This window comes from Pristiophorus japonicus, chromosome 15 (assembly GCF_044704955.1).
Source record: "Pristiophorus japonicus isolate sPriJap1 chromosome 15, sPriJap1.hap1, whole genome shotgun sequence".
NCBI classification, from domain to species: domain Eukaryota; kingdom Metazoa; phylum Chordata; class Chondrichthyes; family Pristiophoridae; genus Pristiophorus; species Pristiophorus japonicus.
The window spans coordinates 168,371,954-168,497,673 of record NC_091991.1 but is presented as its reverse complement, the minus strand read 5'-3'; the positions used below and the strand labels follow the sequence as shown (position 1 = coordinate 168,497,673).

General features: G+C 47.2%; 1 protein-coding gene and 1 long non-coding RNA gene across 2 annotated transcripts; one reads left to right on the top strand and one right to left on the bottom strand.

Annotated features, from left to right (window-relative positions):
- Nucleotides 1-41,717: 41,717 nt before the first annotated feature.
- LOC139281235 (cytochrome P450 3A30-like) lies at nucleotides 41,718-108,218 on the bottom strand. Its single transcript, XM_070901290.1, has 13 exons — nucleotides 107,997-108,218; nucleotides 103,296-103,389; nucleotides 87,062-87,114; nucleotides 83,632-83,731; nucleotides 72,171-72,284; nucleotides 68,007-68,095; nucleotides 62,031-62,179; nucleotides 58,096-58,223; nucleotides 53,832-53,925; nucleotides 52,967-53,127; nucleotides 51,038-51,264; nucleotides 43,347-43,509; nucleotides 41,718-43,142 (listed from the first exon to the last, which is right to left on the bottom strand). Exons 1-13 carry the CDS (start codon nucleotides 108,182-108,184, stop codon nucleotides 43,047-43,049), a joined length of 1,656 nt encoding a protein of 551 aa, XP_070757391.1. The 5' UTR covers nucleotides 108,185-108,218; the 3' UTR covers nucleotides 41,718-43,046.
- On the top strand, nucleotides 95,155-101,264 carry LOC139281237 (uncharacterized). The gene is made up of 2 exons (XR_011596852.1): nucleotides 95,155-95,492; nucleotides 99,740-101,264. It is a non-coding gene; the product is annotated as an uncharacterized lncRNA (long non-coding RNA).
- Nucleotides 108,219-125,720: the final 17,502 nt, after the last annotated feature.

The window sequence follows — 125,720 nt, the reverse complement described above, 5'->3', positions numbered from 1 at the left end:
AAAAGGCAGGGGCCAAATTTGAGCCCATCAGATGCTCCTTAAAACCTACCTCTTTGACCAAGTTTTTGGTCATCTGCCGGAATTTCTTCTTCTGTGCCTTGGTGTCAAATTTTTGTCTTGTAACACTCCTGTGAAGCGCCTTGGGATGTTTTACTATGTTAAAGGCGCTATATAAATACAAGTTGTTCTTCTGCTTTTGTGGCCCCTGTACACCCTGTGAAAGAGGACCGAGAAAAGTGGAACATGTTCTGCTCATGAACATAAACTCTCAGGACTTTCTGTGGCTAGTGATGATTGCCAATAATGCCCCCTCCACACTGTCACGGACCCTGCAAAAAGGTATGATACTCACGATGATTTTTTAGCTTACTTCATCCAGCCCAGACGTGCTTAGTTATATTTATCACACATCCAGTGGTAAAATGGCTGCAAGTCAAGTGTAAACACGTTGTTGGCTCCCCTTTAGTATTTCAGAATAGTTTGAAGTTTTAGTGGATCATTCAGTCATTCTCTCACAGGGTGGGCAATCAGGTCCAATCATTTAACCCTTCCCTTCATCTATTGTTACCTGAACAAAAATAGACCAGCGAGCATTCCCCCAGGAAAGATCAATAATCCTGATAGCTTGCTCTGCTGTCTAGTCAACTGCAGTAAAACTCCAGGTTCTGCTAGACTGAGTATAAAGCAAAGGTGATCACAGATTCTCAACATACATTAAAAGATAAAGCAATGTGCCAGTTTTAATTGCAAAACAACCTTGGAAGTTTAGCCAACAGCTGATGTATTTCCTTACAAAATGGTGTCCACTGGGACTGGGGTTGTTATTTTACCCGGCAACCGGCAACAAGCTCCATTCTTTAGTGAGAGGTTTGATTGGGTCAGACCATGGGCTCATTAATATCTTGAGTGTGTACTCCAACTCCTCCCTCTGACGTTCTGTAACGTGCCAGAATGTCTTTGTTAAACACGAGCAGTTTCTCCAAACAGCAACGAGTTAGTGCAAAGCAAAGTTACTGCAAATGCTGGAAATCAGAAGCCAAAAAAACAGAAAATGCTGGAGAAACACAATGGGTCAGTCATAATCTGCGGAGACAACCGACACGTTAATTTTTTGGGGGGCCTGTATCCTTCTTCAAAACTGAAAGTTAGAGGAGGAGAGGCATATTGATACAATTAGACAAAAGTGAGGAGGGGAGAAAGCCTGACTTGAAAAAAATTAGACAAGCCCAGAGAGGAATCATGAGTGGAATAATATAACATGGAATCAAGGGATATGGAGGTAGTGCAGGCAAGTGGAGTTGAGGTAGAAGATCAGCCATGATCTCATTGAATGGCCGAACTGGCTTGAGAGGCCCAATGGCCAACTCCTCCTATTTCTTATGTAATCTGAGCCAAGTAATGGACAGAAACATTGTCATTAAAAAGTCAAAGGCCGTGTCTTGACCTCACTCCTAAGCGCCAGGTCCCTGGTGGTGGGCTCTTGCTCCGCCCCCCCAACTCCCCCTTTCCTTTTTCCTGATTTGTTTAATAAGCTTTTTATCCCTTTATTTTGCAGTGTTGAAGAAGGGCAGGAGCCGGGACTGCCGACTGTCCGTTCTCTGGCTCACCTGCTGCGTGTTTGCAACTTCCTCCCGTTTGCTTCAAGTTTCCAGCAGTCGCAGTATTTTGCTTTTTAATTTGTGATCTTGTTCTCTTTGGATTCCAGCCTGTCTGCCAGATGCAACAACAGCCTCTCTATTTCAAGCGTTATAACCCAGTGAGACGCAAGGCCCATTTCAATAATGATACTCCGAGAAAACCCTGCAATGTCCTTTCATACTTTGGCCGACCTCCCACACTCCCCCCCCACCCCCCAGCGACCGTGTCCATCGCTGCAATGATGTTCATTGTGTTTGGATGGAGAAGGAAGGGAAGGTGAACATCTGGTTGAGCTTTGAGTATTTCCAACGGTTTACACATTACAGTGACTTTACGTTACTGTGCTTCCTAAATCCTGTGTCAGGAGAATCATCTCCATCTGGTGCTCTCCCCTTTTTACATTGGTGATCTTCAGAGACCAGCTGGGCTGTGCTGAGACCCGATCGCTCGGCGCTGTGTGATATAACTTCCCAGAAAAGTCGGGTTACTCAATGAAACGGTTGAAGCCAAAAATCTCATCATTTCGGAATTAAATTTGCATCTCGCTTAAGAACAAAATCCTACAAAATGTTGCTTTTATTTTGCATTCTTGTCCCTCGCTGACCATGTCAATCTGCTCTGCAGTATACTTTTATTTCCTTATTAATCCTTCTACACATGCACATTCGGCATTTTTACCTTCCAGTGAAATTGTTCGGAAGAGAGGATGCTCGCCACGGCTCTCAGCTGTCAAATGTTGTCCTTTTTAAACTACCGGGAAGGATCTGGGCCTTGTTGCACTCTTCCCCATGTGTCGCTGCCACACTTGTCCTGTAACCACCTCCCACTGCATTGTCCAAGGCCCCAAACACTCCTTCCATGTGAGATGGCAAATTACATGTACTTCCTCTGATCAATTACACTGAATTAACTGCTCACAGTGTGGTCTCCTCTGCACTGGGGAGACCGAACATAGATTAAGGGTTCACAAGTGTGACAATCAGCTCCCTGTGCCGCACTACTTTAACTGCCCCTCCCATTCCTGCTCTGACCTCTCACCCTTTGCCTTTGTTCACTTCTGGCCAAGCTCAGTGCAAGTGTCAGGAGCAGTATCCCCTGGGCACTCTGCAACCCTTCAGTAACTTAGGACCTTGGCTACAGCCTCTATTGTCCATTGTTTTAATTCCAGAGCTGTATACAAATAATTTTTTCCTCTCCTTTTTTCTCAATTTTCCTCCATCTTTTCACCCAAGGCTGGGCCTCTTCCTAACCTAGCCGCTTACACAATGCGGGGTAATTTTAATTTTTGGTGATGGTGTGAAATGTGCGATATCAGATTGGCTGACGGTTATGCAACTCTCCCGTCATTCGAATGAGGCGTTAAACCGAGGCCCGTCTGCTCTCTCAGATAGACATAAAAGATCCCATGGCAATACTCCGAAGACCAGGATAGCTATCGCTGGCATCTTGGCCAAAAGTTATTCCTCAATCAACTGGAGCAGATTATCTGACCATTTATCACATTGCTGTTTGTGGGAGCTTGCTGTGTGGAAATTGGCTGCTGCGTTTCCTTACATTAAAATAGTGACTACACTTCAAAAGTACTTAATTGGCTGTAAAGCACTTTGGGACATCCTGAGGGCGTGAAAGGCACTATATAAATGCAACTTTTCTTGTCTTTCTTCTCCCAATTGCTAGTTTCCATTGGAGAGATAGAATCGTCCATTCTGCACTATCGCACAAAGTCAAGATCTATCCCACAGAGCGCCAATGTCCTCGAGCAGTTTCCTTGTTTACATTGCCCCCACAGGAGGTCTTAATCCAACACTAGATCTGTGGCATTGTTCCTTATAGCTCAGGTTGCTTAGGAGTGCAGGAACAGAGAGAGAATTCGGCATTTCACACTGGCTGCACTCCTCTAATGTAAAAATGCCTCAGCTCTCTCTGACAGAGACAGGGGACGAGATTGACCTCGGCAGAGGCGTGGCTGTCAAACTGCAGTAGAGCTGAATCAACCAGCAGGCCTTTTCCTGCCCATCATCTTTGTATGTTTATATGTCCTTAAACCTGCCGCTATCATATCGAGGGGTTGCCAACCCTCCAGGATTGCCCTGGAATCTCCAGGAATTAAAGATTATCATAGAATCATAGAACTTTACAGCACAGAAGGAGGCCTTTTCGACCCATCGTGTTCGCGCCAGTCAATAAGAGTCTATCCAGCCTGATCCCACTTTCCAGCTCTTGGTCCGTAGCCTTGTAGGTTACAGCACTTCAAGTGCGCATCCAAGTACTTTTTAAATGTGGTGAGGGTTTCTGCCTCTACCACCCTTTCAGGCAGTGAGTTCAAGACCCCCACAACACTCTGCATGAAGAAATTTCCCCTCAAATCCCCTCTAAGCCTTCTACCAATTACTTTAAATTTATGCCCCCTGGTTGTTGACCCCTCTGCTAAGGGAAATAGGCGCTTTCTATCCACTATATCTAGGCGCCTCAATTTTATACACCTCAATGAAGTCTCCCCTCAGTCTCCTCTGTTCCAAGGAAAACAAACACAGCCTATCCAATCTGTCCTCATAGCTAAGATTCTCCACTCACGGCAACATCCTCGTAAATCTCCTCTGTACCCTCTCCAGTGCAATCACATCCTTTCTGTATGCGGTGACCAGAACTGCATGCAGTACTCCAGCTGTGGCCTAAACAGTGTTTTATACAGTTGAAGCATAACCCCCCTGTATTCTATGCCTCGGCTAATCAAGGCAAACATTCCGTATACCTTCTTAGCCACCTTATCTACCTGGCCTGCTAGCTACTTAAGGCCCGACATCGGTGAGGTGGGAGTTCGTGGTCGAGAGGCGGAGCGGGGAGATCGAGGCGGCCTACTTAAGGCCCGACATCGGTGAGGCGGGAGTTCGTGGTCGAGAGGCCTACCAGTGCAACTGCAGCAGGGAGGCAAAAAAGAAGTAGAAAGAAATCAAAAGGTGACGTCACAGCCAAGGGGGTAAGTGATTGGCTGGTGATTGGTGAGTAGCTTTTCTTTTTTCTTTTCTACATCAGTAGGTAACCTTTAGCATTGTTGTTGCCAATTTAAGTTAATCTAAGGGTTAAGTCATGGCAGGAGAGCTCGGACACATGTTATGCTCCTCCTGTACTATGTGGGAAGTCAGGGATGCTTCCAGTGTCCCTGACGACTATGTGTGTGGGCAGTGTATCCGCTTCCAGCTCCTGACGGACCGCATTGCGGAACTGGAGCTGCGGGTGGATTCACTCTGGAGCATGCACGATGCTGAGAATGACGTGAGTTGGTCTTACCGCAGATAAAGGGTCCACAGCCAGATAGGGAATGGGAGACCAACAGGAAGAGCAGGGCAAGGAAGGTAGTGCGGGGGTCCCCTGCGGACATCCCCCTGCAAAACAGATACACCGCTTTGAGTACTGTTGAGGGGATGACTCATCAGGGGAGAGCAGCAGCAGCCAAGTTCATGGCACCGTGGCTGGCTCTGTTGCACAGAAGGGCAGGAAAAAGAGTGGGAGAGCGATAGTGATAGGGGATTCAATTGTAAGGGGAATAGATAGGCGTTTCTGCGGCCGCAACCGAGACTCCAGGATGGTACGTTGCCTCCCTGGTGCAAGGGTTAAGGATGTCTCGGAGCGGTGCAGGACATTCTGAAAAGGGAGGGTGAGCAGCCAGTTGTCGTGTTGCATATAGGTACCAACGATATAGGTAAAAAACAGGATGAGGTCCTACGAGACGAATTTAGGGAGCTAGGAGTTAGATTTAAAAAGTAGGACCTCAAAAGTAGTAATCTCAGGATTGCTACCAATACCACGTGCTAGTCAGAGTAGGAATTGCAGGATAACTCAGATGAATATGTGGCTTGAGGAGTGGTGCACAAGGGAGGGATTCAAATTCCTGGGGCATTGGAACCGGTTCTGGGGGAGGTGGGACCAGTACAAACCGGACGGTCTGCACCTGGGCAGGACCGGAACCAACGTCCTAGGGGGAGTGTTTGCTAGTGCTGTTGGGGAGGAGTTAAACTAATATGGCAGGGGGATGGGAATCTATGCAGGGAGATAGAGGGAAATAAAATGGAGGCAGAAGCAAAAGATAGAAAGGAGAATAGTAAAAGTGGAGGGCAGAGAAACCCAAGGCAAAAAACAAAAAGGGCCACATTACAGCAAAATTCTAAAGGGGCAAAATGTGTTAAAAAGACAAGCCTGAAGGCTCTGTGCCTCAATGTGAGGAGTATTCGGAATAAGGTGGACGAATTAACTGCGCAGATAGCAGTTAATGGGTATGATGTAATTGGCATTACAGAGACATGGCTCCAGGGTGACCAAGGCTGGGAACTCAACATCCAGGGGTATTCAACATATAGGAAGAATAGACAGAAAGGAAAAGGATGCGGGGTGGCGTTGCTGGTTAAAGAGGAAATTAATGCAATAGTAAGAAGGGACATTAGCCTGGATGATGTGGAATCTGTATGGGTGGAGCTGCGGAATTCCAAAGGGCAGAAAACACCAGTGGGAGTTGTGTACAGACCACCAAACAGTAGTAGTGAGGTTGGGGACAGCATCAAACAAGAAATAAGGGATGTGTGCAATAAAAGTACAGCAGTTATCATGGGTGACTTTAATCTACATGTTGATTGGGCTAACCAAACTGGTAGCAATGCGGTGGAGGAGGATTTCCTGGCGTGTATTAGGGATGGTCGAGGAACCAACTAGAGAGCTGGCCATCCTGGACTGGGTGATGTGTAATGAGAAGGGACTAATTAGCAATCTTATTGTGCGAGGCCCCTTGTGGAAGAGTGACCATAATATGGTAGAATTCTTTATTAAGATGGCGAGTGACACAATTAATTCAGAAACTAGGGTCCTGAACTTAAGGAAAGGTAACTTCAACGGTATGAGGCGTGAATTGGCTAGAATATTGGCAAAGGATAATTAAAGGGTTGACGGTGGATAAACAATGGCAAACATTTAAAGATCACATGGATGAACTTCAGCAATTGTACATCCCTGTCTGGAGTAAAAATAAAATGGGGAAGGTGGCTTAACCATGGCTAACAAGGGAAATTAAGGATAGTCTTAAAGCCAAGGAAGAGGCATATAATTTGGCTAGAAAAAGCAACAAACCTGAGGACTGGGAGAAATTTAGAATTCAACAGAGGAAGGCTAAGGGTTTAATTAAGAGGGGGAAAATAGAGTACGAGAGGAAGCTTGCAGGGAACATAAAAACTGACTGCAAAAGCTTCTATAAATATGTGAAGAGAAAAAGATTAGTGAAGACAAACATAGGTCCCTTGCAGTCGGATTCAGGTGAATTTATAATGGGGAACAAAGAAATGGCAGACCAATTGAACAAATACTTCGGTTCTGTCTTCACGAAGGAAGACACAAATAACCTTCCGATTGAACTAGGGGACAGTAGGTCCAGTGAGAAGGAAATTGGGACGTTCTTGCTATTGAGGGAGTGCAGCGAAGGTTCACCAGGGGCCTGATAGTCTGCATCCCAGAGTACTTAAGGAGGTGGCCCTAGAAATAGTGGATACATTGGTGATCATTTTCCAACAGTGTATCGACTCTGGATCAGTTGCTATGGACTGGAGGGTAGCTAATGCAACACCACTTTTTAAAAAAGGAGGGAGAGAGAAAATGGGTAATTATAGACTGATTAGCCTGACATTAGTAGTGGGGAAAATGTTGGAATCAATCATTAAGGATGAAATAGCAGCACATTTGGAAAGCAGTGACAGGATCGGTCCAAGCCAACATGGATTTATGAAAGGGAAATCATGCTTGACAAATCTTCTGGAATTTTTTGAGGATGTAACTAGTAGAGTGGACAAGGGAGAACCACTGGATGTGGTGTATTTGGACTTTCAAAAGGCTTTTGACAAGGTCCCACACAAAAGATTGGTGTGCAAAATCAAAGCGCATGGTATTGGGGGTAATGTACTGACGTGGATAGAGAACTGGTTGGCAGACAGGAAGCAGAGAATCGGGATAAACGGGTCCTTTTCAGAATGGCAGGCAGTGACTAGTGGAGTGCCGCAGGGCTCAGTGCTGGGACCCCAGCTCTTTACAATATACATTAACGATTTAGATGAAGGAATTGAGTATAATATCTCCAAGTTTGCAGATGACACTAAACTGGGTGGCAGTGTGAGCTGTGAGGAAGATGCAAAGAAGCTGCAGGGTGACTTGGACAGGTTAGGTGAGTGGGCAAATGCATAGCAGATGCAGTATAATGTGGATAAATGTGAGGTTATCCATTTTGGGGGCAAAAATATGAAGGCAGAATATTATCTGAATGGCGGCAGATTAGGAAAAGGGGAGGTGCAACGAGACCTGGGTGTCATGGTACATCAGTCGCTGAAAGTGGGCATGCAGGTACAGCAGGCGGTGAAGAAGGCAAATGGTATGTTGGCCTTCATAGCTGGGGGCTTTGAGTATAGGAGCAGGGAGGTCTTACTTCAGTTGTACAGGGCCTTAGAGAGGCCTCACCTGGAATATTGTGTTCAGTTTTGGACTCCTAATCTGAGGAAGGACGTTCTTGCTATTGAGGGAGTGCCGCGAAGGTTCACCAGACTGATTCCGGGGATGGCTGGATGGTCATATGAGGAGAGACTGGATCAACTGGGCCTTTATTCACTGGCGTTTATAAGGATTAGAGGGGATCGCATAGAAACATATAAAATTTTGATGTGACTGGACAGGTTAGATGCGGGAAGAATGTTTCCTATGTTGGGGAAGTCCAGAACCAGGGGACATAGTCTTAGGATAAGGGGTAGGCCATTTCGGATTGAAATGAGGAGAAACTTCTTCACTCAGAGAGTTGTTAACCTGTGGAATTCCCTGCCGTAGAGAGTTGTTGATGCCAGTTCATTGGATATATTCAAGAGGGAGTTAGATATGGCCCTTACGGCTAAAGGGATCAAGGGGTATGGAGAGAAAGCAGGAAAGGGGTACTGAGGGAATGATCAGCCATGATCTTATTGAATGGCGGTGCAGGCTCGAAGGGCCGCATGGCCTACTCCTGCACCTATTTTCCATGTTTCTATGTTTCTCTGTTTCAAGGATCTGTGGACATGCACTCCAAGGTCCCTTTGTTCCTCTACACTTCTCAATGTCCTACCATTTAATGTATATTTCCTTTCCTTGTTAGCCCTTCCCAAATGCATTACCTCACACTTCCCCGGATTAAATTCCATTTGCCACTGTTCTGCCCACCTGACCAGTTGATTGATATCTTCCTGCAGTCCACAGCTTTCTTCATTATCAACCACACAGCCGATTTTAGTATCATCTGCAAACTTCTTAATCATACCCCCTATATTCAAATCTAGATCATTGATGTATACCACAAAAAGCAAGGAACCTAGCACTGAACCCCGCGGAACCCCACTGGAAACATCCTTCCAGTCACAAAAATACCCATCGAACATTATCCTTTGCTTCCTGCCTCTGATCCAATTTTGGATTAAACTTGTCACTTTGCCTTGGATCCCATGGGCTTTTACTTTCGTGACCAGTCTGCCATGTGGGACCTTATCAAAAGCTTTGCTAAAATCCATACACACTACATCATATGCACTGCCTTCATCAACCCTTCAAGTTACCTCCTCGAAAAATTCAATCGAGTTAGTCAGACACGACCTTCCCTTAACAATTCCATGCTGGCTGTCCTTGAATAGTCCATGTCTTTCTAAATGAAGATTTATCCTGTCCTTCAGAATTTTTTCCAATAATTTTCCCACCACTGAGGTTAGACTGACTGGCCTGTAATTACTCGGTCTATCCCTTCCTCCCTTCTTAAACAAAAGTATCACATTAACAGTCCTCCAGTCCTCTGGCACTACACTTGAAGCCAGAGAGGATTGGAAAATGATGGTCAAAGCCTCTGCTATTTCCTCTTTTGCTTCGCTTAACAGTCTGGGATACATTTCATCCGGACCTGGCGACTTATCCACTTTGAAAGCTGCTAATCCCCTTAATACCTCCTCTCTCACTATGTTTGTTTCATGTGATATTTCACACTCCTCCTCCTCAATAGCAGTGTCTGCATTGCCCCTCTCCTTTTTGAAAACAGATGCAAAGTTTTCATTAAGAACCATACCCACATCTTCCACCTCCACACACACATAATCCTCATGGTCTCTAATAGGCCCTCCCCTTTCTTTAATTATCCTCTTGCTCTTAATATATTTATGAAACATCTTTGGGTTTTCCTTGATTTTACTTGCCAAGAATTTTTCATGCTCTCTCTTTGCTTTCCTAATATCTCTTTTAATTTCACACCTGGACTTTCTATACTCCTCCAGAGATTCTGCAGTATTTAGCCCTCGGTATCTGTCATAAGCTTCCCTTTTTTCTTTATCCTACCCTGTATGTCCCTAGATGTCCAGGGGGCTCTAGATTTGTTAGTCCCACCCTTTTTCTTTAAGGGCACATATTTGGCCTGAACCCTTCAGATCTCCTCCTTGAATGCCTCCCAGTGCTCTGACACTGATTTGGCCAAATCACCTCTCAGCTTAGCAAAGTTGGCTTTTCCCCAATTTAGAACTTTTATTCCTGGTCGATCCTTGTCCTTTTCCATAATTACGTGAAATCTAACTGAATTATGGTCACTAGCACCTAAATGCTCTCCTACTGATACCCCTTCCATCTGCCCAGTTTCATTCCTTAAAACTAAATCCAGAACCGCCCCCTCCCGTATTGGGCTTGCGACATGCTGGCTAAAAAAATTCTCTTGAATGCATTTTAGGACTTCTGCACCCTTTATACCCTTCACACTAATTTTGTCCCAGTTAATATCAGGATAGTTGCAATCCCCTACTATTACTGCCCTACAGTTTTTGTACTTCTCAGAAATTTACCTACATATTTGCTCTTCTATCTTCCTCTCACTGTTTGGGGTCTACAGTACACTCCCAGCAGTGTGATCGCCCCTTTTTTGTTTTTCAGTTCGACTATATGGCCTCGTTTGATGATCCCTCTAACATATCATCCCTCTTCACAGCTGTAATAGTTTCTTTAATCAATACCACAACCCCCCTCCCTTTATGCCCCCCTCTCTATCCTGTCTGAAAATCCTGTAACCAGGAATATTAAGCTGCCATACCTGCCTTTCTTCTATGTCTCTGTAATAGTTATAATATCGTACTCCCAAGTGTCTACCTGTGCTCTCAGCTCATCTGCCTTATTTACTATACGCCTTGCATTGAAGTATATACCATTTAGTACAGCCAGACCTCCTTGTTGACTACTTTCTAGCCCGTGTTTCCTCTGTCCTTCAAATTCACTTTCTACATTCTTGCTTTCCAATTCCAGTTTTACTTCCCTCCCTACTGAATCTATTCTCAGGTTCCCATCCCCCTGCCAAGTTAGTTTAAACCCTCCCCAACACCACTAGCAACCCCCCCCCCCCCCCCCCACCCGCCCGTCCCGTGAGGATACTGATCCTGGCTCTGTTGAGGTGCAACCCGTCCGGCTTGTACAGGTCCCACCTCCCCCAGAAGCGGTCCCAATGCCTCAGGAATCTAAATCCCTCCCTCCTGCACCATCTCTCCAGCCACACATTCATCTGCTCTATCCTTCTATTTTTGTACTCACTAGCTTGTGGCACCAGGAGTAATCCGGAGATTACTACCTTTGAGGTCCTGCTTTGTAATCTCTCTCCTAGCTCCTTAAATTCTGCCTGCGTGACCTCATCTCTCTTTCTACCTATGTCATTGGTCCCGATATGGACCACGACCTCTGGCTTTTCACCCTCTCCCTCCAGAATGCCCTGCAGCTGCTCGGTGACATCCTTGACCCTGGCACCAGGGAGGCAACATACCATCCTGGAGTCACGTCTGCGGCTGTAGAAACACTTGTCTGCTCCTCTGACTATTGAATCCTCTATCACTAAAGCTCCTCCATACCTCTTCCTCCACTCCCCCACCATGCAGCTGAGCCACCCGTGGTGCCGTGGATTTGGCTCTGGCTGCACTCCCCAATGGTACCATCGCCGCCACTGGTAGTCAGAAGAGAATACAGGTTGTAGAGCAAGATGGACTCAGGGGACTCCTGCACTACCTGCCTAGTACTCCTTTTCTGTCTGGTGGTCACCCACTTCCTCTCTGCCTGCACACTCTTAAGCTGCGGGGTGACCACCTCTAGAAACGTGCTGTCCACGTAGCTCTCAGTCTTGTGGATGCCCTGCAGTGACTTCAGCCGCTGCTCAAGCTCCATAACATGGAGCTCGAGTTGCTGCAGCTGGTGACACCTCCTGCACACATGGTCATCCAGGCTACACGAAGCGTTCAGGATTTCCCACATGCCACAGGATGTGCAGTCCACGACTTAATCTCTTGGACACTGCTACGAGCAACCCAGGAGAGACGGAATTACCGGGGCATTAAAAGAATTGTGTGTTTTCATTTTCTTTGAACATTTTTTGTTTGTTAGTTATAAAAATATTGGAGATGTGAAGAAAGGCTGTTTGACTGGACGGGGTGGTTGGAAGCGGGAGGTCATGTGATGAAACCTCCAGGAATATGTCCAATCAGAGTTGGCGACCTTAATTATACCACCAGGAACCCACCAATTTCCTTCATTGTATATTCATGGAGGTCTTCAGGCACTATTAGCACCCTCTATAGACAGATCCCCCCCCCCCCCCCACCCCACCACTCCGGGCGGTGGGGGAGGATAATCCATTGCCCCTCCAGGAGCTGAAAGTGTCAGAGCAACTAGCTAGCGTCTGTAACGAGATGGTTCACTGCAAGGTTTGAGGCTGGTGTTTCTTCAGCATTTGGAGCCCTGTTACTAACTGACAGAGGAGGTCCCTGCTTCCTCGCCCCAAGAGAAGGCAGCGCATGATGCGGATGATCCAGGGCCATGGAAGGAGGTGGCCTTGGCAGTGAGAGCCACCTCAGGCCCATTAAGGAGTGACTTCCATACGACGACATGCAGAATGCCTTCGCTTGCTCTGCATTTTATTGACCCACAACCAAGAGCCAAGAAGTCCCACCTCAACTCGCCCAAAGGCCCCGGCTGTAAGTACTAAGTCAACCATCTGAGAACCTGCTGCCACGGTCGGAGAAGTAGGAGACCAAGAGTGAACGGACAGCCAAGGGTAGGCACCAAGGGGGAGCCATGGTGGCCTTAAAACAGCCAGAAGATTGCCGGATTTGTTGTCGGTGAGATGTTATTGGCACTGAGGAGATTTACCGACATGGTGAGTGACAGTGGCCCCAGTGTGGATTCCTGCAGGACACCCCCTTCCCACTTGCTACCCGTCCACAATCCTCCCCTGAACACCTACCCTCTGTTTTGTAGCCTCCTAGCAATCCAATCTGCTGCCTGACTCCTGACTCCACACACCTTGTCATAAATGCTGAGTATCAGTTTGGATAAGCTGGGACTTTGAATCCAAATTAAAAGAATATAAAAGCAGCTATCTACGCCCTTCATTTACTCAAAATAAACAACATGCATTTATATAGCGCCTTTAACGAAGTAAATCTTCCCAAGGCGCGCAATTGGACAAAAATTGACATGGAGCCAAAGAAAGAGATATTAGGACAGGTGACCAAATGCTTGGTCAAAGATGTAGGTTTTAAGCAACCTCTTAAAGGAGGTAGACCAGGCAGAGAGGTTTGGAGAGGGAATTCTGAGCTTAGGGCTTGGGCAGCTGAAGGCACGGCCGCCAATGGTGGAGAGAAGGAAGTAGTTTGCACAAAAGGCCAGAATTAGAGGAGCGCAGAGTTCTCGGAGACTTGTAGGACCGGAGGAGGTTACAGAAATAAGGAGGAGCACAGTCATGGAGAGATTTGAACACGATGATGTGAATTATAAAATCGATGTAGTGCTGGACGGGGAGTCAATGTGGGTCGGCGAGCACAGGGGTGATGGGTTAATGGGACTTGATGCGAGTTAGGACACAGGCAGCAGAGTTTTAGACGTGTTTATGGAAAAAGAAGAAAGACTTGCATTTATATAGCGTCTTTCATGTCCATTGCATGTCTCAAAGTACTTAACAGCCAATTAACTACTTTTGTAGTGTAGTCATTGTTGTAATGTGGGAAATGCAGCAGCCAATTAGTGTACAGCAATGTGATAATGACCAGATAATCTATTATCAAGAACACGCCCAATTTCCCTTCATTTTGTATTTATGGTGGTCTTCAGGCACTATTAGCACCCTCTATAGACAGACCCCCAAGGGGGTCGCGGAGGACAATCCATTAAGGAATGCTGTCAGTGAGATGTTATTGGCATTGAGGAGATTTACCGACATGGTGTGTAACAGTGGCCCCAGTCTGGGACACCACAGGAATCCACACTGGGGCCACTGTTACTCCATTGCTCCTCCAGGAGCTGAAAGCAACTATTTAGTGTCTGTGGGGCCAAACGTGGCGGACTCACCGCCCGCTGCCGCAGGGCTTTCTGTGCAGTCTCCCCTCCGAGCGAGTTTGGTGGAGGCCTCCCGCCGGCGGGGAGGGAAGACCACTGGGGACCGCCGGCTGACGTCCGCTGGCGTGCAACACACGTAAGTGTCCTCCTGCCCGCTGAGCTGTCAATTTGGTCCGGGCGGGAGTCCGCTGCAGCAGGGAGAAGGAACACCGCGTGGAGGCAGGTCCAACCTCAACGGTAAGTAAGAAGACCCGCAAAAAAAGGTTAATAAACGTCTTTTCTTCTATTTTTCCCAGCGATTCAGGTGGATGGGGTCCTCTGAAGGTTTTCCAGTGATTTAAAAAATATTTTTGGAACCTTTTATTTTTATCTGTTCCCCCCTCCCTGGGCCCGACTCAATCCTCGGCGGCATTTTACCGAGGATCGCATATGCCACCGAGATTGGGAGCTCCCGCTCACTGCCGCCCAGATTCAGGGCGTAAGTCACTTTTTTGCCGCCGGGCGGTCTTTCCAGGACTTTTCCATGAGACTCCTGCCCAAAGTACCGTCAGGATCTCAGCGATCCTTTGAGCGGCACTTGGGCGAACTTAGCTTCCACCAAGTTCGGGGCCTGTACCTTTGTTAAAGGTAAATCATGTTTAACTGACATGATTGAGTTTTTGGATGAGGTAACAGAGAGGGTTAATGTGGTGTACATGGACTTCCAAAAGTTTGATAAAGTGCCACATATTAGGCTTGCCAGCAAAGTTGAAGCCAATGGAATAAAAGAGACAGTGGCAGTATTGATACAAAATTGGCTAAGTGACAGGAAACAAAGTAGTGATGAACGGTTGTTTTTTGGACTGGTTTTCCCCAGGGGTCGGCACTGAGACCACTGCTTCTCTTGATATATATTAATGACTTGGACTTGGGTGTACAGGGCACAATTTCAAAATGTGTAGATGACACACAACTTGGAAGTATAGTGAACCGTGAGGAGGATCGTGATAGACTTTAAGAAGATACAGACAGGCTGGTGGAATGGGCGGACACGTGGCAGATGAAATTTAATGCAGTGCAAAGGGATACATTTTGGAAGGAAGAATGAGGAGAGGCAATATAAACTAAAGGGTACAATACTAAAGGGGGTGCATGAACACAGAGACCTGGGGGTCTATGTGCTCAAATCACTGAAAGTGACAGGGCAGGTTGAGAAAGCGGTTACAAAAGCAAATGGGATCCTGGGCTTCATAAATAGAGGCAGAGAGTACAAAAGCAAGGAAATTATGATGAACCTGTATAAAACACTGGTTCTGCCTCAACATAGAAACATAGAAAATAGGTGCAGGAGTAGGCCATTCGGCCCTTCGAACCTGCACCGCCATTCAATATGATCATGGCTGATCATGCAACTTCAGTACCCCATTCCTGCTTTCTCTCCATACCCCTTGATCCCTTTAGCCGTAAAGGCCACATCTAACTCCCTTTTGAATATATCTAACGAACTGGCCTCAACAACTTTCTGTGTTAGAGAATTCTACAGGTTCACAATTCTCTGAGTGAAGAAGTTTCTCCTCATCTCAGTCCTAAATGGCTTACCCCTTATCCTTAGACTGTGACCCCTGGTTCTGGACTTCCCCAACATCGGGAAAATTCTTCCTGCATCTAATCTGTCCAATCCCGTCAGAATTTTATACGTTTCTATGAGATCCCCTCTCATTCTTCTAAATTCCTATGAATATAAGGCTAGTCGATCCAGTTTTGCTTCATATGTCAGTCCTGTCATCCCGGGAATCAGTCTGGTGAACCTTCGCTGTACTCCCTCAATAGTAAGAATGTCCTTCCTCAGATTAGGAGACCAAAACTGTACACACTATTCAAGGTGTGGCCTCACCAAGGCCCTGTACAACTGCAGCAAGACCTCCCTGCCCCTATACTCAAATCCTATCGCTATGAAGGGCAACATGCCATTTGCCTTATTCACCGCCTGCTGTATCTGCATGCCAACTTTCAATGACTGATGTACCATGACACCCAGGTCTCGTTGCACCTCCCCTTTTCCTAATCTGTCACCATTCAGATAATATTCTGCCTCCCTGTATTTGCCACCAAAGTGGATAACCTCACATTTATCCACATTATACTGCATCTGCCATGCATTTGCCCACTCACCTAACCTGTCCAAGTCACCCTGCAGCCTCTTAGCATCCCCCTCACAGCTCACACTGCCACCCAGCTTAGTATCATCTGCAAACTTGGAGATAATACATTCAATTCCTTCATCCAAATCATTAATGTATATTGTAAATAGCTGGGGTCCCAACACTGAAGATTGCGGTACACCACTAGTCACTGCCTACCGTTCTGAAAAGGACCCGTTTATTACGACTCTTTGCTTCCTGTCTGTCAACCAGTTCTCTATCTACGTCAATACATTACCCCCAATACCATGTGCTTTAATTTTGCACACCAATCTCTTGTGTGGGACCTTGTCAAAAGCCTTTTGAAAGTCCAAATACACCACATCCACTGGTTCTCCCTTGTCCACTCTACTAGTTACATCCTCAAAAAATTCTAGAAAATTTGTCAAGCATGATTTCCCTTTCATAAATCCATGCTGACTTGGACCGATCCTGTCACTGCTTTCCAAATGTGCTGCTATTACGTCTTTAATAATTGATTCCAACATTTTCCCCACTACTGATGTCAGGCTAACCGGTCTATAATTACCTGTTTTCTCTTTCCCTCCTTTTTTAAAAAGTGGGGTTACATTAGCTACCCTACAATCCATAGGAACTGATCCAGAATCTATAGAATGTTGGAAAATGACCACCAATGCGTCCACTATTTCTAGGGCCACTTCCTTAAGTACTCTGGGATGCAGACTATCAGGCCCCGGGGATTTATTGGCCTTCAATCCCATCAATTCCCCTAACACAATTTCCTGACTAATAAGGATTTCCTTCAGTTCCTCCTTCTCACTAGACCCTCGGTCCCCGAGTATTTCCGGAAGGTTATTTGTGTCTTCCTTCGTGAAGACAGAACCAAAGTATTTGTTAAACTAGAGCATTGTATCCAATTCTGGGAAGGATGTGAAGGCCTTAGAGATGGTGCAGAAAAGATTTACGAGAATGGTTCCAGGAATGAGGTTACTTCAGTTACGTGGATAGACTGGTGAAGCAAAGTTGTTCTCCTTAGAGCAGAGAAAGTTGAGAGGAGATTTGATTGAGGTGTTCAAAATCATAAGGGGGTCTAGACAGAGTAGATGGAGAGAAACTGTTCCCATTGGCAGAAGGGTCAAGAGCCAGAGAACACAGATTTAAGGTGATTGCCAAAACCAAAGGCGACATGAGGAAAAACCTTTTTATGTAAGGATGCACTGCCTGAAAGGGTGGTGGAGGAAGACTCAATTGTGGCTTTCAAAAGGGAATGGGCTAAGTACCTGAAGGAAAAAAGCTTGTAACGCTATGGGGAAAGGGCGGGGGAGTGGGACTATCTTGCAGAGAGCCGGCACAGGCTCGATGGGCCGAATGTCCTCCTCCTGTGCTTTAACCATTCTATGATTTTATGTTGTTGAGTCGAAGGCTCTGCGTGTAACATGCATACTTTTATATTCGGCACTTCATTAGTTCAGTTTGCAGGACAGCACAAAAGATCAGAGTCTACAATCCCACCATTGGATGAGTGCCATTTGTAGCAGTGTGCGTGCAAGGATGCTGGCACACACTGACACTGTTGTGCAACTCAAGCTATACCAGTGCCAAATGAAAGGAACCTTATGATGCAACCTGGATAAGGGAGACATACTTGTTTACACCGTGGAATGCAGTTTACAGAAAGTCTGCGCCAATGTAGCATGTAAGCAACTTTAACCGATGATTTGCCGGGTCCCGGCATGATCCATTGCACACCTTTACCTGCATGGACAGTAATGGTTTAATGGCTGAGAATAAATACCTTATCCATATCGCTGCCAGGGAGATTGATTTGGGATTCTGCTCATAAAAGCAAACAAAACAAAGGTTACTGTTTGAACCTCTCCGATTCAACCCCTGCCACAGAATTGACTGTGAAAAAGGTAATCCATCCCTTCTCATTCTTCTTGATTTGTCTGCACTAGCCGCTTCCAATGCCTCTCAGCCGACAGGGACTGCTCTCGCCTGGTTCCACTCTTGCCTATCCAGTCGCAGCCAGAGCAGCTCCAGTAATGGTTTCTCTTCCCGCTCTGGCCCCGTTACCTCTGGAGTCCCCAGTGATCTATCCTTGGGCCCCCTCCTATTTCTCATCTACATGCTGCCACTTGGCGTCATCATCCGAAAACTCATCAGTTTCCACATGTACGCTGGTGACACCCAGCTCTACCTCACCACTGCCTTTCTCAACCCCTACACTGCCTCTGTGTTGCCAGTCCTGGATGAGCCAAAATTTCCTCCAGTTAAGCATTAGCTAGAATGAAGCCATTGTCTTCGGCCCCTGCCACAAACTCCGTTTTCTTACCACCAAATCCATTCTCTTCCCTGGCCACTGTCTCAGGTTAAACCAGACTGTTTCCTATTTGACCCTGAACTGAGCTTCCAACCCCATATCCTTTCCATCGCAAAGACTGCCTACTTGCACCTATGTAACATCGCCTGCCTCAGACCATCTACCACTGAAACCCCCATGCTTTTACTACTTCAAGACTCGACTATTGCAATACTCTCCTGGCTGGCCTCCCATTTTCCACTCTTTGATAGTGTCAGCCGTGGTTCAGTGGGTAGCACACTTCCATCTGAGTCAGAAGGTTGTGGGTTCAATTCCCACTCTAGGAACTTGAGCGCATAAGTCTATGCTGACACTCCAGTGCAGTGCTGATGGAGCCCTGCACTGTTGGAGGTGCCGTCTTTTGGATGAGACGTTAAACCGAGACCCCATCTGCTCTCTCAGGTGGACGTAAAAGATCCCATGGCACTATTTTGAAGAAGAGCAGGAGTTCTCCCCAGTGTCCTGACCAATATTTATCCCTCAATCAACATAACAAAAACAGATTATCTGGTCATTATCACATTACTGTGCATTTACAAAGGCCTTTGACACTGTCAACCGCGAGGGTCTATGGAGCGTCCTCCTCCGTTTCAGATGCCCCCAAAAGTTTGTCACCATCTTCCGCCTGCTCCATGACAACATGCGGGCCATGATCCTTAACAATGGATCCATTACAGACCCAATCCACGTCAGGACCGGGATCAAACAGGCTGCGTCATCGCCCTAAACCTTTTCTCAATCTTCCTCGCTGCCATACTCCACCTCACAGTCAACAAGCTCCCCGCTGGAGTAGAACTAAACTACAGAACCAGTGGGAACCTATTCAACCTTCGCCGTTTCCAGGCCAAGTCCAAAACCACCCCAACCTCTGTCGTCGAGCTACAGTACGCGAACGACGCCTGCGTCTGCGCACATACAGAGGCTGAACATAGTCGACGTATTTACTGAGGCGTATGAAAGCATGGGCCTTACGCTAAACATCCGTAAGACAAAGGTCCTCCACCAGCCTGTCCTCGCTGCACAGCACTGCCCCCAGACATCAAGATCCGCAGCACGGCCCTGGACAACGTGGACAATTTCACATACCTCGGAAGCCTCTTATCAACAAGAGCAGACATTGACGACGAGATTCAACATCGCCTCCAGTGCGCCAGTGCAGCCTTCGGCTGCCTGAGGAAAAGAGTGTTTGAAGACCATGCCCTCAAAACTGCCACCAAGCTCATGGTCTACAGGGCTGTAGTAATACCTACCCTCCTGTATGGCTCAGAGACATGGACCATGTACAGTAGACAACTCAAGTCGCTGGAGAGATACCTCCAACGAAGTCTCCGCAAGATCCAACAAATCCCCTGCGAGGACTGACGCACCAACATTGGCGTCCTCGACCAGGCCAACATCCTCAGCATTGAAGCACTGACTGCACTTGATCAGCTCCGCTGGGCGAGCCACATCGTTCGCATGCCAGACACGAGACAACCAAAGCAAGCGATCTATTCGGAACTCCTTCACGGCAAACGAGCCAAAGGTGGGCAGAGGAAACGTTACAGGGACATCCTGAAAGCCTCCTTGAAAAAGTACAACATCCCCACTGACACCTGGAGTCCCTGACCAAAGACCACCCTAAGTGGAGGAAGTGCATCCGGGAGGGCGCTGAGCACTTCGAGTCTCATCGCCGAGAGCATGCAGAAATCAAGCGCTGGCAGCGGAAAGAGCTTGCAGCAAATCTGTCCCATCCACCTTTACCCTCAACAACTATCTGTCCCACCTGTGACAGGGACTGTGGTTCTCGTATTGGACTGTTCAGCCACCTAAGGACTCATTTTTAACAGTGGAAGCAAGTCTGCCTCGATTCCGAGGGACTGTCTATGATGATGGATGATGATGCTGTGCACTAATTGGCTGCTGCGTTTCCCACATTACAACAGTGACTATACTTCAAAAGTACTTCATCGGCTGTTAAGCGCTTTAGAAACATAGAAAAATAGGTGCAGGAGTAGGCCATTCGGCCCTTCTAGCCTGCACCGCCATTCAATGAGTTCATGGCTGAACATGCAACTTCAGTACCTCCTTCCTGCTTTCTCGCCACACCCCTTGATCCCCCTAGTAGTAAGGACTTCATCTAACTCCCTTTTGAATATATTTAGTGAATTGGCCTCAACAACCTTCTGTGGTAGAGAATTCCACAGGTTCACCACTCTCTGGATGAAGAAGTTTCTCCTCATCTCGGTCCTAAATGGCTTACCCCTTATCCTTAGACTGTGACCCCTGGTTCTGGACTTCCCCAACATTGGGAACATTCTTCCTGCATCTAACCTGTCTAAACCCGTCAGAATTTTAAACGTTTCTATGAGGTCCCCTCTCATTCTTCTGAGCTCCAAGGAATACAAGCCCAGTTGAACTCAGAGAGGCTGCAAGGAGATTTGGATAGGTTAAGCGAATGGGCTAAGGTTTGGCAGATGGAATACAATGTCGGAAAGCGTGAGGTCATCCACCTTGGGGAAAAAACCAGTAAAAGGGAATATTATTTGAATGGGGAGAAATTGCAACATGCTGTGGTGCAGAGGGACCTGGGGGTCCTTGTGCATGAATCCCAAAAGGTTAGTTTGCAGGTGCAGCAGGTAATCAGGAAGGCAAATGGAATATTGGCCTTCATTGCGAAAGGGATGGAGTACAAAAGCAGGGAGGTCCTGCTGCAACTGTATAAGGTATTGGTAAGGCCGCACCTGGAGTACTGCGTGCAGTTTTGGTCACCTTACTTAAGGAAGGATATACTAGCTTTGGAAGGGGTACAGAGACGATTCACTAGGCTGATTCGAGAAATGAGGGGGTTACCTTATGATGATAGATTGAGTAGACTGGGTCTTTACTCCTTGGAGTTCAGAAGGATGAGGGGTGATCTTATAGAAACATTTAAAATCATGAAAGGGATAGACAAGATAGAGGCAGAGAGGTTGTTTCCATTGGTGGGGGAGACTAGAACTAGGGGGCACAGCCTCAAAATACGGAGGAGCCAATTTAAAACCGAGTTGAGAAAGAATTTCTTCTCCCAGAGGGTTGTGAATCTGTGGAATTCTCTGCCCAAAGAAGCAGTTGAGGCTGGCTCATTGAATGTTTTCAAGTCAAAGATAGATAGATTTTTAAGCAATAAGGGAATTAAGGGTTACGGGGAGAGGGCGGGTAAGTGGAGCTGAGTCCACGACCAGATCAGCCATGATCTTATTGAATGGCGGAGCAGGCTCGAGGGGCTAGATGGCCTACTCCTGTTCCTAATTCTTATGTTCTTATGTTCTTATGATCCAGTCTTTCTTGATAGGTCAGTCACACCATCCCGGGAATCAGTCTGGTGAACCTTCGCTGCACTCCCTCAATAGCAAGAATGTCCTTCCTCAAGTTAGGAGACCAAAACTGTACACAATACTCCAGGTGTGGCCTCACTAAGGCCCTGTACAACTGTAGCAACACCTCCCTACCCCTGTACTCAAATCCCCTCGCTATGAAGGCCAACATGCCATTTGCTTTCTTAACCGCCTGCTGTACCTGCATGCCAACCTTCAATGACTGATGTACCATGACACCCAGGTCTCGTTGCACCTCCTTTTCCTAATCTGTCACCATTCAGATAATAGTCTGTCTCTCTGTTTTTACCACCAAAGTGGATAACCTCACATTTATCCACATTATACTTCATCTGCCATGTATTTGCCCACTCACCTAACCTATCCAAGTCACTCTGCAGCCTCATAGCATCCTCCTCGCAGCTCACACTGCCACCCAACTTAGTGTCATCCGCAAATTTGGAGATACTACATTTAATCCCCTCGTCTAAATCATTAATGTACAATGTAAACAGCTGGGGCCCCAGCACAGAACCTTGCGGTACCCCACTAGTCACTGCCTGCCATTCTGAAAAGTCCCCATTTACTCCTACTCTTTGCTTCTTGTCTGACAACCAGTTCTCAATCCATGTCAGCACACTACCCCCAATCCCATGTGCTTCAACTTTGCACATTAATCTCTTGTACATTAATGCTTTGCACATTAATGCTTTGAGACGTGCAGTGGTCGTGAAAGACGCTATATAAATGCAAGTCTTTCTTCTTCTTTTTCCATAAGCACATCTAAAACTCTGCTGCCCGTGTCCTAACTCGCACCAAGTCCCATTAACCCATCACCCCTGTGCTCGCTGACCCACATTGACTCCCGGTCCAGCACTACATCGATTTTATAATTCACATCCTCGTGTTCGAATCTCTCCATGACTGTGCTCCTCCCTATGTAGATAACCTCCTCCGGCCCTTCAAGTCTCCGAGAACTCTGCGCTCCTCCAATTCTGGCCTTTTGTGCAAACTACTTCCTTCTCTCCACCATTGGCGGCCGTGCCTTCAGCTGCCCAAGCCCTAAGCTCTGGAATTCCCTCCCCAAACCTCTCTGCCTGGTCTACCTCCTTTAAGAGGTTGCTTAAAACCTACATCTTTGACCAAACATTTGGTCATCTGTCCTAATGTCTTTTTCTTTGGCTCCATGTCAATTTCTGTCCAATTGCGCTCCTGTGAAGCGCCTTGGGAAGTTTCACTACGTTAAAGGCGCAATATAAATGCATGTTGTTGTTCATTTTGAGTAAATGCAGGGCATAGATAGCTGCTTTTATATTCTTTTAATTTGGATTCAAAGTCCCAGCTTATCCAAACTGATACTCAGCATTTATGACAAGGTGTGTGGAGTCAGGAGTCAGGCAGCAGATTGGATTGCTAGGAGGCTACAAAACAGAGGGTAGGTGTTCAGGGGAGGATTGTGGACGGGTAGAAAGTGGGAAGGGGTGTCCTGCAGGAATCCACACTGGGGCCACTGTCACTCACCATGTCGGTAAATCTCCTTAGTGCCAATAACATCTCACCGACAACAAATCCGGCAATCTTCCGGCTGTTTTAAGGCCACCATGGCTCCCCCTTGGTGCCTACCCTTGGCTGTCCGTTCACTCTTGGTCTCCTACTTCTCCGACCGTGGCAGCAGGTTCTCAGATGGTTGACTTAGGACTTACAGCCGGGGCCTTTGGGCGAGTTGAGGTGGGACTTCTTGGCTCTTGGTTGTGGGTCAATAAAATGCAGAGCGAGCGAAGGCATTCTGCATGTCGTCATATGGAAGTCACTCCTTAATGGGCCTGAGGTAGCTCTCACTGCCAAGGCCACCTCCTTCCGTGGCCCTGGATCATCCGCATCATGCACTGCCTTCCCTTGGGGCCTGGAAGCAGGGACCTCCTTTGCCATTCAGTAACAGGGCTCCAAATGCTGAAGAAACACCAGCCTCAAACCTTGCAGTGAGCCATCTCGTTACAGACACTAACTAGTTGCTTTGACACTTTCAGCTCCTGGAGGGGCAATGGATTGTCCTCCCCCACCCCCCGGGGCGGGGGTCTGTCTATAGAGGGTGCTAATAGTGCCTGAAGACCACCATGAATACACAGTGAAGGAAATTGGGTGGGTTCTTGGTGGTATAATTAGGGTCGCCAACTCTGATCGGACGTATTCCTGGAGGTTTCATCACATAACCTCTGGCCTCCAACCGCCCCGTCCAGTCAAACAGTCTTTCTTCACATCTCCAATATTTTTATAACTAACTCTAATGTCCTTACACACTACTATAAATTCACACGAGGCACATTCTCTGTGACCCGAACCTTTATTCACAGGACCAAGAAGTGATGACCCTGCGTGGGACGTTCCTTTATATACCTGGATGACCAGGTGAGGAGTGTCTCCCACAAGTTCACCCCCTGTGGTCAAGGTGTGCATTTCTTAGGTGTATACAGTATGCAGTGTTGTTACATGAAGGTTACAGTTACATGAAGGTTACATACATGACATCACCTCCCCCCCCCCCCCCACCATGTCTTATGGGGTCAAAGATTAAGTCTCTCAGGCGGTCGACACCCTCTCGTGGAGCGCCGCAGTTGGGGCTCTGGTTGTTGAGCCTTGGCATGTGTCTCTGTCACCTGTGGTGATTCCGGCTTGTCCGGGCTGGCTGCAGGGACTGTGCATGTTGCTGAATGTTCTTGTTGCTTGTTCGCTGGCGGTGGTGTTGGCAACATCTCATGATCTTCCTCAGGTTCCTCAGTGTCCATGCTGAACCTTTTTATTACTTGGTACAGATGCTTGCGGCATATCTGTCCATTGTTAAGTCTGACCACTATGAACCTATTCCCCTCCTTGCCAATTACAGTACCCTCAAGCCACTTGGGCCCCAATGCGTGATTGAGAACAAATACAGGGTCATCGATTTCTATACATCTCCCCTTTGAGTTATGGTCATGGTACTCATTTTGGGACTGGCGCTTGCCCTCAACAATGTCTGACAGGACTGGATGAATGAGGGACAGCCAAGTTTTAAGTGTGCGTTTCATGAGTAGTTCCGTGGGCGGGACTCCCGTGAGCGAATGTGGTCGGGACCTATAGGCCAGCAGGAGGCGCGATAGGTGGCATTGAAGGGAGGGTCCATGAATCTGGAGCATGTCCTGTTTTATGATTTGGACCGCACATTCCGCCTGGCCATTGGAAGCCGGCTTGAATGGTGCTGCCCTGACATGTTTGATGCCATTACCCGACATGAACTCCCGGAATTCATAGCTAGTGAAACACGGGCCATTGTCGCTAACCAGGATGTCTGGCAAGCCGTGGGTCGCAAAGACCGCACACAGACTCTCCACAGTGGTGGATGTCGTGCACGAATTCAATATGATGCACTCAATCCATTTCGAGTACGCATCAACAACAATGAGGAACATTTTTCCCATGAACGGGCCCGCATAGTCTACGTGAATACGTAACCATGGCCTGGTGGGCCAGGGCCACGAGCTGAGTGTGGCCTCCCTGGGGGCATTGCCCAGCTGGGCACACGTTGTGCACCTGCGAACACAGTGTTCCAGGTCGGAGTCAATTCCCGGCCACCATACATGTGACCGGGCAATGGCCTTCATTAGCACGATGCCTGGGTGCTCGCTGTGAAGTTCCCTGATGAATGCTTCCCTGCCCCTCTAGGGCATGACTACCCGGCTGCTCCATAGTAGGCAGACGGCTTGGATGGAGAGATCAGCCATCCAGGATATCGCATGGCTCCTGTTAGGGTGGAGTGTAGAATGTTGCGGTGCAAGGGGGTGTCGCAGTTGTGAGGGGCAGACTGGTTGGCCCGGATGCTCTTTACCTGTCTACCATTGTTCATAGGTTTATATTCAGGGCTGCTGACCGAGGGCCGTGCGGCTCTTTGTTGGCCGGCGCGGACACGATAGGCCAAAATGCCCTCCTTCTGCTCTGTAAATTCCAATGTTTCTACATATCTATTGGCTGTAAAGCGCTTTGGGATGGCCTGAGGCCATGAGAGGCGCTATTTCAAGTCATCGCAAGAATCCTCCTCAACCGTCTTCTCCCTGTGGCTGAGGAGCTCCTCCCGGAGTCACAGTGCAGATTCGTCCACTACGGGATACAATCCTTATGGGACACAATCCTTACGATGCGACAACTGCAAGAGAAATGCAGGAAACACCAACCCTTGTACATGGCCTTCTTTAACCTCACAAAGGCCTTTGACACTGTTAACCGCGAGGGACTATGGAGCGTCCTCCTCCGTTTCGGCTGCCCTAAAAATTTGTCGCCATCCTCCGTCTGCTCCACGACGACATGCAGGCCATGATCCTGACCAATGGATCCACCACAGACCCAATCCATGTCTGGACCGGGGTCAAACAAGGCTCCGTCACAGCGCCAACCCCCTTCTCAATCTTCCTCGCCACTATGCTCCACCTCACACTCAACATGCTCCCCGTTGGAGTGGAACTAAACTACAGAACCAGTAGGAACCTGTTCAACCTTCGTTGCCTCCAGGCCAGATCCAGGACCGTCCCATCCTCTGTTGTCGAACTACAGTACACGGACGACGCTTGCGTCCGCGCACATTCAGAGGCTGAACTCCAAGTCATCATTAACATCATCACCGAACATGGGCCTTACACTAAACATCCGTAAGACAAAGGTCCTCCATCAAACTGACCCTGCCACACAGCACTGCCCCCCAGTCATCAAGATCCATGGCGCGGCCCTGGACAAGGTGGACCATTTTCCATACCTCAGGAGCCTATTATCAGCAAGGGCAGACATCGACGACAAGGTCCAACACTGCCTCCAGTGCGCCAGCACAGCCTATGGCCGTCTGAGGAAAAGAGCGTTCGAAGATCAGGGCCTCAGCTCTGGCCCCAAGCTCATGGTCTACAGGGCTGTAGTGATACCCGCCCTCCTGTATGGCTCAGAGACGTGGACCATATACAGTAGACACCTCAAAGCGCTGGAGAAATACCACTAACAAAGTCTCCGCAAGATCCTGCAAATCCCCTGGGAGGACAGACGCACCAACGTCAGTGTTCCCGATCAGGCCAACATGAAAGCACTGACGCCACACTTGACCAGCTCCCTTGGGCGGGCCACATTGTCTGCATGCCCATCACAAGACTCCCAAAGCAAGCGCTCTACTCGGAACTCCGACACAGCAAGCGAGCCTCAGGTGGGCAGAGGCAACGTTTCAAGGACACCCTCAAAGCCTCCTTGACTAAGTGCAACATTCCCATCGACACCTGGGAGTCTCTGGCCAAAGACCATGCAAAGTGGAGGAAGAGTGACTATGGAGCGTCCACCTCCGTTTCGGCTGCCCCCAAAAGTTTGTCGCCATCCTCCGTCCTCATCCGGGAGGACACTGAGCACCTCGAGTCTCGTTGCCGAGAGTATGCAGAAAGCAAGCGCAGGCAGCAGAAGGAGCGTTTGGCAAACCAGACTCCCCACCCACTCTTTCCTTCAACCACTGTCTGTCCCACCTGTGACAGAGACTGTAGTTCCCCTATTGGACTGTTCAGTCACCTGAGAACTCACTTTTAGAGTGGAAGCAAGTCTTCCTCGATTTCGAGGGACTGCCTATGATGATGATGATGATCCCACTTACCAGCTCTAGGTCCGTAATCCTGCAGGTTACGGCACTTCAAGTGCCCATTCAAGCACCTTTTAAATGTGGTGAGGGCTTCTGCATCCACCACCCTTCCAGGCAGTGAGTTCCAGACCCCCACAACCCTCCGTGTGAAGAAACCTCCCCTCAAATCCTTCTAAACCTTCCAACCACCTTAAAACTATGTCCCATGTAATTGACCCCTCCACCAAGGGAAATAGGCCCTTGCTATCCACTATGTCCAGGCCCCTCAATATTTTGTACACCTCAAATGAGGTCTGCTCTCAACCTCCTCTGTTCCAATGAGAACAAACCCAGCCTATCCAATCTGTCCTTATAGTTAATATTCTCCATTCCAGGCAGCACCCTAGTAAATCTCCTCTAGTGCAATCACATCCTTCCTATAATATGCAGTACTCCAGCTGTGGCCTAACAAGAGTATTATACAATTTAAGCATAACCTCCCTGTTCTTGTATTCTATGCCTCGGCCAATAAAGGCAGGCATTCCTTATGCTTTCTTAAACACCTTATCCACCTGGCCTGCTACTTTCAGGGATCTGTGGACAGGCATTCCAAGGTCCCTTTGTTCATCTACACTTTTAAGTGGCCTACCATTTAATGTGTATACCCTTTTCTTATTAGCCATCCCCAAGTGCATTACCTCACACTTCTCTGAATTAAATTCCATTTGCCACTGTTCTGCCCACCTGGCCAGTAGATTGATATTCTCCTGTAGTCCATGACTTTCCTCGTCATTTTCAACCTACTCAGCCAATTTTAGTGTCATCTGCAAACTTTTTAATTATACTCCCTATATTCAAATCTAGATCATTGATGTATACCACAAAAAGCAAGGGAAAGAGTACTGAGCCCTGTGGAACCCCACTGGAAACATCCTTCCAGTCACAAAAACATTCATCAACCATTACCCTTTGCTTCCTACCTCTAAGCCAATTTTGGATCCAACTTGCCACTTTGCCCTAGATCCCATGGGCTTTAACCTTCGTGACCAGTCTACCATGTGGGGCCTTATCAAAAGCATTGCTAAAGTCCTTTTGAAGTGTCCTCACTGTTGTAATGTAGAGAAACACAGCAGCCAATTTGCCCACAGCAAGCTCCCACAAACAACAATGTGATAATGACCAGATAATCTGCATTTTTAGTGTTGATTTGAGGGATAAATATTGGCCAGGACACCGGGGATAACTCCCCTGCTCTTCTTCGAAGTATTGCCATGGGATCTTTTACGTCCATCTGAGAGAGCAGACGGGGCCTCGATTTAACGTATCATCCGAATGACAGGAGAGTTGAATAACCGACGGCCAATCGGGTATCGCACAATTCACACCACCACCAAAAGTTAAAATTACCCCGCCATCGTGTAACCGGCTAGATTAATAAGAGGTCCAGCCTTGGGTGATAAAATGGAGGAAAGTTGAGAAAAAAGGAGAGAAAAAACCTTCGAATACAGCACAATGGAGGTTGTAGCCAAGGTCTTAAGTTACTGAAGGGCTGCAGAGTGCCCAGGGGATACTGCACCTGACACTTGCACTGAGCTTGGCCAGAAGTGAACAAAGGCAAAGGGTGAGAGGTCAGAACAGGAACGGGAGGGGCAGTTAAAGTAGTGCGGCACAGGGAGCTGATTGTCACACTTGTGAACCCTTAATCTATGTTCGGTCTCTCCAGTGCAGAGGAGACCACACTGTGAGCAGTTAATTCAGTGTAATTGATCAGAGGAAGTACATGTAATTTGCCGTCTCACATGGAAGGAGTGTTTGGGGCCTTGGACAATGCAGTGGGAGGCGGTTACAGGACAAGTGTGGCAGCGACACATGGGGAAGAGTGCAACAAGGCCCAGATCCTTCCCGGTAGTTTAAAAAGGACAACATTTGACAGCTGAGAGCCGTGGCGAGCATCCTCTCTTCCGAACAATTTCACTGGAAGGTAAAAAGGCTGAATGTGCATGGGTAGAAGGATTAATAAGGAAATAAAAGTATACTGCAGAGCAGATTGACATGGTCAGCGAGGGACAAGAATGCAAAATAAAAGCAACATTTTGTAGGATTTTGTTCTTAAGCGAGATGCAAATTTATTTCCGAAACGATGAGATTTTTGGCTTCAACCGTTTCATTGAGTAACCCGACTTTTCTGGGAAGTTATATCACACAGCGCCGAGCGATCGGGTCTCAGCACAGCTCAGCTGGTCTCTGAAGATCACCAATGTAAAAAGGGGAGAGCACCAGATGGAGATGATTCTCCTGACACAGGATTTAGGAAGCACAGTAACGTAAAGTCACTGTAATGTGTAAAGCGTTAGAAATACTCAAAGCTCAACCAGATGTTCACCTTCCCTTCCTTCTCCATCCAAACACAATGAACATCATTGCAGCGATGGACACGGTCGCTGGGGGGTGGGGGGGGGAGTGTGGGAGGTCGGCCAAAGTATGAAAGGACATTGCAGGGTTTTCTCGGAGTATCATTATTGAAATGGGCCTTGCGTCTCACTGGGTTATAACGCTTGAAATAGAGAGGCTGTTGTTGCATCTGGCAGACAGGCTGGAATCCAAAGAGAACAAGATCACAAATTAAAAAGCAAAATACTGCGACTGCTGGAAACTTGAAGCAAACGGGAGGAAGTCGCAAACACGCAGCAGGTGAGCCAGAGAACGGACAGTCGGCAGTCCCGGCTCCTGCCCTTCTTCAACACTGCAAAATAAAGGGATAAAAAGCTTATTAAACAAATCAGGAAAAAGGGGGAGTTGGGGGGGGCGGAGCAAGAGCCCATCACCAGGGACCCGGCGCTTAGGAGTGAGGTCAAGACACGGCCTTTGACCTTTTAATGACAATGTTTCTGTCCATTACTTGGCTCAGATTACATAAGAAATAGGAGGAGTTGGCCATTGGGCCTCTCAAGCCAGTTCGGCCATTCAATGAGATCATGGCTGATCTTCTACCTCAACTCCACTTGCCTGCACTACCTCCATATCCCTTGATTCCATGTTATATTATTCCACTCACGATTCTTCTCTGGGCTTGTCTAATTTTTTTCAAGTCAGGCTTTCTCCCCTCCTCACTTTTGTCTAATTGTATCAATATGCCTCTCCTCCTCTAACTTTCAGTTTTGAAGAAGGATACAGGCCCCCCAAAAAATTAACGTGTCGGTTGTCTCCGCAGATTATGACTGACCCATTGTGTTTCTCCAGCATTTTCTGTTTTTTTGGCTTCTGATTTCCAGCATTTGCAGTAACTTTGCTTTGCACTAACTCGTTGCTGTTTGGAGAAACTGCTCGTGTTTAACAAAGACATTCTGGCACGTTACAGAACGTCAGAGGGAGGAGTTGGAGTACACACTCAAGATATTAATGAGCCCATGGTCTGACCCAATCAAATCTCTCACTAAAGAATGGAGCTTGTTGCCGGTTGCCGGGTAAAATAACAACCCCAGTCCCAGTGGACACCATTTTGTAAGGAAATACATCAGCTGTTGGCTAAACTTCCAAGGTTATTTTGCAACTAAAACTGGCACATTGCTTTATCTTTTAATGTATGTTGAGAATCTTTGTTTGCCTTTGCTTCATACTCAGTCTAGCAGAACATGGAGTTTTACTGCAGTTGACTAGACAGCAGGGCAAGCTATCAGGATTATTGATCTTTCCTGGGGGAATGCTCGCTGGTCTAGTTTTTGTTCAGGTAACAATAGATGAAGGGAAGGGTTAAATGATTGGACCTGATTGCCCACCCTGTGAGAGAATGACTGAATGATCCACTAAAACTTCAAACTATTCTGAAATACTAAAGGGGAGCCAATAACATGTTTACTTGCAGCCATCATCATCATAGGCAGTCCCTCGTGTCGAGGATGACTTGCTTCCACGCCAATAAGGGATGAGTTCACAGGTGTTTCAATGAAGGACCTAATATTCCGGATCTCGAACTACATGTTGAAGGGTAGAAGATGTCTGTGCGGGGATTTGTTTAACATGTGGTGACCGTTGCACCCCAGACACCACACGGGCTTGACAGAGCTAGGTCTTGGTCCAGTGGCAAGGATTAACTAAGACGACTGGAGCCCAGCTCTGGTGCACGGACCTAGTGCGCACATGTGATGTCCTGACACACGACTATAAATTCACACGAGGCACATTCTGCAGACAAGGTCACTCTGTGACCTGAACCTTTATTCACAGGACCAAGAAGTGATGACCCTGCCTGGGATCTCCCTTTATATATCTGGATGACCAGGTGAGGAGTATCTCCCACAAGTTCACCCCCTGTGGTCAAGGTGTGCATTTCTTAGGTGTATACAGTATGCAGTGTTGTTACATGAAGGTTACAGTTACATGAAGGTTACATACATGACATCACCTCCCCCCCAACGTCTTATGGGATCAAAGATTAAGTCGTTCAAGCGGTCAACGCTCTCTCATGGAGCGCCGCAGTTGGGGCTCTGGTTGTTGAGCCTTGGCATGCGTCTCTGTCACCTGTGGTGATTCCGGCTTGTCCGGGCTGACCGCAGGGGCTGTGCATGTTGCTGAATGTTCTTGTTGCTCGTTCACTGGCGGTGGTGTGGGCAACATCTCATGATTTTCCTCAGGTTCCTCAGTGTCCATGCTGAACCTTTTTTTTTACTTGCTCCAGATGCTTGCAGCATATCTGTCCATTGTTAAGTCTGACCACTATGCTCCTATTCCCTTCTTTGCCAATTACAGTACCCTCAAGCCACTTGGGCCCCAAAGGGTGATTAAGAACAAATACAGGGCCTTAGATTTCTATACACTTCCCCTTTGAGTTACGGTCATGGCACTCATTTTGGGACTGGCGCTTGCCCTCAACAATGTCTGACAGGACTGGATGAATGAGGGACAGCCGAGTTTTAAGTGCACATTTCATGAGTAGTTCCGTGGGCGGGACTCCCGTGAGCGAATGCGGTCAGGACCTATAGGCCAGCAGGAGGCACAATAGGCGGCATTGAAGGGAGGGTCCTTGAATCTGGAGCATGACCTGTTTTATGATTTGGACCGCATGTTCCGCCTGGCCATTGGAAGCCGGCTTGAACGGTGCTGTCCTGACATGTTTGATGCCATTACCCGACATGAACTCCCGGAATTCATAGCTAGTGAAACACGGGCCATTGTCGCTAACCAGGATGTCCGGCAATCTGTGGGTCGCAAGGCCCGCACACAGACTCTCCACAGTGGTGGATGTCGTGCACGAATTCAATATGATGCACTCAATCCATTTCGAGTACGCATCAACAACAATGAGGAACATTTTTCCCATGAACGGGCCCGCGTAGTCTACGTGAATACGGTGACCATGGCCTGGTGGGCCAGGGCCACGGGCTGAGTGGGGCCTCCCTGGGGGCATTGCCCAGCTGGGCACAGGTCGTGCACCTGCGAACACAGTGTTCCAGGTCTGAGTGAATTCCCGACCACTATACATGTGACCGGGCAATGGCCTTCATTAGCACGATGCCTGGGTGCTCGCTGTGGAGTTCCCTGATGAATGCTTCCCTGCCCCTCTGGGGCATGGCTACCCAGCTGCCCCATAGTAGGCAGTCGGCTTGGATGGAGAGCTCAGCCATCCGTCTGTGAAACGGTCTCACCTCCTCGCGGCATGCTCCGTGTGCGGGCGCCCAATCCCCAGTCAGGACACATTTCTTAATCAAGGATAGGAGGGGATCTCTGTTGGTCCAGATTTTGATCTGGCGGGCTGTGATGGGGGAGCCTGCGCTGTCAAAGGCATCAACGGCCATGACCATCTCAGCGCTTTGCTCCGCTGCCCCCTCAGTGGTGGCCAGTGGAAGCCTGCTGAGCGCGTCAGCACAGTTTTCGGTGCCGGGCCAGTGCCGGATGGAGTAGTCATATGCAGCGAGCGTGAGAGCCCATCGCTGTATGCGAGCTGACGCATTGGCATTGATAGCCTTGCTGTCTGACAACAGGGATGTTAACGGCTTGTGGTCCGTTTCTAACTCGAACCTTCTGCCAAAAAGGTACTGGTGCATCTTTTTCACCCCGTAGACAAATGCGAGTGCTTCCTTTTCAACCATCCCAAATCCTCGTTCTGCTTGGGAGAGCGACCTAGAGGCATAAGCCACAGGTTGGAGTTGGCCCTCATCATTACTCTGCTGCAACACGCACCCAACCCCATAGGATGATGCATCACATATCAAAACCAATTTCTTACTGGGGTTGTACAGGGTCAACAGCTTATTAGAACAAAGCAGGTTCCACGCCCGATTAAAAGCCTGTTCCTGACAGTCCCCCCAAAACCAATCGCAACCCTTACGCAGGAGCACGTGTAGCGGCTCCAACAATGTGCTTAAGTTCGGCAGAAAGTTTCCGAAATAGTTCAAGAGTCCTAGAAATGATCGCAACTCCGATGTGTTGCCAGGACTGGGTGCTCGATGAATCGCCTCAGTTTTGGATTCGGTAGGCCGGATCCCGTCTGCGGCAACCCACCTGCCCAAAATCTTGACCTCTGGGGCCAAAAACACACACTTGGACTTCTTTAGTCGCAGGCCTACCCGGTCCAGTCGGCGTAACACCTCCTCCAGGTTGTGGAGGTGTTCCTCCGTTTATCGACCCCTGATAAGGATGTCGTCCTGAAATACGATTATTCCAGGGATGGATTTGAGCAGTCTTTCCATGTTCATTTGAAAGATAGCGGCCGCTGATCGAATGCCAAACGGACACCTGCTGTAGACAAACAGCCCCTTATGTGTGGTGATGGTGGTCATTAGCTTGGATTCCTTGGCCAGTTCCTGGGTCATGTAGGCTGATGTGAGGTCCTACTTGGTGAACAGCTTGCCGCCTGCCAGCGTGGCAAAAAGATCCTCCGCTCTTGGAAGCGGATATTGGTCTTGTAGTGACACTCGGTTGATAGTGGCCTTGTAGTCGCCACAGATCCTGACCGAGTTTTTAGGACAGGGACGATGGGGCTTGCCCAGTCGCTGAATTCAACGGGCGAAATTAAGCCCTCTCTTAGCAACCTGTTCAATTCATTGTCAATTTTCTCCCGCATCACATACGGCACAGCTCTGGCTTTGTGGTGCACTGGTCTGGCGTCCGGGGTGATGCATATCATTACTTTGGTACCCTTGAAAGTCCCGACACCAGGTTGAAATAGTGACTCAAATTTCTGTAGGACCTGTGAGCATGATGAAATGGCGTGCACATCCCCCCCATTTCCAGTTCATCTCGGCTAGCCAGCTCCTCCCCAAAAGCGCGGGACCATTTCCCGGAACAATCCAGAGTGGCAGCTGGTTCTCTGATCCATTATGTGTGACCACCAACATTGCACTGCCTAGCACTGGGATAATCTCTTTGTTGTACGTCCGTAATTGCGTGTCAATGCGTTCTAGTTTGGGTCTGCTAGCTCTGAGTGGCCACAGTTTCTCGAATTGTTGGACACTCATAAGTGACTGGCTGACCCTTGTGTCCAGCTCCATGCATACTGGGATGCCGTTTAATAGGACTTTCATCATCATAGGTAGCGTTTTGGTATATGAGCTGTGGATGTTTGCCACATGAACCCGCTGGACTTCAGCATCCATTGTTTTGTCCCAAGCATCAACCTGCCTTGCAGACCCCTCTTCTGGCTCATCTGCCTCGTAAATTAGCCTCGCTGTGGGCTTCCTGCACATTCTGGCTAAATGTCCACTGAAGTTACAATTTCTACTGATAAATTGTTGAAACCTACAGGTTTTTTCAGCATGTCTGCCCCCGCACCTCCAGCATGAGCTGAGATTGTTGTGAACAAAAGGGCTGTTACCAGGCAGTCCTCTCTGATTGTCTCTTTGATTACTCTTGAGCACTCTATTAGTGGGTGTCAATGGCCCCATCCCGGGACGCATTGTCCACCGTGATGGCATAAATGTACGTTCAACCTGCCATTGTCTCTGTTGAGGACCCACTCTAGAGTCTGTTGCTGCCTGGGTGGTGTCGAATTGCCCTTGCCTGCCTGCAGGGTTCTGTGTCGCGTTTACAATGTTAACTCCCTGATCCATCGCCGCGTTGGAAGCAGAGTTGTGCGCGTATATTGTCTTGGTTTCCTCTTCCCCCGTCATGAAGGTCTGAGCCATCAAAGCCGCCGCTTCCAAGGTCAAGTCCTTGATCTCAATTAGCTTTCTGAAAATCCTGGCATGACCAATGCCCTCAATAAAGAAATCCCTTAACATCAAAGTGCAATAAAAAGGCAAGCCTGGAAGCTCGGTGCTTCAATGCGAGGAGTATTCAGAACCCAGAAGAGCGCTCTGAGCTAGTTAGAGTGGGTGAGAGCGCAGATGAACAGGACCCCAAGAAAGAATGTAAAAGACAGGAGGCAACAGAGCAGAGTAGCACTGGGGTAAGTGTAAACCACAAGGTGATAGGAAGGGACAATATGTATGAATATAAAGGGGCTGCAGGAGGGGTCAAAACTAAAAATCATGGTTTAAAAGCTAGTATTAAAACACTCTACCTAAACGCATGGAGCATTCGAAATAAAGTAAATGAGTTGACGGCACAAATCATTACAAATGGGTATGATTTGGTGGCCATTACAGAAACGTGGTTGCAGGGTGGCCAAGACTGGGAATTAAACATACAGGGGTATCTGACAATTTGGAAGGATAGACAAGAAGGGAAAGGAGGTGGGGTAGCTCTGTTAATAAAGGATGATATCAGGGTAGTTGTGAGAGATGATACTGGCTCGAATGAACAAAATGTTGAATCATTGTGGGTGGAGATTAGAGATAGTAAGGGGAAAAAGTAACTGGTGGGCGTAGTTTATCGGCCCCCAAATAATAACTTCACAGAGGGGCGGGCAATAACCAAGGAAATAATGGAGGCATGTGACAAAGGAACGGCAGTAATCATGGGGGATTTTAACCTAGATATCGATTGGTCAAAACAAATTGCACGGGGTAGCCTGGAGGAGGAATTCATAGAATGCATATGGGATTGTTTCTTAGAACAGTATGTTACAGAACCTACAAGGGAGCAAGCTATCTTAGATCTAGTCCTATGTAATGAGACAGGAAAAATAAATGATTTCCTAGTAAAAGATCCTCTAGGAATGAGTGATCACAGTATGGTTGAATTTGTAATACAGATTGAGGCTGAGAAAGTCGTGTCTCAAACGAGCGTACTATGCTTAAACAAAGGGGACTACAGTGGGGTGAGGGCAGAGTTGGCTAAAGTAGACTGGGAACACAGACTAAACGGTGGTACAATTGAGGAACAGTGGAGGACTTTTAAGGAGCTCTTTCATAGTGCCCAACAAAAATATATTCCAGTGAAAAAGAAGGGCAGTAAGAGAAGGGATAACCAGCCGTGGATAAACAAGGAAATAAAAGGGAATATCAAATTAAAAACCAATGCGTATAAGGTGGCCAAGGTTAGTGGGAAACTCGAAGATTGGAAAAATTTTAAACGACAGCAAAGAATGACTAAGAAAGCAATAAAGAAAGGAAAGATAGATTATGAAAGTAAACTTGCGCAAATCATAAAAACAGATAGTAAAAGCTTTTACCGATATATAAAACGGAAGAGAGTGACTAAAGTAAATGTTGGTCTCTTAGAAGCTGAGAAGGGGGATTTAATAATGGGAAATGTGGAAATGGCTGAGACCGTAAACAATTATTTTGCTTCGGTCTTCACAGTGGAAGACACAAAAACCATGCCAAAAATTGCTGGTCACGGGAATGTGGGAAGGGAGGACCTTGAGACAATTACTATCACTAGGGAGGTAGTGCTGGACAGGCTAATGGGACTCAAGGTAGACAAGTCCCCTGGTCCTGATGAAATGCATCACAGGGTATTAAAAGAGATGGCGGAAGATATAGCAGATGCATTTGTTATAATCTACCAAAATTCTCTGGACTCTGGGGAGGTACCAGTGGATTGGAAAGCAGCTAATGTAACGCCTCTGTTTAAAAAAGGGGGCAGACAAAAGGCAGGTAACTATAGGCCAGTTAGTTTAACATCTGTAGTGGGGAAAATGCTTGAAGCTATCATTAAGGAAGAAATAGCGGGACATCTAGATATGAATAGTGCAATCAAGCAGACACAACATGGATTCATGAAGGGGAAATCATGTTTAACTAATTTACTGGAATTCTTTGAGGATATAACAAGCATGGTGGATAGAGGTGTACCGATGGATGTGGTGTATTTAGATTTCCAAAAGGCATTCGATAAGGTGCCACACAAAAGGTTACTGCAGAAGATAAAGGTATGCGGAGTCAGAGGCAATGTATTAGCATGGATCGAGAATTGGCTGGCTAACAGAAAGCAGAGAGTCGGGATAAATGGGTCCTTTTCAGGTTGGAAATCGGTGGTTAGTGGTGTGCCACAGGGATCGGTGCTGGGACCACAACTGTTTGTTTACAATATACATAGATGACCTGGAAGAGGGGACAGAGTGTAGTGTACAAAATTTGCAGATGACACAAAGATTATTGGGAAAGCGAGTTGTGTAGAGGACACAGAGAGGCTGCAAAGAGATTTAGATAGGTTAAGTGTATAGGCTAAGGTTTGGCAAATGGAATACAATGTCGGAAAATGTGAGGTCATCCACCTTGGAAAAAAAAACAGTAAAAAGGAATATTATTTGAATGGGGAGAAATTACAACATGCTGCGGTGCAGAGGGACCTGGGGGTCCTTGTGCATGAAACTCTTTTGAGTGAAACTCTTTTGAGTCCTTGTGCATGAAACTCTTTTGAGTTTACCTGCAAAACATAAAAACATTAAACGGTGCCACCCGACCTGGGTGACACTCCAGACATTTTCAAGGCCCCTTTTTTTTTTTTTGTTTTTTGGTTTTTTTTTTGGGGCGCTAAAATCAAAATTTTTCCCCAGTGCCCCCTATAAAAGGGAAGGGGACACTAAAAGCACCGGCAATTAAAACAAATTAACTTTAAAACGTAAAATCAAATTAAAATTTGGTTGCCGGGCGTGATGATGCACTCCAGTCCCTCCGGTGCCCACCTCTTCCTTGTGCATGAATCCCAAAAAGTTAGTTTGCAGCTGCAGCAGGTAATCAGGAAGGCGAATGGAATGTTGGCCTTCATTGCGAGAGGGATGGAGTACAAAAGCAGGAGGTCCTTCTGCAACTGTACAGGGTATTGGTGAGGCCGCACCTGGAGTACTTAAGGAAGGATATACTGGCTTTGGAGGGGGTACAGAGACTATACACTAGGCTGATTCCGGAGATGAGGGGGTTACCTTATGATGATAGATTGAGTAGACTGGGTCTTTACTTGCTGGAGTTCAGAAGGATGAGGGGTGATCTTATAGAAACATTTAAAATAATGAAAGAGATAGACAAGATAGAGGCAGAGAGGTTGTTTGCACTGGTCGGGGAGACTAGAACTAGGGGACACAGCCTCAAAATGCAGGGAGCCAATTTAAAACCGAGTTGAGAAGGAATTTCTTCTCCCAGAGGGTTGTGAATCTGTGGAATTCTCTGCCCAAGGAAGCAGTTGAGGCTAGCTCATTGAATGTATTCAAATCACAGATAGATAGATTTTTAACCAATAAGGAAATTAAGGGTTATGGGGAGCGGGCGGGTAAGTGGAGCTGAGTCCACGGCCAGATCAGCCATGATCTTTTTGAATGGCGGAGCAGGCTCGAGGGGCTAGATTGCCTACTCCTGTTCCTAATTCTTATGTTCTTATGATCTCCCCCCTGCAGGTGTCTGTGAACTTACATAGGCTGGCCAAGCGCCGAAGGTCCGCAACAAAGTCCGGTATGCTCTGTCCTTCCCGACGTCGGTGTGTATAGAATCGGTGTCGGGCCATGTGTATACTGCTCGCTGGTTTGAGGTGCTTACCGATCAGTTTGCTGAGCTCTTCAAAGGTTTTGTCCGCCGGCTTCTCGGGTGCGAGCAGGTCTTTCATCAGCGCGTACGTCTTAGGACCACAGCTGGTCAGGAGATGCACCCTTCGCTTGTCAGCCGCTGCATCTCCCAGCCAGTCCTTCATGACAAAGCTCTGCTGGAGCCTCTCAATGAAATCGTCCCAGTCCTCACCAACACAGTAGCATTCCTCTATGCTACCGGTGGCCATTCTCATGAGTCGTTGATTCCCGTTTCCCGTCGCCAAATGTGATGTTCTTACACACTACTATAAATTCACACGAGGCAAATTCTAGACAAGTTCACTCTGTGACCTGAACCTTTATTCACAGGACCAAGAAGTGATGACCCTGCATGGGACCTCCCTTTATATACCTGGATGACCAGGTGAGGAGTGTCTCCCACAAGTTCACCCCGTGGTCAAGGTGTGCAATTCTTAGGTGTCTACAGTGTAGTTACATGAAGGTTACAGTTAGATAAAGGTTACATACATATCGCAGAGTGGGCTGTCCGTGCTGCCCCTGGCCCTCGCCTCTTCTGGGCCCCGATCACATCCCTCTACAATCTCTCACTGCTGCTTCGCCCCACCTCGCCGCTTCTGCTGTACTTGCAATCAGCTGTCGCCCTCCTGCAGCAGCACGTGCTGCACCCTGCCGTGATACGCCACCGCATGTTGTTCCCTCTAATGGCCCCGGCTTGCAACAACCTTACCACTGGATGTGCGCTAAAATATAGCTGAGCACAGGGTCGGAGCTGGATAAAGTAAGCTCAAAAGCTTAAAGGTCACCGTGAGTGTCATACCTTTTCAAAGGGTCCGTGACAGTGTGGAGGGGGGCTTGCTGGCCATCTTCAATAGCCACAGAAAGTTCTAAGAGTTTATGCTCATGAGCAGAATATGTTCCGCTTTTCTCAGTCTTCTTGCACAGGGTGTAGAGGCCACAAATGCAGAAACACAACAACAACTTGTATTTATATAGCGCCTTTAACATAGTAAAACATGCCTCGGTGTTTCACAGGAGTGTTACAAGACAAAAACTTGACACCAAGGCAGAGAAGAAATTATGGCAGATGACCACAAATGCGGTCAAAGAGGTAGGTTTTAAGGAGCATCTTAAAGGAGGAGCGATAGAGAGGTTTAGGCAGGGAGTTCCAGGATGCGAGAGGGAGATAACATCCATCCTGCCGACTGTTGTGCGTGCAGTCCATGCATTCAGACTTTGTTTATGAAGTTCTTGGGTTAGTTTTGTGAGGTGATGAATGTAGCTACAAGAGAGAGGGAGGCTTTAACATAGGAGGTTCATTTTGATAAAACTGCAACAATCTATTGTGTTGAACCCAGCAACCATTTGGTTTCAGAAGGTCCCTTGGAAATAATCTCTTGGAAGGTTCCCAGGGCCCAACCACCAGTCTCACATTGCAGTCCGAGTGTTTCCAGCATTTTGTTTTTCTTTTAGGGGCAAGTAATTATTACTATTTAAAAAAATTCATTCACAGGATGTGGGCGTCGCTGGCAAGACCAGCATTTATTGCCCATATCTGTTTTGTTACTCTGGGAGAGAGAATGGTTGGGCTGAGTTCACTGAAAATTTGAAAAGAAATCAATGCCATGTTTTGTGTCGGTTGCCATGACGATAAATACTAATCTTTGTTTTGTATCCTCTCAATTTAACTATTGCAGTCATGGTTTAACGCTCGAGCTCCTGAATTCCTGAGTTTGAAAATCTCCAGTGGGGCAATAGCACAGTGTGGCACTGGAACAACGAGAGGAGCCTCATTAAACATCCCTGGCTTTGTGTCCAGAAATGTTCATCTCAATTCTCCAAAAGTCACAAGGCTTTTTTAAATGCAGCTCTTGTAAAGTCACTAATTGGCTGTTAGGAAGTAGGTGCAAGCAATCTGGAATGGCCCCACCCCCCCACCACAAACACCACCCAGGCTCCTATCCCATACTCGATGTCTGCTCCGGACTCCACAGCCAAGAGCAAGACCTCCATGGGTGGGGGTGGGGGGTGAAATTGGCCTTGGCTGCTCGCAACACACTGCCAATAGAGAATTAGTGGCCCAGTTTACACTCATTTGGGCGAGAAAGGAATTAGGCAGTTGTCCACAAGCGTAACAGCCAATCCAAACTTGCGCTGCCCAAATTTATAAACCACTTGGTTGAGACACAAATCGCCAAAGCAGGATGTGGCATGCAATGATTTTACATTTATTTGAATTTTATTAAGACAGGCAATGTTGCTTAAAAAGCCATATGTAAAATTAGTTTAATAAATCATTCACAGAAACATTTTCTATAGAACAATTTAGTATTTTGGAATGAAGGAACATCAATAGTATAGTCAAACAATTTTGTAATCACAAATGATTCATTTCAATATCCAAAGTTTTAAAAATATATATTATTTTGCAACATTCTATCATTTGGACAGCAATAGTCAGTTGGCAGATTTTTCCTATTGAACAATCAATATTATAGTATCCCTTTAGAATTCAGACAAAAAGGGCCACTGTACAGCAAAATTCTAAAAGGACAAAGGGTGTTAAAAAAACAAGCCTGAAGGCTTTGTGTCTTAATGCAAGGAGTATCCGCAATAAGGTGGATGAATTAACTGTGCAAATAGATGTTAACAAACAAATATGATGTGATTGGGATTACAGAGACGTGGCTCTAGGATGATCAGGGCTGGGAACTCAACATCCAGGGGTATTCAACATTCAGGAAGGATAGAATAAAAGGAAAAGGAGGTGGGGTAGCATTGCTGGTTAAGGAGGAGATTAATGCAATAGTTAGGAAGGACATTAGCTTGGATGATGTGGAATCTATATGGGTAGAGCTGCAGAACACCAAAGGGCAAAAAACATTAGTGGGAGTTGTGTACAGACCTCCAAACAGTAGTAGTGATGTTGGGGAGGGCATCAAACAGGAAATTAGGGGTGCATGCAATAAAGGTGCAGCAGTTATAATGGGTGACTTTAATATGCACATAGATTGGGCGAACCAAACTGGAAGCAATACGGTGGAAGAGGATTTCCTGGAGTGCATAAGGGATGGGGTGCATGAGGCCACACCTGGAGTATTGTGTACAGTTTTGGTCTCCTAACCTGAGGAAGGACATTCTTGCTATTGAGGGAGTGCAGCGAAAGTTCACCAGACTGATTCCCAGGATGGCGGGACTGACCTATCAAGAAAGACTGGATCAACTGGGCTTGTATTCACTGGAGTTCAGAAGAATGAGAGGGGACCTCATGGAAATGTTTAAAATTCTGATGGGGTTAGACAGGTTAGATGCAGGAAGAATGTTCCCAATGTTGGGGAAGTCCAGAACCAGGGGTCACAGTCTAAGGATAAGGGGTAAGCCATTTAGGACCGAGATGAGGAGAAACTTCTTCACCCAGAGAGTGGTGAACCTGTGGAATTCTCTACCACAGAAAGTTGTTGAGGCCAATTCACTAAATATATTCAAAAAGGAGTTAGATGAAGTCCTTACTACTAGGGGGATCAAGGGGTATGGCGAGAAAGCAGGAATGGGGTACTGAAGTTGCATGTTCTGCCATGAACTCATTGAATGGCGGTGCAAGCTAAAAGGGCCGAATGGCCTACTCCTGCACCTATTTTCTATGTTTCTATGTTTCTATCCTAAATATTTTGAGTTTGAGACGTACACAGTGCCATATATTTTCGCAGCTCCCCATGGTCCGTGTGCTTTATTCCTTTGAATCGCCGTTCACTCGAGGCACAAACTTCAGGATTATGGGTTTTTTAGGATGCATGGGTCCTTTCACATCCAGTTCTAATGGGATCTGGAATAGAAAGAGCAACAGTGATATTCGACCAACCGGAAGGTTTGACTAGAGAGATGGAGGGTTCCGTTCCATCCCATTATCTATCCATCAGCTATTGTTCCATAATTCCCCATAATATTCGCTTCAAAAACAAAAGTCTAAATACCACTTCACAACATTTAATTACACCATCAGATAATTCCCATATTCTAGAATTCTCACCGGTGTCTCCTTGCATGGCACAAAAGTCAGGTGTTGTAAGAGTGAAGCCAGTGACAGCTTCATCACGAGCTGGGCAAATCGCATCCCAATGCAGTTCCGAGGGCCCATCCCAAAGGGCAGGTAGATAGAAGGATTCCGAGACTCCCTTTCCTCTTTATTGAACCTAATTGTATCGGCAAAGGTAAATCAAGTGAAGTAGATCATTGTCAAATTCGGTTAGAGATAGTACGCATTCATCGGAGAGATGGATGGAGAGTACAACACTCTGAAAAAGTAACCGTGTTTTTGTCCCAGCCACTCCTTCACTTACTGACGTTTCCTGAGGTGCTGCTCCACAGCCACTGGGGGCTAACGTTGATGTGTGAGCCCAGACCATGGAGTGTTGGCAGGCTAATCAACCGTGGACAGCCTATCCTCAATTAACATTGTTAAAAAAAAACACCCACACCGTCTGTATTCACTGAGCCATCAGGGGAACTAGCCTCTTTTCAACATTAAGGGTCATTTAGAAAGGGGACATTACAACAGTGTCTAAAGTACGTCATTGGCTGAAAAGCGCGTTGAGGTGCCCGGTGGTCCTGAAAGGCGCTGTATAAATCCAAGTCTTTTTTTCTTTACAATAATAGAGGAGATTTGCGAACACAGCCATGAGGTCACTTTACAGATTAGACTCCTATTCAGCAAACACGGAAACCAAGTAAATCGGGTGCCATACTGGTGCCAATAATAATATTTAGGTTTGGGGACTGAATGAACGATTGGGGTTTTTGGTGATAAGTGATCACCAAAAACCCATGCTCAGGTCTCGAGTGATACCGGTCAATGCCGCATCTGGCTGAAATAATAATGAGCAATTTAAGCTCTTCACCGTTGAATATCACTTTGATTTCCAGGACAATGATTATTCACATTAATTACCAATCAAAATATATCTCCGTCTCTGTCTGGTTCACATCGTCAATTTCCATCCTTCGGTTGAATGTGAAATCAAGGTTGTATGGAACCCTTGGAAAAGAGGATCTAGAAGGAAGGTGGTCTGTAGGAGTTAAATCTGTGCTTTGGTCATTAGAGATTTGATTTTACAAGACCATTAGGGATGAGAAAGGCCGTTTGCCCCATCCCATCCCATCCATCTACTCAAAGATGCTAAAGTACCTCCCATTGCAGATAACAGTTGTTTCTTCAAATGGTCCAGGGGTTTTGTCTCTACTATTCTGAAGGATTCTATCCCATGTGTGATCAGTTTGTGTAAAGAATTTCCTAACATCAATCCTAAATTTACCTTTCACTCATTTAAATCTATGTTCTTCTCTCAAGGATCAAAGTACCACTCTGGTCTTACTTTTTCCATTCCCTTAAATATCTTATGCAAGATCTAAGCTGAAGTGGCCCAAGTTTCTCCAGTTTTGTTGTAATTCAGACCCCAGACAGTAGAATCACACTTGTGACTGTTCAGTGTGTTACCTCCAGTACTTTGGGGGTGGGGAAATTCCGTAGCGCCAAATTTGGGGGGTGGCAACATTGACGAGGCGGGACTTGTTGCGCCAGGCGCCGAAGCCCCGCCCCGCTCTCGAAATTGTGGTTACCGCCCCCAAGAGGAAGTGGAGCGCAGTGCAACGTGCTCCACTTCCTCTCTGGGGAGCGAAGAGGGCGGACGGGTCGGGAGCGGGGCGCAGCGCTACGCACTAGGCCACATAGAGCTGCGCACAGCAGGGGCTTTTCCCTTCATTAAAGAGGAGGGCCCAAGCTGCCAACTCTGCGGGGCCTACCTGGACCACCGGGGAGCGAGGTGCTATGCCACCAGCTCGGCACTCCACGTTCAAAGCGGCAATGGGCCGCACAGGTGAGTCGGCAGATTGTTTTTTTTTTAAAAAGACCCGCCCGACACCCCTGTACCTTGCGAGCCTCCTGCCGCCTCATTCACATCCCGCGTCATCGCCCGGTGCAGCTTCAGGGGGCGATACCCAATTTAGGGTCCAGGGTGAAGACGGGGCACTGCGCACGGTGATTACATCATCATCGTTGGCGCAGCGGAGCGCTACCGGTTACCGCGGATTTTAGCGGGAGCGAAAAGTCCTTTACGCCCCACTAGCGTCTCCAGGGGCACCCATGGGTGCCAACAGGAGTGGCAAACGACCCCAATTTCTCCCCCTTGGGCTCACTTGCTTCTCAGCAACTGGAACTGGACAGTACTCAAGGTAGAGTCTGATTAAAACACGATACTCCAGGTCACAACTTCCTCGGACTTGTATTCTGTTTTTTTGGACTGCACAGTTTATCACTACTGGGTTTGCTGATTGCTGCTCTGCCATGGTTGGACTCATTTAGTCGATGAAGACAGCTTGCTCTTGTTCAGCTTCATTAGCTATTCCTGAAGTTCATGTGCCGTTCATGTTTCCTTCCTATGTGCAGGCAGTTGACCTCAGTCAGGGTGGTGATAGCAGTGCTATATTTAGCCTCAGTAACCCAAAGTCCATGGAATGCAAAGAAGAGAAACATCCCAGGCATGTGCTCCTGATCACTAGACTTGCTGGAAAGTAAGTGTGTATGTTGGTACTGAAGGAGGATATTGTTCTGCCTAGTGGGGGCTGGTGATCCTTTGACAGGTGAGGCACACGCTATGCCTGTCTAGCCAAGCCGGCTTTTTAAACCATATTAACGGACCCTTCACTCATGCGCTTATACCCTGTGTCACAGTCCAGGACACAAGCTGGTAATGTGTCTACCATTTTCAGCCAGTTCCACGATGAAATTACCAAACAAAGAAACACCCAACTGCACCAAGAGATATTTGACCATCGATAGGCAAAACTGTCCGAGACACAACTACAACTTCCGTACTTTGTTTCTGTGTTGTATATTCTATGTACTGGAAGTCTAGACGAGGCAATGCAAGCCGCCTCTGGTTCTGGCTACAGCAGCTGAATAGCTCGCCAAGACTCAGACAATGGCCGCCTGGACAAGGCAGCAAAAGTGGAAGGTTCCCAGTAAGAAGTCAAAACGTGCAGAGTGTGGTGATGGCAATCGCACTTTAGTAAACTACGGAAATGAGGCCGGAGAGCATTGCTGAGCTAATTAAACTTCCCCATTGGTAGGAAGTGCCTTCTATAGCCTGGGTCCCTGCCTAAATCTCTCCGCCTCTCTATCCACCTCTCTTTACTCATTTACTAACCAAACTGGAAGCAATACGGTGGAGGAGGATTTTCTGGAGTGCATAAGGGATGGTTTTTTAGACCAATATGTCGAGGAACCAACTAGGGGGGAGGCCATCTTAGACTGGGTGTTATGTAATGAGAGAGGATTAATTAGCAATCTCGTTATGCGAGGCCCCTTGGGGAAGAGTGACCATAATATGGTGGAATTCTGCATTGGGATGGAGAATGAAACAGTTAATTCAGAGACCATGGTCCAGAACTTAAAGAAGGGTAACTTTGAAGGTATGAGGCGTGAATTGGCTGGGATGGATTGGCGAATGATACTTAAGGGGTTGACTGTGGATGGGCAATGGCAGACATTTAGAGACCGCATGGATGAACTACAACAATTGTACATTCCTGTCTGGCATAAAAATAAAAAAGGGAAGGTGGCTCAACCGTGGCTATCAAGGGAAATCAGGGATAGTATTAAAGCCAAGGAAGTGGCATACAAATTGGCCAGAAATAGCAGCGAACCTGGGGACTGGGAGAAATTTAGAACTCAGCAGAGGAGGACAAAGGGTTTGATTAGGGCAGGGAAAATGGAGTATGAGAAGAAGCTTGCAGGGAACATTAAGACGGATTGCAAAAGTTTCTATAGTGGATGCGTTGACAGTCATTTTCCAACATTCCATTGACTCTGGATCAGTTCCTATGGAGTGGAGGGTAGCCAATGTAACTCCACTTTTTAAAAAAGGAGGGAGAGAGAAAACAGGGAATTATAAACCGGTCAGTCTGACATCGGTAGTGGGTAAAATGATGGAATCAATTATTAAGGATGTCATAGCAGTGCATTTGGAAAGAGGCGACATGATAGGTCCAAGTCAGCATGGATTTGTGAAAGGGAAATCATGCTTGACAAATCTTCTGGAATTTTTTGAGGATGTTTCCAGTAGAGTGGATAAGGGAGAACCAGTTGATTACAACAATTGTACATTCCTGTCTGGCGTAAAAATAAAAAAGGGAAGGTGGCTCAACCGTGGCTATCTAGGGAAATCAGGGATAGTATTAAAGCCAAGGAAGTGGCATACAAATTGGCCAGAAATAGCAGCGAACCTGGGGACTGGGAGAAATTTAGAACTCAGCAGAGGAGGACAAAGGGTTTGATTAGGGCAGGGAAAATGGAGTACGAGAAGAAGCTTGCAGGGAACATTAAGGCGGATTGCAAAAGTTTCTATAGGTATGTAAAGAGAAAAAGGTTGGTGAAGACAAACGTAGGTCCCCTGCAGTCAGAATCAGGGGAAGTCATAACGAGGAACAAAGAAATGGCAGACCAATTGAACAAGTACTTTGGTTCGGTATTCACTAAGGAGGATACAAACAACCTTCCGGATATAAAAGGGGTCAGAGGGTCTAGTAAGGAGGGGGACCTGAGGGAAATCTTTATTAGTCGGGAAATTGTGTTGGGGAAATTGATGGGATTGAAGGCCGATAAATCCCCAGGGCCTGATGGACTGCATCCTAGAGTACTTAAGGAGGTGGCCTTGGAAATAGCGGATGCATTGACAGTCATTTTCCAACATTCCATTGACTCTGCATCAGTTCCTATGGAGTGGAGGGTAGCCAATGTAACCCCACTTTTTAAAAAAGGAGGGAGAGAGAAAACAGGGAATTATAGACCGGTCAGCCTGACCTCAGTCGTGGGTAAAATGATGGAATCAATTATTAAGGATATCATAGCAGTGCATCTGGAAAATGGTGACATGATAGGTCCAAGTCAGCATGGATTTGTGAAAGGGAAATCATGCTTGACAAATCTTCTGGAATTTTTTGAGGATGTTTCCAGTAAAGTGGACAAAGGAGAACCAGTTGATGTGGTATATTTGGACTTTCAGAAGGCTTTCGACAAGGTCCCACACAAGAGATTAATGTGCAAAGTTAAAGCACATGGGATTGGGGGTAGTGTGCTGACGTGGATTGAGAACTGGTTGTCAGACAGGAAGCAAAGAGTAGGAGTAAACGGGTACTTTTCAGAATGGCAGGCAGTGACTAGTGGAGTGCCGCAAGGTTCTGTGCTGGGGCCCCAGCTGTTTACATTGTACATTAATGATTTAGACGAGGGGATTAAATGCAGTATCTCCAAATTTGCGGATGATACTAAGTTGGGTGGCAGTGTGAGCTGCGAGGAGGATGCTATTAGGCTGCAGAGTGACTTGGATAGGTTAGGTGAGTGGGCAAATGCATGGCAGATGAAGTATAATGTGGATAAATGTGAGGTTATCCACTTTGGTGGTAAAAACAGAGAGACAGACTATTATCTGAATGGTGACAGATTAGGAAAAGGGAAGGTGCAACGAGACCTGGGTGTCATGGTACATCAGTCATTGAAGGTTAGCATGCAGGTACAGCAGGCGGTTAAGAAAGCAAATGGCATGTTGGCCTTCATAGCGAGGGGATTTGAATACAGGGGCAGGGAGGTGTTGCTACAGTTGTACAGGGCCTTGGTGAGGCCACACCTGGAGTATTGTGTACAGTTTTGGTCTCCTAACTTGAGGAAGGACATTCTTGCTATTGAGGGAGTGCAGCGAAGGTTCACCAGACTGATTCCCGGGATGGCGGGACTGACCTATCAAGAAAGATTGGATCAACTTGGCTTGTATTCACTGGAGTTCAGAAGAATGAGAGGGGACCTCATAGAAACGTTTAAAATTCTGACGGGTTTAGACAGGTTAGATGCAGAAAGAATGTTCCCAATGTTGGGGAAGTCCAGAACCAGGGGTCACAGTCTGAGGATAAGGGGTAAGCCATTTAGGACCGAGATGAGAAGAAACTTCTTCACCCAGAGAGTGGTGAACCTGTGGAATTCTCTACCACAGAAAGTAGTTGAGGCCAATTCACTAAATATATTCAAAAGGGAGTTAGATGAAGTCCTTACTACTCGGGGGATCAAGGGTTATGGCGAGAAAGCAGGAAGGGGGTACTGAAGTTTCATGTTCAGCCATGAACTCATTGAATGGCGGTGCAGGCTAGAAGGGCTGAATGGCCTGCTCCTGCACCTATTTTCTATGTTTCTATGTTTCTATGTGGTATATTTGGACTTTCAGAAGGCGTTCGACAAGGTCCCACACAAGAGATTGATGTGCAAAGTTAGAGCACATGGGATTGGGGGTAGTGTACTGACATGGATTGAGAACTGGTGGTCAGACAGGAAGCAAAGAGTAGGAGTAAATGGGTACTTTTCAGAATGGCAGGCAGTGACTAGTGGGGTACCGCAAGGTTCTGTGCTGGGGCCCCAGCTGTTTACATTGTACATTAATGATTTAGACGAGGGGATTAAATGTAGTATCTCCAAATTTACGGATGACACTAAGTTGGGTGGCAGTGTGAGCTGCGAGGAGGATGCTGTGAGGCTGCAGAGCGACTTGGATAGGTTAGGTGAGTGGGCAAATGCATGGCAGATGAAGTATAATGTGGATAAATGTTTGGTTATCCACTTTGGTGGTAAAAACAGAGAGACAGACTATTATCTGAATGGTGACAGATTAGGAAAAGGGGAGGTGCAAAGAGACCTGGGTGTCGTGGTACATCAGTCATTGAAGGTTGGCATGCAGGTGCAGCAGGCGGTTAAGAAAGCAAATGGCATGTTGGCCTTCATAGCAAGGGGATTTGAGTACAGGGGCAGGGAGGTGTTGCTACAGTTGTACAGGGCATTGGTGAGGCCACACCTGGAGTATTGTGTACAGTTTTGGTCTCCTAACCTGAGGAAGGACATTCTTGCTATTGACGGAGTGCAGCGAAGGTTCACCAGACTGATTCCCGGGATGGCGGGACTGACCTATCAAGAAAGACTGGATCAACTGGGCTTGTATTCACTGGAGTTCAGAAGAATGAGAGGGGACCTCATAGAAACATTTAAAATTCTGACGGGGTTAGACAGGTTAGATGCAGGAAGAATGTTCCCAATGTTGGGGAAGTCCAGAACCAGAGGTCACAGTCTAAGGATAAGGGGTAAGCCATTTAGGACCAAGATGCGGAGGAACTTCTTCACCCAGAGAGTGGTGAACCTGTGGAATTCTCTACCACAGAAAGTTGTTGAGGCCAATTCACTAAATATATTCAAAAAGGAGTTAGATGAGGTCCTTACTACTAGGGGGATCAAGGGGTATGGCGAGAAAGCAGGAATGGGGTACTGAAGTTGAATGTTCAGCCATGAACTCATTGAATGGCGGTGCAGGCTAGAAGGGCCGAATGGCCTACTCCTGCACCTATTTTCTATGTTTCTATGTTAAGACGCTCCTTTAAAACCTACCTCTTTGAACAAGCTTTTGGTCACCTGCCCTAATCTTTCCTTATGTGGCTCTGTGTCAAATCTTTAGTCTCATTACACTCCCGTGAAGCGCCTTGGGACGTCTCACTACGTTAAAGGCACTATATAAATGCAAGTTGTTGTTGTTGTTTCCATGCAAATAAAGAGAGGCTTACACTAAACCCCAACTGGTAGCAGCGGAGAACATGAAGGGTTTGGGGCGGGGAAACACAAATCCCATTGCTACGTACCTTTCAGGTCTGAACTCCTCAGGCTCCGGCCAGTACGCCGGATCGTGGTGCAGGACATAGGCAGGCACCATGACAACGGTCCCCTTTGGAATGGTCATCCCATTGATCTGGACATCTTTCTTGCACACTCGGTCTATACGGGGCGCAGGAGGGTACAGCCGCAGGGTTTCCGATATCACCATTTCCAAGTACTCCAACTGCATCACTGCTTCATATGTGGGAGTAGCCTTCACACACAAACACACTTTTAGCAACGGAACAGGACCGTCCAGAAAGTTATAATTTGTTATAGAGCAGGAGAGGTATTTTCTGTTACTGTGTATTGGCAGAGAAGGCGTTTCCACTGTAGGGGAGACCAGAACTAGGGACACTAAATACAAGGCAGTCACTAATAAATCCAATAGGGAATTCAGGAGAAACTTCTTTACTAGAACGTGGTTAGGATGTGGAATTTGCTACCACATGGAGTGGTTGAGATGAACAGCATAGATACATTTAAGGATAAGCTAGACCAGCACGTGAGGGAGAAAGGAATAGAAGGATTTGTTGACGGGGTGAGATGAAGAAGGTGGGAGGAGGCTCGTGTGGAGCATGGACCTGTCGGGACAGGTGGCCTGTTCCTGTGCTGTAAATACTACGCAATACACATCGTGAGCACAAAACAGAGCAAACACCATCAAGTGCTTTATATTCGGAATGAACATACTCGCCAATTTCAGAGCAATGCAGAAAACCCGAGAGCAGATTGTCTATTTGCTGTGAGGGGTGAAGCGACCTATTTAGGGATGAAGGGGGTAGAAAAGAACAAAATAACTCAACAAAGAGTGGGGGAGAGGGGGTTACATTCTGGAACAGAAAAGCAGGATGAAACGAGGAGGATCCAGGGATGGTGGCCACTACTGTCCAGCAGGGAATGCAATGTAAATGAGGTCATTCACATCACGTGAGCTTATCATCAGGATCGAAATAACATACAGCTCTCCTGGCTGTTCCCTCCCTCCTCACAAACAAACATTTTGCTGAACAATTGTTCATTGAAGGTCTGTAAAGGACTGGAAATCAAAGCACACTAAACTCACTACATTGTGGAAAGTAGAGCAGCTGCTGGTGATGGAACAGCATGGGAAATGAACCCCATTCATTGTCTTGGCCACCAAGGCCCCTGGGGGTGATTCCCTGAACACACGGCAGTAACGTTGAAGTCAAACGATGGAAAATCCCAAGCAGTGCGCCCATTATCTTCCCCAATAGGGGCTCCCAGCAGGTGAGGTTTCCACATCGCCAGCGTGCACTCAGCAAATAATCCTATAGGTAAACTGCAGCTCTAGGCCTCAGTCAGAAGGTTCTGATTTCAAGTCCCACGTCTGAGATTTGAGCACAATTATCCAGTGCAGTACTGAACGAGTGCTGCAGTGTCGGAGGTGCCGTCTTTCAGATGAGACGTCAAACAGAGGCCCCTCTCAGGTGGATGCAAAACATCCCATGGCACGATTTTGAAGTTCAAGTGATTTCTCACTGGCCAATATTTATCTGGTCATTATCACACTGTTCTCATAGTCTCGTCACCGAGAGGATGCAGAAACCAAGCGCAGGCAGCGGAAAGAGCGTGCGGCAAACCAGTCCCACCCACCCTTTCCTTCAACGACTATCTGTCCCACCTGTGACAGAGACTGTAATTCCCGTGTTGGACTGTTCAGTCACGTAATAACTCATTTTTAGAGTGGAAGCAAATCTTCCTCGATTTCGAGTGACTGCCTATGATGATGATGATGTTTGTGGGAGCTTGCTGTGCGCAAATTGGCTGCTGCGCTGTTTACATAAAAAAATTGACTGCACTTCAAATGTACTTCATTGTCTCTAATGGAGTTTGGGATGTCCTCAGGCCGTGAAAGGCGCTATATAAATGCAAATTCCTTCTCAAGGACTCACTTTGTTGGGAAAGGCCTCATCTATTTCCTGCTGCAGTTTCTTCTGTACGTCTGGGTGCGTAGCCAGATTGTACGCCACATATGACAATGTGTTGCTGGTGGTCTCGTACCCAGCAAAGATAAAGGTCATGGCCTGCGCCAGAATCTCGGTGTCAGTCAGAGCTGCAGAGAATCGGAAGTATCAGAATTTGTACCGCAAACCTCACCTTACAACACAGAAGCTTAAAATATTGGGTTTTCATTGCAAATATTTATTAAAACTTTTATTATTACAGCTACTTAAAAATGCAATGCCACAGTTAATTCAACATTTCCAATAACCGTGCCTGGAGTATTAAATTAGGTACAGGTACTAAAATCTGTGAGTGTATACCCAGCACAGTAAGTGGAATGGATTACAAGCTAGAGTTTAGTAAGAGGACACGTCAAGTAAAATGGCAGTTCAAATCTACTTTTATGCTTTTGGAAGTTAGAGAAAAATGGACATTTCTTAAAGCAACGAGGGACAGTCAGCAGGTCGTGCTCACAGGAACTCCAGTACACAGCCACACAAGGGTGATTAATGTGTGTCTGCAATTTCCCTGCACTACCCAGTTCCCAAACTCAGACCCATGACGGTGGGGAATCACTGGCCTGAAACCAGGCAAATCCCAGTAGGGCAAGAGAGGAAACAATCCCAGCAGGAGTCAGGCCTCCCCAGAATGTTCTCACAGAACCCTCTCGCTGTGAGTTATGGAGCAGGTCACGTGTCCAAACGGTCAGCCAGGTAGGGTGTGGGGAGAGCTGAGAGATAAATAGGGAACAAGGACTTCAGGGACAGAAAGAAACAAGGATGAAGGGAATGAGAGGCTTCCCACTGACAATACCTTTGTATGTCGAATTGCTGGCTCCATTCTGCTTCTCGGAGCTGATGTGGGTCGTTTGAGAATCAACCATCAGCTGCAGAAAATCCACCCGGTCCTGAGAGTTAAACAAGAACCATGTGAGGGATTGGCTCCGATGGCACGGAAACGGGTTTCTTAGGATTTAAAAGTCGTGCATCCTGAAATTCCCGAGGGAGGGGAAAGGAGGAAGTAGAAGGTATTGGCTCCAGAGGGGCCAGAATCAGAATCCACCCTGAACTCTGGTCAGGGGAGCAGGCGGGGAGCGGGGGGGGGGGGGGGGGGAAGAGCGGTCGAGTCTTCCACCTATTCGTATTTGCTCAAAGACTGCTCTGGGGGGTGTCAGCGGGAATTCCTGAGCTACTCCAGGTATTCTGCCCATTGCGTTTTCCCTGGGCCCAACGGAACTCACGTCGGCCGATTATGGGCCGAGTAAAAGGGCCCCCGAGATTCCCCGAGAGAAAGGTCATCAATCCCACAGGGCTCAACACTCTATCCCTGCGGGGAGATGACAAAATACAACAACCGTAAATCTTTGGCCTTCACGGTTTGCCTGCTCCCCCGACAGGAGCAGCAGAGCCTGCAGTCAGGCAGGGCCCCTCACGGTGACTATGTAAATTACTCCACCCGCTACAATTGGGGCGGGGTCATCACTGACGGCTGTGGGTGGCCAGTGGGAGTCCGCACTGCACCACTCTGCTGGTGGGGGAGCAGGGACCCTGGAATTTCAGGGCTATCGCCTTTCACAACACTGCCCACTAAGCTCAGCACAGCTGCACTGGCTGCCCAGTGCGTCCCATTCCCAATAGCCTTTTAACATTCTATTTTCACATATTTATCCAATTCCTCATTAGAAGCGGTTATGGATTCTGCTTCTGGTCGGGCGTTCCATCAATCCTCCACACAACAATAATTTCACCTAACCTCTCACTGTGATGATTTTAAATTTATGCCCTCTTGTTACCAGATCACCAACCTGTGGAAAAGTACCCCCCCGCACCTTACCAAATGTTTGAACTGTCTCTAATCCAGTGAAAAATGCCCCACTTTCTTTTGTCTCTCCTCAGCTAAAACCTCTCATCCCCCATTTATCTCCCCAGTGAAGCTCTCCCGTACCCTCGCCATAGTCTGTTAAACAAGTCAAGGACACAGGTATTCCATATTGGGCAGGCTGGAATAAATTGAGATTCTTGCTCTTCGGTCAATTTAACCAACTTTACTTTGAATACAAGATGCTCAATGTGACCAAGAAACTGCAGTTGTGTCGCTTCTCTCCTGTACCATCACCAACAGACACTTCTCCCGACATTTAATGAGCTACAACTCTGCTGTAAAGACGGCCCCAGTATTGGATGTCACCCTCTAATCCAATTTACATGCAAGAATATCATTGCCTCATAACAGTCAGTGCTGTCCATCAACTAAATAAATTTCGGTTTTGCTCTGAACATTTAATGGGGCACAAAGGACAGAGCGCACCTACTCTGCTTCTCTTGCTTTTACCGGCGAGGTGGATGCGGTGGCCTCGAGCGCAATTCTCAGCGCAATTCCGCTCTTTGGCTTTTTTTCCGGCGGACCAGAAGTCGGTTAAAATGGGGCCGGATGTGGGGCGGCGAGCGCAAGTTCTCAGTCTTGAGAGGCGGAAGTTGGTGGTGGCGGGCGGGGTGACCGCGGTTGTCAGTCATCAGCGTAGCGCTGATGATGTCATCCCGGTGCCATGTAACCACGGCGCTCCCCTTCACTTAAAGGCGAGAGCCTTCGCGATTTTTAAACTTCGGCCCACTGGGCCACCAGGGAGGGTTGCGGAGGAGCAAGCGGCCTGGCGCCCAAGAGGGGGTGCCAGGCTGCCTGTTGGTGGCCCGGCTGAACCCGGGGGCATAATTATCGCGCCGACATGGCAGTCGGCCGACAAAAAAAACATGGCGGCAGCAGCAGTGCGCCCGCCCCTTAAAGGGAAGCTGCACCGCTGGTGCAGAAGGCCACAGCCTCAAAACAGGTTTTGGCACTGCCGGGCGGGCCCAAGATCTTCCGAGGGGGATCTCGCCATCGGGGGGGTACATCGGCGGTGTGCACGATGGCGACGCACTTAACTCCGATCGGCAGCAGTGGAGCGGTAAAGGGGGAACCAGGGCACCGCCGGGAAAACACGGGAGGGGAATTGGGCGAGCAGTGGCCATTCCACCAAAAGTCGCCGGCCACTCCGCTCCGCAGCCTGGCCGCCGATTTGCGGTGGTAACAGGCCTTCAGGAAAGGGTCAATTTCGGCCCGCTGGTGTCAAACAGGTTACACATTACAGCGGTCAATCGTAAAACAACTTTGGAAAGGATATGGAACAGTTAGAGGTAATAAGATTTCTAATCAACATCGATACAGACCGAGAGAAAAGATCCAGACTGCTTTTCTCCTCCATCCCCTCCCCTCCCACTAATCCTCCCCCTCTTCTATTCATAGGTCATCCAGTACCTTTTTGTAAAAGTACTGGGTCCCTATTTCTGAAGAAAATATGCAGCCTAAGACACCGTGGGGTAGAATCTCCGGGGACTGCTCCTGATCGCCCACCGTAACCTCGGCCGAAGATTGGCGTAAGCCTGGGACAGCGAAAGCAGCCTTCGTCCCCGCCATCTCTATATTCCAGGCTGAGATGGGCGAACCCCGGCAGCAATCCCCGGCGTGTGGCCGCAGGGCTGGCTCCAACCGGATTGAACACTTAAACCGCATGCCCGGCTGGCAAATTTCAACAGCTGCAAAAAGGACACAATATTCCCCAGCTATCCATCCCTTCGAATTATACCAATATTGTTATAGCCACTGCTCTAATCAGAGAATGGTTACAGCACAGAAGGAGGCCATTCGGCCCGTCGAGCCCGTGTCAGCTCTCTGCAAGAGCACCTCAGCTAGTCCTACTCCCCTGCCCTTTCCCCGTAGCCTTGCAAATTATTTTCTTCAGGTTCTTATCCAATTCCTTTTTGAAAGCCATGATCGAGTCTGCCTCCACCACCCTCTCAGGCAGTACATTCCAGATCCTAACCACTCGGCGCGTAAAAAAGTTTTTCCTCGTGTCGCCTTTGGTTCTTCTGCCAATCACCTTAAATCTGTGTCCTCTGGTTCTCGACCCTTCCGCCAATGGGAACAGTTTCTCTCTATCTACTCTGTCCAGACCTCTCATGATTTTGATCAAATCTGCTCGCACTTCTCTCTGCTCTAAGGAGAACAACCCAGCTTCTCCAGTCTATCCACAAAACTGATGTCCCTCATCCCTGGAATCATTCTCGTAAATCTTTTCTGCACCCTCTCTAAGGCCTTCACATCCTTCCTAAAGTGCGGTGCCTAGAATTGGACACAATACTCCAGTTGAGGCCGAACCAGTTTTTTTTATACATGTTCATCATAATTTCCATGCTTTTGTTCTCCATACCACTATTTATCAAGCCCAGGATCCTGTAAGTTTTATTAACTGCTTTCGCAACCTGCCCTGCCACCTTCAACGATTTGTGCACATATTCTCTATGGTCTTTCTGTTCATGGTTCAAGGATGGTACCCTTTAGTTTATATTGCCTCTCCTCATTTTTTCTACCAAAATGTACCACTTCACGTTTTTCTGCATTAAATTTCATCTGCCAAGTGCCTGCCCATTCCACCAGCCTGTCTGTGTCCTCTTGAAGTCTATCACTATCCTCCTCACTGTACATGATACTTCCAAGTTTTGTGTTATCTGCAAATTTTGAAGTTGTGCCCTGTACACCCAAGTCATGAATATATATCAAGAGAAGCAGTGGTCCCAGAACCGACCCCTGGGGAACACCACCTTCCTCCAGTCCAAAAAACAACCGCTCACACTACCTCGTCAAAAAACTCTATCATGTTGGTTAAACACAATTTGCCCTTAACAAATCCGTGCTGACTTTCCTTAATTAAACCGCATTTGTCCAAGTGACTGTTAATTTTGTCCCTGATTATTGTTTCTAAAAGCTTCCCCACTACCGAGGTTAAACTGACTGGCCTGTAGTTGCTGGGTTTATCTTTACACCTTTTTTGAACAAGGGTGTAACATTTGCAATTTTCCAGTCCTCCGGCACCACCCCATTTCGAAGGAGGATTGGAAGATTATGGCCAGTACCTCTGCGATGTTTTCCTTCACTTCGCTTTCTAGTTGTGAGAATAAGGTGGTGAAGGATAGTCAGTGTTAAGGGAGAGAGGCAGAACAGGTCCAGAAACCTGAACCATTTTACTAGTTAGTTTAACACTCACGGTGTGCACTCCTTTTAGTCTCTTGGACTTCAAATCCTCCAAAGCACTCATGAAAAAGGCAGTCACATCTCTAGGGAAGAAGCTGTAATCAAGTTTTACCAGGACTGGAAGTAAGGCAGGAAAAATCACTGGAAAAAAGAAAAATCAAATATATAAGCAATGTAACCCTGCACACAGAAGTTTAGAAAGGAGAGGGAAACATTTCTATAACGCCTTTCACAACCTCAGGATGTCCCAAAGTGCTTTAGCAGCCAATGAAGCATTTTTGAAGTGTAGTCATGGTTATAATGTAGGAAATGCAACAGCTAATTTGCGCACAGCAAGCTCCCACAAACAGCAATGTGACAGTGAACAGAAACTGTTTTAGTGATGCTAGCTGAGGGATAAATATTGGCCAATAAACGAGGAGAACCCCCTCTTTGGCCCATGTCTGTGCCAGCTCTTTCTTAGAGCAATCCATTATTCCCACTACCCTGATCTCTTCCCTTGGTGCTGTATAATCCTCATCTTCAATTATTTATCCATTTTATACTTAAAAGGAGTGATGGTCTCTGCTTCAAACACGCCCTGATCGTCATGTTTGCAGGGTGGGGGTAGGGGGATTTAAAATTTGGAATTAAGTAATTCTCAGTAAGCATTTTGAGCAAACTGTGAAGAAAAGCCACCTGGCAGTCAGACTGTGGAGCTACAGAGTGATGGATTCCTATGAGCATAGAAACATAGAAAATAGATGCAGGAGTAGGCCATTCGGCCCTTCGAGCCTGCACCACCATTCAATATGATCATTGCTGATCATTTTTGCAACTTTAGTACCCCATTCCTGCTTTCTCTCCATACCCCTTGATCCCTTTAGCCGTAAGGGCCACATCTAACTCCCTTTTGAATATATCTAACGAAGTGGCCTCAATAACTTTCTGTGGTAGAGAATGCCACAGGTTCACAATTCTGAGTGAATAAGTTTCTCCTCATCTTGGTACTAAATGGCTTACCCCTTACCCTTAGACTGTCACCCCTGGTTCTGGACTTCCCCAACAATCGGGAACATTGTTCCCGCATCTAACCTGTCCAATCCTGTCAGAATTTTATATGTTTCTGTGAGATCCCCTCTCATTCTTCTAAATTCCAGTGAATATAAGCCGAGTCGATCCAGTCTCTCCTCATATGTCACTCCTGCCATCCCGGGAATCAGTCTGGTGAACCTTCGCTGCACTCCCTCAATAGCAAGAATGTCCTTCCTCGGATTAGGAGACCAAAACTGAACACAATATTCCAGGCGAGACCTCACGAAGACCCTGTACAACTGCAGTAAGACCTCCCTGCTCTTATACTCAAATCCCCTATCTATGAAGGCCAACATACCATTTGCCTTCTTCACCACTTGCTGTACCTGCATGCCCACTTTCAATGACTGATGTACCATGACACCCAGGTCTCGTGCACCTCCCCTTTTCCTAATCTGCCGCCTCAGATAATATTCTGCCTTCGTGTTTTAGCCACCAAAGTGGATAACCTCACATTTATCCACATTATACTGCATCTGCCATGCATTTGCCCACTCGCCTAACCTGTCCAAGTCACCCTGCAGCCTCTTAGCGTCCTCCTCACAGCTCACACCGCCACCCAGCTTAGTGTCGTCTGCAAACTTGGAGATATTACACTCAATTCCTTCATCCAAATCATTAATGTATATTGTAAATAGCTGGGGTCCCAGCACTGAGCACTGCAGCACCCCACAAGTCACTGCCTGCCATTCTGAAAAGGACCTGTTTATCCCAACTCTGTTTCCTGTCTGCCAACCAGTTCTCAATCCACATCAGAACATTATCCCCAACACCATGTGCCTTAATTTTGCACACCAATCTCTTGTGTGGGATCTTGGCAAAAGCCTTTTGAAAGTCCAAGTACACCACATCCACTGGTTCTCCCTTGTCCACTCTACTGGTTACATCCTGAAAGAATTCTAGAAAATTTGTCGAGCATGATTTCCCTTTTATAAATCCATGCTGACTTAGAAACATAGAAAATAGGTGCAGGAGTAGGCCATTCGGCCCTTCGAGCCTGCACCGCCATTCAATGAGTTCATGGCTGAACATGCAACTTCAGTACCCCATTCCTGCTTTCTCGCCATACCCCTTGATCCCCCTAGTAGTAAGGACTACATCTAACTTCTTTTTGAATATATTTAGTGAATTGGCCTCAACAACTTTCTGTGATAGAGAATTCCACAGATTCTTCACTCTCTGGGTGAAGAAGTTTCTCCTCATCTCGGTCCTAAATGGCTTACCCCTTATCCTTAGACTGTGACCCCTGGTTCTGGACTTTCCCAACATTGGGAACATTCTTCCTGCATCTAACCTGTCTAAACCCGTCAGAATTTTAAACGTTTCTATGAGATCCCTTCTCATTCTTCTGAACTCCAGTGAATACAAGCCCAGTTGATCCAGTCTTTCCTGATAGATCAGTCCCACCATCCCGGGAATCAGTCTGGTGAACCTTCGCTGCACTCCCTCAATAGCAAGAATGTCCTTCCTCAAGTTAGGAGACCAAAACTGTACACAAAACTCCAGGTGTGGCCTCACCAAGGCCCTGTACAACTGTAGTAACACCTCCCTGCCCCTGTACTCAAATCCCCTCGCTATGAAGGCCAACATGCCATTTGCTTTCTTAACCGCCTGCTGTACCTGCATGCCAACCTTCAATGACTGATGTACCATGACACCCAGGTCTCGTTGCACCTCCCCTTTTCCTAATCTGTCACCATTCAGATAATAGTATGTCTCTCTGTTTTTACCACCAAAGTGGATAACCTCACATTTATCCACATTATACTTCATCTGCCATGCATTTGCCCACTCACCTAACCTATCCAAGTCGCTCTGCAACCTCATAGCATCCTCCTCGCAGCTCACACTGCCACCCAACTTAGTGTCATCCGCAAATTTGGAGATACTACATTTAATCCCCTCGTCTAAATCATTAATGTACAATGTAAACACTGGAGCCCCTGCAGAGAACCTTGCGGTACCCCACTAGTCACTGCCTGCCATTCTGAAAAGTACCCATTTACTCCTACTCTTTTCTTCCTGTCTGACAACCAGTTCTCAATCCATGTCAGCACACTACCCACACTAGGCCACTTGGACCGATCCTGTCACTGCTTTCCAAATGCGCTGCTATTTCAACTTTAATAATTGATTCCAACATTTTTCCCACTACTGATGTCAGGCTAACCGGTCTATAATTACCTGTTTTCTCTCTCCCTCCTTTCTTAAAAAGTGGTGTTACATTAACTACCCTCCAGTCCATAGGAACTGATCCAGAGTCGATAGACTGTTGGAAAATGATCACCAATGCATCCACTATTTCTGGCCCACTTCTTTAACTATTCTGAGATGCAGACTATCAGGCCCCTGGGATTTATCGGTCTTCAATCCCATCAATTTCCCTAACACAATTCCCTGCCTAATAAAGATTTCCTTCAGTCTCCTTCTCACTGGACCCTCGGTCCCCTAGTATTTCCAGAAGGTTATTTGTGTCTTCCTTAGTGAAGCCAGAACCAAAGCATTTGTTCAACTGGTCCGCCATTTCTTTGTTCCCCATTATAAATTCACCTGAATCAGACTGCAAGGGACCTACGTTTGTCTTCACTAATCTTTTTCTCTTCACATATCTATAGAAGCTTTTGCAAAACTCATGGGACCAGATTTTGGTGTAGCAGGGCATCTACTGTTAGTTCGACTTGCCCGGCATCCTTCAGCTCAAAAATAACATTGCCCACAAGTTGCGGGAAGTCCGAACTAATAATGGCGCAGTGAGGGAAACTCGGCAACTCGGCTCCGAGTGAACAGGGCATCTCCTCAACCAAAGGGACTCAGAGAAAACAAAATCACTATCCGAGCTCAACTAAAGGCAAGAACATATTCTGAATCACTTACAAGCGCAGAGAAGGATAGGGTTGAACAAGCTGAAGTTGGCCATTTTTTTAATGTTGCTGACAAACGGGTCATTGGGGTTGTTGATGGAGTCGACATCCACGCTGAATGCAGTGCTGGTGACCACATCCATGCTGTACATCCCGAAGATACTGGGAAGAGAAATGTGATCATTAAAGAGGGGTTAACAGCTGAGAAAGGAAATCTTTTCCCAGTTGACAGTGGAGGTAGAGTTAAAGCATTGCATAGTATTTACAGCACAGAGACAGGCCCTTCGGCCCAACTGGTCCATTCTGGAGCTTTTGCTCCACACGAGCCTCCTCCCCCTCCCTTCATCTCACCCCACCAGCATATCCTTCTATTCCTTTCTCCCTCATGTACTTATCCAGCTTCTCTTTAAATGCATCTATGCTATTCGCCTCAACTACTCCCCGTGGTAGCAAGTTATATTATAAGAACATAAGAACATAAGAATTAGGAACAGGAATAGGCCATCTAGCCCCTCGAGCCTGCTCCGCCATTCAACAAGATCATGGCTGATCTGGCCGTGGACTCAGCTCCACTTACCCGCCCGCTCCCCATAACCCTTAATTCCCTTATTAGTTAAAAATCTATCTATCTGTGACTTGAATACATTCAATGAGCTAGCCTCAACTGCTTCCTTGGGCAGAGAATTCCACAGATTCACAACCCTCTGGGAGAAGAAATTCCTTCTCAACTCAGTTTTAAATTGGCTCCCCCGTATTTTGAGGCTGTGCCCCCTAGTTCTAGTCTCCCCGACCAGTGGAAACAACCTCTCTGCCTCTATCTTGTCTATCCCTTTCATTATTTTAAATGTTTCTATAAGATCACCCCTCATCCTTCTGAACTCCAACGAGTAAAGACCCAGTCTACTCAATCTATCATCATAAGGTAACCCCCTCATCTCCGGAATCAACCTAGTGAATCGTCTCTGTACCCCCTCCAAAGCCAGTATATCCTTCCTTAAGTAAGGTGACCAAAACTGCACGCAGTACTCCAGGTGCGGCCTCACCAATACCCTATACAGTTGCAGAAGGACCTCCCTGCTTTTGTACTCCATCCCTCTCGCAATGAAGGCCAACATTCCATTCGCCTTCCTGATTACCTGCTGCACCTGCAAACTAACCTTTTGGGATTCATGCACAAGGACCCCCAGGTCCCTCTGCACCGCAGCATGTTGTAATTTCTCCCCATTCAAATAGTATTCCCATTTTTTCTTTTTTCTCCCAAGGTGGATGACCTCACACTTTCCGACATTGTATTCCATCTGCCAAACCTTAGCCCATTCGCTTAACCTAGCTAAATCTCTTTGCAGCCTCTCTGTGTCCTCTACACAACCCGCTTTCCCACTAATCTTTGTGTCATCTGCAAATTTTGTTACACTACACTCTGTCCCCTCTTCCAGGTCATCTATGTATATTGTAAACAGTTGTGGTCCCAGCACCGATCCCTGTGGCACACCACTAACCACCGATTTCCAACCTGAAAAGGACCCATTTATCCCGACTCTCTGCTTTCTGTTAGCCAGCCAATTCTCTATCCATGCTAATACATTTCCACTGACCCCGCGTACCTTTATCTTCTGCAGTAACCTTTTGTGTGGCACCTTATCGAATGCGTTTTGAAAATCTAAATACACCACATCTATCGGTACACCTCTATCCACCATGCTCGTTATATCCTCAAAGAATTCCAGTAAATTAGTTAAACATGATTTCCCCTTCATAAATCCATGCTGCGTCTGCTTGATTGCACTATTCCTATTTAGATGTCCTGCTATTTCTTCCTTAATGATAGTTTCAAGCATTTTCCCCACTATAGATGTTAAACTAACCGGCCTACAGTTACCTGCCTTTTGTCTGCCCCCTTTTTTAAACAGAGGCGTTACATTAGCTGCTTTCCAATCTGCTGGTACCTCCCCAGAGTCCAGAGAATTTTGGTAGATTATAACGAATGCATCTGCTATAACTTCCGCCATCTCTTAATAACCTGGGATGCATTTCATCAGGACCAGGGGACTTGTCTACCTTGAGTCCCATTAGCCTGTCCAGCACTACCCCCCTAGTGATAGTGATTGTCTCAAGGTCCTCCCTTCCCACATTCCTGTGGCCAGCAATTTCTGGCATGGTTTCTGTGTCTTCCACTGTGAAGACCGAAGCAAAATAATTGTTTAAGGTCTCAGCCATTTCCACATTTCCCATTATTAAATCCCCCTTCTCAGCTTCTAAGGGACCAACATTTACTTTAGTCACTTTTTTCCGTTTTATATATCTGTAAAAGCTTTTACTATCCGTTTTTATGTTTTGCGCAAGTTTACCTTCGTAATCTATCATTCCTTTCTTTATTGCTTTCTTAGTCATTCTTTGCTGTCGTTTAAAATTTTCCCAATCTTCTATTTTCCCACTAACTTTGGCCACCTTATACGCATTGGTTTTTAATTTGATACTCTCCTTAATTTCCCTGGTTATCCACGGCTGGTTATCCCTTCTCTTACCGCCCTTCTTTTTCATTGGAATATATTTTTGTTGAGCACTATGAAAGAGCTCCTTAAAAGTCCTCCACTGTTCCTCAATTGTGCCAATGTTTAGTCTGTGTTTCCAGTCTACTTTAGCCAACTCTGCCCTCATCCCACTGTAGTCCCCTTTGTTTAAGCATAGTATGCTCGTTTGAGACACTACTTCCTCACCCTCAATCTGTATTACAAATTCAACCATACTGTGATCACTCATTCCGAGAGGATCTTTTACTAGGAGATCGTTTATTATTCCTGTCTCATTACACAGGACCAGATCTAAGATAGCTTGCTCCCTTGTAGGTTCTGTAACATACTGTTCTAAGAAACAATCCGTATGCATTCTATGAATTCCTCCTCCAGGCTACCCCGTGAAATTTGTTTTGACCAATCGATATCTAGGTTAAAATCCCCCATGATTTCTGCCGTTCCTTTGTCACATGCCTCCATTATTTCCTTGGTTATTGCCCGCCCCTCCGTGAAGTTATTATTTAGGGGCCTATAAACTATGCCCACCAGTTACTTTTTCCCCTTACTATCTCTAATCTCCACCCACAATGATTCAACATTTTGTTCATTAGTGCCAATATCGTGTCTCACAACTGCCCTGATAGCATCCTTTATTAACAGAGCTACCCCATCTCCTTTCCCTTCTTGTCTATCTTTCCGAATCGTCAGATACCCCTGTATGTTTAAATCCCAGTCTTGGCCACCCTGCAACCACGTTTCTGTAATGGCCACCAAATCATACCCATTTGTAATGATTTGTGCCGTCAACTCATTTACTTTATTTCGAATGCTGCATGCGTTTAGGTCGAGTGTTTTAATACTAGTTTTTAACCCATGATTTTTAGTTTTGACCCTTCCTGCAGCTCCTTTACATTCAGTGGCCCTTTTTGTTTTTTGCCTTGGGTTTCTCTGCCCTCCACATTTACTCATCTCCTTTCTGTCTTTTGCTTTTGTCTCCTTTTTGTTTCCCTCTGTCTCCCTGCATTGGTTCCCATCCCCCTGCCACATTAGTTTAACTCCTCCCCAACAGCACTAGCAAACACTCCCCCAAGGACATTGGTTCCGGTTCTGCCTAGGTGCAGACCGTCCGATTTGTACTGGTCCCACCCCCCCCAGAACCGGTTCCAATGCCCCAGGAATTTGAATCCCTCCCTGCTGCACCATTGCTCAAGCCACGTATTCATCTGAGCTATCCTGCGATTCCTACTCTGACTAGCACGTGGCACTGGTAGCAATCCTGAGATTACTATTTTTAAGGTCCTACATTTAAATTTAGCTCCTAGCTCCTTAAATTCATCTCGTAGGACCTCGTCCCCTTTTTTACCTATATCGTTGGTACCATTCTAACCACTCTTTGGGTAATGACTATTCTCTCGAACTTCCGATTGGATTTATTGGTGACCAATGTTCCCTTTAAGCTGGGCTGCCACACAGCAGTCTGCAGGTCCCACGCAGGCCGATTCCCAATGGAAAAACCTTGCAAGCGCAGAGATATGACTGGGCCACGCAGCCAGTTAATGAGGCTGCGCACCCAAAAATAAAATTACAGGGAGCATAGTCATCAACGATAATATTTACAGCCCCGATAGCTCCCCTGCAAATGGAATACGATCTTATACACGTTTAACCTATCAAACCCCTTCATCATTTTAAAGACCCCTAATAGGTCACTCCTTAGCCTTTACTTTTCTGGAGAAAAACTTCTCCGTTCTGGTAGCATCCTTTGTAAATCGTTTTCTGCACCTTCTCCAATGACTCTACATCCGTCTTACAATATGTTGATGTTGTGTGGATTAAAATCAATACACAAGGTGAAACATTCACCTGCCGTGACCGGGTTTCTGCATGGACTAGAATTAGGCCCAAAGGCTGATGAGTCCTGGAGGAGGGGAGATATCCGAACACCTTGTCCTCTGGCTTGTGCGTTTATACAGGAGAAAATGGAAACAGAAAAAGGTTTCTATCCTCTCAGTGCAAATGGCTTTAAAAATAGATGCAGGCGCAATGGGCAGGATTTTAAATTTGATGGGGGGGAGGGCGCGGGGCGGAGGGGGTGGCTGGATTGAGGTGAGGAAACCCGCAAGAGGAGGGTTACCTCAGGTCCTGTTGAATTTAATGGCAGTGCCTGATTAACATTCTTTCTCCTCGGTTTCCCTAGCCGCAGCCAACCAGATTGGGAGGCAGGGTCGCTGTTGGAAGGGTAGGCCTGTGGCACCAGGCCATAACCATGGAGTGGAGAGGGGGGAGTGATCGCAGGCCGGAAGGGTCGGGTGCTGGGGGGCGGGGGAGGGAGGTGCGGGGGTGGGGGCTGGTCTCTGATCACATCTGGATCCAGCAGTCCTCGCCTCCATTTAGCTGCCGGGTTCCCCAGAGTCCCGGGAAACCTGGCCGCCCAGAGTTAAATTTAAAATGGAGTTTATAAATGAGGAATGCAGCCTCATTATAATATTTTAAATGCCAACTCACCTCCTGGGAGCGGGTTGGCTGCCCATCCCATCCCCCCCTTCACTGTTGGAGACTGGATTCAGGTTTCTAAGACTTTAACCTCCCACCTGACCCAAACCCACCTGTTTTTGGGGGTTAAAATTCCCCCCCAATGTATTGGAACATGGAGTCGAACCCAATTGGGGTGGGGGGAGGGGAGGGAGAATATCAGAGGAACCGTCACAATGGGTCATTCCCAACGATGCCCCAGAACAGCTCGAAGTGACATTAGTGTAATCTAGGGAGCAATTCATCCTCCTTCTTGGCCATCCCAAGGGGGAAAAACCCAAATAGAAGGATTTAAATTCCTCACAAGAATAAAATACAAGTTCTTGAGTATTGCAGCCGTAGGTTTCTGAGCTGCAATGAGAAGTTCTTGTGTCCCATCTCAACCAGCCCAGAAGTAGGTTTAACACAGGACGATCAATAAACTCATGAAGGGTCAGTGAGGGTCATGCTCCTTCTCTCCGAGAACAGTCTGAATTCGACGGTCCTAGGAGCAAAGTGAGAATTTTTTTTTTTTTTTAAATTTGTTCCGGGATGTGGACGTCGCTGACAAGGCCAGCATTTATTGCCCATCCCTAATTGCTCTCGAGAAAGTGGTGGTGAGCCGCCTTCTTGAACCGCTGCAGTCCGTGTGCTGAAGGTACTCCCGCAGTGCTGTTAGGGAGGGAGTTCCAGGACTTGGAAATACATCACCGGTCCTTCATCATTGCTGGGACACCAGTGATGATGAAGGAACGGCGACGTGTTTCCAAGTCTGGATGGTGTACAACTTGGGCGGGGAACTTGCAGGTGATGATGCTCCCATGCGTCTGCTGCCCTTGTCCTTCTAGGTGGTAGAGGTCGCAGGTTTGGGACGTGCTGCCGAAGATGCCGTGGCGATTTAATGGGATAGGAAAGGTTCGTGGTGGAGGAACACGAATCCGTAATCAGACAAAAACATTACTCACTCCTTCAGGTCGACAGATTCATTCAGCTTTGCTTTCTTTCCTGCAAATTCCACAAGATTGTTTGCGTAGTGGTTGATTACTGGAAACATCTGGGGAGGGGAAAAGATGGGCAAACAAAGTAAAGGATGTACACAAAGCTGGCCAGCGCCCATATATGGTTGTATGTAGTCCTGGGTGTTTCATCACATGAGCTCCTGACTCCAACTGCTCCGTCCCCACACTCTGGCCATTGGTCACTTGACATGTCCATCCTCGGCCAATCGGAAAGTGAATAGACTCCTCATCCCTCGATTAGATGATTCTTCACCGTCAGTCAAACAGAACATCACTCCATCTCCAAAATTTTTATAAAGAAGCAAAACAAAGTGCGCAAAATAATTATTTTTTTTTTTTAAATACACATTTATGGAGATTATTCTTGAATTCCTGGAGACTCCAGGGCAATCCTGGAGGGTTGGCAACCCTAGGCCCCAATGATTTGGAGCAGTGATATTAGTGAATTCCTCCTTAAGACTCTTGCTTGTCCTGAAGTATCTATCCATAATGGCCACCTCAATGAATTCTTGGTCAGGAGTGGATCATCTGTCTTAGGTCTGGTCTGCCTGCTCGTGATTCCAGAGTGAGGTCTGCATTTTCCATGATAATATGGAAAGCAGGCGATTAAGTGGGAATCCGACCAAAGCTGATTATCCCAGCTGCTACACAGGTTGGAAAACAAGACGTCCGATCTTGTTCCCTGTGCAACATGCTTCTGATTATCCCCACACTAAGCAGAACTGACGGGGTTAAATGGTTATAGGGTGGCCTGTTACCTCCAGACTTGGCTATTTTAATGCTCTCTTGGCCTGTCTCCCACCTTCAACTCTCCATAAATTGGAGTTCATCTGAAACTCTGCCCGTATCCTACCTCGCACTAAGTCCCATTCATCCATCGCCCCTGTGCTTGCTGACTTACATTGGCTCCCGGACCAGCATCGCCTCACATTTAAAATTCTCATCCTGGTGTTCAAATCCCTCTATGGTCTCGCCACCCTCCCCATCTTCAACCTCCGCCCCCCCCCCCCCAATTCTGTACTCTTGTGTATCTCTGATTTTCTCTGACCCACCATGGTGGGTGTGCCTTCAGCCACGTAGGCCCCAAGCCCTAAATCTCTCTCTCTCTGGTCACCTGCCCTAATATCACCTCATGTGGCTCCGGGTCAAATTTTATTTGACAACGCTCCTGTGAAGCGCCTTGGGACATTTCTCTTCGCTAAAGGCACTATATAAATTGTTGACTAATGATACTGGCTCTCCTGACCAAGAGTAAAATAAAAACAGGAAAGGAAAATGCAAGCCATACCCTGCGTCAACTTAATCTGGCATCAATTATTTCAAAATCAGTCACATTATTCGATATTTTACACCTGTATATCCACGTGTTGCAGAATGGGAGACAACACGCTGCTGGTTGCAGAATACGAGTCGTTTGTGAGAGCACCTTGGCTGAAGGAAGGTGGGGGAATGGACACATTTGGTTTGTGAATTTTTTTTTAAAACCATCTTTTGGTGCAACTCCATGGAGACAAAAATAGCAAGTAACTTGCATTTATATAGCGACTTTAAATGCAGGAAAAGGCCAAAGCCGTTATCAAAAATAAATGGATGCCGGGCCGCAGGAGGAAATATTAGGAGGGGTAGCCAAAGCCTCAGTCAAACCGGTGGGATTTAAGGAGAAGGTTGGGGAGAGGCAGAGGAGCTTAGGCAGTGAATTGCAGCATGGAGCCTAGGCGGCTAAAAAAATAGGGCTGGAATTTGGTGAGCTATCCCACAGATAGAGGGCGCGGAGTAAAGTTAAAAAAACATTATATGTATATTTGTTTTCTTTTTTTCCCCTCTTTGTCTCTAATGGCAGCTGGTCATTACTCCGCCATTCACACCCTATCCAGATTAACCTTTTCCTAACTTCTGTCATTACCGTTTCAATTCGGCCCATCGTCCCTTTTATCTCTCTAATCTCTCCTGCCTTCCACCCTGTCACAGACCTTCCCTTTTGTTTTTGCTTCCCCTCCCCCTTTCAGTGCTTAAGAATGTGCTCTTTTCAAACATTCCGCAGTTCTGACGAAGGATCATCGACCCGAAACGTTAACTTTGTTTTTCTCGCTCCACAGATGCTGCCTGACCCGCTGAGATTTCCAGCATTGTGCGTTTTTATTTCAGATTCCAGCATCCACAGTATTTTGCTTTTGTGTCAGATAATCAGTCAGACAAGACAAGCAGCGAAGGGGTTGAAAGGATGTGGAAGAGCTGGGTGTTGTCAGCGTACACGCGGAAGCTGATGCCGTGTCTGCGGATGATGTCACCAAGTGACAGCATGTAGTTGAGGAAGAGGAGGGGGGGGCCATGATTAGATCTTTGGAAGACCCTAGAGGTAATGGTGCATTTCATGGGCAGCCGATCATAGAATCATAGAAAAATGATGACACACGAGAAGGCCATTTGGCCCATTGTGTTGTACCGATCGAAAAAGAGCTACCCAGCCTAATTCCACCTTTCAGCAGTAGGTCCGTAGCCCTGTAGATTATGGCTCTTTAAGTCCACATCCAAGTACTTTATAAATGTGATGAGAGTTTCTGCCTCTACCACCCTTTCAGGCAGTGAGCTCCAGGCTCCCACCACCCTCTGGGGGAAGAAACGTTTCAGTTAAATGGATGGTCTCGAGCTTAGTGACAAAGTAGACCATGACCTTGGACTTGGAGGTGAGGAGGGAGATGCAGGAGAAAGGGGTTTAAGGAGAAGGCTGGTAGCGGAGAAAGAATCCAGGGGTTCTCTTTGCTCTCCAGGATGATTCTGGAGTAGTGAGTGGTTTTACGCTCGACTGCACCTCACTCTCCTCAGCTAAATCTTCCCAGCAATTCACAATTATCTTGTCAGGCCAAGGCAACCCATGGCTCCTTCATCCTCCAAACACAAACTGTCGTCTCGCACCCCTTTCCCAGCTCCCTCACCTCCAACACCAAGTGTGAAGATCTGCGAGACCATCCGTAAACTCCTTCAAAGCTCAACCATGCCGATCCCGTCTTGTGTCCAACCCCACTCGCCCATCACCCGGTCTTGTTGATCTACACTGGCTGCGTCTCCCAACGCAAAAATCTTATCCACATCTTCAAATCTCTCCATGGCCTCACCCTGCCTTACATCCCCTCCAATAAACCAACTCTGGCCTGCTGTCTATTCCTCCCTCGCTTCACCCACCCAAAGGGCAAGAGCCTTTTGCCACCTCAGTCCTACTTCTGGGAGTTTCTGCCTTTAAATGATTTCTTAAAGACCGTCTTTTTGATCAATCTTTCAGGTACCTCTCCAATCAAGGATTGGCAGCTGATCTTTGTTAATTTACCCTCAGTAAAGGATCTGAAAACACTCGATAACAATGCAAGCCTCTGTTTGAGTAAACAGACTGTCGGATGTGCTGAGACTGATAAGATGATCAATATTTAGCTGTCCCATCTGACCCTCTCCACCGGTTCAACCACATGCAAGAGAAGCACTTTTGTTGGCTTCCATTTTATAACAGAGCTTTCTATATAAACGTTGCATCCTTAATGTTTGGACAGCTAAAGATCGAAACGTTGTCTAGTAAAGCCTGTCCTTGGAGCATTCTATGTAAGGAGGCATTCATTCATTTGTGTTATCATGTTTTATGGGATGGTTTTAGGGAGGCCTGGAGAGTCAGGTACTGTGTTATCTCCAATGAGGTCGAACAGACGGCTGTTAGGCTAAGACAAAGACCACGATTGATGGGAGGCCTTTCAGGGGAATAATGTTAGTTGGGAAAATGAGGGTGTCTTGTTAATGTATATAAGGAAGACATAAAGCCTAGATTATTACAACCTTCTGGGAGCAGAACTGGACACACTCACATGAAGGCAAAACATTCAGAGACTGATCATCTTGGAACATTGTTGATGTTAACAGGTTGTATTTCAATGTCTAATACACTGTTAAACTTTGGGAGGAACTACAAGAAGTTAAAATACAATGTATCAGCATCTATTTCCTCACCCTCATAAGGGTGAGGGAATATTATTACTATTATAATACTATTATTAGATGATTTTAGATTGAACTCAGCTAATCTTACACATCACAAGAGGATTCGATCGACGGGCGATGGGGGTCCTTTACCTCTTTCAGTCTCCCGCTGGTGAAGGTTGGTGAAAGCACGCTTCGGATTCTCTTCCACCGTTCATCTTCGACAATCAAGATGGACTCCGCCAGTGGCCCATTCAGACCGAAGTCCTACAGAAAAAGTATGAAGACTTAACATCTAGTTTGTTATTAAATTAGGATATCGGGTTCAATGACATTACTTCATCAACAGATCTCTTAAAACTGCACCGTGTGCTCAGGCTGCACTGCGGGGGGGGGGGGGGGGGGAAACTGGACCCCGCTGTGCCTTTTTGGGGGCACAAGGCAAAGGCAAAGGCAAAAAAGCAGCAAGTTCTCGGTGCTGTTTCCCTCACCCCGAGGGCCCCTGAAATGTATCCAGCATCGTGTTGGGTCAGGAAATATTCAGGAATCCCTGGCGGCCGCCTAAACCAAGTGATGCAAAATGCTTGGAGGGGGCCTAGTCCACGATTCAGAAACAATTTCAGAAATTCGCTGGTGCTGATTCGTCTACACCTGGCCTCAGTTTTTTGTTTCCTTCTGCGGCCGAACCAGAGGTCCCCAAGTGGCCAACAACAAACAGGTACATTTCTTGTTGGAACTTAACAAGAAGAACAAGTTGTATTTATATAGTGTCTTTAAGGTAGTGAAACATCCCAAAGTGCTTCACAGGAGTATTAGGAGATAAAAATTTGACACCGAGCCGCATAATTAGAAATTAGCGCAGGTGATCAAAAGCTTGGTCAAAGAGGTAGGTTTTAAGGAACATCTTGAAAGAGAAAAGAGAGGTAGAGAGCCATAGAGGTTTAGGCAAGGAGTTCCAGAGCTTAGGGCCTAGGCAACAGAAGGCACGGCCACCGATGGTTGAGCAAGTATAAATCAAGGATGTTCAAGAAGGTAGAATTACAGGCGCGCAGACAACTCGGGGGATTGTGGGGTTGGAGGAGATTACAGAGATAGGGAATGCGACGCCATGGAGGGATTTGAAAATCAGGATGAGAATTTTGAAATCGAGGTGTTGCTTAACCGGGAGCCAATGTAGGTCGTTGTAGGGCCGGCAGGAGCAGGAGTGCACCTTCCAGCTTCACAGCGACACTGCCGGCCCACCTCCCTCCCGTTCGCCCCCTTACCCCACCAACTACCCAGGAGTCACTGCTGGAGACGCAGGCGACCCATTTTGGCCCTTTCGGCAAACCTGCATCGGCAGCTCACTGGAATGATTCAGATCCAGCCCGAGGCCCAACTCGGGGCGAGCCTCTGAGCACCTCGCCGATTTCAGAGCCGAAAACGGGCCGAGTCAAAATCTGCAATTCTCTCCCCCAAAAGGCAGTGGATGCTGGGACAATTACAAGACTGAGATCGATAGTTCATTAAAGGTGTCAAGGGATTATGGGGCCAAGGCAGATAAGAACATAAGAACATAAGAAATAGGAGCAGGAGGAGGCCATCTGGCCCCTCAAGCCTGCTCCGCCATTCAATAACATCATGACTGATTTGATCTGGACTCAGCTCCACTTCCCTGCCCGCTCCTCATAACCACTTATCGCTCAAAAATCTGTCTATCTCCGCCTTAAATATATTAAATGACCCAGTCTCCACAGCTCTCCGGGGCAGAGAATTCCACAGATTCACAACTCTCAGAAAAGAAATTCCTTCTCATCTGTGTTTTAAATGGGCGGCCCCTTATTCTGAGACTATGCCCCCTAGTTTTAGATTCCCCCATGAGTGGAAATATCCTCCCTGTATCCACCTTGTCGAGACTCTTCATTATCTTATATGTTTCGATAAAAGTTCTTTTGAACTCCAATGAGTATAGGCCCAACTTACTCAACCTACCTTCATACGTCAAGCCCCTCATCTCCGGAATCAACCTAGTGAACCTTCACTGAACAACCTCCAATGCAAGTATATCCTTCCTTAAATACGGAGACCAAAACTGTACACAATACTCCAGGTGTGACCTCACCAACACCCTGTAGCAGGACTTCTCTGCTTTTATACTCCATCCCCATTGCAATAAAGGCCAACATTCCAATTTGCCTTCCTGATTACTTGCTGTGCCTGCGTACTCACTTTTTGTGTTTCATGCACAAGGACCCCCAGGTCCCTCTGTACTGCAGAACTTTGCAATTTTTCTCCATTTACATTATAATTTGCTTTTCAATTTTTTCTGCCAACATAGATAACCTCACATTTTCCCACATTATAGTCCATCTGCCAAATATTTGCCCACTCACTTAGCTTATCTATCTATATCCCTTTGCAGATTTTTTGTGTCCTCCTCACAATTTGCTTTCCCACCCATCTTTGTATCATCAGCAAACTTGGCTACATTACACTCGGTCCCTTCATTCAAGTCATTAATATAGACTGCAAATAGTTGAGGCTCCAGCATCGATCCCTGCAGCACCCCATTAGTTACTGTTAGCCAACCGGAAAATGACCCGGTTTTCCCGACTCCATGTTTTCTGTTAGTTAGCCAATCCTCTATCCATGCTAAGATATTACCTCCAACCCCGTGAACTTTTATCTTGTGCAGTAATCTTTTATGTGGTACCTAATCGAATGCCTTCTGGAAATCCAAATACACCACATCCACTGGTTCCCCCTTATCCACCATGCTCTTTACATCCTCAAAGAACTCCAGCAAATTTGTCAAACATGATTTCCCTTTCATAAAACCATGCTGACTCTGCTTGATTGAATTATGCTTTTCCAAATGTCCTGCTACTGCTTCCTTAATAATGGACACCAGCATTTTTCCAATGCCAGATGTTAGGCTAACTGGTTTATAGTTTCCTGCTTTCTGTCTGCCTCCTTTTTTAAATAGGGGTGTTACACTTGCAATTTTCCAATCCGTTGGGACTGTCCCAAAATCCAGGGAATTTTGATAGATTACAATCAATGCATCCACTATCTCTGCAGCCACTCCTTTTAAGACCCTAGGATGTAAGCCATCAGGTCCAGGGAATTTGTCCGCCATTAGTCCCATTATTTTACTGAGTACTACTTCCTTTGTGATAGTGATTGTATTAAGTTCCTCCCTTCCTATAGCCCCTTCAATATCCACTATTGGGATGTTTTAGTGTCTTCTACCTTGAAGACCGATACAAAATATTCACAGTCTCTGCCATTTCCCTGTACTCCATTATTAATTCCCCAGGTCTCATCCTCTAGTGGACCAACAGTTACTTTAGCCACTCTTTTCCTTTTTATGTACCTGTAAAACCTCTTTCTATCTGTTTTTATATTTCATGCTAGTTTACTTTCATAAACTATCTTCCCTCTATTATTTTTTTTAGCCGTTCTATGCTGGCTTTTAAAAGTTTCCCAATACTCTGGCCTCCCACTAGTCTTGGCCACATTGTATGACCTTGTTTTCAATTTGATACAATCCCTTATTTCCTTACTTAGCCACAGCTGGTTAACCCTTCTCTTACAGTCTTTCCTTCTCATAGGGATATATTTTTGTTGCGATTTATGAAATATCTCCTTAAATGTCTGCCACTGCTCATCAACCAGTGCTACCCTGCTCTATTGCCTTCTCCTTAATCTATGACTTTTTACATTTTTACCTGAATCCTCCCCCACTCCCGCCCCCCCACTAATTAGTTTAAAGCCCTCTCTGCAGCCCGAGTTATTTGATTCGCCAGGACCCTAGTCCCACCACGGTCTAAGTGGAGCCCGTCTAAACGGAACAGCTCCCCCTTACCCCAGTACTGGTGCCAGTGTCCCACGAAACAAAACCCATTCCTCCCACACCAGTCTTTGAGGCACATGTTCATTTCTCTGATCTTATTTACACGATGCAAATTTGCTCGTGGCTCAGGTAGTAATCTAGTGATCATTACATAAGAACATAAGAAATAGGAGCAGGAGTACGCCATAGGGCCCCTCCAGCCTGCTCCGCCATTTAATACGATCATGGCTGATTCGATCATGGACACAGGTCCACTTCCCTGCCCACTCCCCATAACCCCTTATTCCCTTATCTGTTAAGAAACTGACTATCGCTGTCTTAAATTTATTCAATGTCCCAGCTTCCGCAGCTCTCTGAGGCAGCGAATTCCACAGATTTACAACCCTCTGAAACATAGAAAATAGGTGCCGGAGTAGGCCATTCGGCCCTTCGAGCCTGCACCACCATTCAATAAGATCATGGCTGATCACCTCAGTACCCCATTCCTGCTTTCTCTCCATACCCCTTGATCCCTTTAGCGGTGAGGGCCATATCTAACTCCAATGAACTGGCATCAACAACTCTCTGTGGTAGCAAATTCCACAGGTTAACAACTCTCTGATTGAAGAAGTTTCTCCTCATCTCAGTCCTAAATGGCCTACCCCTTATCCTTAGACTGTGCCTCCTGGTTCTGGACTTCCCCAACATCGGGAACATACTTCCTGCATCTAACCTGTCCAGTCCCGCCAGGATTTTGTATGTTTCTATGAGATCCCCTATCATTTTTCTAAACTCTAGTGAAAAAAGGCCCAGTCGATCCAGTCTCTCCTCATATGTCAGTCCAGCCCGGGAATCAATCTGGTGAACCTTCGCTGCACTCCCTCAATAGCAAGAACGTCCTTCCTCAGATTAGGAGACCAAAACTGAGCACAATATTCCAGATGAGGCCTCACCAAGGCCCTGTACAACTGCAGTAAAACCTCCCTGCTCCTATACTCAAATCCCCTAGCTATGAAGGCCAACATACCATTTGCCTTCTTTACCGCCTGCTGTACCTGCATGCCAACTTTCAATGACTAATGTACTATAACACCCAGGTCTCGTTGCACCTCCCCTTTTCCTAATCTGCCACCATTCAGATAATATTCTGCCTTCGTGTTTTTGCCCCCAAAGTGGATAACCTCACCTTTATCCACATTTTACTGCATCTGCCATACATTTGCCCATTCACCTAACCTGTCCAAGTCACTCTGCAGCCTCTTAGTGTCCTCCTCACAGCTCACACCGCCACCCAGTTTAGTTTCATCTGTAAACTTGGAGATATTACACTCAATTCCTTCATCCAAATCATTAATGTATATTGTAAATAGCTGGGGTCCCAGCACTGAGCCCTGCGGCACCCCACTAGTCACTGCCTGCCATTCTGAAAAAGACCCGTTTATCCCGACTCCCTGCTTCCTACCTGCCAACTAGTTCTCTATCCACATCAGTACATTACCCCCAATACCATGTGCTTTAATTTTGCACACCAATCTCTTGTGTGGGACTTTGTCAAAAGCCTTTTGAAAGTCCAAATACACCACACCCACTGGTTCTCCCTTGTCCACTCTACTAGTTACATCCTCAAAGAATTCTAGAAGATTTGTCAAGCATGATTTCCCCTTCATAAATCCATGCTGACTTGGTCCGATCCTCTCACTGCTTTCCAATGTGCTGCTATTTCATCTTTAATAATTGATTCCAACATTTTCCCCACTACTGATGTCAGGCTAACCGGTCTATAATTCCCTGTTTTCTCTCTCCCTCCTTTTTTAAAAAGTGGTGTTACATTAGCTACCCTCCAGTCCATAGGAACTGATCCAGAGTCGATAGACTGTTGGAAAATGATCACCAATGCATCCACTATTTCTAGGGCCACTTCTTTAAGTACTCTGGGATGCAGACTATCAGGCCCCGGGATTTATTGGCCTTCAATCCCATCAATTTCCCAAACACAATTTCTTGACTAATAAGGATTTCCTTCAGTTTCCCCTCATCACTAGACCCTCGGTCCCCTAGTATTTCCGGAAGGTTATTTGTGTCTTTCTTCGTGAAGACAGAACCAAAGTATTTGTTCAACTGGTCTGCCATTTCTTTGTTCCCCATTACAAATTCACCTGAATCTGACTGCAAGGGACCTATGTTTGGCTTCACTAATCTTTTTCTCTTCACATATCTATAGAAGTTTTTGCAGTCAGTTTTTATGTTCCCAGCAAGCTTCCTCTCATACTCCATTTTCCCCCTCCTAATTAAACCCTTTGTCCTCCTCTGCTGAATTCCAAATGTCTCCCAGTCCTCAGGTTTGCTGCTTTTTCTGGTCAATTTATATGCTTCTTCTTTGGATTTAACACTATCCTTAATTTCCCTTGTTAGCCACGGTTGAGCCACCTTCCCCGTTTTATTTTTACTCCAGACAGGGATGTACAATTGTTGAAGTTCATCCATGTGATCTTTAAATGTTTGCCATTGCCTATTAACCGTCAACCCTTTAAGTATCATTTGCCAATCTATTCTAACCAATTCATGTCTCGTACCATCGAAGTTATCTTTCCTTAAGTTCAGGAACCTAGTCTCTGAATTAACTGTGTCACTCTCTCCATCTTAATAAAGAATTCTACCATATTATGGTCACTCTTACCCAAGGAGCCTCGCACAACAAGATTGCTAATTAGTCCTTTCTCATTACACATCACCCTTGATATCTTTGCTCTCGGAAAACAACAAAATGAGCGGCTTGTGATCGGTCTCTAATTCGAACCTCAGACCGAACAGGTATTTGATGCATCTTTTTAACCGTACATACACGCTAAAGCTTCTGTTTCTACCATACAATAGGCTCTTTCTGCTTTAAACAAACTTTTGGATGCATATGCGACAGGTTGAAGTTTCCCCGACTCATTGGCTTGTTGTAACACGCAACCAATTCCATATGACGATGCGTCACAGGACAAAAACGTTTACATGGGTCATAATGTACCAGCAGCTTGTTCGAGCAAAGCAGATTGGTGGCTTTCTCGAAAGTTCTGCCTTGCAATGCTCCCCACACCCAATTGTTGCCTTTTCTCAATAGCATGTGCAGTGGTTCAACTAAGGTGCTCAATTTAGGTAGGAAGTTACCAAAGTTGTTGAGTGAACCTAGGAATGAACACAGCTCCGTCATGTTCTGCGGCTTGGGTGCATTCTTGATGGTTTTGGTTTTCAAGTCTGTAGGTCTGATGCCTTCAGTGGCGATTTTCCTCCCGAGGAATTCGACCTCTGCCATGAAGACGCACTTCCAGCGTTTAAGTCTAAGTCCCACTCTGTCCAAACGCAGTAGAACCTCTTCCAAGTTGTTCAGATGTTCCTTGGAGTCACGACCGGTGATGAGGATGTCATCTTGGAACACGACGGCTCTGGGAACAGACTTCAGTAGACTTTCCATATTTCTCTGGAATATTGCTGCAGCCGAGCGAATTCCAAACGGGCACTTGTGGTAAATAAACAGTCCTTTGTGCGTGTTAATGCATGTAAGTCTCTTCGACATCTCGACCAACTACCGTGTCATATAGGCCGACGTCAAGTCCAGTTTTGTGAATGACTTCCCTCCGGCTAGCGTCGCAAATAAGTCATCAGCCTTCGGTAACAGGTACTGATCTTGTTTCAAAACCCTGTTGATCGTAGCCTTGTAGTCTCCACAGATTCTGAATGTGCCGTCACTTTTCAGCACAGGAACAATGGGGCTGGCCCATTCATTAAATTCGACCGGTGATATGATCCCTTCACGCTGGAGTCTGTCCAGTTCAATTTCGACCTTCTCCCTCATCATATACGGCACTGCCCGAGCTTTACGATGGACGTGTCTTGCAGCAGAGTCTACGTGCACCTTGACTCCCGTGAAGTTGCCGATACCCGGTTCGAATAGCGAGGGGAACTTGCTCAATACTTGGGCACATGCATCTTCCTCCGACAACAACGCCTTTATATCGTTCCAGTCGCATCTGATTTTCTCCAACCAGCTCCTGCCGAGCAGCGTTGGGCCATTGCCTGGAACAATCCACAGCGGTAACTCATGAATCGCACCGTTATACGACATATTAATTTGTGCACTGCCAATCACCTTTATCAGTTCTTTGGTGTACGTGCGCAGCTTGGGGTTAACAGGGTTCAGCCTGGGCCTCACAGTCTTGGTATCCCACAGCTTATTAAATGCTCTCTTGTTCATGATCGATTGACTCACCCCTGTGTCCAGTTCCATCGATACCGGTATCCCGTTAAACTTCACATTAATCAAAATTGGTTTACTCTTGGTTATGAAAGAGTACAGTCCATATACTTACTTCTCTTGGCATCTCAGATTGCGTAACCGAATCTGCGCTAGTCTGCCCATCATCCTCCACATGGTGTGTCACAGCTCGCTGCTCATCTGCGGTCACTTGCGCTGGAGATGCCCCACTCTCAGATAGCCTTTGCAACTATATTGCTTAAATCGGCACTGCTGGTGCCGATGATTTCCCCCACAATGCCAACACGGAGAAGTCGGATACATTCCTGCTGGCGGACTTTGGGCAGCCACAGGTTTCGCGAACTTAGCCGGATAGGCCCTGCCATGTGCCGTACTTGCCGAGGTTCGGTTCTTCACCGATATTTGCTTTAAACTCCTGTCCGCCATCTTACATGATTGAGCGATCTGGATGGCCTTTTTTAAATCCAATTCCTCCACCACCAGAAGTTTGCACAGGATCACCTCGTGGTTGATACCGATAACAAAGAAGTCCCGGAGCATGTCCGCCAACACTGTCCCGAACTTGCACGGTCCCGCTAGACGTCTCAGGTCGGCAACGAATTCCGCCGCGCTCTGGCCCTCCGATCGAACGCGTGTTTAAAACCTGTATCTCGAGGTGATGATGCTGTCATCTGGCTTGAGTTGCTCCCGTACCAATGTACACAACTCCTCGTACGTTTTCTCTGTTGGATCACTAGGGATGAGTAGATTCTTTATCAGATTGTAGATCTTTGAACCGCACACAGTGAGGAACACAGCCCGGCACCAATCTGCATCATCGACTCCCTTCAATTTGTTGACCATGAACTACTGGTTCAAACGGCTCACAAAGTCTGCCCAATCTTCTCCCTCTACGAATCGCTCTAAAAATTCAATCGTGCTCATTTTACAAACAAAGGTTCTTGTATTCTCATCGCCAAATGTTATGTATGCAATAAAGGTACACTGAGTACTGTTTAACTAAGCAAGGTACAACCTTGCTTCTACTTTATTACGGCCCAAAGTGCCTGACTCTCAAAATGGCAGGTCTTTTATACCTAAGCAGCACCATGTGCGTGCTGCTTAATGGCCTCCAACAATGATAGTCTGCATCCCAGCGTACTTAAGGAAGTGGCCCTAGAAATAGTGCATGCATTGGTGATCATTTTCCAACAGTCTATCGACTCTGGATCAGTTCCTATGGACTGGAGAGTAGCTAATGTAACACCACTTTTTAAAAAAGGGAGAGAGAAAACGGGTAATTATAGACCGGTTAGCCTGACATCAGTAGTGGGGAAAATGTTGGAATCAATCATTAAGGATGAAATTGCAACGCATTTGGAAAGCAGTGACAGGATTGGTCCAAGTCAGCATGGATTTATGAAAGGGAAATCATGCTTGACGAATCTTCTGGAGTTTTTTGAGGATGTGACTAACAGAGTGGACAAGGGAGAACCAGTGGATGTGGTTATTTGGACTTTCAAAAGGCTTTTGACAAGGTCCCACACAAGAGATCGGTGTGCAGAATCAATGCACATGATATTGGGGGTAATGTACTGACGTGGATAGAGAACTGGTTGGCGGATAGGAAGCAGAGAGTCGGAATAAACAGGTACTTTTCAGAATGGCAGGCAGTGACTAGTAGAGTGCCGCAGGGCTCAGTGCTAGGACCCCAGCTATTTACAATGTACATTTAACGATTTAGATGAAGGAATTGAGTGTAATATCTCCAAGTTTGCAGATGATACTAAACTGGGTGGCGGTGTGAGCTGTGAGGAGGACGCTAAGAGGCTGCAGGGTGATTTGGACAGGTTAGGTGAATGGGCAAATGTATGGCAGATGTAGTATAATGTGGATAAATTTGAGGTTATCCACTTTGGGGGCAAAAACACGAAGGCAGAATATTATCTGAATGGCGGCAGATTAGGAAAAGGGGAAGTGCAACGAGACCTGGGTGTCATGGTTCATCAGTCATTGAAAGTTGTCATGCAGGTACAGCAGGCAGTGAAGAAGGCAAATGGTATGTTGGCCTTCATAGCTAGGGGATTTGAGTATAGGAGCAGGGAGGACTTACTGCATTTGTACAGGGCCTTGGTGAGACCTCACCTGGAATATTGTGTTCAGTTTTGGTCTGCTAATCTGAGGAAGGACGTTCTTGCTATTGAGGGAGTGCAGAGAAGGTTCACCATACTGATTCCAGGGATGGCTGGACAGACATATGAGGAGAGACTGGCTCAACTGGGCCTGTATACACTGGAGTTTAGAAGGATGAGAGGGGATCTCATAGAAACATATAAAATTCTGACGGGACTGGCCAGGTTAGATGCGGGAAGAATGTTCCCGATGTTGGGGGAAGTCCAGAACCAGGGGGCACAGTCTTAGGATAAGGAGTAGGCCATTTAGGACTGAGATGAGGAGAAACTTCTTCACTCAGAGTTGTTAACCTGTGGAATTCCCTGCCGCAGAGAGTTGTTGATGCCAGTTCATTGGATATATTCAAGAGGGAGTTAGATATGGCCCTTACGGCTAAAGGGATCAAGGGGTATGGAGAGAAAGCGGGAAAGGGGTACCTGAGGGAATGATCAGCCATGATCATATTGAATGGTGGTGCAGGCTCGAAGGGCCGAATGGCCTACTCCTGCACCTATTTTCTATGTTTTTATGTTTCTAATGACGCCATCTGGTGGCTACAAACAGAATGTACATACATGCCAGTGCGCTACACATCATGAGTTGCACACATTCCTCCACTTGCCACCATAAAAATAAATCAACTGTCGCCTTCCTGTATGCATCAAGTTAGTTCAGCTCATGGGATCGCTCACTTTCTACTGATGCCATTTTTTCGTTAGCATTATTGAAATGACATGCTTCAAACCCAAACGTTCCCACAACTCAGGGGTTGTAACATATAAATGGGCATTTCACTCTTTCTCCACCCATCAAAGAGTAAAAGTCTAGAGCCAGGTCTCCATAAAAATGTCAGCGATCAGGGCTCTTCACAAAGCAGCAGAATATACAGGGGTAGTTCCTTTTTTAGGTTACGGTTAATCAATCCCTCTCCTGTGTAACACAAACCAACGTGTGGAATGCGAGTCAGAATTTAAGACAATTATACACTCCACTCTCCAAGGTTAGGGGTGCAAGTTCCAGGCAACAAGTCAAATAAAGGTGGAGCTCGATACACCTTCTACTCTACCCCAATAATATGGTTCAGCCCAAACCTCCAAAGGGCAACCACTGGTCAAGCAACCACTGGGAATTTGGTTGAACCAGAGAGATAGAGGTAGATGAAGGACACTCGCTCACAGCATCAGTCGAATGGTTTTCTTGGTTAACCCCCCATTAAACATACACTTCTCCCAACTCCCATGCAGTTTGGGGTTCAACCTACATTCTCGCTGAACCACCAAAGCTCGTGCAAATAGTGAGATAATGGAAAAGAAAACAAGGGCACATTGCAATGTGCTACTACTTTTTCTCGCTAATACAAACAACCTTCAGTGCACATCAATATTTACCCGCCTGTTGGTGAACAAAGTGTAAAACTCTTTGATAAAGATGGTTTTAATCAGTTCAGTATCCATGATGGACAGAATGGGCTGCCGTGCGTCATAAATCCTAAAATAAGACAGACAAGTGTCAGTAAATGAATCGGGGGTGTTAGAAAAAGTCTAGTGTCTGACTGGTGGGGTGGGTGGCCTGTGCTAATCCCACCAATCCAGACTTACTGCAACAACTTTGGGGTCCTCCACTGCAATGATATCACGCTAGTATTTGTAGACATTTCTTTACTTTATGTAATGGCCAAAGTCTAAAATTACAGTACTGCTACAGGCTGCAGTAACGCTACAACCAGATCAGTGGGAAGCAGCTCGAATCAAGAGTTCGGGACCAACGGACCCCAGAATGAGCTCACACTCCTTCAGCTCAGACCCTCACACCCAATTCACAATCCGCAAGCTCAGGGTTAGTGACAGCCAAAATTGCGCCGGTTGGATTTATAGAAGTTTAAAATGCCAATTGGCCTGCTCTGCTGGTTTGACGGACCAGAGCCGCAGATCCTGTCCAAAATTGCAGAGGCAGGATCAACAACATCATGAATTTATATAGCACCTTTAACGTAGTAAAACGTCCCAAGGCGTTTCACAGGAGTATTACAAGACAAAAATTTCACACCGAGCCACACAAGAAGAAATTATAGCAGATGACCAAAAACGTGGCCAAAGAGGGAGGTTTTAAGGAGTGTCTTAAAAGAGGATAGAGAGTGGAGAGGTTTAAGGAAGGAGTAGCCAGAGCTTGGGGCCGAGGCAGCGGAAGACACGGCCACCGATGGTTGAGCGATTATAATCAGTGATGCTCAAGATGGCAGAATGTGAGCAGCACAGATATCTCGGGCGGGGCAGGGAGGTGGGGAGGGGGTTGTGAGGCTGAAGGAGATTACAGGAGGTAGGGACGGGCAAGCCCCTGGAAAGATTTGTAAAAAAAGAATGAGAATTTTGAAATTGAGGCGTTGCTTAACTGGGAGCCAATGTCGGTCGGCGAGCTCAGGGGTGATGGGTGAGTGGGACTCGGTGTGAGTTAGGACACGGGCTGCCTAATTTTGGATGACCTCAAGTTTACGTAGGGTAGAATGTGGGAGGCCAGCCAGGAGTGCGTTGGAGTAGTCAAGTTTAGAGGTAAGAAGGTCAGTAGCATAGTTGGGACTGGCCACCTGTGCCTACAAGGGTGTTTAAACAGCACCCGCCCGATTCACCCAGTCCTGATAATTATGGGGAGGAAGAGTTCTGGACAACAAACATGGAAGCGCGGATTTCCTGGACATTCTGCAGCAGTTAACTGCAGAAAGTATTTCAAATTTTGTTCAGCGGGTTTCCTGTCCGACAGCAAGCCTGATTGGCAGGCTGCCTACCCGCCGTTGGGAAAACCTGCGGCTAAAGGCCACAGCCAGCAGAGAGCAGGGAGGGTGGATTAAAAAAAAGAGAGCGTGGTGGCAGGGGGCGGAGTTGGTCAGGAGAGCATTGGAATAGTCGAGCCCCGGAAAACCCAGCCAGAATAAGCATGTAAAATAAATGGAGGCACGCAGCCTCCTTACCACCTGACCCACCTCCCGAGAGTGGATTGGTCGTCCCCCCCCACCCCGCCCCCACCTGTTAAAGTGACCCCTCCCCCGAGGGCCATCCTGGGCCAAAGACAAAGAGGAATGTAAACGTTCCCAGCCGAAATAAAATCACCGACAGGATCCATTATCTTTGGAGACTTTTGGGACATCTCCAAACTCTTTCCGGTGCTCAATGGGCGGAATTCCCGGGGTAGCCGAGGAAACTCCCCCAGACACATTCCTTTGCTGAAGGGGCATGGACAGATGATTCAGTCATCCCTCCCACCCACCGCCAGAACTCCTTGCAGCGGTGAAAATGGGCCGGATCCCAGCAGAGCCGGGCGTCACCCCTTCATTGTAGTCCCTTCGATGGAGAACCGCCCCACCTGTGTCCTGGCCCACACCGAGTGAATTTCAGGCTCACACTGTGAATGCACCAATGGAGACATTTCCTCGGTGTGCAAAAGAACTAAAATGTATTGAGGTTGAACAAACACTCCTGAAGACGAATACAAAAGCAAATAAACTGCGGGAGCTGGAATCTGAAATAAAAACAGGAAATGCTGGAAATCTCAGCGGGTCAGGCAGCATCTGTGGAGAGAGGAACAGAGTTAACGTTTCGGGTCAGTGACCCTTCGTCAGAACTGGAAAAGTTCGAGATGCAACAGGTTATTATGGAAGTACCGGGGCAGGGAAGGGGGGAGGGGGAGGAAGGAACAAAAGGGAAGGTCTGTGATAGGGTGGAAGGCAGGAGAGACAAAAGGAACGATGGGCAAAAACGAGATGGTAATGGGACAAGTTAGGAAACAAAAGTGGAGTCTAGATGGGGTGTGAATTGCAGAATCATCACCAGCTGCTCTGGGAAAAAGGGAATAAAGAATAAAAGGCGTTGGGGGGGGGGAAGGGGGGGTTGTTAAAAAAAAGAGAGGAAAGGGAAAAAAAACATTGAGGCAGAGGTTAAGGTCTGAAATTGTTGAACTCGATGTTGAGTCCAGAAGGCTGTAAAGTGCCTAAACAAAAGATGAGGTGCTGTTCCCCAAGCTCATGTTGAGCTTCATTGGTACAGTGCAGGAGTCCAAGGACAGAGAGCTTAGAGTGGGAGTGAAGCAGAGAATTAAAGTGACAGGCAACCGGTTCTGATGAAGGGTCACAGACCTGAAACATTAACATTGTTTCTCACCACAGATGCTGCCTGACCTGCTGAGATTTCCAGCATTTTCTGTTTTACTCTTGAAAACTGCACAGCTCAATGTAAATGTAGCATTCTTTTGAGTGCAATGATAAAAATGAAGGTACCCATGGTAACAGTGTATCTCAATGTAAATTGTATCATCCTTCGATGTGCAATGATTGAATGCATCAATGTCAACACTGCTCGGGAAGACTAGAACTTGGGGGCACAGCCTCAAAATACGGGGGAGCCAATTTAAAACCGAGTCGAGAAGGAATTTCTTCTCCCAGAGGGTTGTGAATCTGTGGAATTCTCTGCCCAAGAAAGCAGTTGAGGCTAGCTCATTAAATATATTCAAATCACAGATAGATAGATTTTTAACCAATAATGGAATTAAGGGTTACGGGGAGAGGGCGGGTAAATGGAGCTGAGTCCACGGCCAGATCAGCCATGATCTTGTTGAATGGCGGAGCAGGCTCGAGGGGCTAGATGGCCTACTCCTGTTCCTAATTCTTATGTTCTTATAACACTACTTGGAATGACCTGTGCCTTTAAGCTGTGCTTATGACACATACAGCACTTTTGGACTACATTTTGCATTGCTGGAGTGAAGTGTATTTTTGAAAAGGAATAAAACACACACCTTCATATACACAACCGGCTGATTAAATGCACTCACCCCCAGATCTTTCCATACTTCTTGTAGCATTCTGTATCAAAGTTAAAGAAACCCTGCCCAGAAGAAAACACAAACATCAGCAAAAGTATTTACATAATGCAAAGATGGAACAGTAATGACGTAAGCTGTGTATGGAGACACTCTGAGGGAAAATACATGAGCTTGTGTTGTTGTGAAGGTAAAGAACAAGGAACACAAATACTAAACTGGTTTTATTGCTTTAAATAAAAACAATGAATAGTTGGTTTCCCCGCCACGCAAACGTATTGCAAGACAGACCACACCTTGTATGTGTGTATTCGTGTGAACTCAGTATAGTATTAGGCAGTCCCTCGTGTCAAGGATGACCTGCTTCCACACCAAAAAGGGATGAGTTCACAGATGTTTCAATGAGGGACCTGATATTCCAGGTCCCGAACTACATATTAAGGGGTGGAAGATGCCTGTGTGTGGATTATTTTAACGTGTGATGGCCGTTGCACACCAGCCACCACACGGGCTTGACAGAGCTCGGTCTTGGTCCAGTGCCAAGGGTTAAGCAAGGCGAATGGAGACCAGCTTTGCTGCACGGACCTAGCGCGCACACATGCTCCTACTATCCATAGATCGCAGTGTGGGCTGGCCCGTGCTGCCCCTGGGCCCGCGCCTCTTCTGGGCCCCGAACCCTCGGCTCTCTTGGGCACTGATCATGACAGGACGGGAGAGTGGAGAGCACCAGTTCAGATTGTCATCCAGTTGTGCCCCGGTAACTGCCCCCAAAGGAAGTGGAGTGTGGGAAATTGCACTCCACTTCCATTGAGGGGTGCTAAGGCCAATTCTGCGGCGGGAGCAGGACTTTCACGCTGGGGGCTAAAATTCCCTGCCCCAGAAGATTACCGCCCCCAAGATGGGAGCCTGTGCGGGGAGACAGAGGGAAGTGGAGGGGAGACGGGGGCGGAGGATGGAGGGGAGAGTCGTGGAGGTGGGGGGGCGGAGAAACCCAGGGCGGGGGACGGGAGGGGCCACATTGCAGCGGAGGTCTGGGGGGGGGGGGGGGGGCGAAGTGTGTTGGAGGGGCTGGCCTGGGGGCTCTGTGCCTCGGTGCGGGGAGTGTTCGGAGTGGGGTGGACGAGTTGACTGCGCAGATGGCGGTTGGTGGATGTGGTGTGGTTGGCGTCGCGGGGGCGTGGCTCCGGGGTGGCAGAGGCTGGGGGCTCGACATCCGGGGGTGTTCGGCATTTGGGAAGGTTTCTGACGTGACGGGGCAGGTTGGGTGCGGGGGGAGTGTTCCCGGTGTTGGGTGGGTTCGGAGCTGGGGGGGGGGGGCTCTTGGGATGGGGGGTGACCTCTTCACTCGGGGAGTTGTTGGCCTGTGGGGTTCCCTGCCGCGGAGAGTTGTTGATGGCAGTTCATTGGATGTGTTCGGGAGGGAGTTGGATGTGGTCCTTGTGGCTGGGGGGGTGGGGTGATCAGCCATGATCTTGTTGAATGGCGATGCAGGCTAGAAGGGCCGAATGGCCTACTCCTGCACCTATTTTCTATGTTTCTATGCTCTGGGGCCCCGATCTCTCGCCACTCCTCCGCCCCAACCTCCCTGCTCCTCTGCTGTACCTGGGCCCCGCTGGTGGTCCTGCCCACGTTCCAATCAGCGACCTGGGCTTTGGTGATGCACCAGCCGCAGGGCGTGGCGACAAGAGGAGGCCCTGGACAGTGCGGCAGCCTGCCACTGCACGGTGCAGCGGGAGCCAATCCAGGGGGGGGGGCGACGGCTTCGAGGAGAGTGACTGGATGAGTGGCCAAATACTGCAGCTACCGTTAGCTGTACATCATTGTGAATGAAACACTTACAAACATGTTTGCGGGTGAACATCAACGACCTTTTAGACCCAGCTACAAACAGATCCATACAAGAATTGCCTCAATTATATTGTGATGCAATCCCAGTAAAGAGTACACACAGAGCTAAGTCCCTGTTTGTAAGCAATCTCGGCAGGTTGGATTGTTTATTGGTTCTAGACCAGATTTTTATTGATGCCAAGATGATTCCAAACTTGTCTTGTGAATTGGCCCGTGTAGTGGTTGTCATTTTAGTTGATTTTATTTTTATTTAAAAGCTCTGGATAATCTTTTCCTTGTACCATTGGAGGCTGCTGTTTTTGTTCATTCTTTCCACTTTCCTGTGAACTCAAAGTAACTAATCACAGCAGACCGTTTTCAGGCATTTTTAAAGATAGAAACAGGTCCCTCGGCCCTACTGGTAGATGCCGGAGTTTATGCTCCACACGAGCCTCCTCCCACCCTATCAGCAAAACAATCTGTTCCTCTCTCCCTCGTGTGTTTATTCAGCTTCCCCTCAAATGCATCTGTGCTAATCGCCTCAGCCACTCCCTGTGGGAGTGAGTTCCACAAGCTGGAGAAGGGGAGCTGGTGTTATATGTACAGTTCTCCCACTGTCGGCTGCAGCGGCAAATAGAAAAAAACTCAACTAGCAGAGAACGGAGGGCACCGGAAACCCACAACTGCTCTCCCTGAGCTGTCCTCTCCCCACCTCGCCCCCCCACAGCACACCCTCCCAATGTGGACAAGACCACTGGTGTGTATCCCTGCCCAGCCCTCACAGAACCTTGCTCGCCCAGCCAGCAGGTGAAATAGGGACATGGAGATGCAGGACCCCATCCCATCTATCATGTCAGGTGATCAGATAGTGCCGCTTGATTTATTAAATACAATGGGGCCAAAATTCAGACTGAACCCTCCCAGGAGGGTGTTGACCAGTCTCCAGCCGGCCCTTCCAGGCCCAAAGCTGCTCGAGGGCGTCCGAGATGGACATCTGCAGCTTCCACACAGGGAACACAGCAGCCTTCCCAGACCCATGAGGCAGCCACAGGGGAGACACTGAGGCAAAGTCGCAGGTTAGGCACGCGTAAGATCATCATAGGCAGTCCCTCGAAGTCGAGGATGACTTGCTTCCACTCGAAAAGTGAGTTTTCAGGTGACTGAAATGGGACCTGCCTTCTCTGTCACAAATGGGAGAGACAGTGGTTGAAGGAAAGGGTGGGCGGGGAGTCTGGTTTGCCACACGCTCCTTCCGCTGTCTGCGCTTGGTTTCTACATGCTCTCGGCGACGAGACTCGAGGCGCTCAGCATACTCCCGGATGCTCTTCCTCCACTTTCGGTGGTCTTGTGCCCGGGATTCCCAGGTGCCGGCGGGGATGTTGCACTTTTTCCAAGGAGGCTTTGAGAGTGTCCTTGAAACGTTTCCTCTGCCCACCTGGGGCTCACTTGCCGTGTCGAGGCTCCGAGAAGAGCGCTTGCTTTGGGAGTCTCGTGTCAGGCGTGTGGACGATGTGGCCTGCCCAGTGGAGCTGGACGAGTGTGGTCAATGCTTCGATGCTGGGGATGTTGGCCTGAGCGAGAACACGGATGTTGGTGCGCCTGTCCTCCCAGTGGATTTGTAGGATCTTGTGGAGGCAGCGTTGGTGGTACTTCTCCAGTGCTTTGAGGTGTCTGCTGGAAATAGTCCACATCTCTGAGCCATATAGGAGGGCAGGTATCACTACTGTCCTGTAGACCATAAGCTTGATGCCAGATTTGAGGTCCTGCTCTTCAAAAACTCTGTTCCTTAGGCGACCGAAGGCTGCGCTGGCAGTGAAGGATGTCGTCATCGAAGCCTGCCATTGCTGACAGTAGGCTCCCGAGGTATGGAAAATGGTCCACGTTGTCCAAGGCCTCCCAATGGATTTTAATAATCGGGGGCAGTGCTGTGTGGCGGGGTCAAGTTAGTGGAGGACCTTTGTCTTATGGATGTTTAGTGTAAGGCCGATGCTTTCGTACACCTCGGTGAAGGTGTTGACGATGGCTTGGAGTTTGGCCTCCGAGTGTGCGCAGATGCAAGCGTCGTCCGTGTACTGTAGTTCGATGACAGAGGATGGAACAACCTTGGATCTAGCCTGGAGGCAGCGGAGGTGGAACACATTCCCATTTGTTACCGCTCGAAATGCTGAACTGGGGCGATGTTTCCAGTCTGAGCCCCTGGATCGAGATTTCAGTTTTCTCTGTGAATCTCGGCATCTCTATTTCTCGCTCTCTCTCTAGTTTTTTTTCTCCTCTTTTCTCTTTCTCTATTCCTATTTATTTCTCTCTCTCCAAATCAAATTTTCTCATTCGGTTTCTCATTCCCTTTCCTCACTTCTATCTCGTTCTCCTTTCTCTTTTGCTCCCTTATCTCTCTTTCTTTCACCCTCTCTCTTTCTCTCCCTCTCTCCCTCTCTCCCTCTCTCCCTCTCTCCCTCTCTCCCTCTCTCCCTCTCTCCCTCTCTCCCTCTGTCTTTCCGTCTCTCTCTCCCTCCTTAAGTGCGGATTCTGTGCTGAACATCCTCAGGTTTGGATCTTACCTTCTTGTCTCTCTCCGCTCCCACAGCTCCGAGATCTCTGCCACTCTGCACTGGCACTGAAAGCTGGCGGGGGGCACCGTCAACTGAAGGATCGGCTTTTTCACCCTGAAAATGGGTCCAGGAGCAGAGCGGCAGCAGCGCGCACTTTTAGCGCGTCATTACTGCCGCAATTCCCACGCCGCCACGAGAGTCGGCGGCGGCCCACACCGCTGCAAGACCTCCCGGGCCCAATCTGTGTCGGTTGAGCCCAGAGTGGCAGCCATTCGATTCTGACGAAAGGCCGCCGTAAACGGGCAGTAACAGTCCTTCCCGGGACCATGAATTTTGGGGCCTGTGACTTTTAGATGAGACATTAAATCGAGGCCCCCTCTGCCCTCTCAGGTGGATGGAAGAGATCCCACGGCACCAGTTAGGAGGAGAGCTCGGGAGCGCTCCCTGGTGTCCTGGTCAATATTTATCCTTCAGCCAACATCACTAAGACAGATTATCTGGTCATTATCACACTGTTGTATGCTGGGCGCAAATGGGCTGTCGTGTTTCCTACATTACAACAGTGACAACACTTCAAAAGTACTTCATAAAGCGCTTTGCGAGGTCCTGAGGTTGTGAAAGGCGCTATATCAATGCAAGATCATTATTTAACATCGTCCATTACCAGTGTAATCAGGTGAAAATAATTGACTCTGAGCCAAAGAAGGACACACGTGGGCAGGTAAGCAAAAGCTTGGCCAAAGAGATGGGTCTTAAAAGGTGGTGAGGCAGAGAGGTTCAGGGAGGGAATTCCAGAGTTTAGGAGGTAGGTGGTTGAAGGCAGGGCTACCAACAGCAAGGTGAAAGAAGAGGGAGATGAACAAGAGGCCAACGTTGGAGGAACACAGAGTTCTCGGAGGGTTATAGGAGGTTACAAAGATAGGGAAAGGTGAGGTCACAGAGGAATAGGAACATGCCCTGGTTAGTTTACAGTTCAAATTTCTGCTAAAATGTATTTGAGGGCTGTAGGAGAGTACAAAGATTGGGGCCATGGAGAGATTTGAAGACTAGGATGTGAATTTTAAAAAGTGTGGGGTTCAAGGACTGGGAACCAATGTAGTTGGTGAGCACAGGGATGATGGTTGAACAGGACTTGGTTAAGGTTAGGACAAAGGTAGCAGAGTTTCGGATGAACTTCAATTTATGGAAGGCCGGCCAGGAGAGCATTGGAATAGTCAAATCCGGAAGTCCCAAAAGGCATGGATAAGGATTTCAGCAGATGGGATGAGGCAGAGGTGGACACGAGCTATACCTTCTGCTCCTGCCCTTCATTCTGGTCTTACTGGATGAGTTACCAGCTGTGGCTAACAGGACACTGGGTAACTGGATCTCACCTGGCTGCAAGAAGCACCTTAGGGCCATTTCTCTCCCTATTCCCTCCTACAGAGAAGGCATCCAACCTGCAGGGGCAGCCAAGATAGGGAACTCACCCAAAATAACAAAAAAAATACAAATATAAAAGTTTTTCAATGCTCAGCGACCACAGTGGCTAAATCAGTTGAGATCTCTGATGCCACCAAAACCACAGAACACCAAACACATCTACCACAAGCACACCTACCCATTTGCCCCTTAAAGTTTTCAAATCAGCATTTACCAAGACACACATCGTTCAATTATACGAATCCCTGTGGAATCCAAACCCCTCAAGCTGACAGCCTTGGCAGGAAATGTTGACTCAGCCGCTGCCCAGAGGTTCCAAGCAAGGGACGACTAAATATTTCAAGCTAGCATTAACCACAGATTTCCCCATCTGAGCGTTCTGCAGACGTTGCGGTTACATCAAGAAGCGCCACTTCACTCTTCCCGTTTTACTTTTAATAATAAACGTCACAGGATAGTGTTTCAACTTTGGGCACGATCGGAAAATGCGCTGGTTAGTTTACAGTTCAGGTTTCCATTAATATGCATTTGGCTAATCACAAACATAAAATCTTCCAGTAAAACAATTGGTTTTCTTCTTTCCATTAAAAAAAGTATTCCTTGATGTAGTTAAGTAACCTGGTGCAGTTTTATTAATACAGCTGAAAACGGGGTTATTGGCAAAAATAAACATTTTTTTAAATAAGGCCAACCAGTCTGTGAGTAACACGGTTTAGAAATCACTGAAAATGAATTAAAAACGATAGTGTACCATTCACTGGTGTATAGTAGTCAGTTTCTTAGTAGATTAAATATTTTTTGACATGACAACCTTTAAAACATGACAACCAGTGCCCGTGTGCCTAAGAAAATGAGCGCAATTGGAAGAGCCTTCTGACCCAGCACAATAGGCCGAATCTCGCAATGTTCACCTGGGGGCGTGGCCAGCTTTGTGGGCGGGGCCAGATCCAGCGAATGGGATCTTGAACCAGCGGAAAACAAGAACGCAAGTGGTTCTGGGCACAACTCACGTTTAAAATTTCCCCGATCTTTTGCGCTGGTTTAGCAGATTCCGCCGATATTACTGGCGTAATCTCCACCCCCGCCGGTGCAGATTTATAGGCCGTGCCAAAATTTACATTCGCAGTTTCATAATCGGTTAGACTAAAGCATTGCAGCAACACACCATCCCAAGAAGGGGCAACATTTAGAGTCGTGGGGGCTGAAATTGCCCTCAGCGGGAAATTGGGGACGTTAATTCGAATTATCAGGAAATTTACTGTCCGGCGGGAGTCAGAGGGAAGAGCCGGGAAATTCGGCTCTTTAACTCCGACCCCGCCTCTCAGCGCTTTGGGCCGCTGTTTGAGGCGGTGTAGGGGCGGGATCGTGTATGGAGCAGTGCCGTGTCCATCACCGCCGCACTGACCATGCGATGATATCAGCGTGATGCGTCGCAATGTCCCTCCCCTTTCACCTTAAAGGGGAAGGACGCTGCGAGCCAACATGGATCCCACTAGGCCACTAGGGAGGGGTTCGGCTGGGCCAACGGCCTGGCACTCAACAGGGGATGCCGACTGCCTCTTGGCAGCCCGGCCGAACCAGCGGCCTCCGTTGTCCGGCTAACTCGGGAGTTGGCCGACAATTAAAACAAAATGGTGGCCATGGTGAGAATGTAGATAGAAGGTTTGCGAATGTGTTAGTAAGGGATCATGGGAAAATGGCCAAGAGAAATTGTCCAGCTGCGATATTTGCCCTGTCGACACAAACAAAGGATTACTCAGAGTTGTGGTCAAACACGAGTTACGTGAAAAAGCAAAAGTCAGACATGAGTCAGACGAGGGGCTGCTATAAACAGCCGTAAAATAGGGAAACGTGATGAAAATCGAAACAATAAACACATCCCTGGAGCCCGCCCTATTTGGAGAGTTGTTAGCCTGCAATTGGGTATGCTATGGGGGAAATCGACCAATGATTGTATAAACTGAGTGTCACTCAAATGTGTTCTGCTGTAACAATGTATAAGTGTTGAGCTTTTGTACTGTTACATAGCTTGTCAGGAGAGAGGTGGACAGGCTCGAACCGAGAGTGTTCCCTTTATCCTAACAGGTCCCGGCCGGAGAATCTACAGAATAAAGGTCTTATGTTGCTAAGACTAAAAGTGTTCGTGTGTCAGTGAATTCGCTGAAACAGATTGTAGGGAAAAGAATCCAGTATCAACATTTGGTGTCAGAAGTGGGATCTCAACGGACGACTGCCGAAAACTTGCGAATTAAGAGCTAGACTAGCCTTGGACGAGACGAGAGGAAAATGGCCACTGGAGTAAGTATAATTTCAATACTGCTCCAGTTTCCTCCGGTTTCAAAAGTCTGAGGAAAGTTTAGCCACTCGCTGGTTCTCAGGTGGTGTCTGAACGAGATCCAGGTCAATCTGGCGAACACTTTCTAAACTTAGGAAATAAGTGTCCAAGTCAGGTGTGACATCGACCTTGTATATCACTTGACCCATCTAGGCACTGATTGGATTTAAATCGGGAACCTAGAAAGATTAAGTAAGGATTGTCGTGCGGCATCACGAACAGGCTGTGTGGGTTCGAGGCCCAAGTAAATAAGTGTCCAAGTCAGGTGTGACGTCGACCTTGTATATCACTTGGTCCACTTAGGCTCTGGGTAAGCTAAACTAAGACCACCACGGGGCGGCGCGGCGTGGGGGACGATTCGGATTAATTAGGACCCCGATCCGACGCGGGCGACGCGAGGATGGGTAATCAGGTAGATAAAACTATGGATGCGGGTAGTCCGCTACAGAAGTTATAGAGAATCGCGCAAACCGCGGGGAGACGCGGGACTGTGTAAATTTTAAATTGTACTTACGCCAGGTGCGGTGTCGATCTTGTATATCACTTGGTCCGCCTCGGCTCTGGGTAAGATAACTGAAACCACCACGGGGCGACGTGGAGACAATTAGGACAATTAGGACCCCGATCCAACGTGCGGCGACACAAGGATGGGTAATTTAGATAAAACTACGAATTCCCTGAAAGGTCATGGATCAAAAAAAAAAGAATCTTGTGAACGTATGTTTTAAATGCTTGTATGATTTTTACTGTGGAGAAGGAAGCTTATGTGGGGAAACCGGGGAGTTGTGGTTTGCTTTAGCTCCACCCACTTTTTCAAACAGTGAAAGTTTTTTTAACCCTTCGTAGTGTTGTCCTATATGTGGGAAGTTTAAGAGTGTGAACCTTATTGAATTACGTATAGTCGGATGATAAGTTACGGAGTAGGAAATGCACAAAGGATAGGTTTGTTGAGTAAAAATAAAATATATGGTCCCGGTGGTTAAAAAAGGGATAAGGATTTAATAGCCAAATGGAGACAGTACTGTCAAAGGCTGAAAGATGAGTCCCTTCTGTCAAGCTGGCAGGAGAACGCCACTAAACTAGGACTTTCCTTGACAGAAGGAGGACATGTTAAAACTGTAGACGTCTTAAAGAAAGAGTGCGCGCACGAGAAACGTACTAAGAGTTCCCCTGGGACCTCTGAGAAGGGTACCGATAGACTACGTAGTCGAATGGTTGGCTTTGCGTTGACCGAGGCTGATGATGAATTTGATGAATGGTCACTGACTCGGCGCCCAACCCCAACAGCGCCTCCCGCAGCCCCGGGCCTCTCACCACAGTCCCCTACCCGCCAACCTCCACCCTACACTCCGGCGGTAGGAGGTGATGATAACCGTAACCCCACACCAATGAACCGACAAGCCCAGACGGACTCTTCCTCTTCAGATAGTGACTCAAGTCCTCAGTTTACCGACCCTGCGGCCGGTAGGACCAAATCTAAGACTAAAGGACGTAACCTGACCGTTCAGACCCCTAGTCCAGAGAGGCGACGCGGGCGCTCTCATCAGCCCCGCTCTCAGTCTGAACCTCGAGGCCATCAGCAACGACTCACTCGTCATAGCCGAAGCTCCAGCATTAGTTCTACAGGCTCGGAGTGCTCTTCAGATAGAGAAACGGCCTCAGGAAATAATACTTCTGTCCAGAAAACTAGGGTAGGAACTAGGCAGTTCCCAGTTCGACCCATGCCAAATCCCAATCCAGAGCAGGTTGTGGACCACCCCACCATAGAAGTATATATGCCATGGAAACCGAATGAGATTATGGCTATCCTGGCTACCATACCAGATCGAAAAAAAAATAACCTGTCAAGTTTATAGATCGCCTCCGACTCACCATTGGAGTTTATAATGCAGAATCAAGAGACTTGTGGTCCTTAGTGCAGCAGACCCTGAGCCCGACTGAACACGTCCAGTTCTTAGAAAATTTGGGGCGAACCACCCATGATGAATTAGTGACTGCTCACCCTAATAATGCCCAGGATCACCTAGACGCTATCTTTAATGCTCTCAGCAAGAACCTTCAGAAGCCAATCAGTATGGCAGCAGTATTAGAAACTAAACCCAAACGAGAAGAAACTGCCGACGAATTCATGGAAAGATTTATTGAAATATACGGAGGTCAATCAGGAGATAATGCCTTCAGGGCAGGGGACAATTCACCTCAATTCTGCACTATTCTACTTCAGTGCCTATTCGATTGCTCACGCTATCCGGACAAATAATATGAATTGGGCAGATAACAGTAGAGCCCAAATGGAAAGAGCGGTAAAATATTATTGGCAGGAGAAGAAAGGAGGGGAAGGAGGAGGCGCACCCCTGACGCGGGTCAAAACCGAATATGTGACTAGAAAGGAAGAACCCCCACGGAGAGGACCCTGGTCCGACCCGAGGGGATACCAGATGGAACCTCAGTACTGTGTAAAGGGATGGGTGGATAACCAAGGATACGGATATACCCAACACCCAAATGGCCCAGGGCCCTGCTAATTACGGACCGCCCTACTGTCCCCGGCCTGGTATGGGAAGAGGTCGGGGCTGGGAAAGACGAGATGGATGCTTTAATTGTAGGCAAGAAGGACATTGGAGTAGAGAGTGTCCCTCCCGTCGGCACAAAAGAGGAAGAGGAGGAAGAGGAGGGGGGCAAGGACGGGGATCTTACACTAACTTCTCCCAGAACAACCCCTTTGGCCAACCGTCCCCCGATTACGTAGCTTGATTGTACAGAGAACCTCCCCGGATGACGAACCAATTTGACAGTTTCCAGTCCCTAACACGGCTAAACAAATGCGGCAGTGGTTGGGGATGATCAATTACTGCAGATCCTGGATCCCTAATGTTGCCCTGATGACTAAGCACCTCACACCGTATACAAATAAGGAAGGCAGCTTTGAAATAGAAGCCACAGACGTCCAAGCCTTTAAGGAACTAAAGACAGCCCTGCTGCAAGCTCCGGCTTTGGGCCGCCCCCTCTATGACCAGCCCTTTCAACTGTATTGTACAATCCTGAAAGACTGTGCTACTGCTGTCTTAACTCAGAAACACAGGGATAAGCATAGGCCTGTTGCCTACTACTCTTCCAAAATAGACCCCGTTGCCTTGGGGCACCCTGTATGTACCCAAATATTAACCGCCATCTACAATAGCCTTCAATCCGCTGCCAACATTACCCTCCAGCAGGATATTGTTGTGTACACCTCTCACTCCGTAGCTGCCCTCCTGGGCCAACTGCAGACTCAACACCTTACCATGGTCAGGCAAAGCAGATATGAGATCTACCTACTGAATAATCCTAAGCTGACCTTTCGGCACTGTACGGCCATTAATCCGGCCTGTTTTCTTACTGAGCCACCCCAAGATGAGGAAGAACCCAGTCATGATTGTTTATCTTTAATTCAGGAGGCCTAATCGGTCAGGGAAGATTTAGTTGACGTACCAATGGAAGACCCAGACTGTATTATGTATGTTGACGAAAGTTCTTCTATTAATCCAGAAGGTGCACGAATCTCAGGATACGCCATAGTAAACCAGGAGAATCAGGTCTTGAAATCTGTCGCCTTTGAAACCGCCTATTCTGCCCAACAAGCTGAACTATTCGCCCTCACCCGAGCCTGTATCTTGGCCATAGACCTCAAAGTCAATATCTATACCGACTCTAGGTATGCCTTTGGGGTAGCCCATGATTTCGGACAGTTATGGAAAAATAGGGGATTCCTAACCTCACAGGGGAATGAGATATCTCATAGGCAACTAGTATCAGATTTGTTGCAAGCCCTCATGCTCCCTAAACGTTAAGTGCACTGCCCACACTACCGGAAACTCTCCGGTCGATATAGGAAACCGCCGTGCTGACAGAGAGGCTAAACAGGCCTCTCGCGGACAACAAATGGTGGTGCCTAGAATGATGAGTCAAACTAAAAATCCTGCCAAGGATAAGTTAGCCTCGGAAAAACCAATGCCAACCATCCAAGATGTCATTAAAGCACAGGAGGACGCTCCTGAAAAAGATAAACTGTTGTGGAAAGATTATGGATGTACTTATGATAATGTTTCTAAACTCTGGACCACTCCCGCGGAACAGACTTGCATGTCTGACGAGTTGGCTCTATGGGTTATTGAATGTATGCATTTTGCTACTCATTGTGGAGCAAGGACAACAAGTGACACACTTTTGGCCACTTGGTGGCACCCTAGACTCCAGGTGCTCGCCCAGAACATCAGTAGTCGCTGCCTTGTTTGCCAACAGCATAATCCAGGGAAGGGAGTCCCCTGTGATTGGGGTAAGACGCCCCTACCAGAAGGCCCCTTTGAGACCTTGCAGTTGGACTACATTGAGTTGCAAAAAGTTCAGTGTTACAAATATGTGTTAGTAATAGTAGATGTGTTTAGCAGATGGATTGAAGCCTACCCTACCCTGGACAATAAGGCTCAAACTGTTGTTAAGGTGTTAATGAGGGAAATTGTTCCTAGATATGGTATCCTAGCTCGACTGATGACCACCTATGTTCTTTCTCTGACTCAGGCTCTGCGACTAGCTCACAACCAGGTTCGAGAGGCTCACCTTGACCTCCCAGTTTTACTCGAATCGTTCGTGGCACCAGGGAAGTATGTCCTGATTAAGAAATGGATTCGAAAAGGGTTGGAGCCACGATGGGAGGGGCCCTTTCAGGTGTTACTCACTACCCCCACCGCAGCTAAGGTTGAAGGGAGAAGTGCCTGGGTTCACCTGCACCACTGTAAACTTATTACTTCATAATGAGCCTCTCACTGGTCGTCCTAACCCTTGTTTCTGTTCCAGACTTCCTCTCCACCATAGCTGAATAAACCACATCCTTGGGGCAGGAAGAAAAACGGCAAGAACACGGCAGGAGAAAGGAACAAGCAGACTTAGCTGTTTTCTGATCTATCCTTATCCTATTGTTCACTAATGTATAGTATCGTCTGAAATTATTTAAACATGTGTAAGCTAGCAGGTATAATTGTGCTGTCTTGTGCTATCCTAGCTGAACTGGAAGGGCTACAGGATAACTTATTTTATCAGACCCATACCCGATTGCATGGCAATCAAACTGTGTATTAACCACTAGCCCAATCAGTAGAGGCCCTGTTCGTGGCTACCCCTGGGTGGACTCCCCGCGATTATAGGAGACAAATGTATAACACATGTCACGGACGAATCGTACAATATCACCCAGGCCATTGATGCCATAAAAAAGCAGCTGGATGAGTTTAGGCAGGGCCCAAAGAACGGAGATGGTTGGTTAGATTGGTTACTTGGAGGATCCTGGGGATCTTATTTAATGCATGGAGCAGTCATTCTCGTTATGATAATAGTTACCTGCTGTCTGATTATTGGTTGCTTTAATGTCTGTTGTAAGGGTCTGTTGATGATGGCGAAATTGGAGCAAACTCTTAGTCACGAGCTCCCGGAATTTGGTTGAACAAACTAAAGGTTTACTCGAGAATCAAGAAGAGTATGAGAAACAAGAATGCGAACGGCTGAATGTGATACTCCTGGAATAATCACCAGGTGATAAAAGGGGGGAATGAGAATGTAGATAGAAGGTTTGCGAATGTGTTAGTAAGGGATCATGGGAAAATGGCCAAGAGAAATTGTCCAGCTGTGGTATTTGCCCTGTCGACACAAACAAAGGATTACGGATTACTCAGAGTTGTGGTCAAACACGAGTTACGTGAAAAAGCAAAAGTCAGACATGAGTCAGACGAGGGACTGCTATAAACAGCCGTAAAATAGGGAAACGTGATGAAAATTGAAACAATAAACACATCCCTGGAGCCCGCCCTATTTGGAGAGTTGTTAGCCTGCAATTGGGTATGCTATGGGGGAAATCGACCAATGATTGTATAAACTGAGTGTCACTCAAATGTGTTCTGCTGTAACAATGTATAAGTGTTGAGCTTTTGTACTGTTACGTAGCTTGTCAGGAGAGAGGTGGACAGGCTCGAACCGAGAGTGTTCCCTTTATCCTAACAGGTCCCGGCCGGAGAATCTACAGAATAAAGGTCTTATGTTGCTAAGACTAAAAGTGTTTGTGTGTCAGTGAATTCGCTGAAACAGATTGAAGGGAAAAGAATCCAGTATCAACAGTGGCAGTGCGCCCTCCCCTTTAAGGGCAGCCGCACTGCCCAGCCATCGGCAGCTTCTCGCCAGGCGAAGCTGTCGGGGGGCACCGTTCGGCAGCTGCTGCGCCCCCGCGGGGCAATTTCACTCGCGGGGCAGAGAACGGGTCGGGCCGCCTGGTGGGTCGGAAACACGGGGTGCGACAGAAACCCGTTCTCACCGCCCCCGGCCCGGGAGCAATTCTGGATCAGTCGGCCCCGCTTTCTGCCCCTGGGCTGAATGGCCTTACCGCCCCGTTAGAGGCGGTAACGGGGCCTTAAAGGGGGCAATTAACCACCCCCCACCCCGCCCCGATCACCTAATGCTTCCCGCCCCGATCACCTCAGTGTCGTAAATCTGGTCCGGTCACTAGGAGAGCTGTTGACTGCAGAGGAAGGAAAACTCCAAAAAGCCTCCCTCATGCACCCTGCTCGCAACCAGTTCGAGAAATCGTCAGAAACCTGCAAGTCGGTCACCTGCTGATCCACTTGGGTTCGGAAAGGGCTCCGTTGGCTCAGTGGAGAACAAAGGAAGTTAAAATGTATTCATGTCACCATTTGAAAAAACAACTAATTATTAAAAAAAACTAGCTGAACAGTTATAGGACAACCAGAGACATTTTGTTCGACCCTATACTCACAGAACCAATCAACATCACAGTCAGTCCCTCGGAATCGAGGAATACTTGCTTCCACTCTTAAAATGAGTCCTTAGATGACTGAACAGTCCAAGAGGAGAACCACAGACTCTGTCACAGGTGGGACAGACAGTGGTTGGAGGAAAGGATGGGTGGGACTGGTTTTCCATGCAGTCTTTTCGCTGCCTGCGCTTGATTTCTGCATGCTCTCGGCGATGAGACTCGAGGTGCTCAGCGCCCTCCCGGATGCACTTCCTCCACTTAGGGCGGTCTTTGGCCAGGGACGCCAGTGGGGATGTTGCACTTTTTCAGGGAGGCTTTGAGGCTGTCTCTGTAACGTTTCCTCTGCCCACCTTTGGCTCGTTTGCCATGAAGGAGTTCCAAGTAGAGCGCTTACTTTGGGAGTCTCGTGTCTGGCATGCGGACGATGTGGCCTGCCCAGCGGAGCTGGTCAAGAATGAAGCCCGTCGAGCCCGTGCCGGCTCTCTGCAAGAGCACTTCAGCTAGTCCCCTGCCCTTTCCCTGTAGCCCTGCTAATTTTTTTCCTTCAGGTACTTATCCAATTCCCTTTTGAAAGCCATGATTGAGTCTGCCTCCACCACCTTCTCAGGCAGTGCATTCCACATTCTAACCACTCGCTGTGTAAAAACGTTTTTCCTCATGTCGCCTTTGGTTCTTTGTCAATCACCTTAAATCTGTGTAATCTGGTTCTCGACCCTTCCACCAATGGGAACAGTTTCTCTCGACCTACTCTGTCCAGACCCCTCATGATTTTAAACACCTCTTTCAAATCTCCCCTCAACCTTCACTGCTCTAAGGCGAACAATCCCAGCTTCTCTTGTCTGTCCACATAACTGAAGTCCCTCACAAATTAATGACAATCAAAAGATTTGCTTTTCTAACCATTAAAAAAATCAATGCATTCCTTAGCCAAGATGTTAAATGAATGATTTTATGCTAGTGCAGTCACTCCAGTGGCATTGCCAATCACAGAGGGCATGGGTTCAAATACTGGGCTCTCCGGACACTGGGAGAGATTGTCCTTCTGCAGAGTTTCTGCAGCTTTTGGCTGGCTCACTCACTGAAGCGCTTACACTGCAGCACGGAGAGAGACAGTCAGCATCAGCCCTGCCTCTGCCGCGAGTCTCCTCTCACCCACAGACAGAACACTATTCGCAGGAGCTTCGGAGAAGTCTCACTCAGTTCTCGGTTAAAGGAGGGAACAGTGTGATGGCAGAACGGTTCAATAGCAGGCGAAGCATTAACAGGAGTTATTGATATGGCCAACAAAGAGAGAGAGAAAGAGAAACATAATCATACCTTTCTGTACCACAGAAACGTTCCAATGAACGGCAGTGGCCTTGGCCCTGGAACTCCAAGCCGTTTAAAAAACCCATATGGTAAAACGCTGTACCTGAAAATTGAATTTAAGTGGTTACAATCTTTATAACAATAAAACCCTGTATTGGTTACTTTGAGCCATTTCAATTTACCATACAGAAATCCCTATTCAAACACCAATCTCTCATCTAACAAATATCTACACTTAAAGTTATATATGTAAATAACAAAACAGGGTTCAGGATAGAATTGTGCATTGCTTTAGTCCCTGCAGTAGCAGAAACCCAGCAACATTCAGGTCTAGGATAGAATCAAATAATCGCCCATGGATACTGTAAATTTGGTGGCAACAGCATTACAATAAACTCAAAGCCCTTTGTGCACAGACAGCGAGCATTACTGAAGCTGCTGGTTCCTGGCCTCTGCAAGGGCAGCATTACTTACAAACTGTATTGTGCCTGTCTGAAACCCAATCCAACTCTGGGAGGTATATCCAGGTACTGGCTTTCTCTCACCCCAGAAATACAAAATGCTGGTCATCAGAACTAGGGCAGTTAATCGTCCATTCAACCAATCACAAGCTTGATTCATGAGCGAATGATATTAGGTTAGACAGCACACTAATGAAGATGCAAGTCAGTACTGTATAGCTAACACTCCTGTCATCTGCTGAAATATTTAAAAAGGTGCTAGTCAAAGAGACCGATACAGAAGCCCCTCGACATTAAAGAGATCAACAAGCTGCAGATCCACACGGATATTCCGTGATGTTTACAAGACCAAGTGCCTGGGTGTGTAGCCGCTTCCGACCAAGATACTAACCCACTCAGCTCTCCAAAGGCTGAATGTTTCTCCTCCCCCCCTCTCTTTCTGCTTAAAGGCACAGACACCTTGGTGAGCTACAGCTCCATGAATATCATTCAGTTACTGGTACCACATCCAAGTGACCAGCATCCACTTCGAGCCTAGACGGTGAACAATGGCGGATTATTCCATTGTGGGTCCCCCACCCCCCCGCCCTGCCCCCACCACGACAGAGTCTGATCTTGTCCACAGCAAAGGTTGCCGGTGAGTGATTAGGAGCAGAAACCCTGCCCAGTTTCCCCTGGCCCAGAGGCACTGAGTTCAATGGTAGCACTTTCAATCCTAGCTGTAGCTCAGCAAAGACCAAGGATCTGTGCTGCTCAGCCACTTGCTGAGTGAATTCACTGAGCAATCAGGCAAGCCCAGGAATGTATTACTAGGCCTGAATTTGCTCAAAACTTACACCATAGTAATGGTGTATCCATAGCGTATACCTTTATTACGGTGAGGAAATTGCAGGAAGCTATGGCACGAGTGACTTATGCCATTACTTACGCCGAGCCATAATTTGATGGGGCTTTTTACGTTGCTCTAGAGACCCTAAAGTTGAACAGGTAATTATCATAACTCCGCCCACCCCTTAAAATCAACACCAATTGCAAATTTGCTGCATTTAAGCCAATGTTCGCACATAAAGGGGAACCAGTGGATGTGGTGTATCTGGACTTCCAGAAGGCATTTGACAAGGTGCCAGATAAAAGGACACTGCACAAGATAAAGGTTCATGGGGTTGGGGGTAATATATTAGCATGGATTGAGGATTGGCTAACTAACAGAAAACAAAGAGTTGGGATAAATGGTTCATTTTCTGGTTGGCAACCAGTAACTAATGGGGGTGCCATAGGGATCAGCGCTAGGACCCCAACTATTTACAATCTATATTAACGACTTGGAAGAAGGGACCGAGTGTAACGTAGCCAAGTTTGCTGATGATACAAAGATGGTAGGAAAAGCAATGTGTGAGGAGGACACAAAAAATCTGAAAAAGGACATAGACAGGCTAAGTGAGTGGGCAAAAATTTGACAGATGGAGTATAATATTGGAAAGTGTGAGGTCATGCACTTTGGCAGAAAAAAATCAAAGAGCAAGTTATTATTTAAATGGCAAAAGTTTGCAAAGTGCTGCAGTACAGCGGGACCTGGGGGGTACATGTGCATGAAACGCATGAAATGCAGATGCAACAAGTGCTCAGGAAGGCCAATGGAATCTTGGCCTTTATTGCAAAGGGGATGGAGTATAAAAGCAGGGCAGTCTTGCTACAGGTATACAAGGTATTGATGAGGCCACACCTGGAATACTGCATACAATTTTGGTTTCCATATTTATGAAAGGATATACTTGCTTTGGAGGCAGTTCAGAGAAGGTTCACTAGGTTGATTCCGGAGATGAGGGGGTTGACTTATGAGGAAAGGTTGAGGAGGTTGGGCCTCTACTCATTGGAATTTAGAAGAATGAGAGGTGATCTTATCGAAACATATAAGATTATGAGGGGGCTTGACAAGGTGGATGCAGAGAGGATGTTTCCACTGATGGGGAAGACTAGAATCAGAGGGCACGATCTTAGAATAAGGGGCCGCCCATGTAAAACTGAGATGAGGAGAAATTTCTTCTCTCAGAGGGTTGTAAATCTATGGAATTCGCTGCCTCAGAGAGCTGTGGAAGCTGGGACACTGAATAAATTTAAGACAAAAATAGACAAAAAAAAATAAAAATAAAACGGGGAAGGTGGCTCAGCCATGGCTAACAAGGGAAATTAAGGATAGTGTTAAAGCCAAGGAAGAGGCATATAAATTGCCGAAAAAAAACAAACCTGAGGACTCGGAGAAATTTAGAATTCAACAGAGGAGGACTAAGGGTTTAATTAAGAGGGGAAAAATAGAGTACGAGAGGAAGCTAGCAGGGAACATAAAAACTGACTGCAAAAACTTCTATAAATATGTGAAGAGAAAAAGATTAGTGAAGACAAACGTAGGTCCCTTGCTGTCGGATTCTGGTGAATTTATAATGGGGAACAAAGAAATGGCAGACCAACTGAACCAATACTTCAGTTCTGTCTTCACGAAGGAAGACACAAATAACCTTCCGAATGTACTAGGGGACAGTGGGAACATGTACTAGTGAGAAGGAGGAACTAAAGGACATCCTTATTAGGCGGGAAATTGTGTTAGGGAAATTGATGGGATTGAAGGCCGATAAATCCCTGGGGCCTGATAGTCTGCATCCCAGAGTACTTAAGGAAGTGGCCCTAGAAATAGTGAATGCATTGGTGATCATTTTCCAACAGTCTATCGACTCTGGATCAGTTCCTATGGACTGGAGGGTAACTAATGTAACACCACTTTTTAAAAAAGGAGGGAGAGAAAACGGGTAATTATAGACCGGCTAGCCTGACATCAGTAGTGGGGAAAATGTTGGAATCAATCATTAAGGATGAAATAGCAGCACATTTGGAAAGCAGTGATAGGATCGGTCCAAGTCAGCATGGATTTATGAAAGGGAAATCATGCTTGACGAAACTTCTGGAATTTTTTTGAGGGTGTAACTAGTAGAGTGGACAAGGGAGAACCAGTGGATGTGGTGTATTTGGACTTTCAAAAAGCTTTTGACAAGGTCCCGCTCAAGAGATTGGCGTGCAAAATCAAAGCACATGGTATTGGGGGTAATGTACTGACGTGGATAGAGAACTGGTTGGCAGACAGGAAGCAGAGAGTCGGGATAAACGGGTCCTTTTCAGAATGGCAGGCAGTGACTAGAAGAGTGCCGCAGGGCTCAGTGCTGGGACCCCAGCTCTTTACAATATACATCAATGATTTAGATGAAGCGATTGAGTGTAATATCTCCAAGTTTGCGGATGACACTAAACTGGGTGGCAGTGTGAGCTGTGAGGAGGATGCTAAGAAGCTGCAGGGTGACTTGGACAAGTTAGGTGAGTGGGCAAATGCATAGCAGATGCAGTGTAATGTGGATAAATGTGAGGTTATCCATTTTGGGGGCAAAAATATGAAGGCAGAATATTATCTGAATGGCAGCAGATTAGGAAAAGGGGAGGTGCAATGAGACCTGGGTGTCATGGTTCATCAGTCGCTGAAAGTTGGCATGCAGGTACAGCAGGCGGTGAAGAAGGCAAATGGTATGTTGGCCTTCATAGCTAGGGGCTTTGAGTATAGGAGCAGGGAGATCTTACTGTAGTTGTACAGGGCCTTGGTGGGGCCTCACCTGGAATATTGTGTTCAGCTTTGTCCCAGGATAAAAACTTGAAAAACAAGAAAAATGCTTCAAGTGCCTACCTGGATTAAAATCCCATGGGGATCAATTCCCTCCACTCCCCCACACCCCCTCCCGACAATAACATCCCATGGGGATCAATTACCTCACACCCTCTCCCCCCTCCCCACAATAACATTCCATCAGGATCAGATTCCATCCCACCCCCACCCCGCGGTAATCTGCCCCCACTCCGAGCCCCAGGCAGCCCCAAAGGGCGGACGTGCTGTGAACCCGCGGGCAGTGAGGAGGTGGAGGGGGAAATGGCCCGGAATCGGCACCGATTCTCCAGCACCACCCGCCGCTCCCCACCCAGGTCCCAGCAGCGGTCTGCGGGGATTGCAATGGTGATGGGGGCAAGGTAGACCAAGGAACCCACCCACCCACACCCACACACACACACACACACACAGAGTCCAAAACACACACACATCCCAGTGGCAAATGCTGCAAACTCGCCCTGGGCAAACAGCGAACAGCCAAACTTTGTGGGCATTTTCTCACATGCTTTAGAGCGGGGACACCCGGTAACTTACCAATCGGACACTTACCAAGCCAGCAGGACCAGGAAAGTGAGGAGAAGGATCCAGGTGTGGGCGGACAGAGCGCCCCGGATCGCCCCCAGAATCTCAAGAGCCATCGGAGGTTTCAGCGGCTGGGAGCCTGGGCTGGACTGGGGCTGGTTAAAGGGAGCGTCGGTCACACGGGAGGGACTGCTTGCTTCGTTACACAACCTCATGAAAGGCAATAAACCCCGGGATCTCTGGGATTTGCAACAATGCCAGGTGTTGAATTACTGGGTGTGGACAAAGTGCCACTTCTAACCTGTCCCAGTTTCATCACACCCAAAAGAAATCTAATAACATTGATAAAGGATGGAATCACTCCATTAGTAAGAAACGATATTGGCTCAAATGATCAGGATGTTGAAACAGTTTGGTTAGAGATAAGGAATAATAATGGGAAAAAGTCGCTGGTGGGTGTAGTCTATAGGCCCTGAACAGTAGCAACTCTGTTGGTCGGAGCATAAACCAGGAAATAGTGCGGGCTTGTAAAAAGGGAGTAGCAATAATCATGGGTGATTTTAACCTCCATATTGATTGGACGAATCAAATTGGTCAGGGTAGACTTGAGGATGAGTTCATAGAGTGCATAAGGGGTGGGTTCCTTGAGCAATATGTAACGGAACCAACCACCAACCAGGGGGCAGGCTATCTTAGATCTGGTCCTGTGTAATGAGACAGGATTAATAAACAATCTCCTAGTAAAGGATTCCTTTGGAATGAGTGACCATAGCATGGTTGAATTTCAAATTCAGATGGAGGGTGAGAAAGCTGGATCTCAAACCAACGTACTAAGCTTAAATAAAGGAGACTATGAAGATATGAAGGCAGAGTCGGGTAAAGTGGACTGGGAAAATAGATTAACGTGTAGGACGCTTGATGAACAGTGGCGTACATTTAAGGAGATATTTCACAACACTCAAGAAAAATATATTCCAGTGAGGAGAAAAGGATGTAAAAGAAAAGATAGCCATCCGTGGACAACTAAAGAAATAAAGGACGGTATCCAATTAAAAACAAGGGCATGCAAAGTGGCCAAAACTAGTGGGAGGACAGAAAATTGGGAAGATTTTAAAAGCCAGCAAAGAATGACTAAAAAAATGATTAAGAAAGGTCAGATAGACTATGAAAGTAAACTAGCACGAAATATAAAAACAGATAGCAAACGTTTCTGTAGGTATATAAAAAGGAAAAGAGTGGCTAAAGTAAATGTTGATCCCTTAGAGGACAAGACCGGGGAATTAGTAATGAGGAACATGGAGATGGCAGAAACTCTGAACAAATATTTTGTATCAGTCTTTACGGTAGAGGACACAAACAATATCCCAACAGTGGATAGTCAAGGGCTATGGGAGGGAGGAACTTAACACAATCACAATCACTATGGAGGTGGTACTCAGTAAGATAATGGGACTAAAGGCAGATAAATCCCCTGGACCTGATGGCTTGCATCGTAGGGTCTTAAGAGATGTAGCGACAGGGATTGTGGATGCATTGCTTGTAATTTACCAAAATTCCCTGAAATCTGGGGAGGTCCCAGCAGATTGGAAACTGCAAATGTAATGCCCCTATTTAAAAAAGGAGGCTGACAAAAAGCTGGAAACTATAGACCAGTTAGCCTAACATCTGTGGTTGGGAAAATGTTGGAGTCCATTATTAAAGAAGCAGTAGCAAGACATTTGGAAAAGCAAAATTCAGTCAGGCAGAGTCAGCAATGGATTTATGAAGGGGAAGACATGTTTGACAAACTTGCTGGAATTCTTTGATGATGTAATGGACAGGGTGGATAAAGGGGAACCAGTGGATATGGTGTATTTAGACTTCCAGAAGGCATTTTACAAGGTGCCACATAAAAGTTTACTGCACAAGGTAAAAGTTCACGGGGTTGGGGGTAATATATTAGCATGGATAGAGGATTGGTTAACGAACAGAAAACAGAGAGTCAGGATAAATGGTTCATTCTCGGTTTGGCAATCAGTAACTAGTGGGGTCCTGCAGGGATTAGTGCTGGGACCCCAACTATTTACAATCTATATTAACGACTTGGAAGAAGGGACCGAGTGTAGCATAGCCAGGTTTCCTGATGATACAAAGATGGGAGGAAAAGCAATGTGTGAGGAGGACGCAAAAAATCTGCAAAACATAGAAACATAGAAACATAGAAAATAGGTGCAGGAGGAGGCCATTCGGCCCTTCGAGCCTGCACCGCCATTCAATGAGTTCATGGCTGAACATGCAACTTCAGTACCCCATTCCTGCTTTCTCGCCATATCCCTTGATCCCCCTAGTAGTAAGGACTACATCTAACTCCTTTTTCAATATATTTAGTGAATTGGCCTCAACAACTTTCTGTGGTAGAGAATTCCACAGGTTCACCACTCTCTGGGTGAAGAAGTTTCTTCAGGCCATAGGACATAGACAGGCTAAGTGAGTGGGCAAACATTTGGCAGTTGAAGTATAATGTTGGAAAGTGTGAGGTCATGCACTTTGGTAGAAAAAAATCAAAGAGCAAGTTATTTTTTAAATGGAGAAAAATTGCAAAGTGCTGCAGTACAGCGGGACCTAGGGGTACTTGTGCATGAGACACTGAAGGTTAGTATGCAGGCACAGCAAGTGATCAGGAAGGCCAATGGAATCTTGGCCTTTATTGCAAAGGGTATCAAGTATAAAAGCAGGGAAGTCTTGCTACAGGTATACAAGGTATTGGTGAGGCCACACCTGGAATACTGCATACAATTTTGGTTTCCATATTTATGAAAGGATATACTTGCTTTGGAGGCAGTTCAGAGAAGGTTCACTCGGTTAATTCCGGAGATGAGGGGGTTGACTTATGAAGAAAGGTTAAGGAGGTTGGGCCTCTACTCATTGGAATTCAGAAGAATGAGAGGTGATCTTATCTAAATGTATAAGATTGTGAGGGGGCTTGACAAGGTGGATGCAGAGAGGATGTTTCCACTGATGGAGGAGACTAGAACTAGGGGGCATAATCTTAGAATAAGGGGCCGCCATTTAAAACTGAGATGTGGAAGAAATTATTCTCTCAGAGGGTTGTAAATCTGTGGAATTTGCTGCCTCAGAGAGCTGTGGAAGTCGGGCATTGAATAAATTTAAGACAGATATAATCAGTTTCTTAACCGATAAGGGAATTAAGGGGTTATGGGGAACAAGCAGGGAAGTGGACTGGAGTCCATGATCGGATCAGCCATGATTGTATTAAATGGCGGAGCAGGCTCAAGGGACCGTATGGCCTACTCCTGTTCCTATTTCTCATGTTCTTATGTGCTTATTAAAATTTCCCCCCTTTTAGAGGGGCGTAAAACTCAAATGGTACAAATGGAAGGAGACATAATAAATGTAAACACCCTCCAGCCCTTGCGGTGCCCACCGGTTGCGGAAGGTCCCAAGCGTACTGGTGGGCACCACGTGCTCCTTGTCTAGCAGGGCCACCTGGGCGCAGACAAGACTGTGAAAGAGAAGCGGGAAACCAAAGTGCCCACTCCACACGGACCGCGTCCGACCTGGATGGCAGCCTTGGCCAGGCCCAGGAGCAGACCCACGAGGAGGTCCTCCGACCTGCCCGCCCCCCTCATCCCCACCTGCTGGACAAAGATTAGGAGCATGGAGCCAGAAATCGTGGGGCCAGAAATCGTGGAGCAGCCCCTTCAAATACTGGGCGAGGTGAAATTGCCTGATAGACTCCAACCAAGGGTTTGTGCTCATGGTGTTTGCTCCCACCTCACCCTGGGCTATGTGGAGATTGCAGCAACTTATTTCAACAGGAAATGAGCAGGTTTCCACATGTGAATAGTGTTTATTCATTGCATCATCAGTTTCTCGTGATTGCGTGGCTCTCTTAACATTAAAGAAAAAGTTATCGCTTACATTTATATATCGTCTTTTCAAGTCCTCGGGACGCCCCAAAGCGCTTTCCAGCCAAATAAATACTTTTGAACTGCAGCCACTGTTGTAATGAATGGAAACCCGACAGCCAATTTGGGCACCTCAAACATCAATGTGATAATGGCCAGATAATGTTTTTTTTTAATGATGTTGATTAAGGGATAAGTATTGGCCAGGACACCGGGGAGAACTCCTCTGCTCTTCTTCGAAAAAGTGGTCATGTGATCTTTTACGTCCATCTGGGGGGGCAGACGGGAACTCTCGGTTTCACGTCTCATCCGAACGATGGCACCTCCAATGGTGCGGCACTCCCTCACTGGAAGCCTTAACCCAGATTTTTTGCTCTAGCAGCTGCATTAAACATTAAGCAAAGACCTTGATGATGTCTCCAACATTTAACAACAATGTAATGACTAATGGGACATACTGTAATATTCTGAGCTGTTATTTCATCTGGGAACATTTCCACCGTGGCAACTGCAGACACCCAGTAGTCCTGCAGATTGTGGCACTTTTTAATATCAGGTGCTTGCTTAGTTTGGACAATGGGAGGATGGCACCCATCTCCCAGCTGCCTGCATTTACACTGTTGAAAAAAATCCAGCGCCAATGCACCAGCAGCACGATGGTAAGTGGCCTTTTGTGGAACTCCAGCACCCTCCCTTTTACAATGGGAAGTGCGGGTCTCACAGGCTTGACTCCAAATGGTAGCAGAAGGAAAAGTAAGTTTGGGCGAGTGGTGCGCAATGTTGCCGGTCAGTTTAATTGCCGTTCCCTTAGGACTACTCTATGTAACATACACTGTTGAGTCTGTGGGAGTTTTGGCCTTGAAATTTCCATGTGAGAGCATCCTGAAAGTATGCCCCCATTCTCGTGCCCATTCTCCCAATCTCAAAATACGTTGGATTTCCTTGCCAATCTAATTAGAAAACGCCCGAATGTAAAAATGGGCAGAAATCAGTGTGAATAATTGGGAACCCACACCATATATTCCTTATTTAAGAATGAAAATTGAAGTTTCAAGCCATTTAACCATTGTTCAGGCACACATTTAAGAATCTGCAATCAGGGCAGTTTTTAATGTGACTTCCGGCATAAAAATGCATTAAAAGAAACAGAAAATACCCAGCAGGTCGCAGTGAGGACAAATTTTCAAAAACTCTCAAAAAAGTGCAATAAAACATCAGAAAAATGACTGATTCCTGTTGCGGCTGAAAGTCCAGTGGTAATTTGAAGAGAACCTCTGAGCAAAGTGCGATTGTGGGAAACTTGCAAACAAAGCTCTGTAACTCGGGTGTTTTATGGGAGGGGATGCGCTCGGCTGGAGGGATAGATAGACGGCTATAAAAGATAGAGGAGACTTGGGCGTATTAGCCCTGAATTTGCGGTCTCCAGAGTAGGCCTCCGACGCTACCCCCCCCCCGCCAAAATACAGAAATACCTGGTGGCTCTGGAGCTTTAGGGCCTGGAATTGGTCAGGATATAAGGTCCGCCCATTTCTCGGCAGTATTCCGGCGGTGGGGCGTTTCAAACCGCTGGTATACCGCCGAGACCAAAGAGCACAAGTTTGGTAGAATTGTTTTCAGCGGTGTGCGAGCGGTATGCAAGCGGCGTGCAGCGGGCGGTATGTGGTGTTATGGCTGAGTGCGCCCGCCTTTGACGAGACGGAGCTACTTGGTCTGCTGGAGAATATTACAGAGAGATACTCCGACCTAACGAAGGGTGGTCGTGGAAAGCCCCCCTAAAGGAGTACAACAGAATATGGGACGAGATCGGGGAGACTGTGTCCTCTACAAGTATTGTGATACGCACCGGGGGAAGGTGTCGTAAGAGGTGGAAGGACCTGGTGAGGGTAGCAAGAGTAAGTAATGATTTTATTTATGCACCCACCATGTGCCTTGTATCGTGTAAATGTAGGTTCAGTGTCATACAGATGATGTTATTTATCCCAAGGTTACGGCGATGTATTTGTGCTTTCAGGCAATGACAAGAGGATCAACACAATGTTTTGATGTGTGTGTGTGTGTGTGTGTGTGTGTGTGTATGAACCTGTGTGTCTACGATGTTAAAAGGATTGAAGATTTTTATTTTCATTTACTTCACTTTCTGCAGAAGAAGACATCTGCATCAGTGGCGGATCAGCGACGTATGGGGGGAGGACCCCCAACGCAAGAACCATTGATGGAGATAGAGATCTGTGCCCTGCCGCTGGTCGGGATAGCAACCGTGCCACTACCGGTGTTGGAGCTGACCCACCCACACAGGATGGTCAGTTCAATACAACCCCTGGTCTGTGTTACGGTCCAGTAATTTCATATAATGTAACTGTAACTGTAATATTGTCCTCATGTAATGTAATGAAGAAAGCATAGGAGATACAGCAGAAAGGCCGACAATCATGATGTGCGAGGATTCTTCATCGCAGTCAAGCCACCTATGGGCCAAACACCCAAGGCCCCACCCCACTACTGGCCAAGAACGGGGAGACACTCATCAAGGACACTGAGACAGTCAGAGCTCACTGGAAGGAGCACTTCGAAGATCTCCTCAATCGAGACTCTGTCTTTGACTCGAGTGTTCCACGACGACATGCAGGCCGTGATCCTTACCATCACAGACCCAATTCAAGTCCGGACCGGGGTCAAACAAAGCTGCATCATCACCCCAACCCTCTTCTCAATCTTCCTCGCCACCATGCTCCACCTCACACTCAACATGCTCCCCGTTGGAGTGGAACTAAACTACAGAAGCAGTAGGAACCTGTTCAACCTTCGTTGCCTCCAGGCCAGATCCAGGACCGTCCCATCCTCTGTTGTCGAACTACAGTACACGGACAACGCTTGCGTCCGCGCACATTCAGAGGCTGAACTCCAAGTCATCATTAACATCATCACCGAACATGGGCCTTACACTAAACATCCGTAAGACAAAGGTCCTCCATCAAACTGACCCTGTCACACAGCACTGCACCCCAGTCATCAAGATCCATGGTGCGGCCCTGGACAAGGTGGACCATTTTCCATACCTCGGGAGCCTATTATCAGCAAGGGCAGACATCGACGACAAGGTTCAACACTGCCTCCAGTTCGCCAGCACAGCCTTCGGCCGCCTGAGGAAAAGAGCGTACGAAGATCAGGCCCTCAGCTCTGGCACCAAGCTCATGGTCTACAGGGCTGTAGTGATACCCGCCCTCCTGTATGGCTCAGAGACGTGGACCATATACAGTAGACACCTCAAAGCGCTGGAGAAATACCACTAACGAAGGCTCCGCAAGATCCTGCAAATCCCCTGGGAGGACAGACGCACCAACGTCAGTGTTCCCGATCAGGCCAACATGAAAGCACTGACGCCACACTCGACCAGCTCCCTTGGGTGGGCCACATTGTCTGCATGCCCGTCACAAGACTCCCAAAGCAAGCGCTCTACTCGGAACTCCTACACGGCAAGCGAGCCCCAGGTGGGCAGAGGCAACGTTTCAAGGACACCCTCAAAGCCTCCTTGACTAAGTGCAACATCCCCATCGACACCTGGGAGTCTCTGGCCAAAGACCATGCAAAGTGGAGGAAGAATGACTATGGAGCGTCCACCTCCGTTTCGGCTGTCCCCAAACGTTTGTTGCCATCCTCCGTCCTCATCCGGGAGGACGCTGAGCACCTCGAGTCTCGTTGCCGAGAGTATGCAGAAAACAAGCGCAGGCAGCAGAAGGAGCGTGTGGCAAACCAGACTCCCCACCCACTTTTTCCTTCAACCACTGTCTGTCCCACCTGTGACAGAGACTGTAGTTCCCCTATTGGACTGTTCAGTCACCTGAGAACTCACTTTTAGTGTGGAAGCAAGTCTTCCTCGATTTCGAGGGACTGCCTATGATGATGATGATCCAGTCTAATCCCACTTACCAACTCTAGGTCCGTAATCCTGCAGGTTACGGCACTTCAAGTGCCCATTCAAGCACCTTTTAAATGTGATGAGGGTTTCTGCATCCACCACCCTTCCAGGCAGTGAGTTCCAGACCCCCACAACCCTCCGTGTGAAGAAACCTCTCCTCAAATCCTTCTAAACCTTCCAACCACCTTAAAACTATGTGCCCTCGTAATTGACCCCTCCACCAAGGGAAATAGGCCCTTTCTATCCACTATATCCAGGCCCCTCAATATTTTGTACCCCTCAGTTCTGGGGGAAGCGGAACCTGTACAAAAGGGATGGTTTGCACTTGGGCAGGACTGGAACTGATGTCCTGGGGGTAACATTTGCTAATGCAGTTCGGGAGTGTTTAAACTAATATGGCAGGGGGATGGGAACCTATGCAGCGAGACAGGGCAAAGTAATATGGAGTCAGAAACAGATGGTAGAAAGGTAAAAAGCAATAGTGGAAGGCCGAGTAAATAAAGGCAAGAAACAAAAAGGGCCACACTACATCATAATTCTAAAAGGACAAAGGGTGTTAAAAAAACAAGCCTGAAGGCTTTGTGTCTTAATGCAAGGAGTATCCGTAATAAGGTGGATGAATTAACTGTGCAAATAGATGTTAACAGATATGATGTGATTGGGATTACAGAGACGTGGCTCCAGGATGATCAGTGCTGGGCACTCAACATCCAGGGGTATTCAACATTCAGGAAGGATAGAATAAAAGGAAAAGGAGGTGGGGTAGCATTGCTGGTTAAAGAGGAGATTAATGCAATAGTGAGGAAGGACATTAGCTTGGATGATGTGGAATCTATATGGGTAGAGTTGCAAAACACCAAAGGGCAAAAAGCGTTAGTGGGAGTTGTGTACCGACCTCCAAACAGTAGTAGTGATGTTGGGGAGGGCATCAAACAGGAAATTAGGGGTGCATGCAATAAAGGTGCAGCAGTTATCATGGGTGACTTTAATATGCATATAGATTGGGGTAACCAAATTAGAAGCAATACGGTGGAGGAGAATTTCCTGGAGTGCATAAGCGATGGTTTTCTAGACCAATATGTTGAGGAACCAACTAGGGGGGAGGCCATCTTAGACTGGGTGTTGTGTAATGAGAGAGGATTAATTAGCAATCTCGTTGTGCGAGGCCCCTAGGGGAAGAGTGACCATAATGTGGTGGAATTCTACATTAGGATGGAGAGTGAAACAGTTAATTCAGAGACAATGGTCCAGAACTTAAAGAAGGGTAACTTTGAAGGTATGAGGCGTGAATTGGCTAGGATAGATTGGCGAATGATACTTAAGGGGTTGACAGTGGATGGGCAATGGCACACATTTAGAGACCGCATGGATGAACTACAACAATTGTACATCCCTGTCTGGCGTAAAAATAAAAAAGGGAAGGCGGCTCAACCGTGGCTATCAAGGGAAATCAGGGATAGTATTAAAGTCAAGGAAGTGGCATACAAATCGGCCTGAAATAGCAGCGAACCTGGGGACTGGGAGAAATTTAGAAGTCAGCAGAGAAGGACAAAGGGTTTGATTAGGGCAGGAAAATAGAGTACGAGAGGAAGCTTGCAGGGAACATTAAGACGGACTGCAAAAGCTTCTATAAATATGTAAAGAGAAAAAGGTTAGTAAAGACAAACGTATGTCCCCTGCAGTCAGAATCAGGGGAAGTCATAACGGGGAACAAAGAAATGGCAGACCAATTGAACAAGTACTTTGATTCAGTATTCACTAAGGAGGACACAAACAACCTTCCGGATATAAAAGGGGTCAGAGTGTCTAGTAAGAAGGAGGAACTGAGGGAAATCCTTATTGGTCAGGAAATTGTGTTGGGGAAATTGATGGGATTGAAGGCCGATAAATCCCCAGGGCCTGATGGACTGCATCCCAGAGTACTTAAGGAGGTGGCCTTGGAAATAGCGGATGCATTGACAGTCATTTTCCAACATTCCATAGACTCTGGATCAGTTCCTATGGAGTGGAGGGTAGCCAATGTAACCCCACTTTTTAAAAAAGGAGGGAGAGAGAAAACAGGGAATTATAGACCGGTCAGCTGACATCAGTAATGGGTAAAATGATGGAATCAATTATTAAGGATGTCATAGCAGCGCATTTGGAAAGAGGTGACATGATAGGTCCAATTCAGCATGGATTTGTGAAAGGGAAATCATGCTTGACAAATCTTCTGGAATTTTTTGAGGATATTTTCAGTAGAGTGGACAAGGGAGAACCAGTTGATGTGGTGTATTTGGACTTTCAGAAGGCTTTCGACAAGGTCCCACACAAGAGATTAATGTGCAAAGTTAAAACACATGGGATTGGGGGTAGTGTGCTGACGTGGATTGAGAACTGGTTGGCAGACTATATCCTTTATATAGAGCAGACTTGGGATTTCCAGATAGCCCAGCTTTGTGTAAATAGCCATAAAACAGAAGGGTTTACTGTCACCCTGTCCCAGGGTAGAAACTTGAAAAACAAGAAAAATGCTTCAATTTCCTACCTGGATTAAAATCCCGTGGGGATCAATTCCCTCCACTCCCCCACACCCCCCCCCCCCTACAATAACATCCCAATGGGGATCAATTCCTCCACACCCTCTCTCCCCCCTCCCCACAATAACAACCCATCAGGATTAGCTTCCATCCCACCCCCACCCCGGGGTAATCTGCCCCCCCTCCGAGCATGGAGCAGCACCTTCAAATATTGGGCGAGGTAAAATTGCCTGATCGACTGCAACCAAGGGGTTTGTGCTCAGGGTGCTTGCTCCCACCTCACCCTGGGCTATGTGGAGGTTGCAGCAACTTATTTCAACAGGAAATTAGCAAGTTTCCACATGTGAGTAGTGTTTATTCATTGCATCATCAGTTTCTCGTGATTGCGTGACTTAACAATAAAAAAAAGTTAAAGCTAAAGCAAATGGCATGTTGGCCTTCATAGCGAGGGGATTTGAGTACAGGGGCAGGGAGGTGTTGCTACAGTTGTACAGGGCCTTGGTGAGGCCACACCTGGAGTATTGTGTACAGTTTTGGTCTCCTAACTTGAGGAAGGACATTCTTGCTATTGAGGGAGTGCAGCGAAGGTTCACCAGACTGATTCCCGGGATGGCGGGACTGACCTATCAAGAAAGATTGGATCAACTGGGATTGTATTCACTGGAGTTCAGAAGAATGAGAGGGGACCTCATAGAAACGTTTAAAATTCTGACGGGTTTAGACAGGTTAGATGCAGAAAGAATGTTCCCAATGTTGGGGAAGTCCAGAACCAGGGGTCACAGTCTGAGGATAAGGGGTAAGCCATTTAGGACCGAGATGAGGAGAAACTTCTTCACCCAGAGAGTGGTGAACCTGTGGAATTCTCTGCCACAGAAAGTAGTTGAGGCCAATTCACTAAATATATTCAAAAGGGAGTTAGATGAAGTCCTTACTACTCGGGGGATCAAGGGTTATGGCGAGAAAGCAGGAAGGGGGTACTGAAGTTTCATGTTCAGCCATGAACTCATTGAATGGCGGTGCAGGCTAGAAGGGCTGAATGGCCTGCTCCTGCACCTATTTTCTATGTTTCTATGTTTCTATATCTCGCCTTTTCATGACCTCAGTACGTATCAAAGCGCTTTCCAGCCAAATAAATATTTTTCAACTGCAGCCACTGTTGTAAGGACTATTGAACCTCTTACGCCGTCATCAGTGTCCTAGTGACCTGGGGGTCAATTACGATCAATTACAGGCGTCAATCTTTGCCCCTGTGAGCAGGCGCAGGGTTTGCTGCTGTGATTGGCGGGGGGAACAATAGGTCGGTATATGAGGAATATGAGCTGCGGCGAACGATGGTGGCGGAGGAGCGGCAAAAGATCGTGGCGGAGGAGCGGCAAATGAGGGCTGGCCCGTGCTGTCCCGGGCCCAGAAGAGCCAAGGGCCCAGGGGCACCACGGGCCAGCCCACACTGCGATATGTGTGCGCACTAGGTGCGTGCAGAGGGCAGTTCTCCAGTCGTCTTGGTTATCCCTTGCCACTGGATGAAGGCGCAGCTCTGTCAAGCCCGTGTGGTGACTGATGTGCAACGGTCACCACACGTTAAAGAAATCCACGCCCAGGCATTTTCCACCCCTTCAATTGGAGTTCAGGACTGGAATATCGGGTCCTTCATTGAAACATCTGTGAACCCATGTGGAAGCAAGAAACCCTCGTTCGAGGGACCGCTAATGATATGATATGTAGGAAAATGTGACAGCCAGTTTGGGCACCACAATCACCAATGTGAATATTGGTCAGATAATCTGTTTTGTTTAAGTGATGTTGATCAAGGAATAAAAATTGGCCAGGACACCGGGGAGAACTCCTCTGTTCTTCTTTGAAATAGTGGCCATGGGATCTTTTACGTCCACCTGCGAGAGCTGACGGGGGCCTTGGTTTAACACCTCACCCGAAAGCCAGCACCTCAGACGGTGCGGCACTCCCTCACTGGAAGTCTTAGACTAGATGTTTTGCTCTAGCAGCTGCATTAAACACTAAGCAAAGACCTTGATGATGTCTCCAACATTTAACAGCAATGTAATTTCTAATGGGACATACTGTAATATTCTGAGCTGTTATTGCATCTGGGAACATTTCCACCATGGCAACTGCAGACATCCGGGCGTCCTGCACACTGTGACACTTTTTAATATCAGGCGCTTATTTAGTTCGGACGGGACTTTAATGGATTCCATCACAAGACCACAGTCTTGTTTCATCCTAGCCCATGCCTCAGGCAGACTGGCGCATTCCCCCCACTGGCCATCCTTGGTCCAATCCCTGGCCAAAACTTGCACACGACCTGTTGTGTATGGAGAAAGAGTCAGACTGAACACTGTGAGCTCAAAGTAAAGTGTGACCTTAGTCTTTTATTGCAGGTCTCCGGAGTGCCTCTCCAACCTGTGAAGCCTCCTTAAATACCTGTGCTCCCAAGGGATTATGGGATCCCTTGGGACTCCAGGGGATGAGCCCTCTGGTGGCTGTACAGAGTAAATACAAGTCCACATATATAACAACAAAGTCAATAATGTAACTATTTACAATGTGAGTTGATCTGGGGCCCTTCTTGCCCTGGTTGATCATCTCGGTGTGAAAACTGGTGCTGTTGAATCATTTGTTCGGCCCTCGCTGGGCTGCTATGCAGCTGGCCTTGCTGGGCTGCCTGGTGTGTTGGGCCCTGCAGGGCTGCTGTGGATGATGGATTCTACTTCGTGGTCAACCGTGGTGCCGGTTGCCACTGGTGTGTATGTTGGGAGATCAAAAAAGGTAGGGTCCAAGGTGGGTTGCTCAGGATAATCCGTGAATCTGAGTTTGATTTGGTCCAAGTGTTTCCGGTGAATGAGTCCATTTGAAAGTTTGACCCGAAACACTCTGCTCCCCTCTTTGGCCACGACAGTGCCGGGAAGCCACTTGGGACCTTGTCCATAATTTAATACAAATACAGGATCATTGATTTCAATTTCGCGTGACACATTTGCGCTATCATGGTATGCACTTTGTTGAAGTCGCCTGCTCTCTACCTGTTCATGTAGATCAGGGTGAACTAACGAGAGCCTTGTCTTAAGTGCTCGTTTCATGAGCAGTTCAGCAGGTGGGATCCCAGTGAGTGAGTGGGGTCTTGTGCTGTAGCTAAGCAGGACTCAGGATAGGCGAGTCTGCAGTGAGCCTTCAGTTACCTTCTTCAAGCCTTGCTTGATGGTTTGCACTGCTCTCTCTGCCTGACCATTGGACGCTGGTTTAAACAGGGCAGATGTGACATGTTTGATCCCGTTACGGGTCATGAATTCTTTGAACTCAACTCTGGTAAAACATGGCCCGTTGTCGCTCACCAGGACATCGGGTAAGCCGTGTGTGGCAAACATGGCCTATAGGCTTTCAATAGTGGCAGCGGATGTGCTAGCCGACATTATCTCAGATTCATCCACTTGGAGTGTGCGTCTGCAACCACAAGAACCATTTTACCCAAGAACAGGCCTGCATAGTCGATGTGTACCCTAGACAATGGTTTGGAGGGCCAAGACCATAAACTTAGCAGCACCTCCCTGGTACATTGCTTAACTGCGAGCATGTATTACATCTGTAAATGCAGGACTCTAAGTCCGGGCCACCACACGTGGGATCTGGCTATCGCTTTCATCATTACGATGCCTGGGTGGGTACTGTGGTGGTCATTGATGAAGGTGTCTCTGCCCTTCTTGGGGACCACTCTCGATTGCCCCACAGAACGCAGTCTGCCTGTATAGACGTTTCATCTTTGCGCCGCTGGAACGGCTTTATCTCTTCCTGCATTTCCACTGGGACACTGGACCAGCTCCAGTGAAGCACACAGCTTTTGACTAGAGATAATAAGGGGTCCTGGCTTGTCCAGGTTTTGATCTGCCGGGCAGTGACGGGTGATTGCTCACTCTCAAATGCTTCCATAACCATGACTAGATCTGAGGGCTGTGCCATTTCCACCCCCGTGGTGGGCAATGGCAGCCTACTGAGAGCATCGGCGCAGTTTTCTGTGCCTGGCCTGTGGCGGATGGCGTAGTTGTATGCAGACAACGTGAGCGCCCATCTCTGGATGCGGGCCGATGCGTTGGTATTTATCCCTTTACTCTTGGAAAACAGGGATATAAGTGGCTTATGGTCAGTTTCCAATTCGAATTTTAGCTCCATCAGGTATTGATGCATTTTCTTTACCCCATAGACACATGCTAACACTTTTTTTCCAATCATGCTGTAGGCTCTCTCAGCCTTAGACAGACTCCTAGATGCATAAGCAGCCAGTTGCAGTTTCCCGAAATCATTAGCTTGTTGCAATACACACCCGACACCATATGACGACGCATCACATGCTAGTACCAAATGCTTACATGGATCATACAACACAAGCAATTTGTTTGAGCATAACAATTTTCTCGCTTTTACAAAGGCATTTTCTTGGCTTTTGCCCCAAACCCATTCGCTCCCTTTTTGTAGTAAGACATGCAGTGGTTCTAGCAGGGTGCTGAGACCCGGTAAGAAGTTACCAAAGTAGTTCAAGAGTGATTTGTCCAAATTTGCTGGAGTTCTTTGAGGGTGTAATGAGGAGGGTGGATAAGAGGGTGGGTGTGGTGTATTTGGATTTCCAGAACGCATTCGATAAGGTGCTACATAATAGATTACTGCACAAGATAAAAGTTCACAGAGTTGGGAGTAATATATTAGCATGGATAGAGGATTGGCTAACTAACAGAAAACAGAGAGTTGGGATAACCGGGTAATTTTCCGGTTGGCAAGCAGTAACTAGTGGGGTGCCGCAGGGATCGGTGCTGGGGCCTCAACTATTTACAATCTATATTAATGACATGGATGAAGGGACCGAGTGTAATGTAGCCAAGTTTGCTGATGATACAAAGATGAGTGGGAAAGCAAATTGTGAGGAGGACACAAAAAATCTGCAAAGGGATATAGACAGGCTAAGTGAGTGGGCAAACATTTGGCAGATGGAGTACAATGTGGGAAAGTGTGAGGTTATCCACTTGGGCAGAAAAAATAGGAAAGCAACCTATAATTTAAATGGATAAAAATGGCAAAGTGCTGCAGTACAGAGGGACCTGGGGGTCCTTGTGCATGAAACTCTTTTTGGAGTTCACCTGCAAAACATAAAACATTAAACGGTGCCACCCGACCTGGGTGACACTCCAGACATTTACAAGGCCCTTTTTTCCCACCCCCTTTTTTTTTTGTGTTTTTCTTTTTTTTTTCTTTTTTTTTGGGCACTAAAATCACAATTTTTCCCCAGTGCCCCCTATAAAAGGGAAGGGGACACTAAAAGCACCGTCAATTAAAACAAATTAACTTTAAAACGTAAAATCAAATTAAAATTTGGTTGCCGGGCGTGATGATGCACTCCAGTCCCTCCGGTGCCCACCTCTCGCGGAAGGCCGCGAGCGTACCGGTGGACACCGCGTGCTCCATCTCCAAGGACACCCTGGACCGGATGTAAGAGCGGAAGAGAGGCAGGCAGTCAGGTTGAACGACCCCCTCGACCGCCCGCTGCCTGGACCGGCTGATGGCACCCTTGGCCGTGCCCAGGTCCTTGTGCATGAAACACAAAAAAAAGTTTGTATGCAGGTGTTGTCCTTAGATGCTCTGATAATGACTCCACGAGGCAACGTGTTGTACTTGAACTGTAGTGACCTTAGTCCTTTATTGATAATTCCAGAGTGAGGATCACACCTGGTGGCCTGCCTTTTATACTAGACCAGTCACACCTGTACAGGTAACCTACAAGTCTCCCACTGCGGTGCCCTTTGGTGGACAATAACCATGTAGGATACATCACATCACTCTGCCTTAAGCTTTTAGTGCAAATTGCCTCTGCATTGACTGTGCTCTGGGCTTAGCTTTATCTGGTTGACCCTTGGCGAGTTATTTCCATCTTGGGTGAGTGGGTGATGTTTCGTTGGCAGTAAAGTGCTGGTAGTTTCTGTTTGTGTGTCCATGACCACTCCATCCTCTCCCCCCGCCCCCCACCCACCCCCTACTCCCACCCCACCCCCACATACAGATGGTGCCGTTGGCTCATTACATTCATATACATGCAAGACCAAAAAAAATTTGCATTTACACTGTTGCATTTGTGGTACATGCTTGGAATATTCTTGGAGTCAGTGCTGGGGTCAGCGCCGGTGCGCGAGGACAAACTAGTGCCACGACTGCTGGATGATGTCCAAGTAGTCTGGTGGTGGCGCGGGTGCCCAGTGTTGGCAGTGGGAACCTAGTTGGCTCAAGTTGCCTGCTCTCGGGGCTTTGGCCATTGCTCCTAGCGTCAGGCAGGTTCACAGATGCCTGTGACCTCCCTGTCCTCTCCTTGCGCCTCGTGTCACTACTTCTCTCTGAGGACCAGTCATCTAGCAGTGCACAGGGAACTGCTGACTCACTTGCCTGGATGTTGTTTGGTTTGGGATCCTGGCTGGTCCTGGTCCCATTTGGGAGAACTGTTGCAGGATCTTTCGTTACCGGGTATGGCCTTGGTGGCGATAGGGTCTGGGGCCTGCGCCTGAGCACAGTTTGCTCTTTCAGGCTCATGGCGGTTGGTGCCAGCGGGTGCCTGAGAGGTGGAGCCGATCAGGGGCAGGGGATCGATACCGGTGCGGTTGCCCTCCTGAGATCGCTTGCTCTGCAGCTTATATGTATTGGCTGCTTGTGGCCACACTCCGTGGTGCATAACTCTGGTCCCAGGGTCATAAGAACATAAGAATATAAGAATTAGGAACAGGAGTAGGCCATCTAGCCCCTCGAGCCTGCTCCACCATTCAATAAGATCATGGCTGATCTGGCCGTGGACTCAGCTCCACTTACCCGCCCTCTCCCCGTAACCCTTAATTCCCTTATTGGTTAAAAATCTATCTATCTTTGACTTGATACATTCAATGAGCTAGCCTCAACTGCTTCCTTGGGCAGAGAATTCCACAGATTCACAACCTTCTGGGAGAAGAAATTCTTTCTCAACTCGGTTTTAAATTGGCTCCTCCGTATTTTGAGGCTGTGCCCCCTAGTTCTAGTCTCCCCTACCAGTGGAAACAACCTCTCTGCCTCTATCTTGTCTATCCCTTTCATGATTTTAAATGTTTCTATAAGATCACCCCTCAACCTTCTGAACTCCAAGGAGTAAAGACCTAGTCTACTCAATCTTTCATCATAAGGTAACCCCCTCATTTCTGGAATCAGCCTAGTGAATCGTCTCTGTACTCCTTCCAAGTAAGGTGACCAAAACTGCACGCAGTACTCCAGGTGCGGCCTCACCAATACCCTGTACAGTTGCAGCAAGACCTCCCTGCTTTTGTACTCCATCTCTCTCGCAATGAAGGCCAACATTCCATTCGCCTTCCTGATTACCTGCTGCACCTGCAAACTAACC

Excerpts from the sequence above, each read along its gene's own strand:
- LOC139281235 (XM_070901290.1), bottom strand. The coding sequence starts at position 108,184 with ATGAGGTTGTGTAACGAAGCAAGCAGTCCCTCCCGTGTGACCGACGCT. Across the intron at positions 72,285-83,631 it reads CTTTGTTCACCAACAGGCGG|GACTTCGGTCTGAATGGGCC; the intron begins GTAAATATTGAT and ends CTTTTTCTGTAG. Across the intron at positions 53,926-58,095 it reads GACTAAAAGGAGTGCACACC|GACCGGGTGGATTTTCTGCA; the intron begins GTGAGTGTTAAA and ends TTTAACTCTCAG.